General features: G+C 39.6%; 1 protein-coding gene and 1 pseudogene across 2 annotated transcripts; both read right to left on the bottom strand.

The window, feature by feature from the left end:
- Positions 1–37,396: 37,396 nt before the first annotated feature.
- On the bottom strand, positions 37,397–47,577 carry LOC308423386 (ATP-dependent RNA helicase DDX18-like; annotated as a pseudogene). The gene is made up of 2 exons: positions 47,483–47,577; positions 37,397–39,348 (listed from the first exon to the last, which is right to left on the bottom strand). The product of its transcript is annotated as an ATP-dependent RNA helicase DDX18-like (transcript).
- Positions 47,578–49,934: 2,357 nt separating this feature from the next.
- DTWD2 (DTW domain containing 2) lies at positions 49,935–107,382 on the bottom strand (the record flags this gene model as incomplete). The annotated part of the gene is made up of 6 exons (XM_080919817.1): positions 49,935–51,003; positions 59,197–59,325; positions 83,364–83,556; positions 83,848–83,942; positions 87,271–87,361; positions 107,165–107,382. The coding sequence occupies 6 exons, from the start codon at positions 107,380–107,382 to the stop codon at positions 50,833–50,835; spliced, it is 897 nt and encodes a 298-aa protein (XP_080775943.1). The 3' UTR covers positions 49,935–50,832.
- Positions 107,383–144,179: the final 36,797 nt, after the last annotated feature.

The raw sequence follows: 144,179 nt of genomic DNA on the forward strand, positions 1-144,179 counted from the left end.
TGCCTTTGAATTCACTGTAACAACAGAACAAAGAGGCTCCAATGGTTGGGGTAAAAGCATGCATATGGGCGTGCACACGCACACGCACACGCACACGCGCACGCACGCGCGCGTACACACACACACACACACACACACACACACACACACACACACACTCCCCTTTGTAATACAGTGTTACAAAACCAGTGCATCTTTGGGTTACCTAAACTTCTGCAGCACCAACTTAGAAATACTACTAGTGCCACCTTATGGTCACCGAGTGTATTACATTCCCTTTGCATCAGACCTTATTTTTCTTATTGAAAAGTGTGTATTGTAAAACAGAATCATTGTCCTCTTAAAGAAAGAGAAGTGGTAAGCTACCTAGAGATTGTCACACACTATAGAGACCCCCACATGATGTGGCCTTTGAAATCACTCTTAAAACACCCATACTTCTTTGGGATGGCTGTTTATATCGGAAAGACTAAAAACAGTTATCACCAAACACTTGAGATTCCTATCAGAATGAAAGATGTGACTGGCACAGGGGTCTATCTAAGTGGCGGAGGACTTGCCTAACATGCACAAGACCCTAGCTCTATTGAGAAGGGGTAGACACAGTAGGTGGCTATCAACTCGTGCAAGCTCAGAGACATCAAGAAGAAGACAACCTACAAGCAAAACCAGAGTCAAGCCACAATTTGGAGCCACTTTGTCCCAGGACTAAAGGGAAATCACACCCACTCAACTTGGGGCCCAAGTATTCTTAGAGAGCTAGGCTATGTTCCTCATGGTATACTTTTGGGAGTCAAAACATGGAAGCAAAGTTGCATGCTGCTACATTTTATAACACTTGCTATAGAGATTACATTGTAAGTAAACACAGCAAGAGCTCATGCAACCTACTAACAAAAGCCTTCCACACAGAATAGAGCCCCCTTGCCCAGACCAAGAGCATGCTGCTTTGGCTGCTCATATCCTAGTCACACAACCACCTAGGGCCTGGCCGAGAGGATTAGAGAACCGGTTAGGAAGGCTCAAACCCTGACATGGTGAAGTCCACTGGGACACACATGAATGCCATGGAGAAAGGGATGGGTTAGCTGTCTCTCCCTTGGCAGAAATGTGGGTCCCACCTCCCTGCATTAAATCCTTTTGCTTCTGATTTGAAAACCATTTGGCTTCCTGAAAAGTACACACTCAGAGTTGATGAAAATACACACACTCAGAGCTGATGAAAAATACACACTCACACTCAGAGTTGATGAAAAATACACACTCACACTCAGAGTTGACGTCAAAGAAGCACAAAACGAGTCTCTGCTGGTCTTCCCCAGACTAATCATAACGGCTATCAAATAAGGACCAGGATGGCCTCAGATACCCCAGGAAAGAACAGAACTATGTCCAGATCCTCTGGGATCTGTCAGGAAGAATAAGAAATGTATCTCTCTGAGGACTAAAGAGATGTATTTCAAAAAAAAAAATGGCCATATTGCATACTTCATGAAACGAACTGGGGTGCAGTAAGCAACTTGCTTTCTGTCTGGAACGTTAGTGAGAATATATTTTGCTTAGAATATATTTGCTTAGAATAATATTAGAATATTGTTATTGTTGCTTTTGTTGTTGTTGTTACAGAGACTTAATGAACATTGTTTTCTTTAGTCAAATGAGCATTTCCCCCAACCCCCACTTTTCTGGTGACAAAGTTGAGATTCAGAAAAGTTTAGTGACTTTTGAAACACTAACGGGAGTGAGAGGAAAAGGACCCAGCTCTGTCTGCAGAGCAGGTCCTGTCTGCTCTGCCCCACCTTTCTGTTATTCCTTACACAGCCGATTTTCTCAGACAAAGCCGACTGAAAAGTTAACACTGTGTTGAAACATCCGCATGTCAGGAATTGAGATCCTAAAACACAAGTTGTGGGTGGGGTTTACAGTATAACTACAGTGTCAGGATGCTTCCATGGATAAGGAGCTCCTCCCTCCAGAGACTTGGGAAGGGTGTGGCCAAGGGATTGGAAACCACTTCCAGCAACAGCTATTTTTGAGTAACAGTCAAGGTAGCTGTTCCAGTTCTTGGAAGTGACATTTTCCTGACAGCTGCAGGGAAGTAACAGAGTGGATAGCTCATAAACCTTTATTTCCTGGGGCTCTGGGGGCTGAGATGTGAGATCAACTGCGAGCATCTGTGGTTCTGATGCAGGGCTTCTCGGTGGAGGCTGTGGACTACATGCTTTCTCACATTGCAGGAAGAGAGCAAGAGGGCAGGAGTGCTTCTGAAACCCCCGAGAACCCCAACTTTCCTCTGGTGACCTAATGATAACCCCCAAAGTCCACCTTGTCATGTACTTAGGGTTAGAACTCCAGCCTATAAACCTGCTGAACTGTCTGCAGTCTAAAATGGGTCATTCATTCCCACCCAGTGATCATCTTGTGAGTAGATTATTTTTAATGTGATCCACGACACAGTTTATCAGCCACAGACTTCCAGCAGCAGATACCAATGTCTCAGTAATGGAAGGTATGGAAGGCAATGACAAGAAAAGATGCTGAAACAGCACAGGGAGGAGCTCGGCAAGGAGCAGCCCCTGGACTGGTCTCTTGAAGGATGATCTCTAGGGTACCCACAAGGCACTTCAGAGGGCAGAAAATGCAAGAATGAATCTTTGGAAGGAAATAAATTATCCTTTCCTAGCAAAAAGCTTAAATCTGGAATCTAAACAAATGTTCATTCAAAATATGCAAGTTAACCCAACATAGGTCGTTTTAAAACAGATGAGTTTTTTATACTAAAATGCCAAAGCCTGGCATGTTTTAGATTTTATTTTCCTGGGCAAATGGTACCACTTAGGAGACCAATAAATAAATAAATAGATAAATAGATAGATAAATAAATAGATAATTAATTAATTAATTAAATAATTAAATAAAACCTTGGCCAGACATGACGGCACATGCCTGCAAAGCACTAGCGTTAACGAGGCTGAAGCAGAAGAATGACATGAGTTTGAAGCTAGCTTCAGCTGTATAGTAAGTTCTAAGCCAACCTAGACTATATAACGGAATCTTATCTCCATGAAGAAGAGGAGGAGGAAGAAGAAGGAAAAAGGAGGAGGAGGAACAAAGAAACAAAGAAATGTGAAAAGGAGAAAACAGTTAATTCTTTGCACATGTAAGTTGTGGTCTGGAAATGCAATCCCAGATGTACTTGTGCCGGCTAGATTTGTATAAACTTAATACAAGCTATACTCATCTGAGAGAAGGGAACCTCAGTTAACAAAATGTCTACAGATTGGCTGTAGGCAAAACTATAAGGCTCTTTTTAGTCAGTGGTTGATGGAAGAGGGTCCCACCTATTGTGGGTGATACTATCCTTGGACTGGTGATCCTGGATTCTATAAGAAAGCAGACCAAGCAAACCATAAAGAACAAGCCAGTAAGCAGCACCCTTCCATGACCCCTGTGTCAGCTCCTGTCTCTGGCCTCATGCCCTGCTTGAGTTCCTGTCCTGACTTCCCTCGATGAAGAGCAAAATGTAAGCCAAACAAACTTTCCTTTCCAAGTTATTTTGGTCATGATGTTACATCACAGCAACAATAACCTTAAGTAAGATAGTTCCCATTGCTTGTTTTATGTCAAACAGCCTCATTGCCTTCAGACTTCAAGTGAAGCATTTTTTAAAAGTCTCTTGAGATATCTTTGTCAACAAGATGAAGAAAAGCAGGCCAGATGATAGTACACTTATGTGGACTCTTGGGTCGCTTTTGTTTGGTTTCTTTGGATAATAGCTTCACTGTAAGATAATTACCTAGCATAAAGAACCTGTAATCCCACTGTAGGAGGGATGGGGTTTTATCTAAATAAAATAAATAAATGAAGACACTAAGTGATGGGGGAAAGAGCGTAGTACATCTATGGTGAAGTAGGTTGGATTTGTCATCTTGAAGTAACCAAGGTTCAAACCATGAATTTTCCTTTCCTGAGAAAACATGCTTTTTGTAGTCTGTTCACTTGCTCTGTTCTAGATTCTAATTCCGTTTTCTACGGCATCTACAGATCATTGCAGGCAGTGAAGGACTCTGAGACACGGAAAGCCAGAGCAAGGGTGCAGCAAGAATCAAAACTAGAAATTCTGAGAGAATCCGCAGACTCGGGAGCGTTAATGCTCACACTAGTCCACAGTCCAGACAAGACAGCTCCAGGGCAAGTCCAAATGGAAGGCAATAGGTTCTGTCCTAAACAAGCAGAGAAAATGTGGCTTTAGGATGGTCAAGTACACAGAGACACTAGGAGAAGCAAATCTGAGGCAGGTCTGTGCTTTAAAAAAAATAAATAAATAAAATAAAAAAAATTTTAAAAAATCACTGCAGGAATTGGTGGCAACTGAATCCAGCCAAGCCCTGAATACAGACCTTGTAGAAACAGAGCTCAAAAAGATGCTTCCAGCTGCCCTGGCTGAGATGGGGGTTTTCCATGCCTTACTAAATGACTAGAGAAAATAGAAAAGGTAAGTCTTCCTCAAAGAGAAGCACACTCCCTCACTACTAATCTTAACACACAAGGGACGTGCCTAAAAGTTCACTCAGAAAGACTATTTCTGTGCCGTAAGTAGAAATGATCCTTGAGTGTTTCTTATCAAAGTCCTTACATCTTGGAGAAAAGTAATATATTGAACTATTTAAACATATTGATTGACCAATTGATTAATCGAATGATTGATTAGGCCTAATCTCCAAAAATAGTATTTATTTCCAGTAGTGGCATCTGGTCACAGTCCACACAACAAGATTACAAACTACACTGCTTCCTTTAGGTGGCTGACAACTTCAAAGTCTTCAAGAATCCAAATTAAAGTTAAAAGTTCGCCATTACGGCTCAGTTGCTAGGAAAAGAGTGAGAATAAATGGATGGTTTCAACAAACGTGCATCCAGCTACGCCTCACAGACTTGGTGATCCTTTATTGTCATCCTTCTCTCTTCCAGTAGCTGAATTTATTTAAAATTTCCATTCATTCCCCATCAGTTGTTAAATATTAAACAGTGAACTCCAGTTCCACACTGGTAAGTGTACTGTACTTTACTAGTAAAAATTTTTTAAAAAGAGATTTAACATGCCATGAATATTTATATATGAATAGGATACAAGTATCTCTCAGCAAAGAGGACAGAAATTTCTATGGGAATAATAGGGTTTGCTGGTATTAAGACCCTTAATCCTAGCACTAGAGAGGTGGAGGCAGAATAACCAAGTATTCAAGGCCATCCTCAACTACATAGTGAATCCAAACCATCCTGGGCTACTTGAGACCCTGTCTCAAAGAGGGGGTGGGTAGAGATGGTTTATTGGATAAAATCTGATAACCTATGTTCAAATCCCAGGACCCACACCTTGTCTTCTGAGTCCCTCACTGTGGCCACCATTCCATGAGCAGGCACATACACACACAAACACACACACACACACACACACACACACAAACACTTGTGCGTGCACGCACACATGCACACACACATGCACACACACATGCACACACACACAGAGAGAGAGAGAGACAGAGAGACAGAGAGACAGAGAGACAGAGAGAGAGAGACAAAATAATAAATATTGTGGTTCAAAAACAGTGTCAAAGGAACAGAAATTCACTCACCTGACAAAGTCTACCATAGGAAATAAAGCCAAGAGGTGGAGTGAGAAGGCACAGGGACCCTCCCCAAACAAATTGGTCAAGGTCCTCTCATTCCACCTTCCCTCCCAGAACCTAACCCTACTTTAGTTATTCCTAAAGAGGAAGTTATTGACTGAATGTGTGATATTTCCCAAACCTGTACACTGAACTGTTAACACCCACAACAGTAGTATAAGGTGATTGCCCTCCAGAGAGGTGATTAGTCCATGAGGGAAGTGCCTTCATATATGGGTCTAGTGTTCTCATAAAATCAGCCCCAATAGGCTCCTTTGTCTCTCGTACAGGTGAAGATGTAGCCAGAGGATGAGCCTATGAGCTGAGAAATGAGCCCTCACCAGACAGCAATCAATGTTAACCTTGCCTTGATCTTGGACTTCCCAGCCTCCAGCACTGTAAAAGACATAAATTGTTTGTAGTCATATGAATTTGTGGAATGCTGTGTTTTAGAGCATCCTTTATGGGTTCAGTTGGAGCAGTAAAATCTGGCACAGATACAGAAAGGTCATTCCACCACACCTAGTGCGCTGGCATCAAAGGCACAGCAGACTGAGTATTGCCCATGCAATGTCTACTACGGTTTCCAGAATAGAGATCAGGAAGAGACATGATGGGTTTAATGAACATTCTACATACAGGAAGTGCTATATTCGGAGGAGATTAAATATGGTTTCATTCACAGAGGTCAGCATAGAAATTTGAAAGTCTGTATTTAGAATGTTAAATTATATTGACCCTTCTGTACTGTGTCAATAATAAAATGATGATTTCTTTTTAATCATCTGTATTTTTAAAAAAGACAGTAATTAGCAAGACATAGAGATAAAAGTGTGCCTCTATTCTTAGTATCCTGAAGCTTTAGAAAGCAGGGTCTTAAATTTGAGATACCCTGGGCTACATATGAAGAGCCTATCACACACACACACACACACACACACACACACACATGTTACATTAAGTAATCAAGCATTCAGTATATGTGGTAGACTATGCTATTGCTAATCCTTTTCTCTTCCCATGTGACTTCTTGTTTCAGGACTAGAAATCAGCCCATAGCCTTACACATGCTCACCAAGTGCTATCCTCTCTAAATACATCCCTACCCTTCTTCCTTCATCATCCTTTTATTTTGAGACAGAGTTGGACAATTCCTCAGGCTAGCCTTGAACTTGCATATACAATTGAGTCCACCCAATCCCTTTGTGACTTTTTATTCCTTTGATTTGTCATTTGCTGTATTTCTCTTTCTTTCGGTTCAGTGCATGGTTCAGGTGGCTCCTATCCTACCCCCAGAGAATGAAGAGCCAATGGCCTGGGCTTAATTCAGCTGCTGCCTAGAATTCCCCCAAATCACAGTTAATGATGAGTGTAACACTAGGAACTTCAAGAGAAACCCCACATTTACAGGACAGACTGAAACAGTGGCAGAGAAGAGTGTGGCTCCTCAGAGTATGATAGTGTTGCTGTAGGGGATTCAAAGCAGAGGAATAAGAAGATGGGAGACCAGGAGCCTGGTGGTTCTGCCTGAGCCCCTTCATCAAGCCCCCCTGCTAGCACCTTTTCCTTTAAACAGTCATTACATTCTCCTGCTCAGGCCAACCCCAGTGAGTCTTCAGTTAATAACCACTAAGATTTCAAACTGTAATGATTTCGGTAACTATGGTGTGGTGTGGGTGTGCTGTGGTGTGGTGTGGTGTGGTGTGGTGTGGTGTGGTGTGGTGTGGTGTGGTGTGGTGTGGTGTGGGTATGGAGTGGTGTGATGTGGTGTGGTGTGGTGTGGTGTGGCTATGGAGTGGTGTGGTGTGGTGTGGTGTGGTGTGGGTATGGAGTGGTGTGGTGTGGTGTGGTGTGGTGTGGGTATGGAGTGGTGTGGTGTGGTGTGGTGTGGTGTGGTATGGTGTGGTGTGGTGTGGTGTGGTGTGGTGTGGTGTGGTGTGGGTATGGAGTGGTGTGGTGTGGTGTGGTGTGGTGTGGTGTGGTGTGGTATGGTGTGGTGTGGTGTGGTGTGGTGTGGTGTGGTGTGGTGTGGGTATGGAGTGGTGTGGTGTGGTGTGGTGTGGGTGTGGTGTGGTGTGGGTGTGGTGTGGTGTGCAAATGAGCAGTTAATGCAATTAGTCATCAGAAATACTTTTCATGTGCACCTCAAGATGCACTTTCCCTCTGTGCAACCCTTCAGGAATTCTGTGTTCTTCCTTCAGCCAGGACTTCTATAGCTGCAGCCTGGGGCACCTCACTCTGTTTCTTCAGGTCCTCTTTTGACACCAACACACGGATTTGTTTTTCCCTCTATGAATTTGCCTTTCTTTCTCACTAAAATTCCCCTTAATTTTTTTAAAAGTTCTTGACTTCTTTTTTTATAACTAAACCCCACTGTGTGTATAATATTTCTTTCAGAATAAAAACTTTACCATGGGGCTAGAAAAGTAGCTCAGTGTACAAACAGCATTTGCTGCTCTTGCAGGGGACCAGAGTTCACTTACTAACATCCACATCCTCGGCTCACAGCCATTAACTCCTTGAGCATCTTGACAAACTAGGGATACGCTCAAGAAACACAGAAACTCGTACATACCCACACATAAAAATAAAAATATCTTTTTTAAAGTCCACTGAAAATTACGTTGAGTGAAAACAGATAATAAATTAATTTTTTTAGGGATTTTTAGAGGTAAGTCTAAGGGACTAGTGACATTATTACATTTTGTGTATATCATGCCAAATAAACTATGTGTTACATACATGGATGAAATATTGAAGTCATGATGGAACCAAGGGAAACAAAGATAACTGCCCATGAGTAAAACAATCCAATCCTTGGGTGAAGTATGGCCAGCCAAGCTGAAATGGCCACATTTTAACTGTCATCTGCAACACAGTAGCAAAGGTCCCTGTCACTGCCCAGGGCCCAGGCAGGGCTGACTCTGCTCCTTCACAGCCTTTCTCTCACATCCTGAGAAAGACAAAACAAGTACCTATTGCAGCCAAAAAATGTCTTCTGGTTGGGGCGCTGATGTCACTAGTTGCTCCATTCCCCAGAGGGAGGGACAGTAGCTGAAGCCGAGGAAACGTAATTCAGCAGTTATAAGAAAACAAAACATGAGAAATGTTCACAATCTGTGTGGAAGCCATTGTACGTGTCTAAGCCGATTAGCTATTTTCTTCATGAGGGCCCAGAAGAATTACAGAGAGGGAAACCCAGATCCGTGCCATCCAGGGAGGGGAAACATGGGGTCTCCCAGAGGACTCTTTGCTGTAAGGCTCATTTCATTCCCAGTGACTTCACAGCAGCCGATTTAAAGGAGGTCACAGGTATTTACCTTTCTTTCCTTGCTGCTTCTATCTGGTTTATGCAGAAGGGAAAATGCCAATGCCTGTGCTCGTCTGAGCCCATTCATCCTGCAGCCTTTTTTTTTTATGATAGGGTAAACTTTAGCCCTGTAGGGAATGTCACTAAAATAGATATAAAATTTGTTTACATAGACAGATTTCTTCCCTTAGCAACACCGGGTTATTCTTCCTCAGCAACACTGGGTTATATCCAACTAGTCCTGACATGTTTTATAGGCGATGCTTTAAAAGAACAAAGCACCAAAACACATCAAAGTGTGTGTGTGTGTGTGTGCACATGTGTGTGTCCATGCATGTGTGTGCCTGTGTGTGTGTCCATGCATGTGTGTGCCTGTGTGTGTGTGCATATGTGTGTGTGCACCTGTGTGTGTCCATGCATGTGTGTGCATGTGTGTGTGTCCATGCATGTGTGTGCCTGTGTGTGTGTGTGCATGTGTGTGTGTGTGCACATGTGTAACTCAGGTTAGCTTTGAGCTCCATACATAGTTGAGGATGATCTTAAACTTCTAATGTTCCTGCCTCTAACTTCTGAGTGCTGGGATTACAAGTATGTATCTATGTATGTACGTACCATGCCCAGTTTATGTAGTTCTGGTCATGGAAACCAGAGCTTCATGCATGTTAGACAAGCAAGTAATCTACAAACTGAGCCCTGGTGCCAGCTCCAGCCTGACATACTGTTAGATAAGATACAGCCATATCACGCTGTTAAAATAAAAACCTTCACAAGGAAGAGAAGACTGGCCTGGACTTTATAAATGTGGCTATTTTACTATTAGAATAACATGTACAGAGTTATAATAACATAATCATAAAGAGTGGATGTTCCAAAATCTGTCTATACTTGTCCATGTTCATATGTTTAAATATGGCCAATAATTAGCCACATTACAGTATATATTTGTCATAAATATCAAGTGCATACTCTATGCTGGCACTGAGCTAGGTACTAAATATGGGGGGAAATTGAAGAAAGGATAACCAGCCTTCAAAGGTTTTACCCTTTGCTGAGGAAAATACAAAAGTGAAAAATATTCTATAAAGTCAATAGCATAGATTTCTTAGGAAAATGGAACATACCATACATGCACTAAGTGTACATGCTACCAAAATGGGTCACAGAACCAATCACCAGGAAGCTTCTTAGACAAGCCTTCATAACCCACATTTGTGGTGCAAGCTCCCCAGGAAAACAGCAATGTGGTTTTATCAGCACACAGCATGAATCTGTCTGTGGGGCATTGCTTAAGTTAGCTGACTGTCACGTACAGGACAAAGAGTTCTAGTGAGCTAGTTTTTGTCTTATAAATCATGGACAGAGAGTTGAGATGGCACAGACAACTCATTCTGCACATCTAGCTCTAAGCTGTCAGTCTGTCTGCACTCATAAGAGTGTCCGTGTAACATAAAACTAGAATAATCTCAATGCAACACGCTGGTGACTTTAAGCTAAGGTGGCCTAGCTTTGATCTCTTCACTAGAGGAACCCTGTTGGGGACTCTTCAGTAATTCACACTGTACTAATCCTGACCCTTGCCAAGACAACAGGATACTCTCCCTGCTGACAAACCTACATTTCCATTAACACATTCAAGTTTTAGGGTGTCTCTCTTTTGGGGGTGCAACTATTTTTTTAATTTTGGGCAAATTAACAACAAAATAAAAACACCTACAATTACCTCATATTTTTAATTATTCTCCCAATCTTTAATACAATTGTAAAAAACTAATAGGGTGTGTGTGAGTGTGTGTGTGTGTGTGTGTGCATGTGTGTGTGTGTGTGTGTGTGTGTATAAAATAAATGAGAAGTATATCTGCATACTTTGAGTTCCTACAAACTTTAACCTTCCTTAAGAGCATATATTTGAAAGAAATAGCTGAGTTTTCAGGCAGTCAGACTCTCACCGAGCCTCTGTGTCTCTGAAGTCATGGCTCACACTGCTGAACTCATCTTTTTGAAACTTTCAGGCATGAGCACTGCCTGATTCACATGTTTTCCTTTGCTCAGATACATTGTGCTAAATTAATTTTTCTAAACCCATATGTAGGTATATTTATGACTCCGACAACAATGTTTTGTGTCAACACTGTGTCAGATTCAAAGATATTTCAGCTCAACATTTAAAGTAAGTGAAAGTAATTCCCATATTTGTAATAGTCTTCTGCTAAAAAGGGAAAGATAATGCGGAAATGTACTTAGAAAATGTTAAGAGCCCTCAAACTGTGTTTGACGTAATCTCCCTTCTCTCACACCAAAACATACCCTCCTAAATCCACTCCTCCATTCACCCGTTTAAAGCAACAGTCATTCATTCTTCGATTTCTTCCTAGTCTTTCTCCAAGGTCACTCTAGCCATCATCCCCACTGCAGTCAGCGCCGACCACACAGCTCTTCCTCCTCACTAGTCTGTCAGCAGAGTGATTAGCAACTGCCAGTCTCTTTGTCCTCTCCACTAAGTTCCAGGATGAAGCAGAATGTTCCTCTCAGAATTGCTGGTCACTGTGTTACATTATGAGCAATTTTCAAATTGTCATACTGTCAGCCCAAAGAGCACGTGTGGATTCTATAACACTCTGTTATAGAACTATTCCACACATCCATATCCCCACCTGTACACATGTCTCACTCTCCTCTGTGTAAACACCGTAGCAGTGGACGTCCTTGTATACGATGCTTTCTTATTACTCCCTTCAAATGCTTTGCCGCAGCTGGAATTGCTGGATTTGACTCCACGTGAACTTTCTGAGATTTCGATACATACCGCCAAATTGCTTTACAGAACAGTTGCAAGCATCTCATTTCTACTGCCTGGAAGAACGTCCTCCCTGAACCCATCCCAACACAGCACTGGGGTTTTCTGTTCTTATCTTTTCTGAATTGGAATTTGCAAACCAATCTATTTGTTTTTGATATATTAGTACCACGAATAAGCACAGACCTGAGCCAGCAGGCAACATGTATTGAATCCTGTATGTTGTGCTGTGAAAGGTTCCAAGGTGACCCTGTGCTCCCTATTTCCAAGGTGTGCCTTACAATGTCTTGGAACAAGATAGAGTAAAAATGAATACATTGTCCAAGCTCTTGATGAATACAGCTGGGGCGATGAATTCATCCATGTGCAATAAAAAATATAAAAAACTATAGAGGGAAGTGGAGAACTTTTTGGGAAAAAATTAGTGAAAATATGACCAATGTGTAACAGGTGTAACATGAGAAAGTTCATGAACTACATCAGTGGCCCCGAAAGGCATGCTGTCATCTAAACTTTACACAGTTCCCTCTCACACCGAATCTGAGTCTGACCTATATGACCTGCTTTGCCCAAGGAAATGTCAGCAAGCTTGACACATTAGAAACTTCATAAACAACAGCTTTCCACAGGGATGTGTCCGCCATTGTGTGAAGACCCAGCGAGAGGGCACAAGGAAAGAAATATGTCATGATCCCAACTGTTCTAGTTAGACTGAGACATCAGGTACATGAGTAAGGTCCTGTTAGACCATCAAGCCCCAAGGGAGCACCTGAAGCTCAAATGAGACTGGCAGAAACAGGTTTGTTTCATCTGTACATTTGACTGGTTTACTGTGCAAGAAAGCTGTAACTGACCTGAGAATGTGGTGGTTTAAATGGGAGTGACCCATATAAGTCATATAACTGGATGTTTTGTCATCAGAGAATGGCACTATTGAGAGGAAAGGAAGTGTGGCTTTGTTGGAGTGTGTCACTGGGAATGGGCCCAAACCAGTCCCTGCGTCTCTCTCTTCTTGTTCCCTATAGTTCCAGAGGTAGAATTCTCCATTACTTCAGCAGCATGAATGCCACAGTGCTTCCTGCCATGATAATAGAGTAACCCTCTGAACCTATAGGCCAGCCACAGTTATATACGTTTTTATAAAACGTGTTGTGGTCATAGTGTTTCTTCACAGCAATGGAACACTGACAAACACATTCTAGGCATTAACTGAACATCTGTTGGGTGCATAGTGTCTAAACTCCTGAGCCAAAGCCTTGCATATTAGTGAAAGTAACTGTCTGGATGATCGGTTATCTGGAACGGCGAATATCTGATAGAGAGCCAGAGCTCAGACGGCTCTACTTTGTTGACTCAAAGGACACACAGGAAAGGGTGTGCACGGCATTGTCTGATAATCTGACAGACTAAGAAGAGTCTGGGAAGTAGAAGAAACGACAGAAGCACAGAAGTTAGGAAGCAAAAAAGTCAAGATGCTTAGACTTAGATAATATAAAAATCAGCTTATGTCCCCATTTTACAGATGTTTCATGGGCGGGGGGTATCTTGTATGCTCTTACATGCACTAACTATTCTGCCTCTTTAGAATGTCTAATACATTTGTGTATCATCTAATAATATCACCGATCTATAAACATCACATTTTTCATTTGATCATAGGTGATAAACCTAGAGGCAAGAGTGGGAGAAGAATATTCACCAGTGTTAGATGATATTACATGTGGATTCAACATTCATTCTGGTGAATTCTAGTGTGTGAGTGTCTAACAGTATACCTAAAATTAATCCATTAGGTAATTCAGCAAATTTTCAGAATACTATTCTTACTATTCTAGCAATTGTCATGATGTGAGATTCAGATTTCGGGGGTGGGTGTAGAGATCTGAATGGCATCCAACAACAACATGAAGCCAACAGCAACAGTCTTTAAAAAGCTTTACTAAGTGTTCACACAAATTGAAGGATTAGATCCAAAGTTATTATTTTAAGCGAGACTCTTGTCTTAGTGTTTCTCTTGCTATGAAGAGACACCATGTGCACTGCTGCTCTAATAAAGAACAGCATTTAATTGTGGCTGGCTTACAGTTCAGAGGTGTAGCCCGTTGTCATCATGGCAGGAAGCATGGGAGCAAGCAGGCAGACACTGAGAGATAGCTAATTTCATTGAGATCGGCAGGCAACTAAGAGGGAGCCACTGAGGCTGGCTTGAGCATCTGAGATCTCAAAGCCCAATCCCAGTCATCCAGTTCCTCCAACAAGTCCACATCCAGTCCAACAAGGCCACACCTCTTAACAGAGCCATTCCTATGGCTCATAGGGGCCATTTTCATTCAAACCACACAAAACTAGATATTCAAATACTAAGAGTAAGCCAAGGTAGTAACATCTGGTCCTTATCTCCCAGGACCAAAGTAACCAGTTAATCTCCAGTTCCCCACAACAGCAAAATTCTGTGTTGAGGTTTGTTCTTGTTGTCTATTGTAACGCTAAGTGCAGGGCCCCAAGACCTGGAGTCTGCACATAGACCCAAGTGATGCTATGTGACCCTGCCCCCAAATTATTTCTGATTGGTAAATAAGGATGACAACAGCCAATAGCTGGGAAGAAGAGACATAGGTGGTGTTTAGAATTCCCAGGTTTGAAGTCAAAAGAGGACCATGAAGAAAGAAGGTGGAGGAGGAAGAAGAAGCTGCTTTGGGTTAGGTGAGCCATAAAAACATAGCCCTGAGGGTTCGCCGATTGAAGTTAAGAACAGCCCAAATGAAAAATAGTAAGTAACAACTTGGGGTTATTGATAGGAAAGTAGATTCTAATGGCATAGAGCATAGATATCTGTTCAGCTCTACTGCTGATTAAGGATTATTGTAAATATAAAGGTTATTTGTGTCTTTTATCCAGGAACTGAATGTTCGAGGTAGGATAGAAACCTGGGGTTGGGATTAAATGATTTCTACAATTATAAATCAGTAAGAACATAATGTGAAAAGTGAAAGGTACATGGGGAGACCTAAATCAAATTTTAATTTGTACATATATTACTGGTACAAACTGTGAAGCAAACTCACAGTCTAGGCTTGGAAAGCACACAAGCTAGCAAGCCCCGTGCCTGACCCTGCACACTGAGATGCATTAATAATTGATCTCAGAAGAAACAACGACCCTCAATATCACCAGGGGTTGATATTTACACAGTTGTCACCCTCTCGTTTCAGATAGGGAATGACAGAGAAATCCATGAAATTAGTGAAAGTCAACAGACCAAGAGTCAGCAACTATGCAGTTATAGACAGAAAGCATGAGGCCCGGCTTTTGTCAAGACAGTTCCAATGCCTGTCTTATATAAACTCAATAAGTGGACTGTCCCTTGTCCCGAATTGACTAATGATTTTGTGTTTTAGAACAAGCCTAAATTGTCCCCAATATAAGAGCAATACTAAAGCCAGACAGATGTCTAAACACTCTCATTCCACTTGAAAGACAGCCCAGTGAAATGGATTGGTTTTTTTCTCACCATTGGTGAACCCTTCTACCTAACATATTCTTATGCAATTCGAGATATTCAAGACATACAAAATAGATATACAAATATAAATATGGATATCTAAATTTTAAATAGACATACAAATCAATTATTTATTCCTTATAGATTACAAAGAAATTTATTTTGAAACAATTCTTTGGAATACATATAAATTTACCATTTATTAAATATTAAAATAAATCAGCTTATTAATGAGATGAAGGTGCTTCCTAAGTTTTATATTAAAGAGCTAGTTCCTGACTAATGATTTAATACCGCAGGATGCACATCACCTTCAACAGACTTGCATCTATACTTTATAATAATCAATTCTGAAGATGTTTCTTCATATAAATATATAGTATAAAATGGCAGAAGTAAGCCTAGGATTGTTTAAGAACCTGGTGGAAAATCCTTTCTAATTCAGTGAGAATATTTTCTTAATATTTTAAACTCAATGTTGGTAATGTTTTTACTTATTCTTTGAAAACTTTATACAATGTATTTTTATCTTTTCTCTCTACTACCACATTTCTGTCCAACTCCCTCCCAACTTCATGCCTTTTTTTTTCTTGCTATTAATACCTCCTGTGTCCAGTTAGTGCTGTTCCTATGGGAAGAGGTGTGAGGCCACCCACATGGTCATGGGCAAAGTACCACCAGCCACACTCTCCCTCAGCAACCACCAGCTGCCAAGAGAATCTCCAATAAACTATACATGGGAATATTGAAATATTCCTAATTAAAAGAAATTGTCTCAAAAATTGATGCTAAATATGATTCATCAAATTCATGTAATTACTCTAGTGTGTTTTTGTTTGTTGTGTTTTGTTCCTGCAAAATTTTAGTATTACTTAAGGAAGAGTCATGCTAATCCTGTCTTCATAAATTTTTCAGAAATTTAATAACATGTCCCTGAAATGAGCTGTTCCTACTCACCATGATCCTGTGTCTCAATTAGTATATATTTAAGATGAGCTTCTTCAAATAAATATACAGTTGCATATTTATGAATGCAAAAATTTATATAAATATTTTCATATTGCAAGTTGCATACAAGAGTGACAGAAGAATATTTAAAGAATCTTGCCTGCTGTGGGGAGGCAATAATGGGACCAAAGCAGCCACCGAAGAAGAGTGTCAATTTACAACTACGATTTATAAAAAAGAATTTGGAACGAGAGGCAGTAGAAATTTGTTCATGGCTGGATGTATTCAGATTAGTTGAAGGGTGTCATCTTCATTGTATGTAGCTGTATGTAGCTAAAAGATGTCCCTTGTGCCACAACTAAATGACAGCCCTGACAGGAGAGCAAGTGTTTGCTTTCTAGGAAGCCTCACATGGTTGAGCAAGTCCAGGGAGTAAAAAGAGAGGAAATTGAACTCCACAATCAGAAAGCTGGAGCCATTAGTCCTATCCTCAGCTCAGACAATACAGTAACATCTGCCAAGTTTATTTCATCCTACATGGGAGGTGAAAATGCTCTCTGGGGACGTGGAGCTGCTCATAAAATATTACCCCCATTTTACTGTGGAGTGGAGAAGAATTTGCCCACTGACCTACAAACTTAAAGCTTTCTGGCAGATGCAGACATTTCATGAAGCTTTTGAAGGAAGGTCGATTACTCGCTTGCTTGCTCTTTATAGCTTGCATAGCTTGTTTCTTTATACAGTACATGATCACATGGCACACACACATCCCTAGTGGTGTTGGGCCCTGCCACGTCAATCATTAATCAAGAAAATGCCCCTACAGGCCAATCTGATGGAGACCATTCCTCAACTGAGGTTCCCTCTTCCCAGAGTGATTTTAGTTGGTGTCAAATTGACAAAGATGAACCAGCACAGTTAGTGAACAAACCTTTGCATATGAGCCTGGTAAGGAGGGAAGGCATGCATGCATGTGCAGAGAAGTATGTATGTTTGTGTGCATGTGCATGGAGAACACATGTAAATATTAAGTCCCTTGTACCACAGTTCCTCAGGGTGCTGCCTGAATGTGGTTTTAAAGACTGGGTTCCTCAGTCAAACCTCGGTCTTGCTATTCAGCTACATTGATTGCACAGTAAATCCTAGGCATCCTCCTGCCTCTGTTCTTGCTGCCCAAGTGCTGAATTTTAAGTGCATACACCACCAAGCCTAGCTTTTTATATGGGTGCTGAAAATCCAAACTCAGGTCTTCATACTCATATGACAAGCACTTCATTGATCTAACAAAGCCATCTTTCCAGATCCTATATGATGCTTTTGAAAAAAATTTAAGATCCAAACCATAACAAAATGCAAAATTAATATATGGAAAATATCAAACTAAAAACCATGTGTGTATCCAGGGAAACATTCAACAAAACAAAAAGGTTTTGATTGCGAAAAACAAATTTTCCAAGCACATACCTCATAAGGAATTAATATTTACCGTTTAAAAAGAGCTCATACAAGTCAACCAGAAAGCACAACCTAATTAAAAAGTAGGTGAATATATAGGCCTTCAAAGATGGATTAAAATGGCCAACAGCTATATGAAAAGATCAACATCGTCAATCGGAAAAATGCAAGTCAAAACCACAATACACTGCTGCACACTGGTCAAGATAGAAAGCATCAAAAAAGAGGGAAGAAAAACAAGTATTGGCAAGAGCATGGATGAATGGAAATCCTTGTCCATTGTTGAGGAGAACCTAGATTAGTATAACCATAACGGAAAACAATATGGAGATTTCTAAAGAAATTATTAAAAATATAATTTCCTTAGGACCTAGCAATACCTCTTATGGGAGTATATGAAAGGAAATAAAATTGCTACATTACAAAACATGTTCATATATATATGCAGATAAATAAAGCATCTGCATTTCTACATAGTTATCTAACATCATTATCTCAATTGCCATGAATAGAAATAATCTTAATGTTTCTGTCAACAAATAAATAAATAAATAAATTATGACAAATATACGATGGAATAGTATTTGGCTCTTTAAAAAATAGCTATTTGCTTCAATATCAGAGAGAAAAAGAATGAGAGATTAAAGGAGACAATAAGCCAGACATAGGGAGGAAAAGTATAAGATAATTTCATATGGAATGAAAATAGTCAAAGTACAGTTTCAAGTTGTATTATTGAGCTATGGTAATAAACACAGACAGGTATTGATGTAAAAACACACATACTGAGCAATGGAACAGAATTAGAGACAGAGACCAAAGTTCACACACTATGGTCACCCTGGTGAAAACACAGCATCTTCAACACATAGCGCTGCTCAAACTAAACAGCTGCATGCAGAAGAATGAAAATGCATCCATAACTATCACCCTGCACAAAACTTAACTCCAGATTAATCAAGGACCTCAACATAAGGCTATATAAACTGAACCTAATAGAAGAGAAAAGAGGGAATTGGGCTTAAAGTCATTGGCATGGAAAAGAACTTTCTGAAGAGGACACTGATAACACAGGCACTAAGAACAACAAATAATAAATAGAGACTCGTGGAGCTGCAGAGGCTTTATATAGCAAAGGTCATCATCATTTAGGAAAAGAGGCAACCTACAGAATGTAAGCAAGTCTTTACCAACCATACACCGTGTTACATGAGTAATATCTAGAATATACAGAAAGAGCTTTTAAAAAATAAACATCAAGAAAACAACCCAATTTTTAAATGGGGTATAAAACTAAGCAGAGAGTTCTCAAAGGATGAAACAAAAGGCTGAGAAATACTTAAAGGAATGTTCAGCACCCTTAGCTATCAATGAAATGCAAATTAAAACTACTTTAATATGTCATTTGAGAATGAAGAGCAATAAAGCAAGTGACACAGCTCATGCTGGCAAGGATGTGGGGAAAGAGGAGCACTTACTCACGGATGGTGGGAGCACAAACTTATACAGCAACCACAGAAATCCATGTGGCAGCTCCTCAGGAAACTGGGAATTGATATATCTAAAGATTCTGCTATACCACTGGGATGGTTTGTATATGCTTGGCCCAGGGAGTAGCACTTAGAAGATGTGGCATTATTGGAGTAGGTGTGTCACTGTGGGTGTAGCCTTTAAGACCCTCGTTCTAGATGCCTGGAAGCCAGTATTCTGCTAGCAGCCTTCAGATGAAGATGTAGAAATCTCAGATCTTCCTGCATCATGCCTACCTGGATGCTTCCATGTTTCCCCCTTGGGAACTGAACCTCTGAACATGTAAGCTGGACTGAACCTCTGAACATGTAAGCCAGCCTCAATTAAATGTTGTCCTTTATAAGACTTGCCTTGGTCATGGTGTTTCTTCACAGTAGTAAAACCCTACCAAAGACAACCACTCTTGGGCATATACCCAAAAGATGCTTCATCCTACTACAGAGACACTTGATCAATCATGTTTATTGCTGCTATATTCAAAATAGCCAGAAATTAAAATATTTAGTTTGAAGTCTTCATAAACATAGGCATCTGTGAGGTTTACGTATCTAAAATACCTTCTTGTCAAGAACCCATATTTAGGCCAGAAATTCTTATTGAAGTTTGTCATCTCATACTCTTTGTTATGTGATTTTTATTTGTCCCAAAGTATTTGATTTGATATATGTTATTTCACTTTTCTACCAATATCTTGTTGGAACTTTAAATTTGTTCTGCGATTAACTAAATAAGGTAGTATGGTGATCTGAATGAAATTGGGTCCATAGACTCATAAGGAGAGGCACTACTGGAAAGGATTAGGACATGTGACCTGTTGTAGTAGGTTTGGCCTTGCTGGAAGAAGTTATGTTACTAAGAGTGGGGTTGAGGTTTCAAGGACCAAGCCAGGCCTAATCTCTCTCTCTCTCTCCCCCTCCCCCTCCCCCTCCCTCTCCCTCTCCCTCTGCCTGCTGATTTAAGACATAGACCTCTCAGATACATTTCCAGCACTGGGTTTGTCTTTGAACTGCAATGTTTTCCAACATGGCAATAATAGAGTAACCCAGCGGAGCACGCAGAAAACTTGCCCCTGCTGCCCACAGTGCAGCCGGACCTCTGGCAGGGGGACTCAGGATCCACGCAGAGAGCCCATGGGCACAGACCAGGCGCTCAGGCCCTTTGCCACCTGGAACCACAGAGATCCAAGGATACAGGCCAGGTGAGAGACTGCTGTGAGTAACCAAAGCACAAATAGCTAGGTGGAGCACACAGAAAACGCGCCCCAACTGCCCACAGTAGAACCGGACCTCTGGCAGAGGGACTTGGGGTGTGCCCAGAAAGCCTGGGATCACAGACTAAACACATAGGCCCACAGTAAGGCACAGGGCCTTGTCAGTAGGAACTGGGGTATGCCCAGGAAAGGCAGTGCTTGAAGTTCAACTCTACAGGCCTTTTTACATCTGGACCAGAGGGGAGCCTGACACAGGCCCAGGGAGAGCACACCAGGAGTTCTCAGAGAGCAGAAAGTACTGTGCTATCTGAAAAATGGTCTGTTTTGGCCTAGGGAAAGAGCCAGGTCCCTGAGAGTAGTACTTAGGACCTGTGGGCACAGGGCTGAGCTACCAGAACAGCCTCACAAAAAGTCCCACACCTGAGCTCACAAAAACAGAACTGAATCACTGCTACCAGAACTCACTGCTTGGCCACTAAAAGCCAAACACTCAGAAGCTGTTTTCTTCCTGAGCCCATGGGCTCTCAGGTCCATGGGAGAGATGGGTACCAGTTCTGAAAACAAGACCACAGATAATCACAGACAACAAGATGGCACAAGGAAAATGAAAGAACTTAAGCAATGGAAACCAAGAAAACCTGGCAACATCAGAACCCAGCTCTCCCACCACAGCAAGCAGTGGATTGCCAAAGACTCCAAAAAAGAAGACCCAGACCTGAAATCATACCTCAAGATAATAATGGAGATCTTCAAGAAGAGCGTGAATAACTCCCTTAAACAAGTACTGGAGGAAAACCATAAACAAATAGAAGCTTTTAAAGAGGAAACACAAAAATCACTCAAAGAACTCAAAGAACTACAGGAAAACACAACCAAAGAGATGAAAAAATTGAAAATAAAAATGGAAACAATAAAGAAAACATAATAAGAGACATCCTGGAGATGGAAAAACTAAAAAAGAAATCAGGAGTCACAGATGCCAGCATCTCCAACAGACTACAAGAGATGAAAGAGAGAATATCAAGGGTCCCAAAAATTCCACCAGAGAACATTTACAACTGATAAACTACTTCAGCAAAGTGGCTGGAAATAAAATTAACTCAAATAAATCAGTAGCCTTCCTCTACTCAAAGGATAAACATGTGGAAAAAAGAAATTAGGGAAAAGATACCCTTCACAATAGTCACAAAAAAAAAGAAATACCTTGGTGTGACTCTAACTAAGCAAATGAAGGACCTGTATGAAAAGAACTTCAAATCTCTGAAGAAGGAAATTGAAGAAGATCTCAGAAGATGGAAAGATCTCCCATGCTCATGGATTGGAAGGATCAACATTGTAAAAATGGCCATCTTACCAAAAGCAATCTACAGAATCAATGCAATGCTCATCAAAATTCCAACTCAATTATTCATAGAGTTGAAAAGAGCAATTTGCAAATTCATCTGGAATAACAAAAAACCTAGAATATCAAAAGCCATCCTCAACAACAAAAAAACATCTGCAGGAATCACCATCCCTGACCTCAAGCTATATTATACGGCAATTATGGTAAAAATTGCATGGTCCTGGTACAGAGATAGGCATGTGGATCAATGGAATAGAATAGAAGATCCAGAAATGAACCCTCACATATATGGTCACTTGATTTTTGACAAAGGAGATGTAAACATTCAATGGAAAAATGACAGCCTCTTCAACAAATGGTGTTGGTCCAACTGGTACTCAGCATGCAAAAGAATGAAAATAGACCCTTTCTTATCTCCTAGTACAAAGCTCAAGTGCAAGTGGATCAAATATCTCCACATTAAACCAGGTACACTGAAACTATTAGAAAAGAAAGTAGAGAAAACCTTAGAACACACAGGCACAGGAGAAAATTTCCTGAACAGAACACCAATGGCTAAGGTCAAAATAGCGACAAATGGGACATAATGAGATTGCAAAGTTTCTGTAAGGCTAAGGACACTGTCAAGAAAACAAAATGGCAGCCAACAGATTGGGAAAAGATCTTTACCCACCCCACATTTGATAGAGACCTAATATCCAAGGTATACAAAGAACTCAAGAAGCTAGACGCCAGAGAATCAAACAACCCTATTTAAAAATGGGATACAGAGCTAAACAAAAAATTCTCTATTGAGGAATGTCGAATGGCCGAGAAGCATCTAAGGAAGTGCTCAACATCCCTAGTCATCAGAGAAATGCAAATCAAAACAACCCTGAGATTCCACCTCACACCAGTCAGAATGGTTAAGATCAAAGACTCATATGACAACAGATGCTAGCTAGTGAGAATGTGGAGAAAGAGGAACACTCCTCCACTGTTGGTGGGGTTGTAAACTGGTACAACCACTCTGGAAATCAGTCTGGTAGTTCCTCAGGAAATTGGACATAGTCCTACCTGAAGACTCAGTTTTTCCACTTCTGGGCATATACCCCAGAGATTCTCCAATATCCAATAAGGACACATGGACCACAATGTTCATAGCAGCCCTATTTATAATAGCCAGAAGCTGGAAAGAACCCAGATGTCCTTCAGTGGATGAATGGATACAAAAATTGTGGTATATTTACACAATGGGGTACTACTCAGCTATAAGAAGCAATGACTTTATGAAATTCCTAGGAAAATGGATGCATCTGGAGAATATCATCCTTAGTGAAGTAACCCAGTCACAAAAGAACAGACATAATATGCAGTCACTGATAATTGGATACTAGCCCCAGAAAGCTCTGAATACCCCAGAAACAAATCACAGGCCATATGAAGCTCAAGAAAAACAAAGCCAAAAAGTGAAAGCCTCAGTCCTTCTTAGGAAATAAAAAATAAGTGTATAGCACCCTTTCAGAGTGTGGTACACCTAGACCTTAAATCATTAATAATCCAAGAGCTAGGAATATATCCTTGTGGCAATTTTTGGTATTCAAAGATCATTATGTTTTATCTATACATACCAAGAAAACTCTGTTACCATGTTACATTTTGTCCTACATGTACTTTATGCTTATGGTAACTAGTGGGATATTAATGCATGCTATCAAACCTCTAAAAGAATTAAGTACTGACAAAAATATATTCATATAGTGTTATGCCAAAATGCCTTTAAAGATCTATACATGTATCTCTATTTTTAAAATAAAGTTGTAAGAATTAAAAGGAATTAAAACATAATAGAATAACCCTTTTTACTGTAAGCCAGCCCAATTAAATATTTTCCTTTATCATGTTGGTGTGGTCATAGTGTCTCTTCACAACAATAAAAGCCCTAAACCAACTAATATGTTTTCATATCATTAAATATATCTGAGGGTGCTTTATAAAAATTAATCATTTTAGACTATTTCAAAAGGAATCAAATTACACCTGAGGGTATTTAATAATAATTACTTTACAGTGTTTTAAAAGGAAAACATGCATGAGTTCAAAAATAGAATGATTTCATCATAGAAGGCAGCTGATGATTCCAAAATGCAACACAATTTAATGGCCTGTTGAAAAACGGAAATTAGAAGCAAACGGTACTCCTCAGCCCACTGCACACTTCGGCAGATGCTCTAATGACCGCACAGGCCTGAAAGTCACTTCCCTATGGTCTATTGGAAGCTCAGCCCATCTGTCTCCTGGGCTCCACTTCACATTCAGATAAGGTCTTCAAAAGGTCAATGAAAATAATGTGTTCAGGCATTTGGGTGATACTCACTGATTAGATCAACTGCCTAACATTAAAACTCCTTTAAAAACATTCAAGATTACAGGTGTCAGTCAAGGTGGTACATGTGTCTAAATGCAGGAAGGAGGCACCTTTGGCATTTCAGCTCGAATTCAGCTGAATCTCACAGGTATCAGTTCCATCTGTATTCTCCCCCCAACACACACACAGCATGTGCGCACACTCGAGCATGAGCGTGCTCGTGCATACACACACACACACACACACACACACACACACACACAGAGAGAGAGAGGCATCTCTTCTCTTTTCCTCTGCCCCCATATTAAACCTCCATGCTTTCCACAAAAGTAGCCACTTAGTACTTGCATTGCCTTCATGTTCTAAGTCATGACTTGTGACACGCACTCTCTTACAGTTGTCTTTCAATTTACCCAATATCACCAGAAAGGCAACCACTTTTCTACATTTCAGCTCGTACTAAAATATGGTCGGCCCTCATGAGAAGTACTCTAATATCCAGAATCCTTCCATATCCACAATAAAAACTGATACACTCTAGGACATAAAAGTCCTCTTCCAAGTTCCGTTTTGCTCTAACAGACATGGTGAGACCCATGTGTTAGTTTGCCCCACAGCTGCTGAAAGCAACCCAGACAACACTCTGGGAAACATGAAAAGGCCTTCTCAGTCATTTTCTTTGACTAAAAGGAGTTTGTATGGTTCTAAAACAAAAGCTACAGGTTCAAATGACAGCGCATGAGGGCAGATTGCACAAGTGACTGGTGGCCAATAAAGGAGAAGACTGGGGTTTCTTTTGACTAGAGAAGCTGACGGCACGGCTCTCTATCTGGTGTCTGTCATGAAGAGCACAGCCCAAGGCATGGGTTCCCAGTCTGTGGGGCATGGCCCCTCTCATGGGGCTCACACATCAGATATTTTGCAAATCTGTTATTTCCATTACAATTCATAACAGTAGCAAAATTACAGTTACAATGTAGCAATGAAAATAATTTTATTATTCGGCTCACTACAACATGAAGAATGGTATTAAAGGGTCACAGCATTAGAAAAACTGAGAAACACTGACCTAGAAAAACCAAATTTGCAAATTGTTTGAAGAGAAGTCAGAAGTCTTGGGTTTATATTTCAACTTTCAATGATATTCTTCATTGTGATGTGTTAGCAACCATTTTAACATGCAATTTGTATTAATTCTTAGAGAATTTTATACAATTTATTTTGATCACATTGACTACCCACAAACCTTCCCAGATCCAACTTTCTAGTTTCTTCCCCACCCCCAAATTCACTTAATAATCCACTGAGTACAATTTGTGCTTTCCTTATACTTAAGGATGTGAAATCATCACTGGAGTGAGGTCAACCTACCAGGTGCCATACCCTTGAAAAAAATAATCTCTGACTCTTCCTCCCCCAGAAGCCATCAACAATAGCTTCTTAGGAGTCAGAGTTCACGAACCACTCCCACCTCCTCCGTACAATATTGACTGGCCTGATTGTGAGGCCTTGTGCAGACAATCACAGCTACTGAGAGTTCATCATGTTGACGATTTTGTCAAATCCAGAAGACACTGTCTCAGTCCTAACCAACCTGTAACATTCTTTCAGCTAACAAGCCCTCTGTAGTCCCTCGGTAGATGGTGGCACAGAGGTCCCATTTGCAGCAGAGTATACCAATGATACCTAGTCTTTGCACTTTGACCACTTGTGAGTTTTCCTTAGACCTTCACACACAGAGACACACAGACACACAGACACACAGACACACATAGATACACACACACACACTCTCAGATTAAAAAATAATTTAATACCACGAAAATAGTTTATTTTTAGTAGACTTTTAAAAACACTAACTTTTGGCCAAAAATATTTTTCTTTTTATTCATTCTTCTCTCAAACTATATACATACATATATATCCCAATGGCACTTTCCCCTCCCTCCACTCCTACCAGTTCTGCTCGTACCTCCCCGTCCCAGACATCTACTGCTCCTCCATTTACCTGCAGAGAAGAAAAGGCCTTCCAGGGATATCAACTGGGCACAGCATGACAAGATGCAATAAGACTAGGTACAATGAGGCAGCCAGTATGATGAAAAGGGTCCCAAGAGTAGGCAAAAGTGTCAGAGACACCCCTAATCCCTCCATACTGTTTCAGCCTCTGAGAGCCCCAATGAGCCCTGCTTAGTTGATGTTGTGGGTCAAGTTCTCCTGGTGTTCTTGACCCTCTGATCCTACAATCGTGCCTCTTGTTCAGAGTTCTCCACACTCCACCTAATGTTTGTCTGGGGGACTCTGCATCTACTCCCATCAGCTGCTGTATAACACATTTCTGATGATGATTGGGCTATGTACCAATCTATGAGTATAGCAGAATATCATTCAAAATAATTTTGTTGACTTCTTTTGGCTCTACCCTAGGTCTCTGAACCTTCCAACTTCTGGATACTGGCCATCTTGGCAGTGTTGGCATGGGCTCCCTCTCATGGTGAGGGCAAGTCAGACCAGTCATTAGTTGGCCACACCCACAATTTCTGAGCCACCATTGCCCCAGTCCATCTTACAGGCAGGACAGGTTGGACCTTACTAGGCTCACCCTCCAGGAAAATTCCAGGAAATTTTCACTGTACTAGGTTTCTACTTTGTCCTCAAATCCCCCATTTCCAGATGTCTGTCCTGTACTCTATCCCTTCATCTTGCCCCATTCTACCTTATTTCTCCTCTTCCCGTCCCCACGGGTCCCCTAGTGCACCTGAAAAATCTACTCTATTTCCCTTTTCCAGGGAAATCCATGCTTCCACCACCACCACAACCACCCCTAGAGTCCTCCTTGCTACTTAGCTTATGGGTCTGTGGATTGTAGTGTGATTATCTTTTACTTAACAGCTAATATCCAGTTATATGTCAGTACATACCATGTTTGTCTTTATGGGTCTGAGTTGCTACACTCAGGATTATACTTTTCTCAAGTTCCATCCATTTATCTGCAAATTTCGGGATACCATTGTTTTTAACAGCTGAGTAATACTGAATAGTGTAACTGAACCACATAGTCTTTATCCATTCTTCAGTTAAGAAACTTAACCAAAGCTTAGATTGTTTCCAGTTTCTGGCTGTTAGAAATAAATCTATTAACATAGTTGTGGTATGGTGGAGCTTCTTTTGCATATACGCCTAGAAGCAGCATGGCTGGGTATTGAGATAGATCTATTCCCGATTTTCTGCGGAACCTCCATATTGATTTCTATAATGGATGTTCAAGTTCACACTCCCACTACCAATAAAGGAGTGTTCCCCTTGCTCCACATCCTCACCAATATGAGCTGTCACTTGAGACTTTTATCTTAGCCATTTTGTCATTTGGAAGATGGAACCTCAGAGTTGCTTTGAGTTACATTTACCTGATGGCTCGGGATGTTGAACAACCCTTTAGTTGTCTCTCAGCCATTTCAGCTTCTTCTGTTGAGAATTCTCTGTTAAGATCTGTATTTCAGTTTTTGATTGGATTATTTGGTTTGTTGATGTCTAGTTTCTTCAGTTCTTTATATATTTTGGATATTAGCCTCTGTCAGATGTGGAGTTAGTGGAAACCTTTTCCCACTCTGTAGGTGTTATGCCAGGAAGAATTTGTGAACCCCGAAAGACCACCAAGCCACCATTTCTGATGTAATCACATTAGAGTCTCTTTATTACAAATTCGAGTTGGGGTTTCCCTACCACTGACCCTCAGGACAGTTTGGTGAAACAGCCCTGAACATTCACTGGGATAAGGAATTATAAGAAATGGGAGCAAATGGCAGGTTATTTATACTGGAAAGCATCTAACTGGAAGCTGACAGGTAGATGCTCTGAACCAAAACCATATACAATCACAAACGGTCTAAAATTATGTCTGAAACAACCAATAAATGTGACCTTTGATTAACTGTTGTTAGAAAGTAGCCATGGAGCGACTCCAGTGTTATAGGCCAAGGGCAAGTCATGGGGTCCTTCCTGGAACTTGGGTGCAGCTTGGGTTCAGCTACAGATCAAAATCTCATGCTTTTTTTTTTCTTTTAAGATAGAGGCTGGTCTCAAGATGGAGTAGGTTTGGCCTCTGATAGGCTGCTGCTTTGCCTGATCTATGGTGTCCTTTGCCTTACATAAGACTTTGAGTTTCATGAGATCACATTTATTGATTATTGATCTTAGTGCCGTCATTGTTGGCGTTCTGTTCAGAACGTTGTCTCCTACACGAATGTATTCAAGGATGCTTCCCACTTTCTCTTCCATCAGGCAGGGTGGTAAGTATGGATCCATTAGCAATGCTTCTATATACAGACATCCAATTTAAACAGCATCATTTCTTAAAGCCACTGTCTCTGTTCTGGTGTATATTTCTGTCTTCTTTATCAAAACCACATTGCTCATAGGTGTGTGGATCTACATCTGGGTCTTTAATTCAGTTTCATTGATCAATGTGTCGACAATACCATACAGTAGTTATTACTATAGCTCTGTAGTACAGCTTGAAATCAGGGATAGTGATACCTCCTGGAGTTCTTTTCTTGTTCAGGATTATTTTAGCTATCTTGAGTTTTTTGTTTGCTTTTCCATATAAAACTGAGAATTGTCTTTTCAAGCTCTGTAAAGAATTGTGTTGGAATTTTTATGGGAATTACATTAAATCTGTTGATTGCTTTTGGTAAGATGGCTATTTTTACCATGTTAATCCTTCCAATCCATGAGCATAAGAGATTTTTTTGCATTTTCTGATATCTTCTTCAATTTCTTTCTTCAGAGGCTTGAAGTTATTGTCATATCGATCTTTCACTTACTTGGTTAGATTCACACCAAGATATTTTATATTATTTATACCTATTATGAAGGGTGTTATTGCCCTGAAGTCTTCTTCAATACATTTGGCAATTGTATATAAGAGGGCCACTAATTTTATTTTATTTTATTTTTTAGTTAATCTTGTATCCAGCCACCTCACTGAAGGTGCTTATCATTTGTAGGAACTCATTGCTAGAATTTGAGGATTGTTTATGCATGCTATCATATTGTCTGCAGATAACAATACTCTAACTTCTTCCTTTCCAATTTGTAGTCACTTGATCTCTTTCAGTTGTCTTATTGCCCCAGCTAGAACTTAAAGTACCACTTTGGATATAAATGGAGAGAGTGAACATCCTTGTTTTGTTCCGGATTTTAGTGGAATTTCCACATATTTTTCCTTTCATTTAATTTTATGTTAGGTATAGGCTTGTTATAAATTGCCTTTATTTTGTTTAGGTATGTCTTGTATTTCTAATCTCTTTAAGACTTTCATAATGAAGAGGTGTTGGATTTATGTCAAAGGCTTTTTGTGAATCTAATGAGATGATCATGTGGGTTTTTCCTTCAGTTTGTTTATATGGTGGATTACATTGACTAATTTTTATATGTTGAACTATATATCCCTATATCTCTTGAATGAAGTCTACTTGATCTCAATGGGTTAACTTTTTGATGTGTTCTTGGATTATGTTTCCAAATATTTTGTTGATTGCTTTTCTATCTATATTCATACAGGAATTTGGAAACTATAATCCTCCTTCTTTGTTGAATCTTTGTGCAGTTGAGGTATTAGGGTACCTGAGGCTGCATAAAATTAATTGGGCAATGTTCCTTCTATTTTCACTTTGTGAAACATTTTGATGAGTATTAATGTTAAGTTTTCTTTGGAAAACTAGCTAAATCCTGTGCTAAAACCATCTAGCCTTGTGGCCAAAGAAATTTTATGTTACAGAAAATACTAAATAATAAAGTAATTGAACAAAATTTCTAAAGCTCTAAAATATTATAATGTTCAAATGCTAGACTTGCAAAATAAATAGTGATTTTTGTCTTTCAAATAGGTAAAATTCGCCATGAAAAATACATGTTCTGTGGATGAGGTCTGGCACAGAGGAATTGCCATGTATTTAGATTTGGAGAAAAGGTTGTTGGTTGAGTGTGCAGAAAGAAGGCAGGCGGGATGGGCAGTAAGTGGACTATTACCTGAGGATGGGATGATCAGTGTACTGCACCTGGGTTTTCTTTTTAACTCAGAAGAAACAAACTACAGTTCCTTCACTGAATTTTCCCAGTAAAAATTTACTTCATTTTCCTATTATTTTGAGTAAATCTAAGTCAATAATCAAGAGATTATTTTCTTGCCCATAATATGGAGAACCAGTGTCTGGATTCTGGGTGACATTACAGAAAGCTTCCTAAAGCACTGGAAGATTTACTGCAGCTTCTCAGTCTCATTGCTCTGATGGAGACCCTGTTGCCTGGGGAAAACATGAACAAATGTACTTTCTAAAAACACCTTGATTTCACTAACATTTTCTGCCATGAGTATTTCATGAGGGACTCTGACTTGGGAAGAGGCTAGCTAGTCTGTAGACTGAATGTAGAGACAACACTCAGAGCCTTAGATGTCTTCCCTGTCTGAACCACCTTCATGGCCCTATACCCTACAGGCCATTTTGTGTCTTGTTCCACTTTCATGGGATTTAAAAGAAAATTAAATCATTTCTGTTAGACACTCAATGATCAAAAATGAAAAATCATTGTGGAGTTTTATATATGACAGTTTTCTCTTCCATATTATAAAAGTTTGAAGTTTCTGGCACAGTTTCAAAAGGTTTTTCTATACGTTTCTTTATGTATTTGTGGCTAAGCATGCTAATTCACAAAACATGTAATAGGTTAAGAGCAAATATCTAAATATAAGCCTTGAAAAACATGCCCCTTTCTTTAATGTGTGCTCAGGTGTGTGCCCTCGTTATCAGAAAGCATATGTTTGGCTTCACCTTTGAGGGAAACTCCGAGTTCACATAAAATGGTGCTGTCACGACTACAGACAACAAGCATGTGGGCTCCTTCCCTTCTGTTCTAAAAAAAACTGTTTTTGACAGCTCTAATCATGGCTCAGAGAAATGCCAGTCAGGTAGCTGAACTTGTGTTTCAAATACTAACCCTTGGGACTGGGCACATTAAATATTAAACAGGAGCATTAAGAATATCATGCATTTTACATAGAATATTTTAGTTCCTACATGATTTTCTCACTGGAATCATTGGTCAGGCCAATCCCTTGCTACACTTGCCTGAATTATGCACCAAGCAAGACATGTTCCTTATACAAATCAGCAAGCTAACCAGAACTACCTCTGTGCAGTAAGTCCTTGTCAACATAAAAGCACTTTTTAAACTATATTCTGTTGCTATTTGGTGAAGCATGTTAAGAACACAGAATTACTTTTCTTTGTAAAGAACATCTAATGAAGCTTTGTTTCACATCGGACAGAGATTCTCTGTGTGTAGAGAATAGTTTCCTGGGCTCAGAAAGAGAAAAGAAATCCTGTTTCCCATGCAAAGAGGGTGTGTATGTGACCTGGTTTCTCAAGGGATATGTTAAGGAACCAAATAGTAGATCACAAGGGCAGAGATGAACAATTCAAGCCAGCAAGTGTGTATAAAATGTTACTGTTGGTAGGCCCTTCCTTATAAAGATCCAGGCAGGATTAAAGGATTTTCTAGGGAGTGGATGTATAACTGCTGTGATCTCACAGTGAGAGAGAAAGAACAGATCTCTGGCAAAGAGACAACATTATGTTTAGTTTTCTGGGACACTTGGAAGTATAAAAAGAGTACTACTATATGTTCAAGTTGAACAAGTTGCTTTTCCTTCTTACAAAAACACGTGTGACTTTCAGAACAAGTATCTATGTGATTTTTATCCTTATGTTATTTTCTCCTATCTAAAATCCAAAGAATTAGAAAATCGCCATTTTAATTTGATATAGTACACACATTATAAAAATCAATGTTTCTGATGACCCAGAAACAGTGTGCCTGCTTTTGGAAACATAATTTCAGCTGGGAAGATACTAATTGGTTACTTTACAATATGTTTTAGTTATTTGAAAATAAGCATGTTGTATATGCCTTACGAACTCTCACGTGTGGTGATAATACACAGAGAGTGAGAATATCAGATTCTGTAAAAGTTAGGTCCAGTTCTTCTTGTCCCATGCTCCTAGAAATAAGACTCAAACTCAAAATATATTTACAATTATCTCAGCCATAAGGCTGGAGAGATGACATAGTCGTGAAAGGATAGGCTCACAGCCAAAAATATCTCAGCCATAGAGCCAGGCTCTTCTCTGACTAGATTATAACTTAGAATAGCCTATTTTAATCTACATTCTGCCACATGACTGCTTACCTGTGTTCAGGTATCATGTGTCTGTCTCCTCACAGCTCTCTGGTGAATCTTCCTATACCTGGCTCTATCCCAGAACTGCTTTCAACTCCCAGATGTCCCACCTTCTATTTCCTGCCTAAGCCATATTCCTTAGGCTTCTTAATTGACAGTTGATGAGTCCATATAATACACAAAATATTCTCTGTACAAGTTTCTCTACCCATTCTAAACAAGTCCAAGTCCTTACTGTTAGAGTTTAGAGTTAAACCCAGGAATTTTATATTTAAGAAATTGATTTTTTGTGGATTCCAATATTAGAGAAAAACCATCATATGCACTGTGAAAAGGGAATCCATTTTTTAAATTTGTTTCTTTGTTTGTTTGTTTGGCTGGTTAGTTGGTTTTTCTTGTTTTTATGCAATGTGGCCTCTTCTCTCTTCTCTATCTTTACCTCACAAACAAGAAAGAACCATACAGTCAAAGCAAAATTCTCCCAGACACAAGATTTCAAAAAGTTATTTTAAACATTTTTTCAATAGTAACATGAATTTGCATTTGACTGCATACTAAAATCAGTATCCCTATCAAGATACTCTAAACAATAAGAATAATATCTTTTAAAAAGAAATCACATTTCTTTATCATTAACTCAGCAACTGCACACAAGGAGTATTGTGGGACAGATACAAAAATAGACACTTGAGGAGGCAACTGCCAGCAAAATTTCTGGACCATCTACCAGAATCAAAGAAGTAGATATGAATCAGAGTTTTTAAAATAAAACTAAATCTAGAAGGGATATCTAAAAGAGTTGATATTTAAATGGTATTTAATAGAATTTTCTGACCTTGTGATATTCATTTGGAGTATTTAGCAGGAAAGGTATAACAAAGTTAACATCTAAAGTCTGAGCTAGGAAGTAACTCGGGCCAGGTATGGAGGGTTTGGTTAACTGATGATGTTGTTCTTCCGATGGGGTCGCAAACCCTTTCAGCTCCTTTATACCTTTCTCTACCTCCTTCATTGGGGTCCCCAAGTTCATTCCCATGGTTAACTGCAAGCATCCTCAACTGTATCTGTATGACTCTGGAAGAGCCTCTGTGGGGGCATCCATATCTGGCTCCTGCCAGTAAGCACTTCTTGGCATCAGCAATAGTGACTGGGTTTGGTAGCTGCATATAAAGTGGATCCTCAGGAGAGTCAGTCTCTGAGTGATCTTTTCTTCAATCCCTGCTCCTCTACTTGTCCCTGTATTACCTTCCATGAATGTTTTGTTCTTCCTTCTAAGAAAGACTAGGGCACCAAATTCTGGCCTTCCTTTATTTTGGGCTTCATAAGGTCTGGTAATTGTTTCTTGGGTATTCAGGCTTTTGGGGTCTAGTATCCAATTATTGGTGAGTACATACCATGTGTGTTCTTTTGTGACTGGGTTACCTCACTCAGGATGACAGCTTCTAGTTCAATCCATTTGCCTAGGACTTTAATAAGGTCATTGTTTCTAATAGCTGCTTAGTACTCCATTGTGTAAATATGCCACAATTTCTGTATCCATTCCTCTATTGAAGGACATCTGGGTTCTTTCCAGCTTCTGGCTATTATAAGTATGGCTGCTATGAACATGGTAGAGTATGTGTCCTTGTTATATGTTGGAGCATCTTTTGGATATATGCCCAGGAATGGAATAGCTGGGTCTTCAGGTAGTATTATGTCCAGTTTTCTGAGGAACTGCCAGACTGATTTCCAGAGTGGTTGTACCAGTTTACATCCCCACCAACAGTGGAGGAGTGTTCCTCCTTCTCCACATCCTTAACAGCATCTGCTGTCACCTGAGTTTTTGATCTTAGCCATTCTGACTGGTGTGAGGTGGAATCTCAGGGTTGTTTTGATTTGCATTTCCCTGATGACTAGGGATGTTGAGCTTTCTTTCAGTGCTTCTCAGCCACTCAGTATTTCTCAGCTGAGAATTCTTTGTTTAGCTCTGTACCCCAATTTTTATTAGGATTATTTGATTCTCTGAAGTCTAACTTTTTGAGTTCCTTTTATATATTGGATACTAGCCCTCTATCAGATGTAGCATTGGTAAAGATCTTTTCCCAAACTGTTGGTTGCTGTTTTGTCCTTTTGACAGTGTCTTTGGCCTTATAGAAGCTTTACTATTACATGAGGTCCCATTTGTCAATTCTTGATCTTATAGCATAAGCCATTGGTGTTCTGTTCAGGAATTTTTTTCCTGTGCCTATGTGTTCGAAGCTCTTCCCCACTTTCTCTTCTATTCGTTTCAGTGTACCTGGTTTTATGTAGAGGTGTTTGATCCACTTAGACTTGAGCTTTGTACAATGAGATAAGAAAGGATAAATTTGCATTCTTCTGCATGCTGACTGCCACTTGAATGAGTACCATTTCTTGATGATTCTGTCTTTTCCCATTAAATGTTTTTAGCTTCTTTGTCAAAGATCAAGTGACTATAGCTGTGGGGGTGCATTTCAGGGTCTTCAATTCTGTTCTATTTGATATACCTCCCTTTCTCTGTTACCAATACCATACAGTTATGCAGTTTTTATTATGATTTATCTGTACTACAGCTTGGGGTCAGGGATTGTGACTCCCCTGGAAGTTCTTTTATTATTGGGAATAATTTCCACTATCCTGGATTTTTTATTATTCCAAATGAATTTACAAATTGCTCTTTCTAACTCTGTGAAGAATTGGGTTGGAATTTTGATGGGGACTGCATTGAATCTGTAGATTGCTTTTGGCAAGATGGCCATTTTTAATATGCTGATCCTGCCAATACATGAGCATGGGAGATTTTTCCATCTTCTGGAATCTTCTTCAATTTCCTTTTTCAGAGACTTGAATTTCTAGTCATACAGATCTTTTACTTGCTTGATTAAGGTCACACCAAGGTATTTTATATTATTTGTGACTATTGTGAAGGGTGTCGATACCCTAATTTTATTCTTAGCCTGTATATCATTTGAGTAAAGGAAGGATACTGATTTGTTAATTTTATATCCAGTCACTTCGCTGAAGTTGTTTATTAGCTGTAGGAGCTCTCTGGTGGAGTTTTTAGAGTCACTTAAGTATATTATCTGCAAATAGTGATATTTTGACATTTTTCTTTCCAATTTGTATCCCTTTGACCTCCTCTTGTTGTCTAATTGCTCTGGCCAGGACTTCCAGTACTATATTAAATATGTTGGGGGAGAGTAGGCAGTCTTGTCTATTCACTGATTTAGTGGGATTGCTTCAAGTTTCTTACATTTAGTTTCATGTTGGCTACTGGTTTGATGTATATTGCTTTTACTATGCTTAGGTATGGGCCTTGATTTCCTGATCTTTCCAAGACTTTTAACATGAAAGGGTGTTAAATTTTGCCAAATGCTTTCTCAGCATCTAATGAGATAATCATGTGGCTTTTCTTCTTTGAGTTTGTTTATATAGTGGATTACGTTGATGGATTTTTATATATTGAACAATCCCTGCATCAATGAGATGAAACCTACTTGGTCATGGTGAATGATCGTTTTGATGTGTTCTTGAATTCGGTTTGTAAAAGTTTTACTGAGTGCACTTGAATTGATGTTCGTGAAGGAAATGGGTCTGAAGTTCTCATTCTTTGCAGAGTCTTTATTTGGATTAGGTATGAGTGTAATTTGGCTTTGAAGAAAGAGTAGGGTAGAGTTTCTTCTGTTTCTCTTTTGTGGAGTAGTTTGGAGAGTATTGGTACTAGATCTTCTATGAAGGTGTGATAGAATTTTGCACTAAACCCATCAGGCTCTGGGCTGTTTTTTGTTTTTTTTGGTTTGTTTTGTTTTGTTTTTTTATTGAAAAGCTTTAGATGTATTGGTACTAGATCTTCTATGAAGGTGTGATAGAATTTTGCACTAAACCCATCAGGCTCTGGGCTGTTTTTTGTTTTTTTTGGTTTGTTTTGTTTTGTTTTTTTATTGAAAAGCTTTAGATGACTGCTTCTATTTTTTTAGGGATTATGGGACAGTTTAGATGGTTTATCTGATCCTGATTTTACTTTGGTACCTGGTATCTGTCTAGAAAATGGTCCATTTCCTCTAGATTTTCCAGTTTTGTTGAGTATGGCTTTTGTAGTAGGATCTGTTGATTTCTTAAATTTCCTCAGTTTCTTGTTTTATGTCTCCCTTTTCATTTCTGATGTTGTTAATTTGGATACTGTCTCTGTTCCCTCTGGTTAGTCTGGCTAAGGATTTAATCGATCTTGTTGATTTTCTCAAAGAACCAACCCCTTGTTAATTCTTTGTATAGTGTGCTGTCAAGCTGCTAGTATATGGTTTCTCTAGTTTCCTTTTGAAGAAACTCAGAGCTTTGAGTTTTCCGCTTTGCACTGCTTTCATTGTGCACTATAATTTTGGGTTTGTTGTGCTTTCATTTTCATTAAATTCTAAAAACGCCTTAATTTCTTTCTTTATTTCTTCCTTGACCAAGTTATCATTGACTAGAATATTGTTCAGCTTCCATGTGAATATGGGCTTTTTGTTGTTTTGTTGTTATTATAAACCAGCCTTAGTTCATGGTGATCTGATAGGAAGCATGGAATCATCTCAGTCTTCTTGTATCTGTTGAGGCATGGTTTTTCACCGACTTTAGGGTTAATTTTGGAGAAGGTTCATAAGGTACTGAAAAAAAGGTGTATATATATATATATATATATATATATATATATATATATATATATACATATATATATATATATATATATATATATATATATATATTTTAGGATAAAATGCTCTGTAGATGTCTGTTAATTCCAGTTGGTTCATAGCTTCTGCTAGTTTCACTGTATCCATGATCTGTCCATTGATGAGAGTGAAGTGTTGAAGTCTTCTATTATTGTGTGTGGTTCAATATATGCTTTGAGATTTTTTATGATATAATTTGTTTTATGGAAGTATTTAAAAATAAAATATTATCATCATAGTAAAGACAAAATGATTCTAAATATGACAAAAGTTCCTTTTTAAAGGGCATTGGGAGGAGGGGGGAAGTTGGGCAAAGTCAGTCCAGCAGGAAGCAGATCACCTCAGTGACAGAACTGTCTGTAGTCTGCTGGCTTCTTACTGATGTGTTTAAAGATCTTGGACTTCTCCACTTTCTTGGTTTTCTGATACCTGAACACCCCACCACCACCTCTCTTTTAAGATTGCCATCATGACTGCTAACATTCAGATCAACAAAAGACAGAGCAACCTGAGGCAAATTTAAGTTGTTCACATTGAAGATTTGCTTGAGAGAGTGGGAGTCATGTGCTCAGATGTAGGAGTTGTATGCTTCCTAGGAAGACTTGTGGAGAAAGTAGTTTTTCTCAATCGGTTTTCCCAGCAGAGACTAAATATCAGAATCTTTAGACCAGGAAAAGTCAAACTGATTCAATGGAACCTTGGACTGTTTCAAGTAATGAAGGAAACCCAACTCTTCAGGGCGCAGGATGAGCAGGGCATGCCCCTCTTCCATTGAGGCCCCTGGCTGTTCTACCAACCCAATGAATATATTCCTTGGGGTCTTTGGGAGGGTTGTACTGGACAATCCAGTGCACTCCAGGATGTCCAGCCCTCTGGCTGCCACACCAGTACACAGCAGTATTCCTGAATCTGCATTACAGAACTGGAAGAACGTGGTTATTCACTTATTTTGGTTTTGCTTTCCACGGATGGCCAATCAGGTAGGTCAATGTAGTTGAGCAGCTCATAGTGGTACTTCACAGACATACACAATGAAAAGAAGACCATCACTTTCTTCTTCTGGTTCTTCTTAAGGAATGTGAAGAGTAGAAGGAACCTCTTCTCAGAGGAACAAACAACATATCCCTGCTCAAGGCCATCCACTCTGGCAACCTCTCTATCATCATCAACACCCACATACAACAGCTCTTTTTTCAGAGAAATTCTTGACAAGTCTTCAATTCTTTGAGTTTGTGTAGCAGAGAAGAGCATGGTTTGCCTATGTGCTGGCAAAAGTTTAATAATTTGCTTTAATTCTTCAAACCCAACATCCAAGATACGATCAGCCTCATCTATAACCAGACACTGTAGGTTCTTGTACATGAATCTTGGTGTGTTCTTCATGAGGTCTAGGAGCCGGCCTGGTGTGGCCACGATGATGTTCATGCCATTGAGGAGCTTCTGCACCTCAGCAGACCTGTTCCTGCCACCCATGACCAGCCCATGTGTGTGAACGTGTGTGTCATCAGCTCTGTAAGGACACCAAAGGTCTGCATGGCCAGTTTTCTGCTAAGAGAGAGAATGAGGACCCCTGTTCCACTCCTGGGCATGAACTTCAGTTTGACAATGAGCTCGATCACGGGATGAGGAAAGCTGCCAGTTTTCACAGCTGCCAGACGATCCCTGCCTTCCAGAAGTGGCCTGATACTTTTATGCTGGCTCTTTGTCATGTGCTTGAATCCCATTTCTTCTATGGCCTTCAGGGTGTTCTCATTAACGAGATTAGTTTAGACAAGGAAGCAAATGAAGTGTCCTCAAAAGCACCTCTCAGTCCTAGGGACAGGCTGGACACCTCGCTGTCATTTGCCTTCCTCGCATCATCTTCTGATTCCTCACAAGCCTCAGCACTTTCTTCAGTTTTTGCTTTTTTGGTATCAGGCTCAGCGTCATTTGCCATTTTCCTCTCCTTTTTCTTTTTAGTTCTGAATCAGAGACGGTGTTGCTGCTGCTTCTCCATTGGCTAAGATGGTAACCTTTTGGGGTGACCTTTTAACTTTGCCATTTTCCAGTCTCCTCAGGCATGTCTCTACTTCGTGCCTCTGCTGAGCCCACAGTCACAAAACGCTTCAAGGCCTCTTCAGCTCTTCCACCTTTTCCTGTTTCTTTAGGCACATCTCCATGTTAAGGTTGTGACAGGCTCGTGTCTGATGCTTCCTGTAACTTCAAGTTCTGCTGCCGCAGCTTGGCGTTCCGCTTCTCGATCTTTTGCAGGAGTTTCATCTGTAACTGGCATGATGCTGGGCCGGCCAGGCGTCTGCACCGAGCGACAGACACACATGCGCAGTTGCAAGTCGGAAGTGCACAGCTGGACCCCTGCTTTGAACTTTAGTAGAGTTTCGTTTATGAATGTGGGTGCCCTAGTATTTGGAGCATAAATCTTCTGGATTAAGAGTTCATAGATTTTTTTTCTGTGACAAGTAAAAGGTGTGTTTTTTTCTTTTTTGATAATTATTGGTTGAAAATCTATTTTATTTGATATTATAAAGGCTACTCCAGCTTGTTTCCTGGGACCATTTACTTGGAAGATTTTTTTCCCCCAAACTTTTACTCTGAGGTAGTATCTCTTTTTGTCACTGAGATGTTTCCTGTATGAAGCAAAATGCTGGATCCTGTTTACATGTCCAGTCTGTTAGTCTATGTCTTTTTATTGGGGAATTGAGTCCATTGATGTTGAGAGATATTAAGAAATAGTGATTGTTTTTTCCTCGTTTTTGTTGTTAGAAGTAGAATTATGTTTGTGTGGCTATCTTCTTTTGGGTTTGTTGCAAGATTTCTTTCTTGCTTTTCCTAGGGTGTAGTTTCCCTCCTTGTGTTGGAGTTTTTCATCTCTTAGGCTGAGTTTGTAAACAGATATTGTGTAAACTTGGGCTTGTCCTGGAATATCTTAGTTTCTCCATCTATGGTAATTGACAGTTTCACTGGATATAGTAACCTGGGCTGGTTTGTGTTCTCTTAGAGTCTGATGGTGTTGGGCCAGCTCTGGCTCTGGGCATAGATGAGGGCTGGAACAGTCTGTTCCCAAGCAGCTCTAATATACTTGCACCTGGAGAGCTCCCAGCAGTCTCTCCCCAGATCATCAGTGGAAAGAAAGTGGGGGCTCACCAGTAGGCACAGCAGGGAGAGCACTCCTGAGGCTTCCTTCCCTGGTTACTCAGCAGTCCCAGTGGTGGTAGGCCAGCTCTGGCTCTGACTCTTGGCTCCCTAAGATTTCTATAGCCTCTCTCTGACATTTTTTTCCATGCCATCTCTAGAAAATATATTTTTCTAACATTAAAATTGGTGACAAGGTCTAAGATGTATAATTCAGGTCTAAACTCTCCCTTTGGGGAATGAGCTTGCCTTTTAAGTTATGATTTAACAGTACTTTGCAGACTGGCATTGACAGTTATTATATAACTTGGTTTGGGTAAAAATCTCTTCTGTAGGAAGACGGCTTCATCCAGAACTACCCAGGCATGGGAAGACTATGTCTGCTTTTGTATAAATTCAGTGTAGTGCTCAACTAAAATATACTAAATCTCAGTAGTAGGGATACTTTGATTCTCTTGTCTCTGTTCCTTTTTGTGGCAGTGCTGTTTCTAGTTCGGACAAGAAGAGGGAACTCACTCACTCTCCCACCTCCTGCCCAACACAAGCTCAAGAAAAACACTTTAATAACATAAGCTACATGGAAGAAGAAATAAGTAGAAAGAACCATTGAGGGGAAAAAAACAACAGAAAATAAAAACGGTGTTTTAAAATATACTGCATCTAGGGGGTACCTGGCAGGCTCATGCCAAGGTGTGCCCCTGAGAAATTACACCATGCAACATATCTGATATAAAGGGGGTTTACTGGGGGACAGGAAGGAAGCAGGAAACTGGAGAAGGGATAGAGGCAGAGGAATGGACATGCAGACAGGCAGACATATGGGAGCAGGGCCATGAGGGCAGACATGGAAGAGGGGACAGTGACAGAAGGGAGGAGAGAAATGATCTGGAAACAGAGAGAGCAGAGTTAGGTGGCCAGCTGTCCTTTTATGTGCTGCTCACACCTGGTGCCCCTGGTGGCAGCAGCAGGTGATGTCAGCAGGTCATGTCAAAAGCTTTAGTGAAGTCCCTGGGAGAAACCTGTGGATGGCGTGTAAGCTCATTGTAAGTACCGATCAGAAAAGTGTGGAAAAATCTTTTTTTTTTTTAATGATTATTGTGGATTCAAATTTTCAGTCTCATCTTTTTAAAACTTTTCAGAACACTTGGGTCTTTACATGATGTATAAAGAAGGCTGATCATTAGTATCCATGAGTTCCAGGTTTTGCTTGATGGCTTAACCCAAAGGAACATATAACTTCAGAGTACTAGTGAGTTTACTACATGCTCACTGCGTTATTCCTTGTGCCTAAAAGAACATATGACATCAGATATTGCTAAACATAAATATGTTGAGTGAATAATGGAATGAGATAAATTATAAAATGAAAAAAAAATCAAGACCTGTTTTTCTTTTTTATTCTGATGGAATAAAAGACAGTGCAGAGATCAGCCTAGCAAGACGGTGCATGGGGAAAAGCATTTGATGCAGTAGCCTGACGACTCCACTTCCTTCCGTGGAGCTATATAAAACGTGGGAGTAGAGAACCGACTCCACAAAACTGTCCTCTGACCTCCATGTGCACACTTTGGCATGCATGTGCTCACAGACACCACATGCTTTCACATACACACACACACACACACACACACACACACACACACACACATGCATACCAATGCCCTGTGAGGTCAAAGAATGATTGGAGTGAAACTTCTGGAACAAGATGATAGGGAGGCAGCAAGACACTAAAGTATGACTTTCAAACTATACCATTTAAAATTAATTTGTTAGAACATGAGATACTGGGATATAAAGATTAAATAGAAATGTATGTGTATACTCTCGACCCACACACACACACAAACTAAAACAACAACAAAAACAAAACCACTAGAGAAGAAGAAATGGTTTATTCTCAAGCCATTTTGAGTGACTGTGGACCAGAGAACACAGATTTAGGTTATGCCAAATTCCATGTTATAATATGGAAGCAGTTTCATGAAGTTTTTATAATTTTACAGGAAAAAACATAAATCAAGGCAATTTTAAAATATAACAGTGGGGCTGGAGAGATGGCTCAGCCATTAAAGGTGAGGCTCACAACTAAAATACGACAGTGGGTATATCAGAAAGGTGACTACAGAAAGATGGCAGAAGCTTTTCTACGGGCCTAAGATGCTATCTAATGCCATTGTTAGTTTGGGGGTTGGTGGAAGCCATTGGGTCTGCTAAGTCAATAAATTCAGGGTATTAACTATTAGTCACAGGATTAAGTTCCAATATAAACTTGGGCAAGAAATGGCTCCAGGGACTAAAACTAGACCAAGGTGATTGGCCTTTGGGCCTGAAACATTCCAATCTCTGCATAGTACTGAAGCTCTAACCACTCAACCCATCTCTTGAGACACAGCTTTGAGCAGTTTTGTTCACACTGCCAGTCAGTCCATGAAGATAGAATTTACTCATCTGTGTACTTTAACACTCAGCTGACCTCACAACTTGTATGAATATTATATAGTAGGAATTATATTGTGTGGTTCTAGGACTTAACCTACAAGAGGCATATAAGCCTCTGCCTTCACTTTTTTGGAAGCCTTAAGCACCATGTCAAAGAGTCTGGCTAGCCTATTAGAATAGCCTTATGGGAAGAGACCCAGAATATCTTATCCAGTTGTGCTAAGGTAAAAGACATGCAAATAAAGTCCTCTGGGGTCATCTAGAAATGGTAATGATTCTAGATAACTACAGCTTCATGAACAATATCAAGACACTAACAGAAACAGTGTCTACTTGAGACAATCCTAGCTGAGCCGAGCACAGAAATAATGTGAACATCAGTTTGAGATTAGCTGTGCAGCAGTTCATAATTAAATGTGAACTTCAAAGAACACCTTCATTAGAGAAGGACCTTAGTAACTGGCTAGACGGGATGACACACGTGTGGGTGTTTGTCCTCTTCCTGTATCACTATGCTAACACTTGGCCAGCTGGCTCAAACTAAATTGGACAATGGCCACCAGGATGCAAGCTATACACGGGCTTATCAACATATATTTCCATTTTCTGGGCACAGTCAATGGCTGATTGCCCTAAAACTCAGCTACAGAAACCAAAGGAGCCAGCACCATTTCTTGCCCAAATCAGCCATACATGTAGGGTCAGATTGATTATAATGGACCATTTCTATCATAGAATGCAATACTATAAGCATTTACTACAGCATGGATTTGTCTGTTTTATCTGAAGAGAGTCTATCAACACTAAAATTTAAGGACTTAGAGAAATCTCAGTTCACTGTTATGATAATCTATACATCATCATCATTTAGGACTAAATAACTCATTTTAAGCAAATGACGGCTGGAAGACGGCCCTTGTACTCATGGAATTAATGCACTATGGATACATTTTTTATCACTCTGAAGCATATGGTCTGGTAAAATGTTGGACATTTGAAAACTCATTCTGGCATATTGTGGGGCAACTGGAGGGCAGAGATAATGTCCTCCAAGATGTAGTACATTTTGAATGAGCAGTAATTTATGGGGATATACCTCCTGTGCTTAGGAGTCATAGCTCTAGGAATCAGAAAATAAAAATAGGAATCACTCCTCCTTTAAGTCTTATTAATAAGCAAATTCCTGTTTCCTATTCCAGTGATCCTAGAAACAGCAGATACGGAGATTTGTTTGTTTGTTCCCAAAGCAGGAAGGCATCCAGCAAGGGACACAACAGTGGTTCATTAATGTAGAAGCTGAGACTTCCACCCAACTATATTGGTTCCTCATGCCAGGAAAACAACAGGCAGACAGGAGGGCTACAGTGCTGACTAATGCTGATCATCAAGGGAACGAGCTTTGCCCAGCACAAAAGGGAGCTTCAAGGGCTAACACAAGCGACACCCCTTAGTGCCTCTTGTTTCTCGTGGGTCCATTAAAAAGGATGATGTTGGACTAGAACCCAACATTAGTCAGTCTGCTGGTGTCATGGGTTGAAATATGAGCAAGTCAATAGTCACTCCGGGTCATCAAGTGTAAGTGTTTTGTTATGAAGCAGTTCATAACTAAGTACGAGGCTCTTTGTGAGTTATCACCAAAAGCAATCTGAGTGTGGAGGGATCTCAATAACTGCGTCTAAGATATGACACAACTTATGGGTATTAGTCTTCTCTTATCACCTCTCCAAGCTGTGACCCCGCTCAAGAATTTAAGGTCATCACATCATGGGATGAAAACATGAATAGCCAAGTGCTTGAAGGCACATAAAATGTTGAATATTTGGGGGCGGGGACATAAATAAAGGTGTATGCTCAGTTACAAAAGTGAGTTCTATAGAAAGAAGGACTAAAAATATTACATTATTTTGATATAAGTTTTCAGGTTTTCTCCCCTCCTGTTTTTACCAAATGGAAGCTATCCTCACAATGATTTATTATACACTCTTATACTTCAGGGTTCACTTTACAGAAAATTAATGTTAACCAAGAAACCTGGCTGAAAGAAAAATAAACATCATGCAAATATAGATAAACTGATATGGTGTGTTGTATACTCCTGCAGGGAGGAGTTAACACATTTTCTGTTGTTTTACACCTGCATTACAGTGGGCAGAAGCATGCTTTTACTGACACCCTTAATAGAAAGTTATGTTTTGTTAAGACACATGTATAGGATGTGTATTATGAGAGAAAGGGTAATGGCTATTATAGTGCTGACTAAATTAAACTGGAAGCTACTCCAAAATGTTTCTTGTTAGATCCATGTTGGGATTGGCCTACAGGGGGACCTTAAAGCTGAGAGTTAAGGAAAAAGTCACATCTTTGCTCCCTGAAGATCAGATAAAGCAGTTAGCAACTGGAGTGCATCTAGCAGCCTCTGACTTCTCCTAACTCGCCACTCTTCCTACATTTAGCCTAGTTGATCAACAGCTGTTCCAGGCCACTACCAATGGCTGATGGAGCACTCACACACAGTGCCGTCCAGACACAATGTTGCCTACAGGGTTTCCCATCACAGTCTTACACGGGTGGGCAAATGTGCTTGTCTTCGAAGATATTCATGTCAAGGTTTTTCTTACCTATGTGGCTGGTCAGGACTTCAGATAGACTATGTGTAACTCCCTGATTTTCTCCTTCCACTTTTGAGCCTTTATGTTTTCAATTCCATTCCTAATTCTGTAAGGTCTACTAGCTATTATAATTAATCCCTTTTCACTAGTAGTCATCTGATTCTGTGACTAGAACCTAATTCAAGGTCAAGGTATAGAACATGCTGTCTTGATGTGTGTATTATGAGAATAGAATACCATAGGTACAGTGATTTGTTTAAAAAATAACTCACATACTTATTCCTTTACAGATAAAAACTAGAAAAATCTACCATCAGTGGATTGGAATCTAGCAAGAGCCTTAGTTTTCCATCATTCTGCAGTGGAATATGAAGGAGTAAGAGCATAAGGAGGTGAAGTGGCCTTTCTATGACACCCATCCCACCCACAAGGATGCAGCTATAATGTTAAGCTTATGTTGATGGGTCTCACACCAATATTACTACAGTCACCATGCAAAAATTGCATCATTTCTTTAATACTTTTCCTAATAATAAAATTTAAAGCTACAAACTTTCCTTTAAGGCTTGCATTAACCAAATCTCATAAATTTTCATTATGGCTATTTGAAAATACTAATTTTTCTTGTGATTTTACTGACCCTGAAACTACTTGAAGTGTGCTGCCTGTGAATAATGATTTCTAGTTAAGTTCTAATGTATTCAGGAACATATTCTATAGGCTTTCAATCCTTTATTGCTTATAAGGAATTCTATTAAGACTTGGAACCTTACTGTTCCATGTGAACTTTAATACCTGCATTCCATGAATTTTGCAGGATAATGCACCACAAAGTTAATTATGTCAAAGTAGTGAACTGTGGTGTTCAAAACAACTACAGCCTTACTAATTGTTTTACAAGTACTAAAGGAGGAATACAGAAACCAAACTCCACCAATACATTTTTCCCTTGGATATAGCAAATTTTGTTTAACCTGTATAGAATCCTTCCTTAATAAGATGATCCTCTCTAGGCTAGATAGTCTTTGAAGTTTATTTTGTTTGAGATTATTACCGATAAACCAATTTTCTTTTGGTTTATATAGTATCTTTACAATTTCTTTTACTTTCAAGTTCTTTTTCTATGTCTGGTGCCTGCTCTAAACTGTACACAGCTGAAACAGTTTTTAACACAATCTGACAAGTTCTGTCCTTTAATTAGATCACTTATATTATTACACAAAGTAGCTGGATGTGATTCTAATCTTAATTGTCAAATTGATTGGATTAAAAATCACTTAGGACATGGTTCTTAACCTCCCGGATGCTACAGCTCTTTAATACAATTCCTCATGTTGTGTTGAACCCCAACCAAAAAGAAAATCACCTTCATTTCTACTTCATAACTGTCATTTTGCTACTGTTATCAGTCACAATGTAAAAAATATGTTTCCAATGGACTTAGACAATCCCTGTGAAAGGGTTCTTCAACCTCAGAAGAGTGATGCAGACTTAACTAATCAAAGTGTTGACAGTAAGTGACAGTTTAAGGTTTGGGCATCTGTAACAGCCCCTCCCAGGCTCAGACAACACCACAGAATAAGACATTAAAAGAATGTGAGAGCCAGAGAAAGGCGCACAATGTGGATGAATTCTAGGTAATACACAGGAATCCCTATGCTAAACAGAACAATGTTAATATGTCCTCCTTGGTTGGCCAAAGCCCGTGTCACCCTAAAGGAAGAGTAACCTGGGATCTGGAGGCAGGGGTGCAAATGCACATGTGAAGGTCAGACGTTAATGCTGCGTCTCAATCATGGTCCATCTGTTCCACAAGGATCACCTTTATCGCTACTTCCCCTCCCAGTACTAGGATTGCAGGTATGTAGCTACATGCTCATCTGTTCTCTTTTCCTCATCTTTTTATCAGTTCTTTAGTAATTTTACACAATACATTTTTATCATATTACCTTCCCTCCCTCAACTCCTCCAACTCACTCAACACTCTGTAATTTTAAAAAAATCCATTGAGTCCAACTTATGCTGCCCATATACTCTTGAATGCGTGGTCGTGCACTAAAGTATGATTGCCCTGCCAGGAGGGCTATGAGCAATTCAGTTAGGGGTGAGACTTCATGCCCATCTCCTCTCTCTGTGCTGGGATTGGTCTGGCTTCAGCTTCCATAAGCCTTATGTATACTGCAACTTCTGATGTTCAAACACCATGCTGTATCTGAAAATACATCGCCATCCACTATCTCTGGCTCTTACAATTTTTCTGCCCCCTCTTCTGCAATGAACTCAAAGCCTTGGAAGGAGGCTTCCAAGTACTTCTTGGTACTGATGTGACATTTAGGGGTGAACATTCTGCAGTCTTGTATTCTCTACACTTTGATCATTTGTTAACCATGTTCTGTTGGGAAAAGTAATTTTTCTGATAACATTTAAGAGCTACACTAACCTATGGGTATGATGCTAAGTCTCTAGTAGGGTCTACCCTAGGGCTTCTCTAGCCACAGATTCTTGACCTCCATAATGCTGACAGGTATGAGTTCCCTCTTATGGGATGGTTTTTATATCCAATCAGAAGTTGGTTAGCTATTCCATTGACATTCAAGCCACTATTACAAGTGGACATGTCATGTCAGATCAGGGTTACTACTGCTCACAGCTCACAGATGGATGAAACTGATGGTTACTTTTCTCCTCCGGCAGTCTCTATCTACAGCATCTTCCAGCACCATGAAAGGTAGCCAGGAGGGGTGAAGCTTCCAGGTCAGCACCAGCTTAGTTTCTCCATTTTCTGGTTCAAGTATGCATTATCTTCAGCACTAGGGTCTCATCAAATTCTAGTATGTAACTGAGAGCATTGACAATGGCGTTTAATATCTGGGGATCTCCAAGACCTCACAGGCCAACCACCCCAAAGGCACTTACCCTGTCCTGGAACTGGGCTTGCTATACTGTGTTGTCTAGTAGGTCGCCTTCATTATGTTGTACTATGACCCCTGTACCTCTAGATTCTCCAAGACATGTGCCATAATGAGACTTTGGGGTACCATTAAAGGTTTTTTCTTCAAGTAACGATTATGTGGCTCCCATCCTTGAGTATGCAGTGAACTATACCTACTGGTTTATGCATGTTGAGCTACCCCTACATTTCTGGGATAAAATTGACTTCATCTTGGCCGGTGTGGAGAACGATAACTTCTATCCTCCTCCCCTTGCCATCTCCCTCCTCCATCAGCCATCGAGATCTCCAGCTGACCTGCTCTACTGTTTTCTCTCTCTAATTCTAGTGAACTCACTCTCAATACCCAAGTTTTATTTTAAATTACTTTATTGAAAAATCAAGAGTTTAGAGACAGCATGCTGCATGCTCTAGCCACACCACCCCCTGCCCTACACTACTCATTTCCCCACACAGGCCTTGTCCCTCTTCTCAACATCAGGCTGCCTTTCTAAACGTAATCATCTCCCACCTTCTGGAAACATGGCCTGCAAATGGTACTGAACTAGTTCCCCGACCTATGTACAAGTCACAGCCAGCTCCCTAGGCTACACTATTTATCAGACTGGTCACTCACTCGGCCAGGAGGCCTTTGGGGCTTGAAGATTAAAAAACTGCAGGTTTCTTCTTTTCTTGACCAAGAGGTTTGACCATGAGACTTCTAAGATGACCCCACCTCGCTAGTGTGCACACTGAGGAGGAGCTGGGCTCCTCTGCCCTATCTGCTTGCTGTGCACATAAAGGCTGGGCGTTTTAAATACTGAAAAATGCCATTTAAGTGCTGTGAAGCTCAGTAAAGCACTCTTTTTTTTTTTTTTTTTAATTAAAGCTTCAATGGCATGCTACCTTAGGATCTAATTTCTACAAATCTAAACTTCCATCTTTCTGGATTGGCCTCATCTCTGTCTGGTGCTGAGCTCCTGACTTTACATGTCACTCACTATTCCCTGCAGCCACGTACCAAGTGCCAAGTATCTGAAATCTGTCATCTTTCTTATATCTAGATATATCTTCTTAAAAAAATAAAGAAAAATATATAGGCAGAGTAATAAACTTTAAGCATTTAAGTATTTGGTATGTTTAAAACATAAAAGTTATTCTAAATGGTAAACACAAATTGATCATTTGTCAGACTGTTCTTAAAGAGCAATCCTACCACTCAGAGGATTTTATAAAGTTTATTTCCAACATAAAAATTATTATGAGATGATTTTAACTCATTCCTTAAGAAACCATTATTCATTATACTCTTTTTCATCATTATACAGATAATTAGTTGATACTAGACATTTAGGTTATAAAAGACCAATTTATTTTTAAATGAAAATGTAAGTCAGCAACTGAAGACAAACCTAAATTTTAATATTTTTCTGTAATTTGCTACATATTTGTTAGCATTCTGATTGGGGCCAGCCAAACACTTAATGAGTGTCTGATCTTACCCAATAATAAACTTATGAGCACAAACATAATCAGAAGATGGTTGTGTGTTCATGCTCACACAGAGGTATTTATCAAAGTCACCACTAACATACACTTTGTTTTTCCTTCCACTTTCACACTGGATTCAGGAAACTTTAGCAATAATGAACAACAGTCAAAATGAAACATCTTGATCTTGCCAAAGTGTATGTTTAACTGTAAACCGAATATAAATATAGAATGTATAAATTTCTCTTATTCTATATAAAATATTAGTAAATATTCTCCTAATAAGGTGAGGGAATGTATCTTTCACACTGAAAGTTTTTTCTCTTTAAAAAAAAGTATAAGCAGAGCTACTTATAGAAATATGTTCTTAAAGTAATGGCTGTATTATAATTTATTTCAGTCATTTCCATGTAGAAACTTCATTAAAAACCTCTCACCACCAGTTAACTTGTTCAATGGACACTGAAAAACTGAAAGTCATGCACAGTATCTGCCATTGAGAATTTCAAAATTAAATGGACTCTGTGGGAATACAGACAATAACAAAAGATGTCACATTCGCTGAGTCCACGTATGACCCCAAACAGTAAAGTTTCCCTGTTCCTTTGTGCTACTTAATGACATAAACGGCCTTCTGTGTCACTCTGAATTTCGTTCACTGGGCTGAAACATCAGTTTCATGGGACATGACCCATCACTGCTCTACGCCTGTGCATCTACAAACACCGACGGGAACACGTTCCCAGACACTTTTCCTCATTCACAAACAACAGGTCCTTACTCTATTCTAACAAGTAACCGTATTTTGAATAAATCTTTAAAAAAAAAGTATTGGAAACACATGTTTAAAAGCAAATACAATAGCTGGACAGAGATAGTACATGGTTTTATCCCAGAACTTGGGAGGCAGAAGCAGACGGATCTCTGAGTTTGAGGCCAGCCTGGTCTACAGGCTACACAGAGAAACCTTGTCTTGGAAAAAACAAAAACAAAACACCAATGTGAAACTACTTTTCCCAGTCAATGGAAGTGAACCATACGATGCTGTGGAGCAGACCTTGTCCTTCCGCACAGGAAAGGGCCAGCATTCCTTCTTCAGAGTGAGAGCCTAAACTAGGGAAGATGTGACACGGTCTTGTCAGTCAGTCACAGGTAAACTAGCACCACAGGGACAACTGTGCTAAATTTTAACACTGTTTATTAACAGCTCCATCTTCCTGAGTTTGCGTTTATTCTTTGGCATTGGCTTGGGATATAATCCATTTTTCAGAAGATACTCCTTGCTGAGGCGAATCTGAGCACCATGCTGAAGCTGAAAAGAACACAGAGCTTGAAGAGGGCGAAGCAGAGTCTGTTGAGAAAAAAAGAACTGAAAATGTATTTTGGCAACTTGTGTTCTATTTACATCTTTCTTTCAAATACAGACATGTTTGTGCCCTTTTTAATTATTTTCTTTAACTGTGAAGATCAATAGCTATTCTAATACTTCATACATATTTCTAAATTAACAGATTCTAATAAAAGGCTTTATACTGATTTTTTATACAGGCAACAGAGTTTGAATTAAGTTTTATTCACTAATTTATTTAGATAAAATTAAAATTTGTCATTACAATAATTTAATGTTAACAAAATGATTAAAGAAAACATTTAGATATGAAGATGGACACATCACATCAGTCAGTTGACTTTCATCACAGTTCCTCACTGTATCTCACTGACAAACAATTCCAGAATGGCAGTGACGTCTTCCTCACAGTGGTCCATGGAGGACACATGAGCACCAGAGTTGTATGTAGTTCACTTGAAACACTGTATCAAATTCCTGCAGGGCCCAGCATACACAATACTAGCGTGTGAACTGGATGCACATGTAAATTTATCTGGTAGTGAAGGCTGCCATACAACAGGAATACATGCTATACAAGTCATGATCAAAAGCTAACGCAAAATTATGTAGCATTTTAAACACATTTTCAGATCAGATTCTTCTTATCAAAATCATTTAAATAACAACAGCAAAGGTTTTGGTTGAAAAGACCATTTAAAAATCATTTCTAAGAAAGGATAAACTAGTAGAAAATCTTCCAAGTATCTGTGTGAAAAACAATATCCCCCCACATACACAGAATACATGGCAGAAGGGCTTTGCTTTACAACGAAGAGCAAAACACTATGGCAATCTCTGCTGACTTCTCCTCCCTACCCATTATTTTTATCTTTACTAATAAAACACAAATTGCAAGAATGAAGGCACTGTACCTATCTAGTAATAAAACAATGAGTAATGACAGGTAAGTAAGTAATGACAGTCACATGGAATGGGGCTTTTAGAAGCACTCAAAGCCAACAAATTTCAGTAGCATACTTTTTTTTTACCCTTTTCAGTCAAAAACATGATTGTTAGAGGTGAGACAACTATCATGATTAGTCAGCAATAACCATGAAGATTAAAACTAAACACAAAGGATGATGGACAGACAGAAGAAATATGTGCCTTTGCGTTTATGTGTGCAGGTGTGTGTGTGTGTGTGTGTATACACATACACACCCAGAGCAGAAAGATGTCATTAGATGCCCTGTGATAAAGGTCTAGACAGTTATGAGCTGTTGTGTAGGTCCTGGAAACAAAGCTGGCCCCTCCAGGAGAAAATCCAGTGCTCTTAATTGCTTACTCATCTCCCCAGCCCTCAAATCTGGGTTCTTGATGTCCTTTCCAAACTGCATTCTTAACTAAAGACTGCACACTCCAGCATGCTGTACTTACAGAAGTTTTTTAAAAAATTGATTTAACCACTGCCTCTGTTTTTATATGGTGTCACACATAGCTCTTAGTGTTACAGACCAACAAAAAAAACAGACAAATTGTCTTAGTATTTTTTTAACTGCTGTAAACAGACACTATGACCAAGGCAAATCTTATAAGGACAACATTTAACTGGGGCTGGCTTACAGGTTCAGAGGTTCAGTTCATTATCTGAGCATGGCAGTGCCCAGGCATGTGTGGTGCAAAAGGAGCTGAGATTCTATATCTTTATCTGAAGGAGATAGGAGAAGACTGGCTTCCAGGTAGCTACAATAGGGGTGTTAAAGCCCATACCCACAGTAAAATATATCCTACAACACCTATTCCAACAAGGTCACACCTCCCTGGACCAAGCATATTTCAACCACTATATTCCACTCTCTGGTCCCCATAGGCTTGTTCAAACACATGAATGTATGGGGCCACACCTATCCATAGCAAAATGCAAAATACATTTAATCTAACTTCAAAAGTCCCTAGTCTATAGCACTCTCAACAATGTTAAAAGTCTCAAGTTCAAAGGCTCTTCTGAGATTCATGCAGTTTCTTAACTGTAATCCCATATAAAGTCAAAAATAGGACCAAAGCAAGACAGAAAACCAGCTAGCAAACTCCAAACTTCAAATCTCCATGTCTGATGCCAAAGTGCTCTTCAGAGCTCCAACTCCTTTCTTCCTTGTTGACTACTATTGGCAGATCTGGCATTCAGCAGCAACAAACTTCATTCTGTTGGGCTGGTTCTACTCCCATTTAGCAGCTTTCCTTAGCAGGTATGCCACAGCTCTGGCATCTCTAACATCTTGGAGTATCCAAGACAACTTCAACTTTCAACTTCACAGCTTCTTGTTCCAAAAACTGGGATCTACACACAATATTCTGGGCTTCTCCAAACTGCCTCAGTCACTTCTCCAGCTCTCCACTCTGGAGCACTCTAGGCTGTGGCTGACTCCACTCCATTGCTGCTGCTGTTTTTGGTGATCGTCCTCTGGTACTGACATCTCTAATTGGCTGGAGTCTTTCACTGCAACTAGACTTCACCAATGGCCTCTTATAGGCTCCCTTCATGGTGTCAAGCCTCACATTCTTTGCATGACCCCTTCAATCCTGGGCCATCAACCACAACTGAGGCTCCACCGTCACCAATGGCTTTCCCTAACCTCTCACATTTCCAAGCCTCAGCTGCTCTCAATGACTCCTTTGTGCCTTCAAACTCAGTTCCACCAGGGTGATTCTCACACATTACCAAGTCCAACTGCAGCACAAGGTACAACCTGGGCCATCTCTGGAACACAGCTTCTTTGTGCTCTCAGAAAATACTTCCCATAAGATTTCACCTTACAGATGCTGTTCTCTTCTTGCTGGGAACTGAACTCAGGACCTCTGGAAGAGCACTCAGTGCTCTTAACCGCTAAGCCATCTCTCCAGCCCTTGCTGGTCTCTTCTTAATTACCACTGATTTCTTAGCTCCAGCTAACCAGCATCAAATGTCCCTGTAGCCCTTCTATTCTTGACTCTAAAGTTAGTACCCACAGGGCTGAAGCTACAGAGTTCTGCTCTTTGCTGGGGCTGAAACATGGCTCCCTTATTCTATTATCAGCTTTCTGTTTTCCAACTCCCTCAGTACCTAAGCTTGGCTACCTTGGAACTTGTTCCGTAGGCTGACCCTGAACTCAGAGATCTGCATGGTTCTGTCTCCTGAATGCTGGATTTAAAGGTTCATATCATCATACCCAGACTTAAGCTTTTCTTCACCTAGAACTTGCTTTGTCTCAGGCTGGCCTTGAACTTAGGGATCATCTTGTCTTTGTCTCCTGGGATTATAGGTGTGTAGCTCCATGCGTGGGCCTGAGCCTTTTCTTGGCCACTATTCCTCAAAGTCTGGATCAAAAGCCTGTCTTCCAGACTCAAGATCTGGATCACAAGTATGCCCTCTATTTCTAAAGTGTAGTTTATTCCATATCAAAAGTCCAAATGAAAATAATAACAGGTAAATCCACATAACATGACATAACTATTCCTTGTTCAATTGCAAGCATAAGCAATAAGCTTAGCTGGGTGGGATCTTGCCTTGAGATCACTCACCTTAAACACAGGATTTGGCTCCATTTCACTTTCTGGTGCCCCTTTAATACTTAAACTATATATTTTGTATTTTTTTTTTCTATTTAGACTTGCTATGCTTGGTCAGAATGCTCTTGATGAAACTAAACCAGAGAAAAAAAACCTATGCTGGGAATTTTTGAGACTTCCTTTGTCTATGCAATCAATACTAATCTCTTTACCTTAGCTTCAGGTAGATGTTTCAGACAACAGCAAAAAGCAGCCATATTCTTCACCAAAATACCACAAAAAACAGTAGGCCACATACTGAAATTCTGCTCCACTGAAACCTCTTAGACCAGGTCTGCACAATTCAAATCACCCTGAGCACCAATCTCTCCCATATTCCTACTAGCATGACCCATTAAGCCTCACTTAAACCATTCCACTGCTTCCCAAAGTCCCAAAATCCACATTTTTTCCAAACAAAAGCATGTTTGACCTAGCTCAGCAATACCCCACTCCTGGTACCAACATCTGTCTTAGGGTTTTACTGCTGTGAACAGACACTATGACCAAGGGAATTGTTATAAGGGGCAACACTTAATTCAGGCTGAGTCACAGGTTCAGAGCTTTTTAGTCCACTATCATCAAGACCAGTGTATGGCTGCATCCAGGCATGCATGGTACAGGAGGTGCTGAGAGTTCTAGCCACTAAGAGAAGATTAACTTCCTAGGAGGGTCTTAAAGCCCATGCCCAGAGTGACACACTCCCTCCAACAAGGCCATGCCTACTTCAACAAGGCCACATCTTGTAACTCCCTGGACTAAACATAGTCAAACCACTGCATGGGATATTTTGGACACCTCTACAAAACATTCTTGCATGTTTCACTATTTTAGAAAGCCCATTAGGTATATTTTTATTATTTCTTTCATAAGAAAGAGAGGAAAGGAAGTAGAGAAACATACATATATGTTACTTAATAGACAACCCAATGTACAGATTGGATGATAAAACACCATAGGTCTCTAGGAAATATGGATAAGACTATAAATAGAAGCAACTGAAAAGTCTCTTCATCTTCTGACATTTATTAGGCTTTCATAGATAGAACAATGCTAATTAATGTTCTTTATGACCAAATACCTCCAACTTTGATACCCAAAGATAAGACCAAATTTACTTAAATAATAGAAAGAGCTAAACTAGATCCCGATTTCATCTCTGTGGTGGCCACTAATAATAAAGTCATCTTTTGTTTTGGTAAAAAAAAAAATTAGTTTACATTTTTTAATCCCTTTAGAAGTTACCCATGATCATTGTCCTACTTAGTTTTTATTGTCAACTTGACACAGCCTAGAGTCATCTAAAAAGGGACTATCAACTGAAGAACTGTCCAGATCAGACTGCCCTGAGGATATGCCTGAGGCGTGTAATCTTGATTATTAATTGCTATTAGAGGTGCCAGCCCACTGTGGGTGGCTTAGACAGGTGATTCAGGAATGTATAAGAAGGCTTGTTAGGTTTGCGACTGTATATGAATCAGCAAAGAAGCATTTCTCCATGGTTTCTGCTTCAAATTCCTACTTGAGTTTCTGTCCTGATTTCCCTCAAAAATGGACTGCAATCTTTAAGTTAAAATAAACTTTCTTCTCTAAGTTGCTTTTGTTCAGAGTAATTTATCAGAGCAACATAAATGAAGTAGATTTAATTAATGAACTATGAGCTCAAGTGTTATATGTCATCATTGGATGGGAGCATTACAAGTGAAGCAGAATTTACTATTTTTCTTGCCTCTTCTTTATGCGAGTGGAATGACTTCGAGGTAGTTTTCCATAAAGCTGGGTCCCTAAGCTTTGCATGAGCAGAGGATCTCTGGGCACTCCCACTGGACCAGAAACACGGGGAAAGACATAAAATTATACTATTTTAATTTACTGTAGCCTACCTTGATGATACTATCACATACTAGGTATTTGCCTCAAGATAAGTAAATAAGGTTCACCTAAAATAGTTATTTTCATAATAAACAATAAGATGACATACTGGACTCCAACAATTACAGTGTTGGAACCACTGCTTAATGTTAAATAATTGATAGTGCTTCTATATAAAGAAAAATTACCAGATTAGGTGAGAGTGCATGAGAAAATCCTTTTTTATAAAACAAGTTTGTTTCAAAGTGTTTACTTGGGTATGTGAATCCTTTTGTCTCCATGTGGGTGGTCACAGCTTTTAAGGGGCTGATACAGGACAGAGCTATGGTCCTTAAATTTACATGCAGCTAAAAGCTTTTTTCACTTCTCTCTTTGAAATTCTGTAGGGTAAAACTTCCCACATGAAAGAAGACTTTGAAACAAAAATAAACCAGAAGCTGAAGGCCCCATTAAAAATATTGTAGCAGACGAATAAAATCATCAAGTAACTTAAAACTTCTATAGATTCACAAGTCAAATCTGAGGGGCACGGAGTGACAAAGGTGCTTATACTGACAATATACCTCACTCAATAGTACAGCAATTTTTTTTTCCAGTAATGAAGACTGAAAATATTAGGCAAGTTCTCTCTCAGTAAGCTACATTCCAAGGCTATGTAACCATTTTTATATAATTTTAAAGGGAAAACAAGTACAAAGAGAGAGTATGCTATCTGCCGCAGGGAGCCACGCTGTCAATAGGTGGTAAAGTCACAACTGAAACTGACTTCAAAGCCTGTCCACAGCCTCTCATTTCCTGCTACTTCCTGTGCTTGGAAGTTGTTCTAGCATAAAGAATGCCATGAACTAAAGACTGAAAATCAATGTTACATCAAGTTTGTTAATTCTTAGAAGCCTGACGTCTATGGAATGAAAGTATACAATATTTTGCTGTTTTCTATGATCTCAAGGTTTTCTAGTAGAAATATACCATACCTTTTCTCCCAAGGAAGAAAGGAATACACCCGTTGTTTTAAAAGACACTGCCTGTTCCACAAAGAAGTGTACTGCTTTCCAACAAAATATCTTTTATACTATATAAATTGGACTCAGATTTGTTTTCTATAATGAGTAACTAGAGATGTTTCATTGCATGTCTCCCCTTCACACTATGACCAATCATATTAAAATTATCCAAGTCATGAGTATAATTGTTTCTCTACTCCAGGCCACTGTGACTTGATTATCCCTGAAGGCTGAAGCAAACAGAATAAAGGTTTGAGGCCAGCACTGTTACTGTGAAAGTTTATGTTCAATCCATCCATTAGGAGGAACATGTGCAATCCCATCACGCATATATCAGCCACTGCTTATTCTCAGATACTACACTTAGGACCTAGCTATCCAAGCCTTGTACAGTCATAAGGATTTCTCTTTTATTTTAAGATATCATATCATAAACCATCACAGCTAAATCAGCAGGAATCAATGTCAGCTCTTTGTCATCCATAAATGTTTCTGGTTTCATCAAGAAGAAAAAGTAGTGAATACATGTAAATAAAGTAAGACAGACAGAGAAAGGTGATGGCCATGAGGAAAGGGACAGGTCTGGAACATCCTAGTCTCAAAGTCAACATAGAGGAATTAAACTGTTTAGCTGAAACAGTCTACGCACACATCCAGAGAAAGCCTTGTCATGAAACACAACTTCAATCAAAAGAAGACAGCCTCCAACCCTCAGTCTCCACAGCTCAGGTCCCTGGGAGGGCAGAGCACCCAGTCCTGGCTCCCACCGTTCTTTAACTGTTCCGCTCCTGGAGATCTTTTTGTTTGTTTTCTTCAAGGTCAATGTCTCTGTGGCTTCCAGCTACTCTGCACTAGGTTGCATTCACTGCTAAAATGTTATTCATGGGTAAGGCATATTTTCCACAATGAGAAAGAAAAGGCAGGAAGAATGCTGTATGCACACACAGGCATATGTGTGCCTGTTTAGGAGCATGCATGTTGGAGGGGTTACCAACTGTATCTGTTTATAACTGTCATCCTCTGACGTCTTTGTCCTGAGTAAAAAATAATAGTTCACTTATTTTTTATAACCTACCTTAAAATTATTTATTTCTGATAATTTTCTTTTGCTTTAAATGCAAAGTTTCTAATATGTCCCAAAAAGTTGAGATATTACTAAGCTTACTGACATATTATTCTCTGCTGATAATTATTACTTATATATGTAAAATGTCATTATAATTTCATGGGAATTAAATATAACACTGATTATAGGTTAAATCCTTTTCATCATCTATAGGCATTTCTATCCATATAAGGACTTACTTTACACTCTAAGCAAGTTCTATAAAGTAAAGAGAATGTTAGCAGATCTCCTCAAATAAAGGTACCAATGCAAACAAGTAATGTTGCTGGAGAATGTTCTTTTCATTAAAAAGAAAAAGTTGATCACCAGAGAATACAAACTATTAAATAAAAGAAGTAGAGAACAGTAAAGGAAAAATCCAGCTCAAAACTTGTACTGAATGTTGTACTACTTAGCATATTAAAAATGCTGTTTGCACAGCTTAGTGGAAATATTTAAATAATGCAATCTGGAATGCTAAACCAACACAGTAAAGTACCAGAGGGGAAGAAGATTACGAAAGCCCATAAATATCTACTGCAGATAGATTCAACTTGTCTTTTGACTTACACAATTTACAAGTTATGCATGGCTAAGTTTTCTCAATAAAAATCTAACCCGCTTTTAGAATCTATGATTTCCACATACCTCTTGTATGCAACTGTTCTTCTCCAAGATGGAAAGAGCAACAGCAGCACATTCCAGGGTAGAAAGGCACCTGTTGGTTGGTTGCATCCGAATTACATACTGACTACAAACGCTAGTTTTTAACTGCACCTAAAACCAAAAAGCAAAGTAATAAAATCTAATTTTCATCTTAAATTTAAAATTATCAAATCTATATTTTAAATACCATTCACCGTGCTCCTAAAATTGCCACTTCAGAAATACTAAGCATTTTAGTATCTCTGCACATAACCTTTAGTTGTTGCTATTGAATAGCAGAAGAGTCTGGCTACAAAAAGAGAAAGAAGGCTACCCACCATACATTCAAATTTCCATATACACTCCAGTAAGAACAAGAACGAGTACACATATCACAACAAAATAGCAAACAGGTACATGGCAAAGTACTCAAATGACCCAACAAGTAGCTTAAAGCAGGAGAAAAATCAGCATGGGGCTAGGGATATGGCTCAGTGTCAGGACTTTGGTGGCATGCAGGAAGCCCTCAACTCAATCCTGAGTACTGCCTTCTCCTTCTTTCCCCCTCAAAAAAACTAACATCATTATATCCAAATACAAAGGCCCACAGCCAGACAATACACAGAGAGCATGAAAAACCTTGGAAAAGTCAATCCTAAATGATATGTATCCATCAAATCTCTCTCCTCAGAGGGCAGGGAGCCTGCGGAAGAGGAGGTAAGAGCCAGAGGGTACAGAGAGCAGCAAGGAAACAAGGCCTTGTAAATCAACAGGATGAACACATATATGAACTCACAGACTGAGGAAGTATGTATGGTGCCGGCATGGGTCTGTACCAGTTAGGGTCCTAGAGCCCAAAGAGGCTGACACATGCCCTCACCTTTAACCCAGAAGTTATCCATGATTGATAACCATTTGCAAATGAAAGTTTAATTTCTCCAAGGAGTCTCACTGGGGAGAAAACTACTCTTACGTACAGGCTGTGTGCCCGGTAGTAGCCACCAACAGAAAATGAGTTCTGCAGCATCCTTGAAAGTGAGTTGTCTCACACTGTGTCAAAGACTTCCTTTTCTTATTAAATCTTCTCTTTATATTTTCTCTCTTCCTACCCTACAGGTCGTTTTATGAAATGAAACATATTATGGTTTTCATTTTAGTGTTTTTATGGAATTCCTGAGTATGTGAATGAGTGAGTCTCTGAATATACATCTGTTTCTTGTCTCTTTTCTGAGACTCTTTTCCTTGTGTTGCTTTTGTCGTACTCCGTTACTTTAGTTTTTGTTTTATTATATTTATTATTATCTCTTAGAAGCCTATTGTTTCTAACAAGCGATATAAAGGAGACAGATATAGAAGAAAGAGAAGACTGGAAGACATAGGAGGGAAAGATAGAGAGAAACCCTAATCAGTACGAATGATGTACATGAGGGGAAAATCTATCTGAATAACAGGAAACCATGAAAAAATGTTTTAAATGCAAAATAAAATAGACACAGTAAACTTTAAGAAACATGATATACATATATAGTGAAATTTTATATAGTTTTAGAAAAAAATGAAGTTGTGAAAGTTGTAGGAAAACAGATGCAAATGAAAACAGCATCATGTTAAGCAACTTACATCATGTTTTCTCTCATATGCAGAATAAAGATCTGAATGCATGTGTGGGGTGGGCATGCATGTATGTGTGTGTGTGTGTGAGAGAGAGAGAGAGAGAGAGAGAGAGAGAGAGAGAGATGCGGTACTAGAAAAGAAAACAGAAAAAAAAACAAACATATGTTACTTCTTACACTAAATGAAGATCTAATACTAACAAAACACAGTGTACAAAGAAAATAACTATAAATCTATTCAGGCACTTAAAGAAAGGAAAGTTCTGTTTGTCAATATTTTTTCTCTAATTAATTAATTTACATCCTAATATCAGCCCTCCTCTTTCCAAACCCACCCTTAGGCCCCCCCCCTCAGTTTCTTCTATTTGGAATGATTTAGAAAACCATAAGAAAATACAAGGGAGTAGAGACATAATAATTGAAACTAAGATTTCAATAAATCACCAGATTCTACTAAGAAAACCTATACTCAACAAAGCTGGAAAATCTGAAGAAAATGGATGAATTCCTTGACAGATACCAGATACTAAAGTTAAACTAGGACAAGGTAAACAATCTAAATAATCCCCTAACACCTAAAGAAATAGAAGCAGTCATCAAAAGCCTTCCAACAAAAAAAAGCCCAGATCCAGATGGGTTCAGTGCAGAATTTTATCAGACATTCATTGACGACATAAAACCAATACTCTCCAAACTATTCCACAAAATAGAATCAGATGGAACACTACCTAATTCATTTTTTGAGGCCACAATAACCCTCGTTCCTAAACCACACAAAGACCCTACAAGTAAAGAGAACTTTAGACCAATCTCCCTTATAAACATTGATGCAAAACTACTCAACAAAATCCTTGGAAACCTAATCCAAAAACACATCAAAATGATCATTCGCCATGATCAAGTAGGCTTCATACCTGGGATGCAAAGATCGATTAATAAACAGATATCCATCAATGTAATCCACCATATAAACAAACTCAAAGAATAAAATCACATGGTCATCTCATTAGATGCTGAGAAAGTATTTGACAAAATCCAACATCCCTTCATGTTAAAAGTCTTGGAAAGAACAGGAATCCAAGGCCCATACCTAAACATAATAAAAGCAATATACAGCAAACCAACAGCCAACATCAAACTTAACGGTGGGAAACTTGAAGCAATCCCACTAAAATCAGGAACTCAACAAGGCTGTCCACTCTCCCTCTACCTATTATTCAACATAAAACTGGAAGTCCTGGCCCGTGCAATTAGACAGCAAAAGGAAATCAAAGGGATACAAACTGGAAAGAAAGAAGTAAAAACATCACTGTTTGCAGATGACATGATGGTGTACTTAAGTGATCCCAAAAGTTCCACCAGAGAACTTCTACAGCTGATAAACAAGTTCAGCAAAGTGGCTGGATATAAAATTGACTCAAACAAATCAGTAGCCTTCCTCTACTCAAAGGACAAACATATGGAGAATGAAATTAGGGAAAAGATACCCTTCACAATAGTCCCAAACAATATGAAATTCCCTGGTGTGACTCTAACTAAGCAAGTGAAGGACCTGTATGACAAGAATTTCAAATCTCTAAAAAAAGAAATCAAGGAAGATCTCAGAAAATGGAAAGATCTCCCATGCTCATAGATTGGAAGGATCAACATTTTAAAAATGGCCATCTTTCCAAAAGCAATCTACAGATTCAATGTAATCCCCATCAAAATCCCAATCCAATTCTTCATAGAGCTGGAAAGAGCAATGTGCAATTTCATCTGGAATAACAAAAGAACTAGAATAGGGAAATCCATCCTCAACAACAAGAAAACTTCTGCGGGAATCACTATCCCTGACCTCAAACTATATTACAAGGCAGTTGTGCTAAAAACTGCATGGTACTGGTACAGAGATAGGCATGTTGATCAATGGAATAGAATAGAAGATCCAGAAATGAGCCCTCACATATATGGACACTTGATTTTTGACAAAGGAGCTGTAAACATTCGATGTAAAAAGGACAGCCTCTACAACAAATGATGTTGGTCCAACTGGCACTCAGTATGCAGAAGAATGAAAATAGATCCTTTCTTATCTCCTTGTACAAAGATCAAGTGCAAGTGGATCAAAGATCTCCACATTAAACCAGGTACACTGAAATTATTAAAAGAGAAAGTAGGAAAAACCCTAGAACACATAGGCACAGGAGAAAATTTCCTGAACAGAACACCAATGGCTCATGCTCTAAGGTCAAAGATTGACAAATGGAACTTAATGAGATTGCAAAGTTTCTGTAAGGCTAAGGACACTGTCAAGAAAACAAAATGGCAGCCAACAGATTGGGAAAAGATCTTTACCAATCCCACATCAGATAGAGGCCTAATATTCAAGGTATACAAGGAACTCATGAAGCTAGACACCAGAGAATCACAACAACCCTATTAAAAAAAGGGGTACAGAGCTAAACAAAAAGTTCTCAATTGAGGAATATCAAATGGCTGAGGAGCATCTAAGGAAGTGCTAGACATCCTTAGCCATCAGGGAAATGCAAATCAAAACCACCCTGAGATTCCACCTCACACCAGTCAGAATGGATAAGATCAAAAATTCAGATGACAGCAGATGCTGGCGAGGATGCAGAGAAAGAGGAACACTTCTCCACTGCTGGTGGGGTTGTAAACTGGTACCACCACTCTGGAAATCAGTCTGGCAATTCCTCAGAAAATTGGACATAGTACTACCTGAAGATCCAGTTATTCCACTTCTGGGCATATACCCCAGAGAAGCTCCAATATACAACAAAGACACATGCACCACAATGTTCATAGCAGCTCTATTTATAATAGCCAGAAGCTGGAAAGAACCCAGAGGTCCTTCAGTAGCTGAATGGATACAAAAATTGTGGTACATTTACACAATGGAGTACTACTCAGCTATAAGAAACAATGACTTTATGAAATTCTTAAGAAAATGGATGCGTCTAGAGAATATCATCCTGAGTGAGATAACCCAGTCACAAAAGAACCAACATAATATGTAGTCATTGATAATTGGATACTAACCACAGAAAGCTCAGAACACCCTGGAAACAACTCACAGACTATATGAAGTTCAAGAAAAAAAAGAAAGAAAAGAAAATGAAAAACCATATGCTTAATCTTTACACACCAAGAAAACTTTGGCTAATTCCAGGTTACATCTTGCTTTACATGTACTTTATGCTCATTGTAACTAGTAAGATCTTAATGCATACTATCAAACCTTAAAAAAAAAAAACAAGTACTAACAAAAATGTATTCATATACTTTTATGCAAAAATGATTAAAATCTGTACATTTATCTTTGTTTTTTTAAATAAAGTTGTTCAATTAAAAAAAAGAAAAAAGATTGAGATTTTTCACTTATATGATTCAAATTTTCTTTCTATATGAAAAATGCATTTGAGGTCTTCCATATATAAGTTTTAACCTCTCAGTTTGGGGCAAGAACTCCTGTATCATGAACTTGGACATAAATACTTTACATGTTTGCATGTTCAGAGTAAGTCTAACTCATCTGTGAATGGTTAATACTTGGAGATGGCTCTGAGTTTGACAGACTTCCTCTCATCACTGAGACTCCTTCTGTGAAGGCCCCTGCATGCTCTGCATGCTGCCTCAGTCTCTGTGGTTTCACATGTACATCTGTCCTGTTGTACTTAGTAGGCCTTATTTTCTTGGTATCCTTCATCTCCTTGGGCTCTTATACTCTTTCCTCTTCCTTTTTAAAAGGTTCCCTGAGCCCCGGGGAAAAGGATCTGATGAAGACATTTTGTGTAAGGCTGGGTGTTCCAAGGTCTGTCCCTGTCTGCACATTGTCTGGCTATGAATCTCTGTAATTATTCTCATCTACTGCCGGAAGAAGCTTCTTTGATTATGACAGAGCAAAGCACTGATCCACAGTACAGCAGAATGTAATTAGGAGTCATTTGATTGCTACATTTCTTTAGCAAAACAGTGCTATTTGGTATTTCTTTAGGCTCTCACCTATCCAGTATCAAGTCCTTGGCCACCTGAGCACTGTTAAGGATGGGTTCCACCTCATGAGATGGCCCTTAAATTCAATGAGATATTGGTTATGCCGACAAGCTTTGTGCCTCTATTATACCAATATATCTTGCAGGAATATCATTCTTAATCAGTCACAGGTTTTGTAGCTAGATTAGTGTTTACTTTTTTCTTCAATAGTGTGCAAAGTAACATTTGATACCATGAACACTATTCTGTAGGTGTGAACACTCTACATAGGTACCAGTTTTCCATGTTCAGTTAGTTGTATAGGTGTTGTCTTCAGTAACCGGGCCCTCTCACCAATTTCTTTAACAATAGCTAAGTTGTTTGGGGTCCCTTTGGCCAGTAACTCGATGAGATGTAACCTATTCCCAGTACTGGGAGCTTCATGGTGATAAGAGATGTCCAGTTGGCATTCCATCTCCCCTGTTATTTGCTTATTTCATTTGGATAACCTTAACACATGCATATACTTCAGGAAGCTTCTACTGAATTAGGTTTTCATACAACCTCTCTGATGGCCCTTAGTTTTAGCTGTTCCTCCTTATATTTCCCCCCTCATCTCTTTCTTAGCTCCCCCTCCCTTTCTAACTCTCTCACTCCAGCACATCCTTCACATTCATCCAAAATTAATTACGCTATTTCCTCTTCCTAGGGAGATCTATCCTTCCCTCCTTCCCCAGTCCCTTACTCTACCTGCTGACTATAGTTTGCTTATCAAAGACTTAACAGCTAACACCAACATATAAGAAATATGTACCATATTTGTCCTTCTGAGTAGGGGTTACCCCACTCAGTAAGTTTTTTTGCTCCAACCATTTGCCTGCAAATTTTATAATTCAGTTGTTTTAACCTCTGAGTAGTATTTAATTGTGTATGAATACACATTTTCTCTATTCATTTATCCATTGATAGATATCTAAGCTGTTTCTAATTTCTGGATATTATGAATAGAACAGCAACGAATGTGGTTGAGCAAGAGTCTCTGTAGTATGATCAAGTGCTCTTTGTATATATGCCCAGAAGTAGTACAGCTAGAGCTTGGGGTAGATCAATTCCTAGTTTCTGGAGGAAACACCCACACTGATTTATAGTGATTTATACATTTGTACTCCCACCAAAAATGGATGAGTGTTCCCCTAACTATGCATCCTCACTAGCATAAGCGGGCATTTATTTTACTGCTTTTATTTGGATGGGTGTAAGATAAAATCTCAAAGTAGTTTTGGCTTACATTTCTGTGATGATTAAGGATGCTGAATACCCCTTTAAGTGTTTCTCAGTCATTTGTGTTTCCTCTGTTTAGATCAATTTCTTGGTCTCCAATATTTTTAGTTATTTATATATTTTGAGTATTACCCTAATGTCAGATGTGTAGTTCATAAAAAATAGTAATAGTCTTTTCCCATTCTGTAGCCTACCACTTTGTCTGAATGATGGGGTCCTTTACTTACTGAAGGTTTTTAGTTTTGTGATGTTCCATTTATTGTTCTTAATGCCTGTGCCATCGGCGTTCTCTTCAGAAAGTCTTTCTCTTATATTATTAAAGAACCAAAAGCTACATTTAAACTTTTTCTACCAACACGATCATTTTTATTTTGTTTTCTGGACAATCCATCTAAAAGTTCAGGTCAACTGCCTATATAATATAGAAAAATTATATTATAATGAACTTAAATTTCATTTCAGTATAAACATGTATGGAAAATAAGAAATAACCAAGTATTTACTATATATTTTATATATATGCATATGCATTTTGTGTGTGTGTGTGTGTGTATGTGTATCTAAAATATAACAGTAACTGGAAATGAAGAAAGATCAGAAGATACAGGACCTATCTACAGCAGCTTCATGAAGTATAACTCTGAGAACTGGGAAACAGATCTATAAAGTGTTTAGTATATTTCTTGAACATATATTAACCAATTTTTGCCTAAGATGACTGAGAGGTTATGAAGGCTTACTGTTCACTTGATTCTGTCTTTTGCCCTTTAGGTGAAGAAGAGTTTAAAGTAGTCTCTATGAGGGTCTACTTGTCCTTTACAGGCAAATGTAAGCACACTTCAGATCTAAAATACAGAAGAAGCATCCAAAACTTACTAGTAGCTATTTTTTTAAATCTAGTCCTTTTCCCCAAGTTGAATAATATTAGCAAACTCGATGATGATGTAACTAAATAAATTGCCTTTAAAGCCAAAGTACAATTTTAGAAGACCACCGACGATACCAATGATAAGGCAGAGGCATACCCTCTTTTTAAAATGAAAAACAAACGTGTTTTTCATACCTAGTTCTCAGTCTCTAGCTGATGCATTATAGGAAAAACTGGAGTTCTGCATCCTAGTGGTTGTAGGGCTCACTTATAAAAATCCCCTTCTTATTGCTAAGTTACAATGTGATAAGTCCTTTGACAAACTTCTCAAAAACAACAGAGTAGCCCTCTTCTTAAGTACCAAGTAGGTCCCTTTTTACCTTTGGAAACTTTTTTTTCAGTTTTTTTTTTTTCCTCTTTTCTTAATTAGATACTCTGTATTTACATTGGGGATGTTATCCCTTTACTCTGCCTGCTCCCATCACCCCTCCCCCTCCATTTGCCTTCACAAAGGTGCCCTCCCTTCTGAGCCCCTTCGCCACCCCATTGCTTTGGCATTCCCCTACCCTGGGAAAACATGCCCTCTCTGGAACAAAAGTCTCTTCTCACATTGATGCCAGACACTGCTATCTTCAGCTACATACACAATTGGATCAATACGTCTCTCAAAGGTTGGTGTTTTACTCTATGGGAGTTTTGGAGGGTTTGGTTGGTTCATAACGTTGTTCTTCCCATGAGATTGCAACCCCTTTCAGCTCCTTAGGTCCTTTCTTTAGTAACCTCAATGGGATCCACAAGTTCAGACCAATGGTTAGCTGCAAGCATGCTCAGCTGTATCTATATGACTCTAGCATAGTCCCGGAGGGGGCGTCTCTGTCTGGTTTTTGCCAGTAAGTACTTTTTGGGATCAGCTATAGTGCTTGGATTAGGTGACTGCATATGTGGTAGATCCTCAGGTGAGGTGGCTTCTGAGTGATCTTTTCTTCAATCCATGTTCCTCTAGTCAACCTTGCATTTCCTCCCATTAGAGTTTGTTCTCTTTTCTCAGAAGGACTGAGGCATCCTCCTTGGAAACTTTTATTCCAGGTATATGGTGTTTGAAAAGTCATTCAGTGACAACTGACTGCTACAATGCTAATGAAAAGCTAATGCTTTTATTTCTTGAAATACTATAACTGTATGAATTCCCCTTTTCCCCTTTCTAACCTCCCATATACCTTCCTTGTTCTCTTGTGTGTGTGTTTTCAAGGCCGGTCATTTAGGACTGGATAACTGTTTGATGTGCTCTTCTTGGGGAAGACTTTCCCTCCCTTTCCCCCACTCTCAGCATTCCATGGTTGCCTGCAGCCCTACGCATAGGGTTAAGGCCTTGTGATACTGCCTCTGTCTACCAATGTCATCTTTACTCAGGTCACGTTTAGGCAGTCATGTGGGTGAGACTTCATGAGTGTCACTTTTAATACTCCTAGAAGAAACAATCTCACAGCAAACTCCCTGTTCCTTTGACTCCTACTATCTTTCCATTCCCACTACTTCCCTGAGTTGTATTCAGATGTATCCATAGCAACTAGGCCACACCACTCTACATTTTGATGTGTTCTGGTTTTCTATAATGATCTCCATCTGTTGCAAAGAAAAGTTTCCTTAATGATGGGTGAAAACTACACTTATCTGTCAGTGTAAGGACAAATACTTGGAGTAGAGTTAGGGATTGTGCTGTTTTGAGAGGCGATGGTTGTAGGTTCTCCTCCAAGATCCATGACTTTGCTAGTGCTGATGAAAATTTAACTATGCCCCTTTCTATCCTCAAAGTATGCATATCTCAAAAGCTTAACATACACCCATTCTTGACTATTTAGAATTTCTGGAATACATCTGGATCTGAATTTGAACTTAAGAATAAACACTTACTTCACTGACTTCAATCTAGGTCAGAAATATTGAGCACTTTAAAACAGATGCCACAACACTGATGAGACATAAAATGGTCTAACTTTATCTCACAGATTCAGACTAAACCTCCAGAAAATAGAAATGATAAATTTTTAATTTTTTCCATAAATTATAGAATATAACCTATCTGCTTTTGGTTCAATAAATTTTAAAAGAGTCACTTTCAAGCTGATTTGGGACATACATACTTAGCAAGAATACCAAAAGGTAGATAGAACCAGTAAAAAGTACATGAAATGTCATGGCTTATATGGGTTGCATTTGTGCATGTACCTACATAAAGGTGTGTGTGTGGGGTGTATGTGTGTGTGTGTGTGTGTGGGTGTGTGTGTGTGTGTGTGTGGTGTTGTATTTTTGTGTATGTTCTAAAAGAAAAATATATGGGCCACAAAAGCAAAATACCTTAAAGTATTGTATTTTATAATAAACATCAATAAAAGCTAGGAACTATAAAGGCTACCTGCATGTTTATATAACAAAGAAATTCATTAGTAACTCCTAAAAGCAATGAAATATAATTTAGTGTTACCTTTCTCCTGATTTACCTTATCTAAACTTCTTCCATTTACATTTAGGGTATTTCTCAAATTATACAAAAAAAATCCCAATTCTTTAAAAATTACGAGTACTATGGCACGAGATTAGAAGCCTCGTACCCTTACCATCTGCTCATGCTGTGCACTCCTCTCTTCACAAGCAGAGGCAGTTTCACCCACCATGCCCCATAACTGAGGAACATAATCATACCAGCTGCCTAACTATGCCAAGCATGCCTGTCATGCACACAGCTCCTTTTTCTGAATTAATTGTGTCCACTGGACCAATTTAATACAGCACTTCTCTAGGATGACTGTGCCAACTGTGACAGCTGTTGCATGGAAGTCTACAGTGCACACACTGCTGCGCACAGCCTACTCTCATTGTGGTTATGCAGATCATCTCTGAATAATGAACTCCAAAAAATTTATACAGTTATAGGCTTATGCATCACCAAAAAATAATATGATTCTCTAAGTTACAGTCACTGATTCAAAACAAATACTGACATCTCGCACATTAGGAGGCCCTTTCAGATATAACTGCAATTTACAAGATACATGGAATCAAGGCAAGAGTTTTTAATAAATATACAAAGTGAGACGAACAAAACGGCTTACTAATAAATGACACTTGCTGCCAAGCCCAATAATCTGTGTTTGATCCCCAGGGCCCCAGGACATGGAAAAGGGAAGAAGAAACCAACTTTTACAAGTTGTTCTCTCACCTCTACATACACATAGTGACACGTGTATGTATACACACACACATTAAAAATTATCCACAAATTTAATATAATCAAAACCACAAAACAATCAAGCTCAGTACTAATAAAAGTTCTTTGTCATAATATAAACCATAAAATGGAGCAAATTAGCCTCCATTAAAGTTAAAAACATGTTCTTCAAAACCAATTTACATTAATAAATGCAAAACAAGGTAGAAATTGAAATAAATATTTGTGATACATAAATCTGACAAGGGCTTTGTAAATATATTTTAAAGTCTTGCATCTCAACAATAAAAACTCTCCCCAAAGTAGGAAAGGACAAACGCTTAAAGAAACTCAAATGACAAAACTCAAAAGGATGCTTGGCATAAGGGACACAAATGCAAATTATACCACAATGAGGCAAAGCTACTAAGGTTAGAATGGCTAAAACCAAGAACAAAGTTAAAAAGAGACAAAGCACACTTGTAGATATTCAAATGAACGCATGTGACCCAAAAGAATGTTCAAAGCACCCTCGATCATCTTTCACTGTCGGAGAAACAGCTTATCATACTATCTATCCAACATCCCTTTCTTATTTTGCTCTCTTTTGAATAAATCCTCCATGCTGACTTAAAAACAAACTTGAGCCTATCTTATTTGGATAAAGTTAGTAACAATCCCACACACGCTGGTCTCACAATTCCACCAGCTTCTTCTACTCCTTTCCCTTTCTCTCCAAACAATTCATGTCAGGTTTCTCCATTAGCTCCTGTCGAGTTGCCCCTTAAGCCAGACTGTCCTGTTTCCTTTGCCCTCCACTACAACTTTCTTCCTAAAAGCAGCACCGCAACAACAATCCCAGCACTAGCCCTGTCCTCATTCTAACTGATGGGACAGCAGTTAACTAACAGTTAACCATCCCTAACTAAGCTCTACTTCTCTGCTGTCAAGATGCCAGACTCCCTGGTTTTCCTTCTATCCACAGGGTACACATCCAGTCACTTTTACATGTATGCTCCCCTGCAGTAAGCACTCCAGTTTCTCAAGCAAATCTTAAATATATATATTCTCTCATTCTCCCCCCACCACCACTCTTCTCCCCTTCCCTTTTTCTCTATCCGCAGAGCTGAGCTGAGGGCTGAACCCAGGGCCTTATGCTTGCTAGGAAAGTGCTCTACCATGAAGCTAAGTCCCTAACCCACTCCCTCTCTGTTTTAATCTATGTTCTCATTCTAGATAATAATATTCCTACTCTCACTCAACCCACTATCTATCTGGAAATGACTGGCAGATCCAAACCACCCCTTCCAACTGAAGACTGAAAAAGCATTGCTTTAAAGAGATTCTGAATTACCAATGTCATAAGAATAGTGCAGAAAATCTGAATGAATACATATTATGTGCAAACAATTATGTCTAATTAGTAGTTAGGATTTCCATAACGAATGGCACACACAAACAAAAAGAGCATTAAAAATCTCAATGTCAGTGCACACTGATGTGGAAAGGGAGGGAGCAGGAATTAAGGAGTCCAAGTACAAGGTTCTGCCCAACGCTGGTAACCAAAACAACTACTTTTTTATCTGAAAAGTGGGTTACGTTATTTTTAATTGAAAATAGAGGAATGTATACAACATATCGAGATCCCAGTTTTCCCTCCCTCCCAGCTCTACTCACACTTCCCCCAAAACGTCTTATTATAAGGTCTTCAGTAGCACCAAAAATCATTCTGCCTAGTGACAAGAAAAGTCAGTCATGAGAGTCAGCCCACTTTGCTACTGTAAAACAGTGGCAGGAGTACTATGATCCAATGCATAAGAGCAAGACCTAAAACACCAGTGATTTAAGGCAAGGTCTCGGTCCCACTATGGTAAGCAAACTGTTAACTCAGAAATGAGAGCTAAATTTAATTCATCTAGACAGAGTATTAAAATAAAGAAACATGGGTTCAAATAAGAGTGTTGTGGTTCTCCTTAGGTTTTTCCAAAAACAGAATTAAGATCATTCATTAAACCTCCACTGAAAGCCAAGTGTATAGTATCCTGCTACCTCAACCAAGACAATGTAAAAAGACAACAAAAGAAAGGAAGGAAAAACCCAAAGAGAGGGCTGGGTGACCGCCATCAGGACTCAGAACCTGCACACAGACTGCTGAGCTCCCAGAACAGCCTCACAAGTCCTCTCCCACCTAAGGCCACAGTGATCCTGCCACAAACGCCCACCGGCTATCCATGGAGAAAACTCTGTGAACTCTTGGGACTCAGGTAGCATGGTGTTCTTTGGGATCCGGACCTTTCCAGCCCAGAGAGAAAGCCAGGTGACTGCCATCAGGACTGAGGACCTGCACACAGACTGCTGAGCTCCCAGAACAGCCTCACAAGGGCTCTCCCACCTGAGTCCACGAGAGAGCCTGGTCACTGCCATCAGGACTCAGAACCTGCATGCAGACTGCTGAGCACACAGAACAGCCTCACAAGCACTCTCCCACCCAAGCTCACAGAGTCACTGCCATCAGAACTCACTGCTTGCATGCAAAGATCCAACACCCAGGAGCAATCTCCTTCCTGAGCCCACGGGCCCTCAGACCCACAGGAGAGACAAGCTCCAGTCAGAGAAAACATGATCACCTATAATCACAGATGACAAGATGGCAAGAGGAAAATGAGGAACTAAAGCAATAGAAACCAAGACAACTTGGCAACACAAGAACCCAGCTGTCCCACCACAGCAAGTAGTGTTTCCCAACAAACCAAAAAAAAAAAAAACAAAACAAAACAAAACAAAACAAAAAAACAAACAAGGTTTAGATTTAAAATCATACTTCATGATGATGATGGAGATCTTCAAGAATCACAAGAAACTCCCTTTAACAATTACAGGAGAGCCACAGAAACACAGGTAAACAAATGAAAACCCTTAAAGAGGAAACACAAAAATCAAAAACTATAGGAAAACACAACCAAACAGATGAAGGAATTAAAAACAAAAATAGAAGCAATAAACAAATCACAAAAAAAGAGACAATCCTGGAGATAGAAACCTAAGAAAGAAATCAGGAGTCACAGATGCAAACATCACCAACAGAATACAAGAGACGGAAGAGAGGATCTCAGGAGTAAAAGACAACATAGGAAACATTGACACAACAGTCAGAGAAAAATGCAAAAACCCAAAATCAGCTAATCCAAAACATCCAGAATATCCAAGACACAATGAGAAGACCAAACCTAAGGATAATAGGTGTAGAAGAGGGTAAAGACTCCAACTAAAAGGCACAGTAAATATCTTCAACAAAATCATAGAAGAAAACTTTCCTACCCTTAAGAATGAGATGACCATGAACATACAAGAAGCCTTCAGAACTCCAAATAGATTGGACCAGAAAAAAAACTCCTCCAGACACATAATAGTCAAAAGAGCAAATGTTCAAAACAAAGAAAGAATACTAAAAGCAGTAAGAGAAAAAGAACAAGTAACATATAAAGGCAGATGTATCAGAATTACACCAGATTTCCCAACAGAGATTATGAAAGCTAGAAGATCCAGAAAAGATAGCATAAACACCCTAAGAGAATAAAAATGCCAGCCCAGGTTACTCAAAACTCTCAATTACCATAGATGGCGAGACCAAGATATTCCAGGACAAAACGAAATTTATACAATATCTGTCCACAAATCCAGCCTTACAAAGAATAATAGATAGAAAAATCCAACACAAGGAGGGAAACTACACCCTAGAAAAAGCAAGAAAACACTCTTCTTGCAACAAACCAAAAAGAAAAAAAGCACATAAACATAATTTTACCTCTAACAACAAAATTAACAGGAAACAACAATCACTATTCATTCCTTAATATCTCTTAACATCAATGGACTCAATTTCCCAATAAAAAGACATACACTATCAGACTGGATCCGTAAACAGGAAGCAGCATATTGCTGCATACAGGAAACTCACCTCAGAGACAAAAACAGAAACTACCACAGAGTAAAAGGCTGGGGAAAAAACCATGCAAGCAAATGATCCCAGGAAACAAGCTGAAGTAGCCTTTATAATATGGAATAAAATACATTTTCAACCAAAAGTTATCAAAAAAGATAAGTGAACTTTTTACTCATCACAGGAAAAATCTATGAAGATGAACTCTCAATCCTGAACATTTATGCTCCAAATACAAGGGCACCCACATTCATAAAAGAAACCCTACTAAAGCTCAAAATATATATTGCACCACAAACAATAATAATGGGAGACTTCAACACCCCACTCTCATCAATGGGCAGATCATGGAAGCAGAAACTGAATAGAGACTCAGTGAAACTAGCAGAAGTTAGGAAACAATTGGAATTAACAGACATTATACCCAAACTTATGGGACACAATGAAAGCAGTACTAAGAAGAAAACTCATAGCTCTCTGAGTGCCTCCAAAAAGAAACTGGAGAGAGCATACACTAGCAGCTTGACAGCACAGTTGAAAGCTCTAGAACAAAAAGAAGCAGTTACACCCATGAGGAGTAGAAGGCAGCAAATAATCAAACTCAGAGCAGAAATCAACCAAATAGAAACAAAAAGAACTACACAAAGAATCAACAAATAAGGAACTGGTTCTTTGAGAAAATCAACAAGATAGATAAACCCTTAGCCAGAATAACTAGAGGACACAGAGAGAGTATCCAAATTAACAAAATCAAAAATGAAAGAGGAGACATAACACCTGAAACTGAGGAAATTCAAGAAATCATCAGATCCTACTACAAAAGCCTATACTCAACAAAATTGAAAAATCTAGAACACATGGATCATTTTCTAGACAGATACCAGATACCAAAGTTAAATCAGGAATAGATAAACTATCTAAACAATCCCATAACACCTAAAGAAATACAAGCAGTCATCAAAGGCCTCCAAAACAAAAAAAGCCCAGGGCCAGATCGGTTCAGTGAATAATTCTACGAGACTTTTCAAAAAGACCTAATACTAATACTCTCCAAACTATTCCACAAAATAGAAACAGAAGGAACACTACCCAACTCATTCTTCAAAGCCACAATTACGATCATATCTAAACCACGTAAAAACCCCACAAAGAAAGGGTACATCAGACCAATTCCCCCCAATGAACACAGATGCAAAATTACTCAATAAAATTCTTGCAAACTGAACCCAAGAACACATCAAAACAATCATTCATCATGATCAAATACACTCCATCCCAGGGTTGCAGAGATGGTTCAATATATGAAAATCCATCAATGTAATCCATCATATAAACAAACTCAGAGAAAAAAACCACATGATCATCTCACTAGATGCTGAGAAAGCATTTAACAAAATAAAATGTTAAACGTCTTGGAAAGATCAGATATCCAAGGCCCATACCTAAGCATAATAAAAACAATATACAGTAAACCGGTACCTAACATTAAACTAAATTGTTAGAAACTGGAAGCAATCCTGCTAAAATCAGCAACTAGACAAGGCTGCCCACTCTCCCCCTACTTATTCAATACAGTACTGCAAGTCCTGGCCAGAGCAATTAGAAAACAAAACGAAGTCAAAGGGATACAAGTCAGAAAGGAAATGTCAAAATATCACTGTTTGCTAATGATATGATAGTATACATAAGTGACCCCAAAAATTCAACCAGAGACTTCAGCAAAGTGGCTAGTTATAAAATTAACTCAAACAAATCAATACCCTTACTCTACTCAAAGGATAAGATGCTGAGAAAGAAATTAGAGAAAAGACACCCTTCACCATAGTCACAAACAATATGACATACCTTGGTGTGACCCTAACTAAGTAAGTGAAAGATCTATATGACAAGAACTTCAAATATCTGAAGAAGAAAACCAAATAAGATCTCAGAAGATGGAAAGATTTTTCATGCTCATGGATTGGAAGGATCAACATTGTAAAAATGCCCATGGTGTCTAAAGTAATCTATAGATCCAATGCAAACCCATTCAAAATTCCAACTCAATTCTTCATAGAGTTGGAAAGATCTATTTGCAAATTCATCTGGAAAAAAAAAACTAGGAGAGTGAAATTTATCCTCAACAATAAAAGAACTTCTGGGAGAATCACCATCCCTGACCTCAAGCTATATTACGAAGCAATTGTGATTAAAAAAAAAAACTGCCTGTCATTGGTATAGAGATAGGCAGGTAGATCAATGAAAGAGAACTGAAGACCCAGAAATGAACCCACAAACCTATGGTCACTTGATCTTTGACAAAGGAGCTAAAAACATTCAGTAGAAAAAGGACAGCCTCTTCCACAGGTGGTGTTGGTTCACCTGGCAGTCAGCATGCAGAAGAATGCAAATGATCCTTTCTGATCTCCTTGTACAAAACTTAAGTCCAAGTAGATCAAAGATATCCACATAAAACCAGGCACACTGAAACTATTAGAAGAGAAATTGGGAAAAAGCTTAGAACACACAGGCACAGGAAAAGATTTCCTAAATAGAACACCAATGGCTTATATTCTAAGGTCAAGAATCAACAAATGGGACCTTATGAAATTGCAAAGTTTCTGTAAGGCTAAGGAATCTGTCAAGAAGTCAAAACAGCAGTCAACAGGTTGGGAAAGAATCTAAGAGGGCTAATATCCAATATATACAAAGAACTCAAGAAATTAGACTCTAGAGAATCAAACAATCCTATTAAAAAATGGGGTACAAAGCTAAACAAAAAATTCTCAACTGAGGAATACAGAATGGCTGAGAAGCACCTAAAAAAATGCTCAACATCCCTAAGCATCAGGGAAATGCAAATCAAAATAACCCTGAGATTCCACCCACACCAGTCAAACTGGCTAAGTTCAAAAGCTCAGATGACAGCAGATGCTGGTGAGGATGTGGAGAAAGAGGAACACTCTTCCACTGTTAGTGGGGTTGCAAGCTGGTACAACCACTCTGGAAATCAGTCTGGCGGTTCCTCAGAAAATTGGAAAAAGTACTATCTGAAGACCCAGCTATTCTACTCCTGGACATATAACCCAAAGATGCTCTAACATATAAAAAATGACTTGTTTCTAAGAAATAATAAACTAGAAGAAATTCCTAAGCAAATGGATGGAACTTAAGACTATTATCCTGAGTGAGGTAAAGCAGATACTAGCTCCAGAAAGCTCTGAATATCCAAAAAACAATACACAGATCTTATTAAGCTCAAAAACAAGGAAAGTCAAAATAGGGATTCCTCAGTTCTTAGAAGGGAGAAAAAACACTCATGGGAGGCAATACAAGGTCAAATAGAGGAACAGGGATTGAAGAAAAGATCATTCAGAGGCTGCCTCAACTTGGGATCCATCCCATATGCAGCCACCAAACCCAAACACTATTGCTGATGCCAAGAAGTACTTACAGGCAGGAACCAGATAGAGATATCTCCTCAGGGGCTCTGCCAGAGTCATAGAGATACAGCTGAGTATGCTTGCAATTAACCATCGGACTGAACATGGGGACCCCAATGAAGGTGCTAAAGAAAAGGATTGCAACCTCATGGGAAGAACAACCTGACCAATCAACCAAACCCTCCACAACTCCCATGGACTAAAACACAAACCATTGAGCACACATTGAGAGACCTATGACTCAGTTGCATATGTAGCTGAAGATAACAGTTTTTGGCAACAATGTGAGAAGAAGAGCCCTTTGGTTCAGGGAGGGCAGTTTTTTCCCAATGTAGGGGAATGCCAAGGCAATGGGGTAGAGAGGGTGACTAAGTGGGAGTGCACCTTCATGAAAAGCGGAATGGGAGGGGGATGGGAGCTGGGTGGGGGAAGGAGGTCACATTTCAAATGTAAATACAGAGAGTATCTAATAAAAATTAATAAAAACAGAAAGGACGAAAAAAGAGAGGGAGGGAGGGAGGGAAGAAGGAAGGAAGAAAGAAAGGAAGGAAAAAAGGAACAAGTAAAACAAATTCATTGTCCAGACAGAGATGGACACATAGCTGTCCCTAAAATCCAGAGGAACCTAGGAAAGATTAAGACCAGCATGGATATTTGGAGTCAGAAGGCCCCTCTTCTCATTCCTTTCTTTTTTTCTCAAGTTTGCTAATTCATAATGATGTGAAATCGTTGGTATTTATACCTCAATTTTTATTTACATAAAATAAAATGTATCTAAAATTACCTTCTAACAGGTAATACCTCCATAAAGATATCACTTATAAAGACTAAAATACAAATGTAAGTATTAAATATAAACTAACTAACACTGACACAGGAGTACTGAATGAATATGTACGTGAAAAGATCAAACTATTCCTAGATAAGATTTGAAGATTCCCATGCTTCAGAGGGAAGGACTACAAGGTCTCTCAGGAGCTACAAAGGACAGAGGAAACAAGAAATACTTTTAACATACTGGAAATGTTTCTATATGAAGTAAAACTAATGGCTAGTCACAGAATAGAACCTGTAGTATGTTCTATAAATTGAAGTCTTTCCTCCATAGTTCTTCTGGAAAACAAAAGTTAAAGTGCATGTTAGTCCTCTGCCTTATGTGCTGGCCAGATTTTTTTTCCAAATAAAATATGAATATGAAAAGGTTGAGATTAAGAAGGGAGAAGAACACACACTCTATAGTAAGTATATAATCAGAGCATTGCTTATCTTGGAAATAGCATGGAAAGGATGTTAGGTATTAATCAAACAACCAAAGATGTTTGCACGTAGAATCATTTGAGGAATAAAAACATGTTCCTTAAGATTTGAAAAAGATAGTTGGGGAAGAAATGAAAGGAATTACTGTTAGGTCCAAAAAGGACCTGAAAGGAGCAGTGTCCTAACTGGAAGGGGCTCTGACTAAGGACTGTTATTGGATAAACAGAAGCGGAGGTGAGTGGGAGTCTATATTAGAATGAAAACCACAATCTCCCTTATCTGCACAATGGTCCACTGCCTCAAGCAAGGGCATCTAATTCCTTGTCAATCTGAATAGCCTGTATTAGCTCAAAGACCACAACCCTGCTGACTGTCATGTAAAATCTGCTTGCTTTTCTACCAATTTGCTGTTCTCTCTGACCCCTACCACACCCTGGAAAACAGTTTGATTCCCTAATAAAGCTTTCTTTCTACCCATGGAGTAGTCCAGTTCAGTGGTTTCACTGTGCTCTTACTTAGAATACACAATGTACATACATGCAAAATAGGGAAGTTGGTACTACAACTTTCTTCCTAACAAAATACAAGGTGGTCTAGGATATAAAAATATAAGTGATCTGTGTAGTCCAAATTGTCTGATTTCTTAACTAGCATCTAGGGTGCTAATATCACAAAAGCTACAGGCATCCATTCCAACAACAGTCTGAGTCTACCTTTTGCCAGGGTGCCAGGTACTTGAAAAAATTTTCTTGGCCTTCTAGTCCAGACCAACCATGTGATGAATATTTCAATTTGAGCTCTGTCAACAGCACGCCGAACTGAACTGTGATTGGAGTGTGAGCTAATGTAAAACAGCTGGTGCTTGGAGACGTTAAGTTTTCAATGAAGTCTATTATTCAGTGTTCTAAGAGTCCCCACAACTACCCAAAGATTCAGTGACTTGCCAGGACTAAAAAAGCACCCAAAGTCAAACTTATGACTAAGAATTAGTACACCAAAAGAAACAAGCAAAAGCACCAAAAAAGCCCGAGGGGAAAACATGCATGAGGTTCCTAGAACCTCTAACAGCAATGATAACAGTAACGGCACAGACGCACACCCGCAGCAGTGAACTCAAGCAGTACGTACAGCGGTGGCTACATGAGAAGCCTCTCAGAAATAGTATCTACAGTTTTCACTGCAGGCTAGTCCTTCTGCCTCACACATGGCAACGTCAGACTCCCAGAGTAAAGCACGGGCACTGCTCATCTCTAGGGAACCCCCTCAGTGCATGACACTGAGCAGTCTCAGTTCTGCTGTGTCGGGGCGCTCTGTGCAGACAGCAACAGGCGAATGAGACAACTATCACTAACAAAGACAACGGTAAGAACACTGTAGACATCACAAACAAGCATTTGTAACACTCCTCTGAGAAAATTAAAAGCAATTCACAGAAATCAGTATCAAATTAAAAAGTATAAATAATATTCTTTTTGAAATATGCGTCACTGTAGAGAACCTCAGAGTAAAATTAATGTCTGAAAATTAGTTCTTAATTGTAGTCTCCAAGGTGAAACTTGATACATGCTATTTATGTGCTGCTTAAAATATTACACAAATAGAAAGTTAATTTTTTAATAGCCAATCTTTTCCACACACCCGCCATCACAATGCTCAGCCTACCAGGCCCACGGTGATGGAGACAGAAAACCAAGGATCTGAAGTAAATTTTTTTGTCCTTGTTTAGGTCAGGTATCTTGTGACAGAAACACAAAATAGTAATAGTAAAAAATAAATTTATTTAAGCATAATTTCCATGACTATAAAAATACATTATGAAACAAATTGTAATTCTAATTATACAGAAGATGCTACATAATATAATAGTTTAATGATTATAAATTTAATGAACAAAAAATAACATGACCAACATGAACTGCCAATTGGGCTGCTAAATATAGGTCATTTTTTCTTATTCTGTAAGAAGATGAAAAGCAAGAGAGCATTAAAAAGATACAAGTCGAGCCGTGCAGAGGTGGTGCACCCCTGCAATCCCAGCACTCGGGAGGTAGAGGCAGGTAGATATATGAGTTTGAGGCCGACCTAGTCTACAGAGTGAGTTCCGGAACAGCCAGAGCTAACGCAGAGATGAAAAAAAAAAAAAAAAAAAAAAAAAACCTGTCTCAGAAAAACAACAACAAAAAGTGCATGTGAGTACTACCTGAAGACCCAGCTATTCCACTTCTGGGCATATACCCCAGAGACACTTTAATACACAACAAAGATATATGCACCACAATGTTCATAGCGGCTCTATTTATAATAGCCAGAAGCTGGAAGGAACCCAGATGTCCTTCAGAAGACGAATGGATACAAAAATTGTGGTACATATACACAATGGAATACTACTCAGCCACCAGAAACAATGACTTAACCAAATTCTTAAGAAAATGGCTGCATCTAGAGAAGATCATCCTGAGTGAGATAACCCAGTCACAAAAGAACAGACATAATATGCAGTCACTGATAGTGGGATGCTAACCCCAGAGGCTTGCACTCCCCCAGAAACAACTCACAGACTGTATGAAGTCCAAGAAATAAAGAAAACAAAAACTATACATATATTCACAAAACAAGAAGACTTTGACTATTTCCATGTTGCGTTTTGTTTTGCATGTACTTTACGCTTATTGCAACTAGTATGTTTTCAATGCATACTGTCAAGCCCTTGAAAAAAATCAAGTACTGACTAAAAAACATATTCACATGGTTTTATGTAAAATTTATTTTAATGTCTGAAAAAACTGTACTGACAAAAATGTATAATTTTAAGCAAAAAATGTTTAAAATCTTTAAAAAAAATAATAAGCTGTTAGTCTTTTGTGTAAATGGAAATATCTCAAGAAACACTTCTTGTTATGATTAATAATTTGAAATTTGAGTCTTATTTGTAACAGATAAGAGACCAATGTATTTTCCATGTATTTTCATGTTAAAAAAAAATAAATCTTGTTTTGAAGACAAAAAAAAAAAAAAAAAAAAAAGTGCATGTGCTTGTGTGTGTGTATGAGTGGGTGGGTGGGTAGGTGTAATAAATTAACCCTTATTATGCCTTTTGTTTTTATGTTTAAGGCCTGTCTCTGATGTCTTCAAGTCTAACCTCTAACTAAATCCAGAAATGTTTGTGGTGGTTTGGTAGACTTTGAGGTTTTATCTTGGAACATGTCCCACAGAATTCATGTATTGGAGATAATTTTCACTGTGCCAGTACTGCAAATGGGACCAAATTAGCTAATAGAGTCTGATTAGGCAGTATCCACATAGCTAAATAAAATCAGGCAATAAAGCAGCTAAAGAAGTGGGTTTTCCCCTTTTTGATCTTGCTTTGCTTCCTCACCTTCTAACACAAAAGGCAGGCACTGTCTTGGAATGACAATTGCCAAATGTAGTGGAAAATGGTTATTGGATTTTCCAGATGGGTTCAGTACAGATTTTTATCAGACATTTATTGATGACCTAATACCAATACTCTCCAAATTAATCCACAAAATAGAGTCAAATGGAACACTACCCAACTCATTCTTCGAAGCCACAGTAACTCTCACTCCTAAACCACACAAAGATCCTACAGAAAAGAAAACTTCAGACCAATCTCACTTACAAACATTGATGCAAAAATACTCAACAAAATTCTTGCAACACGAAACCAAGAACACATCAAAACGATCATTCACCATGATTAAGTAGGCTTCATCCCTGGGATGCAGGAATGGTTTAATATACGGAAATCCATCAATGTAATCAACCATATAAACAAACTCAAAGAAAAAAAAAACCACATGGTCATCTCATTAGATGCTGAAAAAGCATTTGACAAAATTCAACACCCCTTCATGTTAAAAGTCTTGGAAAGAACAGGCATCCAAGGCCCATACCTAAACATAATAAAAGAAATATACAGCAAACCAACAGCCAACATCAAACTTAACATTGAGAAACTTGAAGCAATTCAACTAAAATCAGGGACTAGACAAGGCTGCCCACTCTCCCCCTACCTATTCAACATAGTACTGGAAGTCCTGGCCAGAGCAATTAGACAGCAAAAGAAAATCAAAGGGATACAAATCGGGAAAGAATAAGTAAAAATATCACTATTTTCAGATGACATGATAGTATACTTAAGTGACCCCACAAATTCCACCAGAGATCTCCTACAGCTGATAAACAAGTTCAGCAAAGTGGCTGGATACAAAATCAACTCAAACAAATCAGTAGCCTTCCTATACTCAAAGGACAAACATGTGGAACTCACTCTATAGACTAGGGTTGACTCAAGCTCAGAAATCAACCTGCCTTTGCCTTGCAAGTCTTGGAATTAAAGGTGTGTATCAACAATGTCCAGCTAAATATTTCTTAACAAAATAATTTATATACATAAAGAGATAATATAATTGAAGTTTTCTCTATATACAATATAAGTATATATACTCACTTATAGGCATATCTAAGTGCATATATTCATATACATAAATACCTCTTAATTCATATATTAGAGTATATTAATATATATACTATCACCAAAAACCTAAATAGTATGTAATATACAATATTGTTTTTTAAAAGAGTTTACCTGTTTGGGAAGTCGGAACAAGGAATTCTTATAGAAAATGTCCTTAGCCTGGCTCCATGTACCATCAATGAGGATGATTGTGGAAGGATAAACAGGAGAATCTATTATAAATTCTTCCAAATTAGTGGCTTCAGCCCCTGGATATAATACTAATGTACCAGAGTCCCGGCAAACAGTTGAAAGTTCAGTATCTCTAAAACAATAATTTCAAGATATCTTTATTAGGTGTGGGGAAAACAAACCTAAGCAAGGTTCCCTCTGCCATCTAACTGAATGGAGACACTACTTCAAAGGCCAATCAAAGCTGCAGCTTCTAGCGACTGACATACTGTCTCCTCTGCACAGTTCCTCCATTATTCCCTACCAAGGCATTCCAACGGCCAAGGCCTTCCTATCCAATGGCCAGTGGCATCATTCTTAACCCTCCCAAGGGAACACCTATGTAGAAGAGTCCTATTCCCAACCACCCAGTCAGTCCACTTACCGCTCTTCACTGAAGCGGCGGCCAATCTTCACTGTGCATTTGTCTGGGGGAAGGCATGCTGCTAGCAGAGGGACTGTGCGCAACACTTTGCTCTCCTTTAGTGAAACATTAAAGCATAGAGTTATTAGCTACATAAGCACTTCTAAACTTCCCTGATGGAACTCAGAGGTAAAATGCTTGCTCATCAGGTACAAGGACCTGAATGTCAACATCAGCATTGCAGAAAGAGAACCTTCTCTGAGGAACATCTGGTTTCTAGCTTAACATATTTTTACAAGTCTTTTAATCAAGATCAGAGTTTAACAATAGATAAAATTTCTCTATCAGTATAATAGAAACAAACTTTTTAAACTTATTTAGATATATTTACAGTCTAATAGTTAGAATTATATATTATAGGGGAAAACATTTTGTAGATATGCATGCTAATGCCATAAAGAAACCCATTATTATGTATAATTCATAAATCTTAATAAGAAGCTAAATAAATTACAAATGTATGCAAGTGTGTGTTAAACTTAATAATTTATTGATAACCTTTTTATTTCAGCAGTAATTACATTCTGAACATGTCAGCTTGCAGTTGATAACCTGTGTTTCTAAACCAAAAACGCAGTAAAATGCTCAAAAGATAAAACAAAGGCCATGTCAAAGCAACAGCTACTAATTTTGACACTTGCTAATGGCTAAATGGAACAATTTAGGGAATAAAACAAATACTAGACTCTAAACCAAAATACAAAAGTCTCCATAATTTTTCCTGCAAAAGGGAAGTAGTTTTCTTACACAATTCTAAGTTGCTGCTGAAAACAATGCCCACCCCAGAAAGCCTCCTCTCCCCTCCCATGTAAGTGGGCTGCACTTTCAGGATTCAAAATATCCAAGCAAATGCTAACCACCATCAGTAGTTTTCACCAGCATCCTAGCCTCCATGCTCAAACAAGCTTGCTTGTTATCACAACTCTATCATTAGCCCTATGGAGATAGGAAGTTTAGCCACTGTTAAATAATGTTAAAATAATACATTTATATATGTCAAATTACATACTCACAAAGATTTTAAATGCCATAACTTTCCCATGTATACACCCCAATACCACCTCCAAGAAGCAATTGCTTCTATATGTTACAATTTTGATTTCCAATTTCATATATTAAGCTATAAATGATCATCATCATAGATAATATTAACATCTACAATTCCAAGTGCAACATATAAATATAATATCCATTTACTTTTCTCAATAAACCAGTAAAAAAAAATAAAACTTTTATTACATTCATCTTAGCAATGAGGAGACTCAAGCCCAGAGAGATGTATTACCTTGTACAAGGCTATGGACTATATACATAGCTAACAGCATCTGAAACTCAGGTGATCTTTAGAACACTGACTCTTAACTTTGGAAGTACAGCCTCTCCTAACAAGTTAGCATTCTGAACTCTCACCTTACAGCTTACTCTCATATCAGATAATGATTTTAACTAAATCAATAAACTGATTATTATGGCTAAATAAATACATAGTTCGTAAGGCCATGCAAGTTGGTGTAATGTTCCTTCCTTGTAAGGATTCTTTTTACTTATTTTGAGATAATCTGTTTTGAAGCACTTGTTACATTCATGTGAACTATCTATCATATCCCTCCCCTGCAACCCACTCTCCCACATCTCTTTCCCCACACCTCACTCCTGGAACCCATCCAAATGGTGCAATCCCATTTTCATGGGAGACCCATGAAACTGTCAAACAGTTTATGCAAAGTAGTGTGCTAAAGTCACACACAGGAAGCCTAGTATTAGTGAACTGAATGAAGACCAGAATGTCCCTCTGCTGATAGGGAAATCTATTTGGGTGATCTATTCATAAAATACAACTGTAGTAGACATAATGATCATCTAAACTGAGAATTGTGAGGTTTATTAAACACCTGCAAAAAAATTCAAAATATAAAATCACCACAAATCAACTTTTAAAATTACATCTTAAAGGCTATCTAATACCTTAGGACAGCTATGGAAAAGTACATTTATACCATAATGTGGAAAAAGTATTCGCTAAAATTCAGGCTGTAACCCTTTATGACCAGATACCTGCTGTTTTCTGTAAATATAATCTGTAGCTGGTCTTTTTTACTTTAAGGATTCTTCTTTCTTCCACTTTGTCTACCTTCTTTTCCATCCTTTTAACCCCCTAACACTAGATAGGAGAAAAAAAGGATAGAGAAGAAAGAGGGCAACACTGTCATTAGACTACTTCCTGCTGAGTAGGGCTACTGAGTTCCTTAGGGAAAGTTTGATCTTTGCTGACAGGACATCTGATTTCTTCTTATTTCCTCTTTGCACAGACTACTTAACAAATCACAACCAACAGCAACCATCCAACAACTAACAGTCCAGCCCACCTCATAGGGCCCAAGCATTTATATACCCTCTGAAAAGTTCTCAGAATTCCAAATGTGTCACACTATTGCAGAGAAATGTCTGCAGATGGCAAAATCACAACCCTGCTAGAGCATGAGGCAAAACAGCTGCTGTGGACAATCTGAAGCAGCCCCAAGTCCCGCACCTGGGACTGAAACAGAAACATATTCCCAAAATATTTCTGTGTTTTCAAAGAAACCAAGACTCTCACTATAGTAAGATAATGGCAAAAATGTCAGCGTCACAAGAGCCTGGTCTGAGAAGGAGCTGCCAAGAAAAACCTTGCAACAAAGAAACAGTATTCATCATTCAGAAAACATAACAGACTAACTTATTTCACATCCTTGTTGTATCTTTGAATAGGTTGCAAATTTAAAAACTAAAATAATAATTATTATCTATTAGAATCTCACTTGGGTTAACACTACACCCATATGCATCATTCCCTCACTAGTTTTGTGCCAACTACTTTATAGTTTTCTATGATCTCCTTACATCCCCTCATCACAAAGCAAAACTCACAAACATGCACACACGCTGGCACATGTCTAACTCTAAACAGAACAGAAGAATGTTAATTTAAAAGTTTCACAGATGGCACAGTTCAAAATAAATGTGTTTGTTCTAGCCACCTAAAAGAAAGAAAATTTTACCTCTGTATCCATTTTGTAAGAGTAAAATGCTAAGAAAAGACATCAGGGAGCAAAGGCTATCACCAAAGTCTTAAAAGTAATCATTTTCCTGATCTTTATTCACAACATTGAGTATTTATATCATGCAAATCTGGGAGAGTTCTAAATCTTTACCCTACAATAGAATCGTATGAAACACTGTCTCAAGCATCTACTATCATCTTATAGATAAAGCTTTCAAAATATAAAGTATACTTATGATCAATAATGTCTTCTCTAAAACACTGTAGAGCTGTGAGGAATAAGTGTGCTCACATGTGTTTCCTCTGGTCAAGTCCTATTGACCTGAAGACACTGTTTAGCTCACCTCTGCTGGGTGCTGGACGATGTACAGGTGGGTGGAGATCTGGAGTGGACGCACTGGCAGATATGGACACAAGCACACCTTCTGGGGCCGGCTAAAGAACAGAGAGGAAAAAGAACCAGTGAATCTTTAAAACGTGATACAACATCATACTAATACGCCAATCAACATCATGCTACGTTTTATAACTAAAGAAGTTTGCTAAAGCAACATAAGTTCAAAATAAAACACCGTTAATGAATTTAATAAGATAATTTAGACATGAAAATTATGAAAGAGTTGACTAAGTACCCACAGATTCTGGGCTTGGCAGTGCACCACAACTCAGTGGTCTGGCACTTGTTTAGCACTTACAAAGCCATAGATTTGATCCACCACAAGACAAATTTCATTGGTTAATATTAAAGAAATTCAATAAGTATTAGTTGTCTTTAATGGAAAAGTAGCCACTAGGTCACCAGGGCCTTTTCATTCATGAAGCAATACTTTTTCTTTTCACATCAAGAACAGAACTCATGACAGAAAAAAAAAAAAAAAAAAAAAAAAAAAAAAAAAAAAAGGCCTGGACCCAGAGGCAGAAAAAATACAGTCTCAGATCTTAAGAGCACGAAAAATAAATTTTAGGAGAGGAAGGATAAACAAAAAATGTTAGGAAGTCCACTGTCTATAACAATAAACTAGGAAACCTCTAATCTTAGCAAGTGAGAAGATAGAAAACAATAATTCAGCCAAGCAAAGGAAGAACCAACAAATTACAGGATTTAGCAAACACCTCTCAGTAACAACCTTACATGTAAATGTATTCAACTCACCAGTAAAGAAACACGAACTGGATGCCTGAATTCAAAAACCAGATCTAACTGTCTGTTGTCTCCAAACCACATATCCCATTGGAAAAAACACCCACAGACTGAGAGGCAAGGGATTAGAAATAGTATCAAGAGAAGACCCAAACCAAAATTAGCCAGAAGAGTTAAGGCTTCTTAACTCCAAAAATTGCCAGAAGGCTATATTCTTAGCAATTGGATTACTAATGATTTAAAGTCTAGGTGTGCCACACTCTGAGAGGGTGCTAGACATTTATTTTTTTTCCTAAGAAGGACTGAGGCTTTCATTTTTTTGGCCTTTGTTTTTCTTGGGCTTCATATGGCCTGTGAGTTGTTTCTGGAGTGTTCAGAGCTTTCTGAGGCTAGTATCCAATTATCAGTGACTGCATATTATGTATGTTCTTTTGTGACTGGGTTACCTCACTCAGGATGATATTCTCTAGATGCATCCATTTTCCGAGGAATTTCATAAAGTCATTGTTTCTGATAGCTGAGTAGTATTCCATTGTGTAAATACACCACAATTTTTGTATCCATTCATCTACTGAAGGACATCTGAAGACAGTAACACAACAAACCTTGTAGTGGCACAAAAAAAGACACTGACCAACAGAACAGAATGAGGACCCAGAGATAAGCCTGCAGGTCAACAGCCACTTAATCTTTTACAAAGGAGTCAGAAACATACAGTGGAAAAAGGACAGCCTCTTGACAAACAATCCTTCTAAAACATAATGCTGTGGTTTTAAATAATGAAACTAAACCTGTTGCTTTGTCCCCAAGTTCAAAATACATCCAAGACCCTTGTTAAACCTAAGAATGAACGTGCTAGAGAAAAATATAAGCATATGTAAGGGCCCTCTGCAATGATCTCAAACAGCACAGGAAATAACCCAAGAACTGTAGAGAAATTTTAATCCAGCAACATGGCTGCTTTGACTGTCTAGGTCTGTGTGATCTAGCTGGATCCCCATTTCCGGCAACCCACCGAATGCCAGCCCAGGAACTCAGCTTTTGGCCATGTATGGACACAGTCCAGCTCCTAGCTGTCATGTCATCATTATTCACCTAAACTCTATAAAATCTCCTTGCTTTACCCTGGATGTGTGACGTCACTGACCTCCACCTGTGAGATCAGTGAACCCACCTGAGAGCTGCCATCTAATGACTCTGCCTTTGGCTACTTTTAATCTGGTCTAATCTGGCTAACCAAGGAAGAGAAAATGCCTGTGAAGCCCCAAACACAGTTTCACCATCTTGTACTGTGTATTTGTGTATATTTCACACTGACAATTACAAATTTAAAAGTATCAATCAACTCTGAAAAATCCCGAAGATGTTGTAGTGATCTGCAGGATCAAATACCTAGCTAAAATTTAGTTCTTTATGTAAAAACAAAGATGTCTATCATGTATGATAAATTTTTATCTGTTCCAAATTGTTTTAAAATAAAGTTCTTCTGATTTATTTCACTGAATGTTTGATTTGTATACCTGTATTATATAAACAAGGTGCATATAACATTCTTGTGTAAAGAAGGGTTATAAAGGGGGAGTTAAATTTTATTTATTTTTATTTTATGTATTTTTGACTGTGTGCATGTATATACATTGTGTGTGTGTGGTGCCCCCTGGATTCTCTGGAGCTGGAGTTACAGAAGCTTGTGAGCTATTGTGTGGGTGCTAGGAACTGAACGTATACAAGAACAGCAAATATTCTTAACCACTAAGCCAGCTCTTCAACCCCAACAATGGCAAAGGGTTTAAGAAGCTCTGGTCTAGACGGTACCTTGTGCCGGGATTAAAACACACAATCCTGGCCAAAGAATTGGCCCAGTGGTTAAGAGCATTTGTTTCTCTTGAAGAAGACCCAAATTCAATTCCCAGCACCCACGTGGTACCTCACAACCCATCAATACAGTACCATGGGATCTGATGCACTCTTCCAAACATACAAGTGGTGCACAGTCACATGCAGGCAAAACAGTCACATATATAAAATAATAAGATATATAAATCTTTTTTAAGAAAACACATGATACCAGCCCCCCAATGAACCTTAAGTAGACTAATAATCCAATGCAACCACTTCCTAGCTCCCTTTGAGATGATCTAGTATAACTGCCCTGTAGCACAGTGAATGCCCTGTCATGACTATAAACAGATTTTCAGGGTGACAAGCCTTTTTGTGCTCACTAGATAAAGCACAGAGAGTTGCAGACATACCTAATGAGTCTAACTATAATAAGTATAGACCAAGGCTGCTATAAGAAAGAACCCTTTCTATAAAAAGAGAAATCGTGTAACAGTAAAAGCTCAAAAAGCTTAAAATTTTGTTTCACTTGAAATTTATCAAAAGCATAAACTAAGATGATCAATGAAAAAACTCAAATAAAAATTTCCGTTTCTCTAGAATAACATCAGGCAATTTAAAGTTAGACCCTAACTATACCCCAATAGGTAAGGTATAGCTCAATTTGGAGATTTTTAATAAACATATGCAAAGTCTGGCTAAAAACCAGCTATGGTTATATTAACTTTAATTTTTTATAGATCAAAGTCCTGATATCAGAGCACCCTGTGTTGACATAATAGTGACAATTCATTTCAAATCTTTAGTATATGAACCACCAATTACACTACATTTTTATAATTATCATTCATCAGCTGTGTTGTATAGCATTTGCTACTAAGTTTAATTTCAATTATTATGGACATTTTTAGAACTTTGAAAACCTTGGTATCATTAAAATTTCCTGTTGGCATTGCAAGTTCAACTTGCCCTTTATAAATACTCCCTCGGAGAACTCGGTGAAAGTGTTACATGCGACTAATTTTATAAAAAATAAATTGACCCAAAAATATTGTAGACTTTTTAAAACTTAGCTCGGAAAATTTAAATAGCAAATATAACTAAGTCATCTTCCTATCTTAAGAACATTTACCAAGTGTTCTCTAACAGTCTACTAATAAAATTAGTTCTCTGGAACTGGATAGAGTGCTGGCCAATTTAATTCATGAATCTGTACACTGCTTACTTACTACATTATTTTAAGGATGGTGCCTAACCAGAAGCACGTTTATGCTCTAGAACACTCCTCGTCCTGTTTGAAACTATTTCTTCCTCACAGGGCTGAATTCACCATCAATAATCATAGTCATTCACACTTCCTTAAATCCTTTTGTACCTTTGAACTTCTAAACAATTTTGACTGTGGCGTGGTTACAAGACCATGGGGCCAGCAAGTCAAATAAGGTGGTTTGAAATACGATGTTCCCTCCCTCCCATCAGTGTTGGACATTTGAATACTTGGCCCCAGCTGATGGCTGGTTGGAAGGATTAGGAGGCGTGTCTTGCTGGAGAAAGTACAGGGTGGGCTTTGAGTATTCTCCCTGCTTCCTTTTGGTGTTTGAGGTAAAGGTTCACAAACATTAGCTTGCAGCACTATCACCTCAGAGGCTCATTAAGCTAACTGCTGAGCCTAACCATCAGCTCACGAGCTTGTGACAGAGTAACCCTGGGAATTTGTATTTCTGACAGCTTGGTGGGTGATACTGACCTGACCTGCATGTGGGGATGGATAACAGGAGAGTCTCAGATGCAGTTCCCAGTAGGCATCCAACCCTGCAGGATTTTCTTTCCCACTGAATGACTTAAATTCATTCCTATCTAAATGCTGCTGCCTTCTTATCCATTCCAGCATCTGAAGACTGTCAAGGCCTTTTGAATTTTTAAAGAAGCAGTTACCAGAGAACAAACAACAGAACAGTAAGTGAACAAGCCAATGAAACCATTTTCTATTCACGTAGACATGACCTTCCTTAGCCAACCAGTTCAGTTGCCCTGACAACTCTATCACTAGGCAACCCTGCATATGATTAAAACAAGCCACAACTGATAGAATGCATATTACCTAGAAAACCATAAAGACCTGATAGGACACCATACTTTAGGCTCCCCTAATTTGGAGCCCTAGAAGCTTGCTAGAGTTCTGAGATGTTAGTTCCTGTGAGTATGAAGCTGTCAACTATAGCTGTACTGTGTGGAATACATCATCCTGTACCTGAGCCGGACTGCTGCGCTAGACTGCCATTAAAACTGTGGCAGAAGGACTGGAGAGGCGGCTCAGTGGTTAAGAGCACTGACTGCTCTTCCTGAGGTCCTGAGTTCAAATCCCAGCAACCACATGATGGCTCACAACCATCTGTAGTAAGATCTGATGCCCTCGTCTGGTGTGTCTGAAGACAGCTACAGTGTACTTATATATAATAAATAAGTAAATCTTTAAAAAAGAAACAATAATTGTGGCAGAAAAAAGCACCTAGACCCTATAGTTGTCTATTTTCCAGGATGTCTCACTAACTCCACTGCAGGACTTCTTTTTCCATTTTATCTGCTCTAATATACCTTTCTAAAATAATGCACTCCTTCTATCACTTTCTAGCTCCTTATCCTCATTTCCCTTCATATCACCATTGAAGATTCTATTAATAGATTCCCAGGGGAGTGTGGGAGGAGGGGGGTTGCTACAGTGTCAGCTACAGGACAACAAAGCCTGGCCTCCTCTTTTTGTTGCTATATTCCTACCAGTGCCAGAGCAGAATCTCAAACAATGTTCAGTGAATGAAAATACCCCTACATTCTCTCTTACCTCCACAATGGATGTTTTCCTCCTACACAATTTCCTATCCCTTCTCTTCATTTTCTTAGACATCAGATTTCATACCTCCTTCATGTTCTCTACCGTACTTAAGTAATTCATTCATTTCTACTACAAACCCAGCATTTCTATTCTCCATTTGAATATTCTGTGTCCAACTTAATGAGTGGCAGGATGAAAGAGGCAAGGCTGTTACTGAAGAAAACAGCTAAGCACTCTGAGTAAACTCTGTAATGTAAGCTAAAATTGCTTTCTCTCATGCTTTGATAACTTTTTAAACATCAATTCCTATGTATTTAACTTTAGTCTATAATAACCTAATTCTAATTACTAAATTTAGCCTAAAACTATAGTTCTTTGGTATGAATGTGTGTGAGCACATATGTGTGCAGGTGCTCATGCAAGTGTATACTTGTGCACATGGAGGCAAGTTGACAACTTAAGGCATCGCCCCTCAGGAGGTATCCATACTGGTTTTGAGACATGGGTTGTTAATGGTTTGGACCTTGCCAAGTAGGCTGATTTGCAGAACACCTCAGGATCCTGTGCCAACACACCAGCTTTTCTTTCTTTTTCCCATTTGTTTTGACACAGGGTCACTCTCTACAGTCTTGGCTGTCCCAGAGCTCTGTATGAGACCAAGCATGACTCAAACTCACAGAGATCCACCTGCCTCTGCCTCAAGAATGCTGGAATTAAAGCTGGGCACCATACCTCCCACCTACGGGTAGCTTTTTATAGGGGCTCTAGGAATCAATCTTGAGATTCCCATGTATACATGACAAATACTTTAATAATTGAGCTGTCTCTCCAGCCTAAAACTACAGTTCTTTAAATCATCTTACAATTTCAATTGGCCAACTCTGTATTTAGTGAGTTAATTTATATTGGGAGTTTGTGTCTGTTACCTTACATACTTTCCCTACTTTGGATACTTTTCTACAGCACATATGCTATGATGACTATTCAGCTATTAAACCATCTCCTGATAAATAGTAATTGCAGAGTGGTTGCCATCTTCATTCTAAACTCTATTTAAAAAAAAAAAAAACTCTAAATATCTAAACTTAAGCCTGAAAGTTATTTTATATTATATTTTGAATGGATAATACATTAAACAAAAATACATAGTATATATTAAATAATAAAATCAATCAATTCCTCTTTTAATATACACTGCACATTTAACTATAATAAAATGACCAAAGAGCTGAATGTTTCCACTCACAACATTTATAATGCATTGTAAACATATTATTGTTTTTCCATTCATTAGGGTTTATCTTCCTTAAAAACCTATATAACCCAATAAATTTTAATTATATTCTTAAAATATAAATGGGACCTACAAAAAATTCCCATAAGGGATCTGAATGAGCTGAGCTTTTTCTCTGCTTCTCACTAGAGATGCAGGAACGGATATGGAGGTTGCCTGCAGATACCGACTGACTGAGTCCACAGTGGACGTGGCTGTACCTGGGTAACCTGCCATTCCCAGCACCCCTTCTGACAGCCTGTGGGCTAATGCCATTATGTCTGACATGGATCTGAGATGCTAGGACCTATAAACACATCTTTCAAAACCTCATTAAGTCCCTTATTCAGTACTCACTGAAAGCTTTTTCCTATTAAAGTACTGATTTTAGTCAAGATAATCTCACATAAGTAGAAGTAAAATTTAAAGATTTATGAGTAGATTTATAATAACAACTATTTTAAGGGATTTTTACTCATTAACTAAAGAAACACAAACATAAACCCACTCCCCCAAAATTAATAGTTTAACTCAAATTTTCCAAAACTCAACAATTTTCCTAATAATCTCAAGAGAGGGAAAAGTTAAGAACTCACAGCTCTCTACAGCACTAACTGAAGTCTGCAACAGCACACACACAAATGGCAACGGCTTTCTCACTGTAAAACACACTTTGGAAACCAAATCCCACAGCGCCCTCTGCTGCATTCTGGTTGCTCCTTTTTTAACATTCTTTGACTTTTACTTATGTGTGTACCGACGCTTGCATGTCTGTGTGTGACTTGAATGCAGGTGTCAATGAGGCCAGAAGAGATGCCAATCCCTCAAAACTAGAGCTACAGACAGCTGTGGGCACCCTGATAGGTGCTGTGGGCACTGAAACCAAATCCAGCTCCCCAGGAAGAGCAACATGCACGCTGAGCTGCTGAGCCATCTCGCCAGCTCCCCACTGTCCTTACTATCTTTTAAAGAGTTAAAATGACCTAGAAAATGAATGGTACCTACTAGATTGTTTTTAAACTATATGCGCAACTTGACCAATAAAAAGACAAGCACCTGCACAAACATTTAAGGTATTATTATAAATTTTCATCCCATACATAACCTCTCCTACTTACAACTATTTCATATTTAAGTAAGCATAATATTCCCATATACCCCCTCCCCAGCTGTTTTTCTTACTGGATTCTTTTAGAACTGACCATAGGAGTTAAAGAAAAGCATTAAAAAATTACTATTGGAAGCTGTCTAATTGGACTTAAAGCTCACTGAACAGGGACAGTTAAGCCTGGTACTAGAAACCCAGCAGCTTCCTGAGGCTAGTGAGGGCATGGGCAGTAGGTAAGAATTTGCTAGACCAGCATAACTCCTTACTACACTGCAAATCATATTCTTATAGCCACAAATAAGTGCATACTCTTTGTCACAGAAGCTTCTCTTTACAGCAAATGGGGATCACAGGAAACTAAACTCCATGTCGGACACCACATGGAGATAACAGTCAGTAATGATGTTGCTCAGAAAACACTGAAGAGGAACAGGCAAAAAGACGGTAAGAGCCAGAATACCAGGAAGTCTGCTGTAAAACAGTCTCCACTAAAATAGCTGCATAGACAAAACCATAACAGCAGCAGCACCGATGGCCATACTAAGGTGGAAGGGGAGATTTTTTCTCAGGGATGTGGCCCCGTACTGGTTGTCCAACACAGTGTTCAGCTCTAAAACCATGTACACAAACAACAACAAAATATTACATGCATACACATACATACATATGCAACAATAATAATCAAAGACAAGAGGCCATCCTGGGGGTGGAAGGGCAATAGAAGGGACCTGAGAGGGGCTGGAGGAAGGAAGGGGGAGGGCGTGTGAAAATATTCTTCCAATTAAAAACACACTTTACAACCAAAAAAAAAAAAAGACTGCTCTTAGTAAGAGAGGTCGAAACTCTTCAAGGAGAATAAGTATCTTGATCGTTTCAAACACCTGCCCTAGAAGGCATGCCTACAGCAGTTGAGAAAGTGTACACTGAACCCACATCTTACTCTTGTTCATGGTAGGCCTCACCTAACTGAAAAGTAATAAATGATAATACATTTTATTATCATTATTGTGAAAGACATCTTCAACAAATTATCTCCCCATTGTTTCTTCCTCTTAATCAGTTTTATATGTTTCTGAGATAGATCCAGTATTATTAAATAAAAGTTATATAAATAAATATATCAATTAGAAATACGTAGTGATTTTTTAATCATCTATACAATGTGATTACAAACAAACAAAACTTCCAGTACAGCAATGGAGGTAAGTTGGTCTTTCTGTCAGATCCTTAACTTTTAAAAGTTACTTTTCTACTGCTGTTAAGTGACACCATAACCAAGATAATTCATAAAAGAAAGCATTTAATTTGGGGCTTATGGTTTCAGGGGGCTAGAGTCCATGACTTTCATAGCAGGGAGCCAGCAGCAGGCATGGCACTGAACAACAGCTGAGAGCTCACATAAACAAAACCACCACGAGACAAAGAGAAAAGGCCTGCCCTTAGTGACAGACCTACTCTAACAAAGTCATACCTCCTAATCCTTCCACACTCTTCTATCAGTGGAAAATCAACTTTCTAATATACGAATGTATGGAGCCATTTTCATTCAACAAAGGACTGAGAACTTTATTATTATCCATATTCAGCGAACTATGGTTTACTTCCTGGTTTTTAAGAGAAACAGACTGGAGGACAGAGCTAAACAAAGAATTCTCAACGAGGAAATATACAATGGCTGAGAAGCACCTAAAGAAATGTTCAAGATCCTTTGTCATCAGGGATGTGCAAATCAAAACAACCCTGAGATTCCACTTCACACCAGTCAGAATGGCTAAGATCAAACACTGAGGTGACAGCAGATGCTAGAGAGGATGTGGAGAAAGAGAAACACTCCTCCACTGCTGGTAGAATTGCAAGCTGGTACAACCACTCTGGAAATCAGTCTGGTGGTTCTTAAGAAAATTGGACATAGTACTTACTGCCTGAGGACCCAGCTACAACACTCCTGGGCATATACCCAAAAGACACACCAACAAATAACAAGGACATATGCTCCTCCATGTTCATAGCAGCCTTATTTATAATATCCAGAAGCTGGAAAGAACCCAGATGTCCTTCATCAGATGAATGGATACAGAAAATGTGTTACAATTACACAATGGAATACTACTCAGTTTTTAAAAACAATGACTTCATAAAATACTTAGGCAAATAAATGGAACTAAAAAATATCATCCTGAGTGAGGTAACTCAATTACAAAAAAAAAAAAAAAAAAAAAAACACACACACACACACACACATGGTATGCACTCACTGATAAGTGGATATTAGCCCAAAAGCTCAGATTACCCAGGATACAATTCACAGACCACATGATGCTTAAGAAGAAGGAAGACCAAAGTGAAGATGCTCCAGTCTTTCTTAGAGGGGGAACAAAAATATTAACAAGAGGAAATACAGAGACAAAGTTTGAAGCAGAGACTGAAGGAAAGGCCATCCAGAGACTGCCTTGCTTGGGGATCCATTCCATATACAGCCACCAAACCTAGACAATATTGCTGATGCCAAGAAGTGCTTACTAACAAGAGCCTGATATAGCTGTCTCCTGAGAGGCTTTGTCAGATCATGACAAATACAGAGGCTGATGCTCACAGCCAACCACTGAACTGAGAAAAGGGTCCCCAATGGAGGAGTTATAGAAAGGACTGAAGGAGCTGAAAGGGCTTGCAACCCCGTAAGGACAACAAAACCAACCAAGGAGAGCTCCCAGGGACTAAACCACTATCCAAAGAGTACACATGGATAGAATAGTACCATGGCTCCAGCTGCATATAAAGCAGAGGATGGCCTTGTTGGGTATCAATGGGAGGAGAAGCTATTGGTCCTGCCAAGGCTCAATACCCCGGTGTAAGGGAATGTCAGGGTAGAGAGGCAAGAGATGGGTAAGAGAACACTCTCATAGAAGCAGGGAGGGGGGAATGGGATAGGGGGTTTATGAAAGGGAAACTAGGTAAGGGGATAACACTTGAAATGTAAATAAATATATACAAATTAAAAATAAGGAAAAAAGAGAAAGAAGATACATATATCACATGGTAGATGATGGATGGATGGATGGATGGATGGATGGATGGATGGATGATGGATGGATGGATGGATGATGGATGGATGGATGATGGATGGATGGATGGATGATGGATGGATGGATGGATGATGGATGGATAGATGGATGGATGGATGGATGGATGGATGGATGGATGGATGGAGCCTAGAGGATGTATATGAGTAAGAGAGAGCTCTCATCTAGCATGCATCTACAATAACCTGGTTTGATGCCAACACAGGAAAAAAAAGATAGAAGTAGCTATCTTAGTAGCAAAATAATCAGTGTCCCCTCCATAGCATTTCCTCTATACTTCCATAATTTGTTTTAAATATTTACCAGACACTAGATATTAAAATAAATGAGTGAACAAATATAAAATAAATCCACATGTCCCTCCCTAAGGAAAAAAAAAACTGTTCTTTATTTTCTTCTAGTATTAAGGATCAAACCCAGGCCCTGTGCATGCTAAAGAAGTGGCCCTGGGCCACGTCTCTAGACCCTACATGACATGAAGCAAGCCCCACTTGTGTACACATATAGCAGAAGCTCATGCTCTCTGCCACAGACTAATTAAAGGGAGAAACATCCATCCTTACAGGCAAGGGGTCAAAGGTTAAAAGTAAAGCTATTTCCCAAACAACAGTATAGAGTGTGAGGATTATGTTACTAGAAAAACTTCACTTTGTTTATTCTTCATTGTCTCTTTTCTAAAAACTGCCTATATTTTAAAATATGGGTTTTTATATTTCTCTAATTTTATGTACATGTCTATATCCTCAAAAAAAAGAGAATTGAGAATTTTTCTTGAAACAAATAGAGTATATTAAGGTCTAGTTTAGTGTTATCTTACTGCATAAGAACCCAATATTATGAAGAACCCATGGGTTTGAAGTCATACACAAAAAGTGTGTTTGTCTATTAGTTAGTTAGTTTGTTTGTTTGAAGTAGTTTGAACAACATTTGTTTAAAGTGAAGACCTACTGAAAGTCCCAGGGTGACAACTCCAAGGAGGGTAATTGACTTGATGTGATCTACAGATTAACACAAATTCATGTCCCTTAGCCTCTGGTTTAGGGGAAAAAAAATACCCTAGCAATAAAAGAGCTAGATAACAGCAAAAGGTATTAATTCATTAATGATAATAAGCATGTCAGGTCACAGAAGAAAAGGGAAGAGGAACAGGAAATAAAGAAGAGAGGAGGAAGAGAAGGTAAAGAGGGAGAAAGTAACACTGGTCACATACTTTTCATGTTACAGCTGCAATGCAAATGCCTCACCTGTCAAAGTGCTAGTATCACTGTCCTACTCTGGGTAAAAATAGGAGGCTTGCATAGGCTAATAACTTCCTTAGAAGAAAATACAGCCGGAGACACAGAGCTCTCACTCCAGATGCCTTTAATTAGTATTTGTATGGAATCCATATGTCTACTGCTCATGAAATTTTAAGGTACAAGTTTATCTACACTGTTTTAGGCCCTACTTGTATATCACAACAGTTAAAATAGCTGAAGATAAACTTTAGACCCTGTAAGAGAGCCAGAAGAAAGCGGTCAATACCCAAGCATCCATAAACTAGTATAAAATAGCTAGAAGAAGTAACTGAGGATATGAGGTTGGATATCAGAATAGATAAGGAAGTAAACCTTAATGGCATGGAGTTCTAAAACACAGTGCAAGAGCTAAGGAGATGGCTCTGTAAAAGCACTTGCTGTGCAAGCATAAGGATTGAGCTGAGAATCATAGAACAGATACATCAACACAAAAACACACATCTATAATCCAGCTGTGACTATAGAACACAGATACATCCTCACACAATAACACACATCTCAATCCCAGCTGAGAATCATAGAACAGATACATCCACACAATAACACACATCTATAATCCCAGCTGAGACTAGAGAACACAGATACATCCTCACACAATAACACATATCTATAATCCAGCTGAGAATCATAGAACACAGATACATCCACACACAATAACACATCTATAATCCCAGCTAACTGGACCTTTTACTGAACTCATTAACAATGCCCTTGGCCTTGTACAAAAATCATAAACTAGAGCCAATTTCTACTCAGAAGGTTTGAGCTGGTCCAAATGCAGCAGATGTTTAAAACCCAGACACAAGACCATGTAGTGCTCCTAAGAGGAAAGAAAGGAAAAGACAGGAGAATCCTCGGAAGCCTGCAGGTCAGCAAGTCTTGACAACACAGCAGCAAACAAACCCTGTCTCAAAACAGTGCAAGGCAAAGACCTACACCCAAGGTTGTCCTCTGACCTTGGACACATGCACTGTAGCACATACATACCCATACTTACATACATGCACACACACAAATATACATATATATACAAAGAAACAAAGGGGGAGAGAAGGATAAGTTGGGGCTGCAGAGGAGAGAGCCTATGTATGAGACTTCATATATATGTCAAATTTTAAATTTTTACATAATCAAAAAAGAAAAAATTAGAATTACTACAGTCCTTGAAAGGGGGAAATAGAAAATTATTAGAGACAGTATGCTGGTTAGTTTATTGTTAACCTGACATAAGCCAAGGTCATCTAGGAAAAGGAATTTCAATTGGAAAAATGCCTCCCTTAGAAAATGCCTCCATTAGATTGGCCTATAGGCATGTCTATGTGGTATTTTCTTGATTCAAGGTTGTTGTGGAGGAGCTAGCCTACTGTAGATGGTGCTGCAGATGGGAAGGTGATCCTGGGATATATAAGAAAGCAGGCTGAGGAAGCAGTGTAAAGCAAACCAGTAAGCAGCACCAGTAAGTGCCTGCCTCCAGGTTCCTGCCCTGCTTGAGTTCCTGTCCTGACTTCCTTTCTGGATGAGCAATGATGTGGAAGCTGAAATAAACCCTTTCCTCCCTTGTTGCTTTTGGTCATAGTGTTTTATTACAGCAACAGAAATCTAAGACTCGGACTTTATATGAAGATGAAAAAAAAGACTCTAGGTTCACACAGTGCTGTGGACTAAGTAACACCAGAAATCCAATGCCACAGAATGTGTCTAAGTTACTGTTCTACTGCTATGAAGAGATACCATCACCAAGGCAGCTTATCAAAGTATTTAATTGGGGCTTGCTTACAGTTCCAGAGGGTTAGTATCCATGACCATCATGGTACAGAGCAAGCAGTATGCAGGCAGGCATGGCTGAGCAGCAGCTAAGGGCTTACATCTGATACACAAGCATCAGGCAGAGAGACAATGACACTGGGCCTGGTGTGGGCTTTTGAAACCTCTAAGTCCAACCTCAGCAATATAACTTCTCCAACTAGGCCATGCCTCCTAGTCCTAAATAGTCCACCAACTGGGAACCACACATTCAAATACACGAGACTAAGAGGGCCATTCTCATTCAAACCACTACAGAATTCAAACTTATAACACAGTTAAAATGATACACATATTCTTAATATGTTGCCTCAACTCAAAAACAAAGGTAAGTCTGCCAATGGACTTAAACTCAATATGTTTCTATTGAGCTGGTTCTTCTAATCCTTTTTGCAAGAATAGTGGGCTTACTGGATACCTATTCTTTTTATTTTGTTTGTGGAAATGGCTTTTTCTGAAAATACCTTTTGCTTTCACCACTAAACTTTGCTAGACCTTGCAACCAAGATAATTATACACCCTGAGACCATTTAAAACTATATACTCAATCTGTTTCCCTACTATATATTCACTCTGGTTATCTTGCCTTCAAGGAAACAATATAACCCAACCTAACTCTGCCTTGGACTTTAAAATTGTGTGTGTGTGTGTGTGTGTGAGAGAGAGAGAGAGAGAGAGAGAGAGAGAGAGAGAGAGAGAGAGAGAGAGAGAGAGAGAGAGAGAGAGACAGAGAGACAGAGAGAAAGAGAGACAGAGAGAGAGAGACCGAGAGACAGAGACAGAGAGACAGAGAGAGAGACAGAGTCAGAGAAACAGAAAGAGACAGAAAGAGAGAAAGAGAAGGGGGAGAAATGGGGGGAAGAGATAGAGACAGAGGTGATAATAATTTGCTGAAAGCAGTCAACACGTTGAAAACCATTTTAAAGAAAACAAATATCTAACATAAATGCTAAAAGCAACACCTGGATATACTTTAGTAACATCTGTTTGTGGTTTTAAGTACTATTTGGGTCATTTGGGGTCAGTAAAATAACTCCTTCCCTTCTAAGATTCCACTAAAAATTTCTGTAAAAATGAATTCCTTATTTCTTTCCCACTCCATATTTTCTGTGCTATTCAAAAGACAGAAGCTGTTCATTAGGGACAGACTTAAGACACAGATGACAGACAGAAGACAGGCAGGCTACTGATCACTGACAGGCAGATGAAGACTCAGTGAGAGTAGTTTTCAGATTCGGCTCACTCTAATGCACTCCTAGAGGAAGGATCCACCTTCATCCTTTAAGGCCATGCTGATGCATCTGTTTCTGGAGATTTTCCTTGCACGTCCCTGAAACGTCTACTCACTCCATTTCACTGTACCCTCTTTCCACATCTTTTAACTATGCTTCCACAGAATAAAAACGTTTTGAAATGAAAAGAAAGAGCCCTTAGCAAAGGAAAAAAGTAAATACCTAACAGTACTACCTTCAAATCTGCTTTCCTAATTGAAGAGGGAAGAGCCACCAAGAGAAACAAGGATTTGATCATAGCCAGAAAAAGATTCAGCAGATATGACCTTGACCTTAAAATGGACAACAATGAGGTGGATATGGTAGAAACACATCTGTCATCCCAGACTTGACAAGAGGAAATAAAGAAATTGGTTCATCTCAAAATAATTAAGAATGACCATAGCCAAAGGAATCGAAAACAACCTATGGATGAGAAAGGGCAAAGAAACACCTTATTACAAATGACATATGTACCACATGCAATAGAAAGCTAAGGACCCACATGCTAGCTTGTGCAAAGTTCATTATTACATGCAGTAGCAACAGAAACATCAAAACCAGAGCAACTACTCCAGTCACTAAGCTCCAGCCACTGGCAGATTATAAAAGGCAAGCACTGAGGCAGGGGAGCCAGATCCAATGGGTAAAGCATTTGCCACACAAGAAAGAAGATCTTAGTTCAAATCCGGAGCCTAGATAAAGTCAGGCACCATGGCTGAGTCTATAGTCTCAGCTCGCGGGGCCCCTAGCCTGGCATACACAGCAACAAACTAAAAGAAAAGAGAGTACAAGTCGAGACCAACACCAAGGCTTTCCTCCATTCTCCACACACGTGCATGCTCACATCATACACACTCAGAGAGAGAGACAGAGAGACAGAGACAGACTTAAAACCAACAGAGGAAAAACTATACAAATCACAAAGTTACCTTGTTAGATAAAAATGTATAAAAAGAACTTTGGAGCTCAGCAGCTAAACACTGTTTCTGTAAAAGCCTACAAACCTGAGTTTGGTCCCAGAAACACACCTAAAGATGGAAAGAGAGAAACAAAAACAAGTTGTACTTTCTGCTCCATATTCACGCCTGGCAAGTGTGCTTAGGTACACACATTCACATACATACATACATACATACACACACACACACACACATACACACACACACACACACACACACTTTTCTCAATTACTTTGTAACTTATGAACTCCTTTTAAATAATGCCAAGTTTTAAACTAGAATGTTACTTGATTACATAGTCCTTAACTCTATAAGCATAACTAATGCTATAAATTATTAATTTGGAGCAAATTAACATAAGGAATGAATGTGGTTTGATGTTCTTTGAAGAAAACATCTGAGTGCAATAGTGTGATTCTTATTTTTCTTAGGGGAAGTAAATCAAACATTTAGTAAGCTCTGGTATATTTTATTTTTAACTGGTCACTCCTCTTTAAAGATTTAATTAAGATTAAGAAAAAAAATGTTCTTTAGAATATATCATCTTTGCTCAACTATGAACATATTAGCTTATATATAATTCAATTTCTAAATTAGCTTTGCACATATATTATAAACAAAACACAAGAATAAACAGATTTTCTATGCAAACAGGAAAGAACAAATAAATTATTTTTCCTTGGAAATATGGCGCTTTATAAGTCCCAAAAAATTAAATTTGCAGGATACCTAAATTTTTACCCTAAACATTATCATCACTAATGAATTTGATTTTATATTTACAAAAGGGGCTGGAAATGGACCTCAGATGGTATGTTCCTGAAGCCCTTAGTAAAACCCCAGCATCCCCTAAGTGGAATGCGCTGGTCCATGTTATAATTCCAACAACCAGGAAGGAGGCAGAGAATCAGAGCTTCAAGGGCACTCCAGGTTACACAGAGTGCTGGAAATCAGCTGAGCTATGTGATACCTTGTTGAAAATAAGGGAGGGGAAGGAAGGAACTGAAAAGGTTATTAAGTTGAAATGCATTTGGTACAAGTAACTTAGGTGACACAACTTAGCAACATGGCGTACTAGGGGTAATGGCAGGATTAAGTGAACTACAGCTCAGTGTTGGTGCCCCGCTCTCAAGAGAGCGCTGAGCCACACAGTGCTAAACCCAAAAGACAAAGTACGAAATCTGAAGGCTAGTTCCTACTGAATGCATGTTGCTTTCCCATTACTGTAAAGCTGGAAAACTTTAAGCCACACAATGATCAGTATGTCTAGAAAGTAAGGCATCCTGTAGTCAAGATCCATTCTGACTGCTGAGAATCCAACCTCTGGCAGAAGGACAAAACGTGAAAGATCCCAAGTGTTCACATAGAAAAGGCCTCCCACCTCATCACATTACCCAAAAGAACTTTCCTGACACCATTCCTGCCCAACATCCCAATCACCATCCAATCCCCAGTACGTAGTCTGCTTGCTTGGTGTTCTATTGCCTGTATCTATTTTGAAAATGAAGTTCTATCACTGTATTGGGATGAGCAGAGCAGTCAATAAGTACTAAGCAAATGCATAGGTTTGGTGCTCAGGAGAAGGCCCAGGATAGAGAAACTAAATTAAAGATAATAATCTGTCAGGAGACTGGGAAAAATCACCAGTGGGAAGTGCATACCATTCAAAAGAGAAGAGAACTTAGAATCACTTCTCTGGAGAAGTGAGAGGGTCTCTGCAGATGTCAGGCAGGCAGGAAAGCCAAATGCGAAGAGCTGACATGAAAACTCAGTTCAGATTGATTTTGTCAACCTGGATCAAGACTCTGGAGACTCTGATGCCAGGTGGTTTATTCCTAACAAATTTAAACACAGTATCATTAGGGGACAAGTTTCCTGGTATAATTCAATCCCCAATGCACAAGAAACTACATCAAAACTTGAGTCAGGGCTCATGTTATTTCTTCCAAGAAGATGGGTTCTAGAGATGGAGTTTAAGCAAGGGTATGGTAGGTCTCGGTCATAGAGATAGCCTAGAGGTCACTATTAGCCACCTCCACTCGTGGTGGTGGGCACTTGGAAAGCCTCTGCATAAAAGAATCATTTAGATTACTAGCCACCTCTAGTCCTGGCTCAACAGATAATGCAGTTCACCAGGCTATTAATCGCCTCCACATTAATCATCACAGTCTTCTGGGTGCAAGACCAGGTTTAGATCTTTTTCATCAAAAAAGTCAATCCTGTGAGCTTAACATTCCTGGTTTCCCTGGAGACGTGTTAGTTGAAGGACCTCTGTGCTCCCAACAGAGAAGGATAGGCAAAGGAGACTAGACCAACGAAGTCATCTAGGAGAACTAAAGAAAGCATATGTGACAGTGTTGACAGGATGCTGCCGACTGACCTACTACTATCTAATCTAATCTGACATGGGTTTTAGCTCATGAACGTTTTTGGCAGTTGTAATAAAAGCCATTTCAGGGCACGTATATAAACAGGCGGCTAATTGCAGAATGACTATAAGGCAAGAACTAGACGAAAAAAGCTTTAGATGGGATCTGAAATGGGTACACACACACACACACACACACACACACACACACACACAAAGGGTCCATGTGTCAAAGGACCTATGCAACATGGCAGCCCCAACATAACCAAGCTTTGGGCTGCAAGCTCTGATACCCTGACCCAAATCAATTTCTCCTTCCAAGATGAAGACCTCAGGTACCAAGAGAAGAGAAAAAGGGCAACAGAGATAGTTAATCACTGAAGACCTTCAGTGACCAGAGACGTACATCCAAGAGCCAAGAAGTGATGTTTTTTAGGTGCTGAGACCAAACGTGCAGCTGAATACCCCATAGAACTGATGGGGTCCCCAAAGGAATACCCAGGAATGTTGTGACAGCCAGCCCTAATTGTCACTATCCACCCAATAACCTCTGCACCAGGCTGCAAGTGTCTAGCCGACATGAGGCCATGATTTGTTTATTCTTCGCAGCATTTCTACTACCTAGAACAGACAGCAAACAGCAGACACACACGAACTTCGGTTTAACAAAATCCTTTTTGAAACAGGGTCCCATACAGCCAGGCTAACCTCCTAGGTAGCTGAGAGTAATCTTGAACTTCCTGTCTTTCTGCCTTCTCTTTCAAAGTACTCCAATAATTAATCTAGTTTTCAGTAAATACTGCCAGGTAAATTCAAAATTCTCAACACAGGCAGCTGCTATGTTCTCCTCCAATCCATTTCTCCTACAACCCATACTATGATGGCAAGCCCACTTAAGCATCGTTAAGGAGTAATGCCATTATGCCTCCAGAAATTCTTTCATTAAAGCCTGAAATTTCTTGGAAAAAGAACTAAGTCTTCCTGGGCTTGGTGGCATACACCTTTGATTCACGAACAAGTCAGAGGCAGGCAGATCTCTATGAGTTCAAGGCCATTCTGGTCAGCAGAGCGAGCTCCAGGAAAACCGTGTCTCGAAGAAACAAACCAAAAATGAAAAAGCAAGTTCAAAAAGTAAGTCTTTGCAGAAAGTCCGGTTAAATAAGCAACTTGCTTTGGCACACACAATCGGAGTCCGCCTGGCCGGCAGGGGGCGCCGCAGCTCCCGGACCGAGCTGGCGCAGGCACCGCCCCGGCCCCGCGCTCACCTGCAGCGGCTGCACTCGGGCCTGCGCGCCGCGTGCTCCACCGGCAACCCCCACAGCCCGTCTGCGCTCGTGCTGTCCCCCAGTGCGCCCGCGGGAGTCACCGCCAGCGGTGCGTCGCCCTCGGACCGCTCTTCTTCGTCCGGCGTCGGGGACCCCGAGGCGCCAGGAGGCCGAGGCACAGACTCCCCGAGCGTTCGCGCCTCTTCCTGCGGCTCCATGGGTGGTGCTAAGAATCAGGCCCTCGCATTGAAGGAGCACCGCCGCCAGGGGGCGCCACGGGCCGAGGAAAGGAGTCTGCGCGCGCGCACGTCACGCAAGGGGCGGGCCTCAGAGTTGGAGGTGAGGTCCCGCCCCGTAGCCGGAAGGAAGGGAGCCCATTGGTGTGTTGGGCTGCTTCTCCTACAGGCCGGAAGGAGATTGTGAGCCTAGTGGCTGCGCGGGTGAGGTTAGGCGCACAGGTAAAGGAGTCGTCTCCAGAAGGCTCTCGGACGTCAAGCCTCTGCGCAGTCCTTAGTATTGACGAGATAACGTGAAATTCTAGGCAGGCTGAACCCTGCGGAAGCTCGCGACCTTCTTGGCCAAAGGCTGCAAAGGAGCGGTTGCAGCCACTGAAAACTGATCCGAGAACCGCTCCTGCTACGGAACCTTCCATTTTACATTTGATAGCAAATGATTGTTAGATGGTGTATTTAATTCCCTAAGCCGCCTGGAACCAAGCAATAAGAGCTGGCTACTATATACGTACTTTGTATGGTTGACGAGAAAGCACTGCAAACAAGCACTACTTATCGAAATTTTCACATCTAGATAACAGAAGAAAATCTGGTAGCTCAGCTTTTGAGTTGTAACGGAAGTAGAAATGTTGATTGCAGAAAATGGATGTATTTGTTAATTCTACCAATATACACTTAAACAAGGAAACTAGGTTTTCATCAGTCCTCTAAGTTGTTTTGCAGTAACACCTGCCTTGAAGCTCAACTTAATAGAATAGATTTAACCAGAACAGTAAAAACAAATATTGTATCTCTTATAGTTTATTTTAGTGTTAGATTTTCCAGTCACCTTTCCAGAACTGTATTTAAGCTACTCTTAATTCTTTTCTTCCTAAAAGCAGTATCCTTTTACTTTGGGGATAGCTTTAAAAGAAGGAGATAAGTCTGAACTGTCCGGAATAAGAGGGAGGATAGGAACCAAACTGACACGTGTGTGTGTGTGTGTGTGTGTGTGTGTGTGTGTGTGTGTGTGTGTGTTAGAATTAGGAAATTAATAAAACCCAGAAACTGTAGGAAGGAGGGGAATCCAAAAATAAAGAAATCCTGGTTAAAGGTATAAATTAGAGAACCAACTGTCTTTAACTACAAAATTAAGTTTTCTAGTTTAAGCCAAAGGATGTTCCTGATCTCTGATTTCAAAATAGGAAAAGCACAAACAGGTTGGGTACGGTTTTTCTGCACTATCAAATCTACTAAGACAATAGATGCATGCTAACAATTGACTTCCTCAATAGGTCCACACCAGATCACTGGTTCTGACCTTCAAAGGATCCAGCCATTCATCTGGGTCACCACCTCTGCCCCATTCATGTTTCTGTGTTTCTTGAATAAATTTTTTTCTGACAGCACAAATGAGTCCTGCTTCATCTCTAATTTTGAAAGATTAATCTCTGTAAGTCTACTTACCCAGAATTTGACCAAAATAAAAAATTAAATTGTTAATAAGCAAATACATAAACCTCTCAGGGGCTGACACAGTAATAGCACATGTCCTTTGCATGGGCTATGCAATGCTTGGAAGCAAAACAATCCAACTAATAACTCTTTTTGGTTCAGGAAGCAAACAACCAAAAACAGGCACCTATTCCCCTTCAGAAAGTAGGATATGCACCCTGTCTTAGGATATTATTGCTGTGAAGAGATACCATGACCAAGCCAACTCTTATAATCATTTAATTGGAGCTGGCTTATACTTCAGAGGTTCAGTCCATTATCATCATGGTGGGAAGCATGGCAACATGCAGGCTGACACGGTGCTGGGGGAACTGAGAGTTCTACATCTTGGTCTGAGGGCAGCCAGAAAGTCTTCCACAAGCAGCCAGGAGGAGGCTCATTCCACACTGGGTAGAACCTAGGCATAGGAAACCTCAAAACCCACTCTGTAGTGACATTCATCCTCCAACAAGGCCACACCTACTCCAACAAGGCCACATCTCCTAATACTGCCACTCCCTGTAGGCCAAGCATTTAAACACAGAAGTTTATGGGGGCCAAACCTATTCAACCCACCACACACCCATAGGCCCATGTTTTCCAGCTCTGACCTGGAGCAGGCCGAGGAAACCCATGTGGGCTTAGAGCACACAAAAGCAAGACAAGACAAGCAGTAACCTGCATGGGATAGCCCCCAAAGGTTTATACAGTGACAATGTTTGAGAAGAATTAGGAGGTGTGGCCTAGGCGGAAGTATGTCCCTGAGGGTGTGTTTTGAGGTTTCAGAAGCCCATACCTCTCCCGGTTCTCTTCTTGAGACCTGTAGATCAGGTTATAACTCTCAGCTACTGCTGCTGTGCCAGGATGAGAACGACTGAACTTCTGAAACTGTAAGCAAGCCTGCAATTAAGTGCTTTCCTTTTTTTAAGTATCATCTTGGGGGGAGGGGTGGCCTTAGTCTGTTGTGGTAAATATCTAATATTATTTGGGGGTTTCTATCCTGCCATGGATCATTCAGTTTGCATATATACGATAAGCCTTTAAAGCACTAGAGTCGGGCAGATATCGACCCTCTAAGGTATTAGTATCTACTTCCTTATCAATAACCCCGAGTTATAATTTGCCATGTTCCATCTGGGCAGCTCTTATTCCAATTGGCCAGCCCTCGTGGCCATGTTTTCGTGATTCACCTAATCCATGGTGTTTTCTCTCTCTTCTTGCATGGTCCTGCCTCAGACCACCAAAGCTCCGCCTACCTCTCTTCTGCCCAGCTATGGGCTGTAGGTATCTTTACTCAGCCAGTAGTTTTAAATTGAGGAGCAAGGTTACATAGCATCACTTGGTGTATGTGAGGCTCTCCCTGTCCCTAAAGACAACCAGACTTTGGGGGACAGTATTCAGCATCACAATTTATAGCAAAGGGAGCAAACCTCAACATACAGTGTCACTTTATAGCAACAGAAAAATAATTAAGACAGGGAGGCCCCATTTTCCTGCTTGATTTTCCTTGTGGGTCAGCTACAATTTCCTGCCTGTGTGATTTTGCTTTAAGGTTTGCTTGAAATCCTAGACTACATTCACTCAGAAATTTATTGTCTTTTACTCATAGATGTAATTTTCAACATTTGCCTACAGGATTTTGTGTATCTCATGCGATTAGATTTAGTGGAAGGGTTGTTTGTTTACTTGATGAGTTTTGTTTGATTGATTGATTGCTTAACGAATCATAACAATAAAATCATGTTTTTTTATCTTGTAATAAATATTCCTGAGTGACTGACTTAATAGTTAAGTAATTAACAACTATATAGATGAAATAAAATGTGATTGTGTATCTGCAAACATCTTGGACCACAGTGAAAACTGAAGTCTCACTCAGGACTTTTCCTATCTAGTTCCCCATGGGTCACTTGAGGAACCTCAGAGACTGCAGATGTAGACACGGGCACTCACTGGAATTTTGTCTTCCAGCTTGAAATAAGAACCACAGATCTGAGCTGCGATCCTGCATTCACATTCAGAAAAGCAAAGGCCCAGTGAGGTTGGCACCAAATAGGAATGTTGCACTGCCCAGTTTCAAACCTGCAAGGTTTTCACCATAACAGTCTCAGTCCTACCTGATTAATCATAATCCATCACTCCTCATGTGATCCAGGTGGACATGGAAGTTATGAACTGTTGCAATTTACTTAATGTAATCAGGCTTTTCTTGCCAGAAAATAGAACTAAGATTTCTTTCCATTTTTTTTTTTTAATTTACTAGTCTTCAGTTTCTTAGGTTATAAAGGCAATAGTTGTTTCTTAGGAGCTAGTACACAAATGCCTATTTCTGGTCTAAATGGAGGTGTGCATGTAGAAGAATGAAAATTGATTCATTCTTATCTCTTAATACAAAGCTCAAGCCCAAGTGGACTGAGGACTTCCACAAAAAAAAAAAAAAAACTAGATATGCTGAATCTAATAGAAGAGAAAGTGGAAAAGAGCCTCAAACACATGTGCATAGGGGAAAATTTCCTGAACCAAATACCAATAGTTTAGGCTCTAAGATCAACAATTGACAAATGGGGCCTCATGAAAATAATAATTAAAAAAACATATCTGTAAGGCAAAGGACTCTGTCAGTAGAACAAAAGGGCAACCTACAGATCTTTACCAACTCAACATCTATTAGAGAGCTAGTAGCTAAAATATACAAGAAGTTAGACTCCAGAAAATAACCCAATTAAAAATGGGGTACAGAGCTAAACAAAGAATTCTCGACTGAGAAATCTCAAATGGCCAAGAAGCACCTAAAGAAATGTTCAACATTCTTAGTCATCAGGGAAATGCAAATCAAAACAACCCTGAGATTCCACCTCAAACCAGTCAGAATAACTAAGATAAAAACCTCAGGTAACAGCAGATGCTGATATTGCAACCCAGTACAACCACTTTAGAAATGAATCAAATCTGGCGGTTCCTCAGAAAACTGGAACTAGTTTTACCTGAAAACCTAGCTATACCACTACTAGGCATACACCCAAATGATGCTCCAACACATAACAAAGACACATGCTTCACTATGTTCGTAGCAGCCTTATTTATAGTAACCAGAAGCTGGAAACAACCCAGATGTCTCTCAGTGGAATAATGGATATAGAAAATGTGTTATATTTACACAATGGAATACTATTCAGCTATTAAAAACAACAACTTCACGAACTTTGCAGGCAAATGGATGGAACTAGAAAATATCATGCTAAATGAGGTCACCCGTACCCCAAAAGACATGCATGGTATGTACTCACTGATAAGTGGATATTAGCTCAAAAACTCACAATAAAACTCACAGACCATATGAGGTGAGTCAATCTGATTGGAAGGGTGAACCAAATAATCATGGGAGGCAGAGGGAGGGACACTTTCTTGTGCTTTCCCTGCCAAGCCTGGCTTGGCTATGTAAGGAACAGCATGATATTGTTCCCGAGCCTGGAACAGAGCCACCAGGGTGTGGGCCTCCACAAATGTTGATGGTTGCTGTAGGCATGAGGCTTGCTTGTATAATAGCGTACACATTGTCATGTTCCTCCTTTGAAGAATGTCCTCTCTACCAAGGTTAATGACTCCATGATAATCAGAGACAACATGAGTCTGGGAGACAGGGGTATGGCTAATATATCAGGAAAATGGTAAATGCTAAGACCTTCAGTTCAAGAATATATAAATTCTCAACTATTCAAAAAATAAGGATGCAGTGCGAAGTGTATGAGGAGCTTCGCAGACCTAAAAGAACAGAAGCAGCTGCACTATGTCCACAAAGGCAGGCAGATCTCTGAATTTATTTGCAGTGTTGCTAAAAAGAATGTGCTTGCTGTCACTTTCTAAGAATCAAGGACCTGGGATCGAGGGATGCTGATTCAGGGGATGATCACAAGAAAACCTAGAGTAGTGACTTAATTGATAGATAAATAAAAACACTGGGCTTTTGCTCTGTAAGTGATAAGCTATCCACAAAGTTTTTAGAATTTTAAGAAGAGGAGGGGGAGCACAATCTGGAAAGCTGTCTAGAGCAGAATTTAGACTATCCACTTGTCTTTCTTAGGCCACTCCCCAACACCCCTTTTTTTAAGGAACCCCTCTGCAAGCTGAGGTTGGTCCTTGGTATTTTTATGTTGTTTTATTTATGTATTATTCTTGTTTATTTGGGTTTGTTTTCTACCTGCCTGTTTGTTTTGTAAAAGAGAGAGAAAGAAGCTATGGAGTTGAATGGGTGAGTAGATGGGGAAGACCTTAGAGAAGATGGAAAAGGGAAAATATGATCAGAATATATTGAATACATTTTCAATTAAAAGAAAAGAAAAGCACTTGCTCCTCCTGCAGAGGACCCAGGTTCAGTTTCCAGTACCTAAATCTGGTAGTTTATGCTCCTATTGCAGTTCCAGATCCAAATGCCCTCTTATGGCTTCTATGGGATGCACAAGTAATGCATATACTTTGACTCAGCATGGACACAGACACAGAAAATAAAATACATAAAATTTAGTTGAAAGCCAACCAATAGCATTGATCAAGTGAAGGGGAAAGGAATATGAAGGTTTCTGAAGTTTAGAGGTTGTGCCTGGCCTTATAAGGAAACAAGAGAAGCATTTCTGAGGCTTATTTACATTACATGGGAAAGAATGCCTCTGTTTAGAAAGCCTTTTGTAGAACAGTCTTGAAGGATTTCATTCTGTCTCTTTTCCAGAAATGGAGAGCTTGAATAAGGTTCAACATGATGGATTCCTTCCAGATTAGAGTGCCTTTTGAACAATTCCAGAGGGCATTTTTTTGTCTGTTCCTGGATAGGAATGCATGTGGCATTATTATAATTAAAAATCAATCAGTGAAACAAAATTGATGATGCTTGCAGAGGATTTATTACAATACATAGAAGAACTAAAACATGGTAAATGTAAAAACATTAAGTGAATCTTGCAGCAGCTTCAGAAAAGCTGCAGACTTGGCATGAAAATAGGATTTTACCCCAGGTTAGGCCCACAAACTAGTGGGAAGTTCCATTTCCCCTTTGTTTGGGGTGAAGCTGGAAGATGCAGGTAATCCTGAAGCAGGGTAAGAATTACTGGTGCTTGGAGAGCTATACAAGCTCCAGTAGCTTCAGGAGGAGCAGCATACTCCAGGTGGGATCAAATTTGGCTCTAGTTTAGGCCCAGGAACATTGATATGAGGGAAAGTTCAATATCTTACAGCTGTTTGAGAAAAGAAACTGTGTGATTATCTCATTCGTTGCAGAAAAGGTCTTAAACAAAACTTATTTTCTCTTCATGATAAGACTTCTAAGGAACCGAGGGATAAATGGAAATTATTGAAACCTAATCAAGGAAATATACAACAAGCCTACAGCTAACATCTTGATAAGTGGGAAAAAAAACAAACCATTTCTATTAAACTTAGATATAGGAAAAGGATGTCTGTTCTTTTCCCTCTTGTTTATTACAGTCCCTAAAGCAATAAGACAAGGAAAAGATAAAGCAGATAAAAAAGAAACAATCTGGGCATAGTGGCTAACACTTTTAACCACAGCATTCTGGATCTCTCTTTGACGGAGATCCACAAGGCCGTCCTCCACTACATAATGAGTTCCATCATCTACAATTCCTTAGTGACACTCCATTGGAAGAAAAAAATGGATGGGGAAAATATCCCTGTTTGATTTTCAGATGATATTATTCTTTATATAGAATAGTGTACGCGCGCGCACACACACACACACACACATATACACATACACAAAAATCCTACATTTGACAAACTCATTCAGCAGAGTAACAGGATTAAAAAGTTGACCCTCAGAAGTCCGCAACGAAAGACAAACAAACTGAGGGGGCAAAAACAGAGAAACAATGGTTTTGTTCTCAATGGTCTCAAACAATGGGACTGAGTCTAATCAAGGAAGGGTGAAAACTTTTGGACATAGAAGAAACTGAGCAAACACCAGGAAAGGAAAAGGCTTCCCATGGTTGTAGGCTCCTAAAACTAATGTGGAAATGCCATCTTACCAGAGGAAATCTAGAGATTAAACACAATTCTCATGAAAATTCCAATGCAATTCTTCAAGAACATTGACTAATCTTAAAACACATATGGAGTCACAAAAGAATCAGGGTAACCAAAGAAACCCTAAATTATAAAAACTGCCGGAGGTATCACCATCCCAGATTTCAAGTAGTATTACAATCTTATAGACTCTTGATTTTTGATGTATAATACCACTTAATTCTGATGTTTTTTGATGATTGTTTTATTTTTATTTAAACACCTTATTTTTAAAATACAAAGATAAATGTACAGATTATTGAAAGCACTATTGCATAAAACTGTATGAATGTGTTTTTGTCAGAACTTTTTTTTAAGGTTTGATAGTATGCATTGAAATCTTACTAGTTACAATGAGCATAAAGTACATGTAAAACAAAACGTAACATGAAAATAGTCAAAGTTTTCTTGCTGTGTAAAGATTAAACATAATGATTTTTAAGTACCAAGAATTGCCACAAGGCTACATTCTTAGCTCTTGAATTATTACTGATTTAAGATCTAGGTGTACCACACTCTGAGAGGGTGCTATACACTTTTTTTTTCCTAGGAAAGACTGATGCTTCTGCTTTTTTGGCCTTTATTTTTTGTTTGTTTGTTTGTTTTTGTTTTTTGGATTTTTGTTTGTTTGTTTGTTTGTTTGTCTTGAGCTTCATATGGTCTGTGAGTTGTTTCTTGGATATTCCAAACTGTCTGGAGCTACTATCCAATTATCAATGACTGCATACTATGTCTGTTCTTTTGTGACTGGGTTACCTCACTCAGGATAATATTCTCTAGATCTATCGATTTGCCTAGGAATTTCATAAGTCATTGTTTCTAATAGCTGAGTAGTTCTCAATCGTGCAAATGTACCACAATTCTGTATCCATTTATCCACTGAAGAACATCTGGGTTCTTTCCAGCTTCTGGCTATTATAAATAAGAATGCTATGAACATGGTGGAGCATGTGTCCTTATTATATGTTGGAGCATCTTTGGTGTATATGCCCAGAAGCAGAATAACTGGGTCTTCAGGTAGCACTATGTCCAATTATCTGAGAAACTGCCAGACTTATTTCCAGAGTGGTTGTATCAGTTTACAACCCCACCAACAGTGGAGGAGTGTTCTTCTTTCTCCACCAGCATCTGTTGTCATCTGAGTTTTTGATCTTAGCCGTTCTGACTGGTGTGAAATGGAATCTCAGGGTTATTTTGATTTGCATTTTTCTAATGACTAGGGATATTGAGCATTTCCTTAGGTGCTTCTCAGCCATTAGATATTCCTCAATTGAGAATTCTTTGTTTAGCTCTGTATTTCATTTTTAAATAGGATTGTTTGATTCTCTGGAGTCTAACTTCTTGAGTTTTTTTTTATATATTCTATATTAGACCTCTATCAGTTGTAGGATTGGTAAAGATCCTTCCCCAGTCTGGTGGCTGTCGTTTTGTTTTCTGGACAGTGTCCTTAGCCTTACAGAAACTTTGCAATCTCATGAAGTCCCACTTATGGATTCTTGCTCTTAGAACATAAGCCTTTGGTGTTCTGTTCATGAAATATTCCCCTGCACCTATGTGTTCTAAAGTTTTCCCCACTTTCTCTTCTAATAGGTTCAGTGTACCTGGTTTTATGTGAAGATCTTTGATCCACTTGCGCTTGAGCTTTGTACAAAAAGATAAGAAAGGATCTATTTTTGTTCTTCTGCATGCTGACTGCCAGTTGAACCAACACCATTTGTTGAAGAGGTTGTCCTTTTTCCATTGAATGTTTTCAGCTCCTTTGTCAAAGATCAAGTGACTATAGGTGTGTGGGTTCATTTCTGCATCCTCAGTTCTATTCCATTGATCTACATGCCTAGCTCTGTACCAACACCATCGAGTTTTTATCACAATTGCTTTGTAATATAGCTTAAGATCAGGGATGGTGATTCCCCCAGAAGTGTTTTTAATCTTAAGAATAGATTTCACTTTTAGGTTTTTTGTTATTCCAGATGAATTTGAAAATTGCTCTTTCCAACTCTATGAAGAATTGAGTTGGAATTTTGATGGGGATTGCATTGAATCTGTAGAATGCTTTTGGTAAGATGGCCATTTTTACAATGTTGATCCTTCAAATCCATGAGCATGGGAGATCATCTTTTGAGATCTTCTTCAATTTCCTTCTTCAGAGATTTGATGTTCTTGTCATACAGATCATTTACTTGCTTAGTTAGAGTCACACCAAGGTATTTCCTTTTTTTTAACTTTATTTTAAAAAACAGAGATAAATGTACAAATTTTCAGCATTTTTACATAAAAGTATATGAATACATTTTTTAAGGTTGTAATTAAGTATTTGTGGGTACAGGTCTAGTCCCTGAATTAGTGGCATTGCTTCAAGTTTCTCACTGTTTAGTTTGATGTTGGCTATTGGCTGGCTGTATATTGCTTTTACTATGTTTAGGTATGGGCCTTGGATTCCTGATCTTCTGTCCTTTATAGACACAAAATCTTACGCCATGCCCACCCCTGTCAAAAAATTAATTTAGCAGTAAGTTGCAGATATTACTTTACTTCGGTTTTTAGTCCCCAAATGCAAGTGAATTCTCTAATAGTCACAATTGTAAAATTAGGATGATTAAATGACCTGATAATGTCACCTAATCTACAGCCCTTACTCTAGGCTCCTCAATTTTCCAAATGAAAGATATACACTTTCAATTTCCCTAAACCTACAGCATAAACGCTAAGTACAATTATCACTCAGAGAGGACCCATATAGCTTCATATGAATTCCTTATTTTTATGTCTTTTTAAAATGGTAGCTCAGTCTGGCCTGTGGTACCTTTTCTGTCCCAGCAGGGATCCAGGAACTCTCTCTACTATTTACATGGCACCTTTGTGTAGATGCAGGAACGGAAGAAGGGCTTGGTTGACTTATCTTGACAGCTTGACAAATGTTCGTTGTCAGATACTTCATTGGTATCCTCAAATGTCTAGACCTTGGTTTCCTTAGCTATTTGGCAGTAGATGTTTATCTCAGAAAAACCCTGAGGTTTTAGGATTCCCTGAAGATAATTTACACTCATATTTAATTCTCAGGCTGAATTATAGCCTCATTCGGAGGCTCCTTGCTAAGAGTCAGTGAAGCATAGGGTGATGGTTCTTGGCCTAGCAGGGCTTTTTGCGTTAGAGGAAGCAATGAAAAGAGCAAGACTTCTATCTATTCTACTAGTGATGCTTTTGAGTAAAGTCCAGCTCCCAACCTTGGGGCTCCTTCTCAGCATATTCCAAGCTCTCTGCCCAGTCAGGTACTGCACATTCTGTACTGGGGATGAGCCCTGTGAATCCTTCCTTCCACACATCCTCCTTAATCCTGCAGATCTAGAGTAAGCCTCACATCTTGCATTCCAGCCTAGTCTAGCTAACCCTGTTTTTGCAGTTCCAACCCTCAGACTCCAGTCAGGACACACTTTGTCTGCCCTCACCTACAGGTCCCTCTTATATCATATTTAACCTCTCTGCCCAGTTATGTCCTGCACATTAAGTCAGGATCTAACCAGGTGAGTCTGGCAGATTATCACCTCCAGTCACTCTTCCCAACTCCCATAACTACCCCTAAACTCCAGATTGGAACAGGATACCCATCCTGTACATTAGCCCAGCTTCCCATGTCCACTTTACTTCATTCCATCTAAGCCATATCCAACTTTTAGGCCCAGCCCAGCACATATGTCCTGTGTTCTCCCCCAACCTTTGATGTCCAGATTAGACACAGAACTAATAAAAGAATTTCACATCTTGTCATGGTTTGAATATGTTTAACCCAGGGAGTGGCACTATTTAGAGGTGTGGCTTTGTGAAATAGGTGTGTCACTGTGGGTGTGGGTTTTAAGATCCCTATCCTAGCTCCCTGGAAGCCAGTATTCTACTAGTAGCCTTCAGCTGAAGATGTAGAACTCTCGGCTCTTCCGGTACCATGCCTCCCTGGATGCTTCCATATTATTGCCTTGATGATACTGGATTGAACCTCTGAACCTGTAAGACAGCCCCAATTCAATGTTGTCTTTTATAAGATTTGCCTTGGTCGTGGTGTCTGTTCACAGCAGTAAAACCCCAACTAAGAAGGTAATAAACTCTATAAGTTATTAATATGACCCAACCAACCCCCAATAATCGAGACAGAGTCCTATGAATTATTTAATCAGCTCTTGCACAACTACTGGGGGATTACTTCTATAATCTATACTTCTAGACTGGTAGTTCCCAGCTGTTCTCCCCACGTACTTGCTGTTTGAATCTCACCTAGCTCACTACTGCTTCAGCCATCTGTCCTTGGGGGGATGGGGTGAGGGGACATTTCTCTCAGGCATGTGCTCTGGTCCATCACATCTAACGGAGACCTCCTGTTCTCTCTCTCTCCTCCTTCACTCTCCTTCTTCATGGTCCCTACCTGCACTATCCACAGCTCAGTAACTAAAAATGTTCATCTTCTATTCTCCCCAGTAATTAGTTGTATCCACATTATTTTAACCCATAGCTTTAAACTGGGAAGCAAGGTTTACATGGCATCACTTGGTACAACCAAATCTTATGGGCCAGTGTTTAGCATTTGAATACACAGCAGCAACAGACCAACCCCCACAGGTCTGTGGTTAAAAATGCAGACTAAAGAAGGAAAATACTTGTTCTTGGAGTAACTGAGTAATGGTATCCTCTGTTGACATAGAGACTGATATCTGAGGAGAAGATCTAGTAATCAACAAGAATTCTAGTTTTCCCATACTGCTTGATGTCCCATAGTTGAATCAAGCTGGGTAGTACAAACAGTAATCCCAGCACACAGTAAGCAGAGACAAGAGGATACAGGACAATGTCTATTTCAGCTCATAGACTCGGAAAGAAAAAAAGAGAAGTGGAAGAAGGAAAGGAATATGGAAGGGAGAGAAAGAGGAACGGTAAAAATCTTAAAATAGTTGAGATAGCAAATATTGCATTGATATAAAAGGTCAAGTTTGAAATGGATGCTTATGTTAATAAATGTCTTTTTGATTGATTTTTAAAAACATGAGTTCAGAGCTGGAGAGGGAACTCAATAGTTAAGATCACTTGTCCTTGAAGATGACACCCTCATAGTGGCACATAACCGCCAATCAGTTCTGGAGAATCTAACACCGTCTTCTAACCTCTGTGATGCAAACATATATGCATGCGACAGCAATAAACACAACTACAACAGAACTCATAAACATAAAATAAAGCAAAATCTAACGATAAAAATACGACTTCTCCCAAATACAACATGTATATCACCACTACTCCCAGAGTTAGTATGGTCTGAATGTGAATGCCCTCCAGTTGATACTTAAAGAGGGGTGTAGGAGGTATGGCCCATCATTATCAGTATATGAAGTGTGTGTATGAGTGTGTGTGTGTGTGTGTGTGTGTGTGTGTGTGTGTGTGTGTGTGTCCCTGTGAGCCCACAAGTCTACGTGTCGGTAAAGAATGTTGAGATAAACCACTCCAGAGATGGTTTCAGGGAACTGCATCTGCTTTATTATATATAAACAACCACTCAGCTAGTGCAAGCCCATCAACTGATTGATTAGTGAATTACCTCAGATTGGACAGGGAACATTCATACCTCCAGGGTCGCTATGCCTAAGAAGCACATTAAAGCAGATGTAGAGAGTGCAGATTTGTCTGCAGGCCAGCTATCACCTACCCTAGGTCAGCATTCAGTGTTCTGACTTCAGCAGTGTGGTGATCCATGCTTCTTATTTAGAAGCACAGTGTGCCAAGTAAGCTGGCCACCCGGAGCTTCATTTTCTCCTACGGGGCTGGCTGGAGTAAGTGCGTCACTGAAGGTAGGCTCTACTCTCTCTCTCTCTCTCTCTCTCTCTCTCTCTCTCTCTCTCTCTCTCTCTACCTATCTATCTATCTATCTATCTATCTATCTCTCTGTGTGTGTCTGTCTGTCTCTCTCTCTCTGTCTCTCTGTCTCTCTCTGTCCCTCTCTGTCTCTCTAAATCTCTCATTCTCTCTGTGTCTGTCTCTCTGTCTCTTTGTCTCCCTCTCTATCCCTCTCTGTCTCTCTGTCTTCTCTCTGCCTCTCTGAATCTCTCTCTCTCATTCTCTATCTCTATCTATCTATCTATTTATCTCTCCTTCCCTCCTTCCCTTGTGCTTTCCAATCTGAGTTCCCAGATTGCTGCTCCAACCATGCTTGTCCACAATAATAACCCCATTTTCCCCTCTGAAACTGAAAGTCCCCATAAACTCTTTTTTCTATACTTCTGGTATAGAAATGTTTCCATAAGTGTAGTATTGTACTACAGCAACAGAAAACTAATACACTTACTACACTTAGGGAAACATCATAGAAGAAAGAAGGAAAGATTTAAGAGGTGGACGTTGGGGAGGAATGCTCTACAACACTCTATTCAGACATGACACAGTCCCTGTACTCATGAGCACAGCAGCTGTAGATACTTGCACATGATTGGGCCTCTCACCTGTCCATCATGGATAAAGGAGATACACATGAGGCCCCATTCCTTTCTGAGGAGCTATAGACTGTTAGTTGTTTCCTGGAGGAGGGATTGTAGTTTTCCTTACTGATGTAGCCACTGAGAAAGAGTTCAGAGAGAAAGGAACAAGATACCAGAGGGTAATAGGGATGAATACAATCACAATGCACTGTGTGTGTGTGTGTGTGTGTATGTTATCACAATGTACTGTGTACATATATATATATATATGTCTATATCAATGCAATTGATATGTATATATGTACATAGATCTGTATCACAATGTACTGTATGTGTGTATATATATATTATAAAATTACAATGCAGTGTGTTTATACATCCATACATACATAAATCTGTATCACAGTGTACTGTGTGTACATATATACATGTATATCTATCTTATCACAATATATTGTGTGTATACATCCATCCATACATATATCTGTATCACAATGCACTGTGTGTATGTATATACATATGTCTCTATCAATGCAGTTTGTATGTATATACGCACATATATCTGTATCACAATGTACAGTGTCTGTATATATATATATATATATACATATATAATTACAATGCACTGTGTGTATACATACATGCATACATATATCTGTATCAGAATGAACTGTGGGTATACATACATACATACATATATTTGTATGAGAGAGAAAAACTGTGGGAGATTAAAGAAAAAATTAAAGACTGCAGTTCCACTATACCTCCCAAATACCAGGTGTTTGTGTGGTTTCAGAAGGAGTGGGGGTGGGGTTAGGGCTGTTTCCTGTGTATCAGTAATGAGAGGTAGAACAGTCCCTTTGCGATTTTTAGAGGCCTTTGACTGTACTATAGAGGTCCAGAGACTCTGAAGAACAGAGAGGATCTTGGGAATCTTCTACAAACATGCCTTTCAGGAGGAAAGGCTTCCATAGTAAAAGGAGCAAGAAACAAGCAAGCAGTGGAAAGACCGGGAAGTCTTAAGACGAAGGCAAAAACCATTGAGGTAGTGTATGTGTGGTTTGACAGAAATAAAATCCAACTTCTTAAACGAGCATGCTTTGAATCTCATAACAATGCCAGCCTAGCAATTCACACAAAGCTGAACAGGATGTTCCCTTGCCTCTCTCAGAGTTTTGAACATTCTGACACAGGGCAGCACCATTGTGAGTTTCATACTGCAGCAGATGGTGCTGCAGCCGAGCCCCACTGTTACTGCCGGAATTGGACCCCATTGAGAGGGTGTGTTGTGATTTAGAAAGTCTGTTACCAGCTTTGTGTTGTATGCTTTCCTGCAGCCTTGCAAACTAAAGAAGATATGTGTGTTCACCCATCTGTGACAGATGAGGCAGAATGACAGCCTCTTCAAAACTAACGGACTTGTCTAAATTAGCACAGCTATGTTACCTAGCAAGACTGTCCTCAGAAAGCCCATCCCCTGGCCTGTTTTTCTTCCTCTACTGTGAAGCCTCTTTTATTCTACCCACAACTGGGAAAGGATTATTTATTAATAGTTTTCCCATATTTGTGAGGTCTAAGATAAAAATAGCTTAGAGTAAAATGAAAGGTTTGACATCATCAAATGATGTCAGAAGGAGCCAAGATTAGAATTTCTGTTTCCTGAGTTGCTATTTCTTCACTAATCCATTAAACATTCACCGATGATTCAGCTGGGGATATTTTAGCCATTGTTCTAGTAGTAACTACATAAATGCTTTGAAACAAAATTCATGGAGAAAATATGCTTGGCATAAATCTCTTAACGGGGGGGGGGGGGGGAGTTCTAGTTCAGTGGGGAAAGTGCTACCAAACATGCACGTAGCCACATCCTACTTAGAATTCTATTGCCATGATCAAATGTCAGGACCAAAAGCAACTTGAGGACGCAAGGGTTTATTTGGTGTACAGATCTCCATCAAGGCCCACCATTTAGGGAAGCGAAGGCAGGACCATGGTGCTGAAGGCAAGAACTGAAGCAGAACCATGGAGGGATGCTGCTTCCTGGCTTGCTCCCCCTGGCGGCTTGCTCAGCCTTGCGTTCTGATACAACCTAGGACCACCTACCCAGGAGTGGCACTGCTTAAAATGAGTTGGGCTCTCTTATATCACCCATCAATCAAGAAAATGCAACCTACCCCCCAAAAAAGAGAGAAGAAATAAAAAGACATGTCATCCCTATAGGCATTTTTTAAATTGGTTTTCTCTTTCCAGATAGCATGATAAAAATCAATAAATGAATAACCAAGGCACCCCAATATCACATAAACTGGGTTTGGTGGTACACGTCTACTTCCCAGCACTTGGAATATGAATGTAATAGGATCAGAAGTTCAAGGTTATCCCCCACTACATAGCAAGTTCAGTGTCAGACTGGGTTATTTGAGACCCCCTTTCCAAAAAGCAACAATGAAAATATTCTCTTTCAATTGTTTACAATTCAATTCATTACCACATTTACTATATGTTTCAAGTTTCAAACAAAAAGTGGGTTGTAATACTGCACAAGCTCAAAGCTCCTTCAAAAAAGGAAGTTTAAGAATCACAAAATTGCTACAGCAGATGTGACTAATACAAAAAAAGAGGAAGTTTAAAGGGAAACAAAGTATTCAACCACATTAGAATGTCAGGTGTTGGAATGTATGAGTCCATACATTGTAACACACATGGGAAATTGTTATATTTTTCATTATGCACAAACCCCCCATTCATTAAAAATATCACTACATGAACATATGTTGGATGGTTTACTTTATTTACTTTAGAAGAGGTATGAATGCCCCTTAAGGAAAGGCTGGCAAAGAAGAGGCTGAAAATGTTTCTTCTCTTTTCTAAAATAGCTTTAAATTTTTATTTGTTCTTATATTCAAGTAACTTTTGAATAAAAGTTTCAGAATTGGAGTTACATATACCAACCAATCAGCAAAGAGAAATTAATTGTGCCTTAAATATGTTAGTGTGGTTTCAGTTGAGAAGTACATAGCCATTGAAATCAGCCTAATATTTCTTACATATTTTTCTTGATGGGTTTTCAGAAATCGTCTTTCTAGGCCAGTGTAGCCTAAACACTGTGTAGTTCAGACTGGCAGTGATCCTTCTTCTATCTTTTAAGTGATGTAATTACAGGTATGAGCCACTGTGTCTAAAAAGCTTGCCTGTTTATTCTTTTTGGTTGATGTGTATGTGTGTGTGTGTGTGTGTGTGTGTGTGTGTGTGTGTGTGTGTGTGTGAGTGTGTGTGCATTTGCTGTGGCTTTAGGGACCAAACTGGGTTCTTCTGCATACTAGGCAAGGCTTGTAGCATTGAACTGTGAAGTAGAAACTTAAGGATATTTTGGAAAGTCAGTTGGATGATGCTTTGCTGGGACAAAGTCTATAACATCAAAGAATAATATTGAGGTACATTATGAACACTAAAATTCTAACTAGATAAGATCTAGGTTTTATATTTGGTTCCCAGCTATATTTCCACCTGAAAAGTAAGATAATCTCAGTAATCCAATACCCTCCTCTAAATAACTTGTAAACTCTAGCTCTCTCTAGGCCCCTTCCTGCTCAAGACTTCTGAAGGTACAACTAGACCACAAAAGGCTGGGCTTTAAGTGGGAGATCCATTCTCTGCTCTTCGCTGCCCTATATGTCAAAGGGGGTGGACCTAGAGCTGGAAGGGTAAATGGCTGGAGTTGACTGCCAGTCACAGCAACAACACCTTTTGTCGTCGCCTGTGTAAAATTGGTTTATGGCTTAGTTCTTCCCACTAGAGAAAGCTCAACCAAAGGCACATGAGTGATCACCGTTATTTCAGAGACTGGCCTCCACAGGTGAGGAAGCAGAGTTCCCACTCCCATTTAGCTCGTCCATAGAACCCAGTTAGAACTAGAATCATTTATTAGCCAATCTAGATTGCTTCCTTTAAAAGTTAACTCACTGTTTCTTTTTCAGTTTCCTTCATTTTGACAATTTTATACAAGTACACAACAAAATATGTGCCCTCTTTACCCATCCAGTTCCTCCCACATACCATGTGTCTCCCCCAACACCGTGTATTTCGTAATATAACCCACTTTGTCCAATTAACATCCTTATGTGCAAGGGTGTGCAGCCATCCACTTGAGCATGAGAACCCTAGCGGTTGTCATATTACCAATTAAGAATGACTTTTCCCTGCCCCAGCTACTATCCAAGTCTCACAACTCAGGTAGCAATTAGATGAGTTAAGCTGGGGACGCAAGCAGAGATTCAGGGTGTCTCCTGAGGCTTACCTGGAAGTTCAGTTGTTCAAATGCTAAAGTCAAACAGGTAAACTCTCCCAGGTGAAGGAGCATCACATGACTCTCAGTCACAGCCAGCGACTTGATGGAAATGACTCCAACTGATCGGCAAAGAGTACCTCAGAGAGTAATAAAGGAACTACCACAAATCTATTGGATTACGTTCGTTGTGTGATTGGTCTAAAGAGCATCAGCAGCTTCATGCAGAACAAATAGCACTTGCTGCTCTTCACCCAAAATGGCACTTTCGTTATGAAAATGTCTATCTAGACAAATACAAGAGATCAAAGAACACTTCCATTCCAGGAGTTACATCTTCGAACAATTTGTGATGTCGTCTTTTGTTCATAAGATAAAGTTGTACGTAGGAAGTCACACTGTTGGTGTTTGGGGAGTAACTACCCTATGCATTTTAAACTTTAAAGTAGAAATTGAACTTTAAAATAGAATTCATACTTTATTTTTGTTTATTTTTGACTTGTTGGAATGAAGATCTCATCACACTATCTAGGCTCATCACAAACTCACAACTCCAGTGATCCTACTGCCTGAGTCTCCTGAATCCTAGTTCATGTTTTTAACAGACTTCCTCCTGTTCAGTCTAGAGACTTTTTCAGTAGCATATTTGCCTTTTACGTCTATAATAGGTTTAGGGCAAAGACTTAGATTTTTCCTCATTCCTTAAAACTGCTAAGAAATGTTTTGTTATATTTTTCAGCTCGTATTAAATTTATCAGTCTGAGAATGCTATTTTTATTTTTTTATCCTATAGAGCTAAATGAAAAAGAAAGATTCATCCTTTTTGCCTGAGATCCAAATCCAGGCTTCATGTTCGTTTGTTCCTACATTTGACCCTGTGGTGAGCACGTGGATCAAGTGACATGTTGCTAATGTGCATGATTCATAAAAGCCGCCTAATGACCAAGCACTCACCCTACAAACACGTGCATTTATCTCTCCCCCGCCCCTCCCCTTTATTCCTTTTCTTTCTTCATCTAACCGTACACCAACAATTTAGCTCACAAAACTGCTGTCGATTTCTATTTCTATAAAAGCGTAGAGACAATGGATGTTAAAATAGAAAGACGTATGAGGAAGTAACTTTTTCTTACTGAACTTGCACCGTGTTTCACTCTCCATACATAGCGTACAGCTGTGCTATTGTACCCTAGGGCTTGGCCCTTGTGTCTTGGTGGCTGTTAGAAGAGCAGTTACTAGCAGTGGGAAGTCTGTGGGGGAGGGGAGCAGCGGCGTGGAGGAGGGGAGCAGCGGCGTGGGGGAGGGGAGCAGCGGCGTGGGGGAGGGGAGCAGCAGCGTGCCGTACCTTGGGTTTCCCCAGGTACATATCCTGAGGCATCTTACTACAGGTACAAACAGATAAAGTTGTGTGGAGTTACGCCTCTATCCTGCTAGACAGTTCTGGAAGGTGCCTAGAATTTGTCACTGAGTAACTCTCCTTGGAGGTATCACTGTCCTGGGGGGATAAGAGACACAGAAATATGTCATGGAGGAGGATAAAACAAGGTTCTTCGCTTCTATTGGATTTATTAGTATTTGTCTGAACTCAGTTTTTTAAATGTGTTTTCATATTCTGAATTATCCACACCAACATGCAGTTTTATCTAGTGGGATTATACCTACTGGAAGGTTTTATTTATAATATACAATCCTAAATAATAGTATAATATATATTATCCCTTTCTTTAAAAAAAAAAACTTTTTATTGATTCTCTGTGAGAAGAAAGAAGGGGCTCACATTCACATCATGAACCTCTAGTCCTGCTCATTTCCTCGTGCCCTCATATCTGCCCTTTACCCTTGCATGCAACCTCCTCCTCCCCAACACACACACACACACACACACACACACACACACACACTCACATACACACACATACACACACAGGCACACACACACATACACACATACACACACAGGCACACACACACATACACACACAGTCACACACACAGGCACACACACACACACACACACACACACACACACACACACATACACACAAGACCCAAAGCATAAAGAACATCGCATTATGGAAACTGTAATGTGCCAATGTGTCCCACAGTAGATCCTTCTGTCCACACATCTTAACTTACAAATAAATGTTCACTGCAATGAGTCATTGGTCTGGTTTAAGATCTCTGGCTTCTATGAGACCATCAATGTTGGATCCTCACCTGGACTCCCCCCAGTTATCTTGTTGTTGCCCTGTGTCATAAAGATTCCGTAGCTTTGGTGCCACTCCCACCTGTCCCAACCATTCATAGAAGATGTAGACTTTGGGGTGGGCCACTCACTTCAGAGTCCTGGGTCTGGGCCTGGGTTGTAGCTAAACTGGTCAGCTCTTATCTGCACCACCAGCACTTGCTCTGGCTAGGCCACCGGATGCTGCCATCGGAGGAGGTAGAGTTAGCTCTCCTGCAGAGGCAGTTCAACCCAACTGCTCCCAAAACTCCAGAGTTAGCGTCACTGTGCTGTTCAGTCAAGGTACAGGGTCCACTCTCCCAAGTGCTGCAGTCTGCACGGGTCTGGAGCAACTCTTCTGCCCCCACACCCTGTTGGTTGGCTCACCAGTGTCTTCAGCATCAGAGCCAGCTCCTCTGTGTTGCCCAGATGGGGTGCAGGGCTATCTCTCTTGCTCTCGTGCCCTCGGAGCCACCTCTCTTGACTACCACAGGTGGCAAGGGAAGGCATCACCCCCTTCCCAAGCCACCTCATGGCATAGGAGTAGCGTGGCCAGCTATCCCTCAATCTCGCCACTGGCTCGCACATGCCCTGCCACCAGGTTCCGCTCAGTTGTGCTGTGAGGGTGAGGGTGAGGGTGAGGGTGAGGGTGAGGTGCAGGGCCTGCTCCCCAGTGCTGCACCTGGGGAAGGGCAGGGATTGCTCTCCTGTGCTCTTGACCTTGTGGGCTGCTTTCCCGACTGCCTCGGGTGGCAAAAGGCAAGGCGGCGTCAACTCTGCATCCATACCACTCCACAACAGATGAGCAGTGTGCACAGCTCTCCCTTACTCACACCCTCGGGGCCAGCTCACCCATACCCCTGCCAGTAGGGCCAGCTCCACTGTGCTGCCTGGCCAAGGTGCGGGGCCAGTGCTGCCACAGCTGAGAGATGGGACCAGCTCTCCAGAGCACCGCAGCCAGTGGCAGGACCAGTTTTGCACAGCACCTGGATATCCATGTGGTCCCCGGAGGCTTACACTCCCCTATGTTCTCTAGTGATATAGTGCTCAGACATGGACCTCAGCAGCAGCTCGGGCTGGGACCTTACCATGACCTCACAAGAGGCTATTCCTGTCCACCGAATCTCCAGTTTTATCTCTCTCCACAACGTTCAAGCTGTCCCACTTCTTTTTCTACCGTCTGGCCACACCACACACTCACACACTGTAGGGGCTCCGGCTGCAGGCTGGCCGCATGGCTGGCAGGCGCCTGGGAGACCTCCTGGGTCCACGATGTGTTCCATGGCACCCGCAGTGTCTAAGGCCTGCCTGTGCTGTGCCCTGGGGCTGGTCTGTGGTGGCGTGGCAGAGCACAGGTCATGTCTTCCTCCCCCTGTGCTGTGTGCTGTCGGGTTTGATTTGATTTGATTTTTATGTGTTCTAAGCATAAAGGAGCTTTGGCCACCAAGCCAGGCATCGAGCAAGGATGAGCAAAGGCCTGCCCTCTGCCCCGCCCCGGACTGATAATAAGAACAACAGCAAGGTGTCTCTTTGCCCACTGCCAGTGGGTTATTATTCTTCTCCATATGATGTAAAGAGTAATATAAATTGTGCATAAAAAGTTGAGCATGTGAAATAGAGTAACAGTTCCCCTGAACATAGAAGTAACCACAAGAATGACATTATGGGTGAACAAGGGTGACACTGTGCCAAGTGAAATATATCAGACAGAAAAAGGAAAACAACACACAACCTCGCCTATATGTGAGATCATATATATATATGTGTGTGTATGTATATGTATAATGTATATATGTGTGTATGTATGTATTTGTGTTTGTATATGTATGTGTATATGTGTATGTGTATGTGTATATGTATATGTATATCTCAACAAATGAATGGTGTGTACCAAGGACATGGCAGAGAGAAAAAGGGAAGAGATGGTGTTTTAGGGTTTCTGTTGCTGTGTAGAGACACCATGACAATAGCAACTCTTATAAAGAAAGGCATTTAACTGGGGCTTGTTGACAGGTTCAGAGGTTTGTTCAGTCCATTATCATCATGGTAGAAAGCATGGCAGTGTGCAGGCAGACATGCTGCTGAGAAGGGAACTGAGTGTTCTACAACTGGATCAGCAGGCAGAAGGAACAGAGAAAAACACTGGGCCCACTTGATCATTTGAAACCTCAAAGCCCACCCCCAGTGATACATTCCTCCAACAAGGCCACATTTTCTAATCCTTTCAAAAAGTGCCACTCCCTGTGAGCCTGAAGGTGGTATTTTTACTTAAACCACCCTCGATGGGGCAAAGGGTATGAAGTTGCAGTTGTATAAGTGTCTTAGTTAGGGTTTTACTGCTAGGAACAGACATCATCACCAAGGCAACTCTTATAAGGCCAACATTTAATTGGGGCTGGCTTACAGGTTCAAAGGTTCAATCCATTGTCATCCAGGCAGGATCATGACAGCATCCAGGCAGGGATGGTGCAGAAAGAACTGTGAGTTCTACATCTTCATCTGAGGGCTGCTAGCAGAATACTGGCTTCCAGGCAGCTAGGCTGAGGGTCTTAAAGCCCACACCCACAGTGACACACCTACCACAACAAGGCTACACCTACTCCAACAAAGCCACACTTTCTAATAGTGCCACTCCCTTACCATTACAATAGGATAAGTGTAAAGGGGTTATTATCACATAATGACATAATATATAACACTGAACTAAATGATGCTGTGGAAACCTGATATTTACATGGAAAGGAATCAAATTAGATCCATGTCTCTCACCTTGCACAAAAGTCAGCTCAAAATGGACTGAAAACCTTAATGCAGGACATAAAGCTTACCTCTGGCAGAATTAATAGTTAGAATATGCAAAGAACTCAAAAGGCTAACCAAGAAAACAGTCTATCAAATATGGAATAAGGAACTGAGCAGAGTTTTCAAATAAAGAAATATCAATGAGCATCAGAGGAATGCAATTCAAGTGATGGGGTCCCATTTCCCTCTTGTCAAAGTAACCATCAACAGGAAGACAAATGGCAACACTGGAGAGGGACTATAGAGAGAGTCCAAATGCAGCTGCTGTGGAAATCCATGTGGAAAGTCCTTAAAATTTAGAACCACTGTACGATCCCACTACACCACTCCCAGAGAACAACCGAAAGGACTGTATACTTTACTAAAGAAATACCGAGGCATCCCTGTCCGATGTGGTTCTATTCACAATAAAAAGGAAATGCAATCATCCTAGATGCCCACCATCACATGAGTAGATAATGAAAATGTACAAATCCACAATGAAATTTTATTTAGCAGGGAAATTACAATGAAATTATGTAATTTTCAGGAAAATTGATGGAACTGGAAAATATTATATTAAGTGAAATAAGCCAGGCTCAGACAAACACCACAAATTATCTCTCATTTATGGATCTTCGCATCCGACTTTTATGTGTGCATATCTAGTAGGAATGAGTTTGTATAGAGCCCTGGAAAGTAGAAAGGGCCCCATGAAAGGTACAGGGAAGAATTGTTAAGTGGGTGAGAGGTCAGGAAGAGTAATAGGACACGTGTGTTATAAGATCAAAAGTGCTTATTGAGTGCTTAGGGGTATGGGACCAGGGAGATAAGGAGGAGGGGTAGAGGAGGGTCAACCAATATCTGGTAGTAGGTACCATAATGTCAAAAGAAAACCTACTACTCTGCATGATAAACAAGCACACACACACACACACACACACACACACACACACACACACACACACAACAGAGTCAGTGACTCAAGCCCTTTGCTCACTTCTGAAGTGTAAGTTTTATAATAATCTCTTCAATTTCCTCTTAGATCTCAAAAGGTAAAAGTTGTTCTGTTTCCTCATCTACAAGTAGAGGATGAAACAGTAAATCTCTTTATTTTTAATTTACAGAATAACATGCCTCACCCACGGCCTCTACCTTTGCTTTCATGGATGCCTTTTCTAGAAAATGCAGATTGAAGACAGCATTTTCAATCAGATCTTGTAGGACACATCTGGCACACAGCCCCCAACCAACTTCTTAGGGATATGGAGCAAGAATGAAGATGGATACAGCATACATAGCAATTAAAACAGTGCAATCGGAGCCACAGAAATCACATGTGTTAGCCATCTGGTAGTGGAACACACCTTTAGTCCCAAGACTTGGAAGGCAGAGAAAGGCAGATAGATCTCTGAGTTTGAGGCCTTCCTGGTCTACAGAATGAGTTCCAGGATAGTCAGGGTTATACTGAGTAACACTGTCTCAAAAAAACAAGCAAACAAAACATCATTTGTATGTGTTATAGGTACAATATGCTTGATAAAAATGCCCTCAAAAGGAAGGAGAAATCTTAAGAGTAACATATCTATCTTTTCTCTTACTCAAAGTAATGTAAATCTGAAGCTGAGGTTGACAATGCAAGATGGGTATGGCAATCTCTAGAGTAACCACTAAGAAGTAATGAAAAGAAAGAAAATAAAAGGAATATTACCAAAATTTAAATCAGTGAACTATTACTCTTTCAGTGTATCCTTGTTGTCATAACTAGTTTCAGCCTTGACACAGAGTCACCTAGGAAGAAGAAACCTCAACTAAAGTACTTCCTAGATCAAACTAGCCTGTTGCCATGTTTGTGATACGTTTTTTTTTTTTTTTTCTATATCTAACTGATGTAGAAGGACCCAGGCCACTGTGTGAAGTTTTATCCCTAGGCAGGTGGGCCTGAGTTTTGTATAAGAAAGGTAGCTAAAGGGAACTGGAGAGGTAGCTCAGCCGTTAAGAGCACTGGCTGCTCTTCCAGAGGTTCTGAGTTCAATTCCCAGCAACCACATGGTGGCTCACAAGTATCTGTAATGGGATCTGATGCCCTCTTCTGGTATGTCTGAAGACAGCTACAGTGTACTCACAACATTAAATAAATAAATATTTAAAGAAAGAAAGAAAGGAAGGAAGGAAGGAAGGAAGAATGATAGATATATAGAAAGAAAGCTGAATACAAACTGTGGGGCAAGCCAGTTTATCCATGTTCTCTACTTTGGTTCCTGCCTCCATGTTCCTGCTTTGGGTTTCCTCAAGGATGAGACTATCACTTAAAAGTATGAAGTGAAACAAACCCCTTCCTCCCTGTCTTAGTTAGGGTTTTACTGCTGTGAAGAGACACCATGACCAAAGCAAGTCTTATAAAGAACAACATTTAATTGAAACCAGCTTACAGGTTCAGAGGTTCAGTCTATTATTATCAAGGCAGGAACATGGCAGCATCCAGGCAGCCATGGTACAGGAGGAGCTGAGGAGATGAAAGTTATACATCTTCATCTGAAGGGTGCTAGCAGAATACTGGCTCTTAAGCAGCTAGGACAAGGGTATTAAAGCCCACACCCACAAGGCCACACCTACTACAACAAGGACACACCTCCCAACAGTGCCACTCCCTGTGCCAGGCATATACAAACCATCACACTCCCCAAGTCATTTTTTTGGGCAGAGTATGTTATCACCATAGCATAAGAGCAAACTAGCACACTTTCAAAGTTGATATTGGAATTTAAACCCTACTGTGTTCATCCTAAGTAGTTTTAAATGAGTTAGTGTCTTATTAAAGGACTAGAAGAAACTAGGTTAGGCCTTTTGTTGTCCATCTGCCTTCTTGTCACATGAGAGTAGACTGGCCTCTACAAGCAGCAGCAACAAGATGGTGCTAAAAACACAGTGGCTTAATCTAAAGTTAACGGTTACTATGAGAGAGAAATTGTCTTCAGTATATAGTTATTGATAACTGCCTATACTCCTGTAAGCAATAGTAATTAAATTCATTGATTCATATATACACACACAGACACACACAGACACACACACACACACACACACACTCTGGGAGGAAGGATAAGCATAGAAGTAAAATCAGGGCTTTCTCAGAGAAGGGAGGAAAGGAGCAGGGGTGGGACAAGAGAGCAATGAGGGATGAAGCTGATGTCAAATGAGAATATATTATATTTGTGTATCAAAATGAACCTCTAGATACATACACATACATATGTTAGCAAATCACTTTTAACGGGAAAAGGCAAAATAATCTATTTAGGCAAGCAGTGAAGAAATGTATAGTCACTCATTTGCCTACTGAAGTACTAGGGTGTTGGTTGTTGGGTCTGCTAAAAGTACTGTATTCCTGCAATAATATAAAAAAACTTACTGGTGACTCCAATACAAGAAAGTGGAAGCTGAACAGGTGCAGAAAACCTTCCTCCAACACTAAAACCAAGTGTGACTGTGGTAAGCATCACAAGGGGTTTAGAAGAGGACCAGACATTAAAAAACAAAATCTAGAACTACCAGCTAGATGGTTGAGTTGCATACTCTACCTCAGAACAACAGTGCTCGGGCCAGGACTGTGCAATGAGTCACAAACATGAAGGCTGTCCATGTGACTACAATGTCGGCATTTCCATTCCAGACAAGGATCAGAGCTGATACTGACAACTAGAGGAGGGACTGAAGGCACCATCACCCATAGCAGCATCCAGCTCACCTGCTGGTGTGGAACGCCTAGATCAGCAACATCACAAATGAAGAGGCTCTGATCCTGAGTGGTGACTTAGACAGCCTGGGGGCAGGGAAGAAATTGCTGGGGTCAAAACAGCCAACAACTTCAAAAGACTCAGACAGCACTCAAGCTTTTCTAGAAATAGTGTGCGCATTCCACTGACAGAGTTGTTCTGATTGGCAGAACATAAGATGGGGACGAGAGTGTATCCTTATATTCTACCTGAGCAGTCCACCAAAGGGCAATTGCAGCTTTGTGAATCTAGTTTTCAGGACTAAACTATTATGGCATGTTTGCAATGACGCTGGATGACTACCATGGCTACCCCATGGAGTTTTCCATGTAGGGAAAAGTTGTCATTGGCAAGAGGTTATCTAATTGAAGTAGGCATGCCATGCTTCCCTCTAGCAGAGATTGAGCCCACATCAAAGATCGCCACCTCCTTCTTCTGATCAAGATGGTCAGGATGGAGAAAGTGTATTAGCTCTTTCCTCATAACTACTGCCATACAGAGATATATGACCTCGGCTGAAGAGGAAGACATGGAGGTCACCATGATGGCGTGGCTGGTGTCCATGCTGATCAGCCTGAAACTCTGCAAAGGACACCTGGAGGCCATGAGCATGGTAGGTGACTTATGAACCACAGAATGGCTTCAGATGTGATTATTTCTATATAAAAAAGTGTGGTTTACCTGATGATCTTGATGGAGAGAGAGAGACAGAGAGAGAGACGGGCGGGGGGAGAGGCAGAGACAGAGACACACAGAGAGAGACAGAGAGACAAAGAGAGACAGAGAGACAGACACACACACACACACACACACACACACAGAGAGAGAGAGAGAGAGAGAGAGAGAGAGAGAGAGAGAGAGAGAGAGAGAGAAAGAAAGAGAAGCAGGATCATTACCACCAAAGGAACATATGACTAGGGCCAGATACAGAACACAGAGCACATAATATTACTGTGTGACCATGTGAATCTGAATTATAGAGTTTCTCTAAGACTAGCAGAATCCTGAAGGACTCCTGCTTCCCTGCCCCCTTACTGTTTTCAAAGTCAGCATTTAGGCCAGAGTGGCTCAGCAGGTAATGTGCTGAGTCCAATGCCCTGAAATGGATCCCAGGACTCATACGGTAGGAGAGAGCCAAGCCACAAAAGTTTTCCTCTGACCTCCACATGTACATTGTGCATGTATTTACAAGCCCACCCCCTCTCTGTCTTCTATCTCCTTCCCCCCCTTTCACACACACAGACATACACACACACATAAACACACACCCCTTTTTTTCATTAATTAATTAATTTACGTTACATCCTGTTCGAAGTTGCAAAGCTTCACCTCTCTCCTCTCCTCCCAGTCTCTCCCTCTCATCTTTCCCCCCTCCACCTCTCTCCCTCTCTCCTCAGAGAAGGGGAGGCCCTCTGTCTTGGTTAGGGTTTCCATTGCTATGAGAAGACCATGACCAAAGCAACCTTTATAAAGGTAAACATTTAATTGGCTCTGGCTTACATTTTCAGAGGTTTAACCCATTATCATGGCAGGAAGCATGGCAGCATGCAGGCAGACATGGAGCTGGAGAAGGAGCTGAGAGTTCTACACCTTGATTTGAAGGCAACCAGGAGAGACTGGTAACTCTCTTTCACAATAGGTAGAGTCTGAGCATAGAAGGAGACCTCCAAAGCCCACCCCCACAGTGACACACTTTCTCCAACAAGGCCACACCTCTTAATTACTCCTCCCTATGGGCCTAGAGTATTCAAACCACCATATCTCCCAAGAATATCAACTCACCCGAGCATATCTAGTTGAAGTAAAACTAGGTGCATCTTCTATTGAGTTTAGACAAGGCAGCCCAGGTAAGGGAAAGTGTCCAAGGCAGGCAACAGAGTTAGAGACAGTCTTTGCTCCTGCTGTTAGGGGTCTTACATGAAGAACAATCTACACATCTCTTACATATGTGTAGGAGCCCTAGGTCTGTCTCATGCATATTCTTTGATTGATGGCTCAGTCTCTGTGAATCCCTATGGGCTCAGGTTAGTAGATTCTGTTGGTTTTACAGTGGTGTCCTTGGCAGCTGGATCTTCCAGTTTTTCTTCTATCTCTTCCACAAGATTACCCGAGCTCTGCCTAATGTTTGGCCTATGTGCCTTTTTTCATCAGCTGCGGGGTGAAGCCTCTCAGATGGTACTTACGCTAGGCTCATAATATAGCACAAATAGCTCACAGTATAGTTTACAAGTACAGCAGAATATAGTTAATAGTGTGGTGGTTCCCTCTCTCGTAGCATGGGTGTCAAGTTGGACCAGTCATTGATTGGTCATTCCCTCATTTCTGTTCCCTCTTCATCCTTGCATATCTTGTAGGCAGAAAAAATTGTGGGTCAAAGGTTTTGTGATTGGGTTGGTGTCCCCATCCCTCCTTTGGAAGTGTTGCCTGGTTACAGAAAGATAAACATAATCTTTAAAAAAATAAAATAAAGAGAAAATTCAGCATTCCTTGCTTCTTAGCTGTTAGGCGTGTGAGGTATAGTGAAATTCTTCTGTTCATCAGATGATGATGTAGTTGTAGTTGTTTAACCCAGAGGGCTAGGGTACAAATCTAGTGTTCAAATTTTAAGCAACAGTAGGAGTGAAATTTACCTTTTTTTCCTTTGTTGGTGGGATTTCAAAATGTTTCTCCTCAGAATTTCACTGGGACCCTGAACAAAGAGCTAAGACAACTAAGGAAGGCTGAGTGTGAACCGTAGGCATCCCTAGAGCTAAAACCCGTAACTGGTTATCCCACACCAACTGCTCAGCCAATAAATCATATACATACAAGTAATATCAATATGACCTGAAAAGTCATATTTACATATTTATATGTGTGTGTGTGTGTGTGTGTGTGTGTGTGTGTGTGAAAACAATAATAATGAAAAAGAGCCTCTGCTTTTGAGAGGTAAACAGGGTACATGGGAAGAGTTGGACAGAGGAAGAGAAAAGGAGAAATCATGCAATTATATTTTAATTTCATTTTTGTTCTAATAATAATGAAAATTCCCCTCACATAATCATTACAAACATCTTACTTTATGGTCACTGAAACTATCTGGCCTGGGAAAAATGAAGCAGGAGAAAAGTAACAACAGTTCACATTTGCACGGTATTTGTTGGAAGCACTATACAGAATGTAGTTTGGGTATTCAAGATATATAAATAAATATTCATATTGGATAAGGATCAGCCCAAAAGTGCCTCATCAAACTAAATATTTGAAAATGCTTTATTTCTACAAAAAAAAATCATATTCAAGTAGTAGGTGGAAACAATTCAATTCATAATAGCATGATAATAGAATTAATTTACAAGGGCCAAGAATGTAGCTCAAAGGAATAGTGCTTGCCTTCCATGCACAAGGCCTGTGTTCAATACCAAAATTAAGGAGAAAAATGATTACACACACACACACACACACACACACACACACACACACACACACACACACTTATTTTTATTAACCATTCCATTCTTTTACATCTCAAATGATATCCCACTTTCCAGTTACCACTCCACAAGCAAGCTGCCATCCCACAACCTCCCTCTCCTCCCTCCCCTTTGCCCCTATGAAAGTACTCCCCCCTCCTGCACCACCTTTTCAGCATCTACATACACGGGGACATCAAATTTCCACAGGACCAAGAGCCTCCCCTCCCATTGTTTTCAGGCAAGGCCAACCTCTGCTACTTACCTATCTGGAGCCATAGATTCCTCCCTGTACACTCCTTGGTTGGTGGGCTAGTCCCTGAGAGCCCTGGGTGGTCCAGTCAGCTGATGTTGTTCTTCCTATGGGATTGCAACCCCCCTTGGCTCCTCCAGTCCTTTCATCAGCTCCCCCCACCACCACGGTCCCTGAGCTCAGTCTGATGGTTGGATCCAAGCCTCCACATCTGCACTGGTCAGTTGCTGGCTGAACCTCCGAAGGGGCTGTCACACCAGGTTCCTGTCAGCAAGTGCTGCTTGGCAAAGGCAAGAGTGTTGGGTTTGGTGTCTGCAACAGGATGGATTCCTAGGTGGGGTAGTCCCCAGATGGCCTTTCCTTCAGTCTCTGTTCCATATTTTGTCCCTGTTCTTCCTTTGGACAAGAACATTTCTGGGTTAAAAACATTGAGATAGGTGTGTGGCCCCACCCCTTGACTGGTAGCCATGCCTACCTACTGGGGATGGTCTCTACAGGTTCTAGCTCCCCTTCTCTGCCAAAACCATTCCCATTGGGTTCTGGGATACTCTCCTTTCACTGGCATCTGGGACCCATTTCTTCATCCTCCCTTACATATTTTTATTCGATTTCCTGGCCCTCTGTACCTCTCTCCTGTCCCCTCCAGTACCTGATGCTGCTACCCTTATTTCTTCCCCCTCCTCTCTCTCCCAGTTTCCCTCCTTCCACCTCCTGCAACCATCCTTATTCCCTTCTCAATGCAGAACTGAAGCATCCACACCCTGGTCTTCCTTCCTCCAAAGTTCCATATGTTCTGTGGGTTATATCATGGGCATTTTGAGTTTGGGGGTTAATATCTACTTGTCAGTGAGTACAGGTCATGTGTGTTCTTTGCTTCTGGGTTAACTTGCTCAGGATGATATTTTCTAGTCCTATCCTCTTGCCTTCGAATTTCATAAACTCAAGAAGTTAGAATTCAGATGACCAAATAACCCTATTAAAAATGGGATACAGAACTAAACAGAAATTTCTCAACTGAGGAATCTCACATGGCTGAGAAGCACTTAAAGAAATGCTCAACATTTTTAGTCATTAGGGAAATGCAAATCAAAACAATCCTGAAATTCTACCCCATACCAGTCAGAATGACTAAGATCAAAAAGTCAGATGACAGCGGATGCTGGCGAGAATGTGGAGAAAGAGGAACACTCCTCCACTGTTTGTGAGATTGTAAGCAGATACAACTACTCTGGAAATCAGTCTTGTTCCTCAGAAAATTGAACATAGTCCTACCTGAGGACCCAGCTATTCCACTTCTGGGCATATACCCCAAAGATGCCCCAACATATAACAAGGACACATACTCAACTATGTTCATAGCATCCTTATTTATAATCGCCAGAAGATGGAAATAACCCAGATGTCCCTCAACAGAAGCATGAGTACAGAAAATGTGGTACACCGGATAAGAAGGCTCACAATAAAATTAAAACGCTTAAATTACATGGGAAATAAATCCTTTTAAAGCACCCGATGAGAAATGTGGGGAGAGGGGCACATTAAGAACCTTGGAATTGGATCTAAACCGTCCCCTGTTCTTTATATATCACATTAGCCTTCCCCACTGACAGCTTAGTCATAAAGGCTAAAGTCATATGTGCAGCAAGAGACCCATGTATGACTGTAACTCAGCTTCCAGGTAATCTGCTGGGTCAGGCAGCAACACAGCTCTGACACAAAGATTTAGCTTTTATTCCTTCTTTTCTGACAATTTTTGCTAGTTGGTTTGACTGCTCAGATTATAAGTGCAGTTAGAGATATTTCCATTTTACTGTGAACAAAACCCATCACTGTTGTATCTGCCAAAGAGGTGTTTTGGTCTGTTTTTGGAAAATGCAAATGATAATGTCTGGCATGAAGATGAAAAGTTACCGAGTGCTTCAAGTTGTTTCATTACATTATGAATTTGCATTATACAATTAAAATTCTAAAGAACATGCATTAATAGAATAAAATGTAATTATTTTTGGAGACAATAATTTCAGCATGGTAGCAAAGGATAGAATTAAAATAGCTTGGAATCTAAAAACAAACAAACAAACAAAAAGCAAAGGTTAAAGTTGGAGTCTGCAAGGAGACTCCACCTGTGCTCAGCGCTAATAATGCATACCTTCTCTAGCAGAGAGAGTCAGGAACAAGAATACCTGACCACAGTGGTAACTATCCACTGAGCCTATTGTACATGTAGGACTTCATTTGTGCTCACTGTGAGGACACAAGAGATCAGAATGGGAAATTAGCATGAAAATAAGGAGTGCATAAAAGCTAAGTATAGTGATAAACATGTATGAATATATCTCATAAGTAAGCCCATTGTTTTGTATAGTAACTCAAAAGAAAGCATGCAGTCCAGTGATGTCTTAACCTCATAAAAAGGGAAAATAGGAGTCACGAGGAGATGATTGAATTAGATCCTATAAATGCATATGCTGTGGACTTAGTACATCAGAATATTAGTCACGTCTTGTATTTAAACATAGTGAAATTTTAGATCTAGTTAGTGCCACAGGTAGAGTAGTTATCTCTTGCTCATCCCAATCTGTTCTTTAGTTTACTTGTGCTACCTGTTAAGCATTTCTGCAAACTTAATGTCTCTAAAGTTTCCTCAGTCCCATTCGTTGTTCTATTCTAGAGGAGCTGAATGTTTTCAAGCAGTAGAATATGTGCATTTCTGTTGTCCAATAACATGGTATAGTTCTTCAAATCTTTTCAGATTCACTCCCCACTTATTAACAGTTTACTCTCCAATTACCTTATATTTTTGTTGTTATTGCAAACAGAGATAATGAGGTTTAGATGTAATAATTTTAATAACATTTCCCTCAACCTCAGACCGTGTATTAAAGATGAGTATATATTATAGTCATATTTAATCTTGAGCTTTCCAAGCTCTAAAGTTTTGTTGTTGTTGTATTTTTTTAAAGATTTAGTTATTATGTATACAGCATTCTGCCTGCATGTACACCTGCATGCCAGAAGAGGGCACCAGATCCCATTACAGTTGGTTGTGAGCCACCATGTGATTGCTGGGAATTGAACTCAAGACCTCTGGAAGAGTAGTCAGTCAGTGCTCTTAACCGCTGAGCCATCCCTCCAGCCCTGGTTTGATTTTGAGATAGGGCTTCACTCTGTAGCTCTGGCTGTCCTGGAACTCACTATGTAGATCTGGCTGGCTTTGAACTCACAGAGACTCGCCTGCCTCTGCCTCTGAGTGTTGGGATTAAAGGCATGTGCCACCGCTCCCAGCTATATTCTCATTATTAAACTAAAAGCAATGACATTTTACCCTAACATCACAGTTGAGAACTTTGAGGAGGGCTAGCTGCATGGCCTGTGGGGTGAACACTGTTAGCGAACAAGCCTGATAACTCAATCTCCATCCCTGGGATCCATATCACGGCAGAAGGAAAGAGTCAACTCCACTAAGTTTTCCTGTGGTCCCCATATTCTTGTAACACAGCATTTGTATGCTTCCCCTAAAGTTACTAAGTAAAAATTCTTTTAATTTGTTTTTAAGCTATTGTGACTTAAAAATACACCATTTAAAAGGTTAAAAAAACAAAGAGTAAAGATCAAAAGACAAGAGCCAGAATAGGGAAAGAAAGTTGTAAGTCTCATACCTAATAATAGATTTGAATCTAGAACATATAAACATTATTATATTTATGTAAAACAGCCAAATTTTTGGCATGCCACTGAATACGATATACAAGTGACAAGAATGAAAAATTCTTAAGGGCATTAGTCACTAAAAAATGTTAATTTGGGAACTGGAGATATGGCTCACTGGTTAAGAGCACTGACTGCTCTTCCAGAGGTCCTGAGTTCAATTCCCAGCAACCACGTGGTGGCTCACAACCATCTGTAATGGGATCTGATGTTCTCTTCTGCTGTGCTGAAAACAGCTACAGTGTATTCATATATATAATAAATAAATAAATCTTTTTAAAATATAAATAGAGGCAATGGGAGGGGAGGGAATGGAATTGGGGGAAAGGGATAACATTTGAAATGTAAATGTGGAGAATATCCTATAAAAGAAGAAAAGAAAAAAATGTTAATTTGAACCAAAGTAAAATAGCAACTTAGACCCATAAGAATGACTATATATATTTTTTAAAACAAAAAATCTGGGTGTGGTAGCACATACCTTTCTTTGTAGCACTCAGGAGGCAGAGGTAGGTGGAGGTCACCCTGGTCTAAGTGTGAGTTCCAGGACAGCCAAGGCTGTCAAAAGAAACCCTGTCTCAAACCCACATACACACGCATACACAGACAAAATAACAAATGCTGGTTGATAGGTGTATGCAAAAATTACAAATCTTATTTATAACTGTTGAAGACTTAAAGTATTTAATGCCTTTTGAAAACTTTGGCAGTTCCTCAAAATGTTAAACACAGAGTTGACATATGACCCAACAAATCCATTCATATTTACCCAAGAGATTTCCCAAGAGCATATAGTCAGAGCATAAGACATTATTCATCAATACAAGAGAATATAGTCAGAACATAAGACATTATTCATCAATACAAGATGAATAATGAAAAACTGCACTGACACACATTACAACAAGAATGAATCTTGAAATGCTATGCTAAATAAAAGAAGAAAGTGAAAAAGAAAAGGTCACATATTGTTTGGTTCCATTTATATAAAATATCAAGTGGGGAAAAACTACATACAGTACAAGACAGGAAGTGGATTGATGTCATTATTATTGGTTTTTTATATATTTTATTACCTTATAAGAGGTAACAAAAAACATCCAATGTATATTAAGTGTCTGCTTCCAAACAAAATTGCTCTAATTATCATTTTACCAATGTCTTAAAATTTTCATTATTTTTTATTATATTCTCAATAAGGCAGCAGGGAAATATATTCCCTTAAAAGTCACATATCGTTCTGGTAAATCCCTGTGATCACAGAATTGAGACTCGATCATAGATATACACTGTTGTTCTCTATCTAATAAGGGGACAAGTAGAATTAAAGAGCATTTAATCTCTCTAAGGTAAAGTCACTCCTAAAACCAGTCCTGTCTCAGTCCTATTTACCACCTAGGCAGCTTCAAATTAATCTCTTAGAATAAATATATGTGGTTCTATTTTGCTTTCCATTAAATGGCCCAGAACAGTTTGCTTTTGTGTTTGTGTCTCTGATTGTGCTCTGCTGAAGACTCCTGTGTCAGAACCTTTTTCCTCCTAGACAACAGGACTCTCCCTATAGCCCCATCTCAGCTTTGCACCTTGCCAAAAGAACCTGTTGTTCAGGTCCTGAGAAGCTCTGAGCTTTAATGGAGGCAGAACCTCTCCCTTGGGAACATTCCACTTCCCTTGTCAATAACTGCTTTAGTTAAGCAAGTGGCTTAAATGCTGACCATGAGTCTGAATTTCTCTGAGTTCTGCCAATATCGCACCTGAGAGTAAAACAATGACTTCATGAAATTCTTAGGCAAATGGGTGGAACTAGAAAATATCATCTTAAGTGAGGTAACCCAATTACAAAAAAACAAAAACAAAAAAAACACGTTATGTACTCGCTAATAAGTGGATATTAAACCAAAAACTCTGATTACCCAAGACACAATTCACAGACCATATGAAGCTCAAGAAGGAAGTCCAAAGTGCAGATGCTTCAGTCCTTCTTAGAAGGAGGAACAAAAATATTCACAGGAAGAAATATGGAGACAACATTTGAAGCAGAGACTGAAGCAAATGCTATCCATTGACTGCCCCACGTGGAGATCCAGCCTATGTACAGACACCAATATTGCTGATGCCAAGAAGTGCATGCTGACAGGAGCCTGATATAGCTGTCTCCTGAGAGGCTCTGCCAGAGCATGACAAATACAGAGGCAGATGCTCATAGCCAAACATTGAACTGAGCATGGGGTCCTTAATGGAGGAGTTAGAGAAAGGATTAAAGGAGCTGAAGGAGTTTGTATTCCCATAAGAACAACAATACCAAGCAA

Source organism: Micromys minutus (genome assembly GCF_963924665.1).
Source record: "Micromys minutus genome assembly, chromosome: 8".
Taxonomy (NCBI): Eukaryota; Metazoa; Chordata; class Mammalia; order Rodentia; family Muridae; genus Micromys; species Micromys minutus.